General features: G+C 41.5%; 1 protein-coding gene across 5 annotated transcripts; it reads right to left on the bottom strand.

The window, feature by feature from the left end:
- Positions 1 to 1,612: 1,612 nt before the first annotated feature.
- Tnrc6a (trinucleotide repeat containing adaptor 6A) lies at positions 1,613 to 88,976 on the bottom strand. Of its 5 annotated transcripts, XM_071605543.1 has the most exons (25): positions 88,798 to 88,976; positions 88,314 to 88,361; positions 68,317 to 68,404; positions 60,421 to 60,442; positions 44,061 to 44,501; positions 31,831 to 34,416; positions 30,240 to 30,416; positions 29,234 to 29,409; positions 28,059 to 28,091; positions 26,430 to 26,510; positions 26,067 to 26,118; positions 20,148 to 20,290; positions 19,619 to 19,765; positions 19,322 to 19,459; positions 18,259 to 18,387; positions 17,811 to 17,888; positions 17,328 to 17,538; positions 15,020 to 15,151; positions 10,075 to 10,233; positions 9,311 to 9,451; positions 7,471 to 7,578; positions 5,775 to 5,996; positions 4,765 to 4,835; positions 4,142 to 4,281; positions 1,613 to 3,640 (listed from the first exon to the last, which is right to left on the bottom strand). In XM_071605543.1, exons 1-25 carry the CDS (start codon positions 88,800 to 88,802, stop codon positions 3,265 to 3,267), a joined length of 5,904 nt encoding a protein of 1,967 aa, XP_071461644.1. In that variant the 5' UTR covers positions 88,803 to 88,976; the 3' UTR covers positions 1,613 to 3,264. The 5 variants fall into 5 exon arrangements, with proteins under 5 accessions (XP_071461644.1, XP_027804278.2, XP_071461641.1 ...); XM_027948477.3 differs by lacking the exon at positions 19,619 to 19,765; XM_071605540.1 differs by lacking the exons at positions 19,619 to 19,765; positions 88,314 to 88,361.
- Positions 88,977 to 122,710: the final 33,734 nt, after the last annotated feature.

The following is a 122,710-nucleotide window of genomic DNA, read 5'->3' as shown; positions in this document are numbered from 1 at the left end:
AAAGCAACGTGAGCAGACAGCCAAAGCACCTGTCCTGCAGAGAACCCCTCCCTCACACACCGCGACTGCTCTCCTCCCGCCGGAGGTCGCCAAGGCCTTTCCAGAGCTCCCTTCCAGAGCTCCTCCTGCAGGACCCAAGACCTGGTCTCTGCAGGGGGTTCTCAAGGTTCACTTGGGTTCCAATTCTGGCTCCTGTTCAGAAATGCCACCTCTCACGTCCAAAGTCTAAGGATCAGCAGGAGCAGCCCTGAAGCCCGGCCCCAAGGTGTGCAGTGTCGGCAGCTGAAGGTTATGCTCACTCGCTCACCACAGCCTTCGTTGGTCACCTCCCCCCTTCATTGCAACCCCCACCTTTCTGCCACTGCACCTGACGGTGACCTCCACATCTTTCTCGGCTCATCCACTTGCAGAGCTGCAGCAGGGACAGCTGGGTGAGGGAGGGCCAGGGAAAGCTTGCGCCTCACCTAGGGGCCCAGGCTAGGACCTGGGGCCTGTGATCAGGGGTGATCTGTGGCAAGCCCTGGGAGAGGGGCCCGTGCACAGGAGAGCCCTCTTGTCTCGGGTGGGGTGGGTCTGGGTGGGTCCCCTGGGGGACCAGGGCGGGGCCAGCGGGGCCAAGCAGAGCAACCTGGGATGTCCAGAGCTCAGGGCAGCAGAGCTGCGTGGACAAGGTTTAGACTCTTGCAGGCTGCGAGGGCCTTGAGGTCCAGAGGCGGGTCTGGAGGAGCTGATGGCCCAGATCCAGGTGCAGGCAGTGGGACGAAGTCAGGAAGACCCCGAGGTATCGGTGGCTTGGGGAAAAGAGCCGCTGTTATTTAAGGACGAAGAAAGAATCAGGACCACTTGAAAGGGTTTTTGTTTTTTTTTAAAATCAAACACTTTATTTCCACATAACAAGCGCAAAAATCTCCCAAACACTTTAACAATACAATGAACGCAGTTATGAAGTCAATTATATACTACTCAAAGCCCCAAAGGTCATCAGCTTAACGTTAGTTCCAAACATCTCCAGACGTGGTTTTTCAAAGCTACCTTTGGTTTTTGGAAAAACCAGTATGGAAGTCAACACACACGGAAAGCACTGAACGACATTTGCTTAGGTTACGTGTCCAACATTAGCTCACCCCTGGCAAGCGGAGCTGATTTGAACCACACACTGAGATACAGACACAGGTTTTGCCCTGGGCTCCTGCGGCGGAGCGCGGGCCGGGAGGGGGAGAGAAGGCCAGTCCAGGCTGCGGCGTTCCTCACTGTGTGACAGAGGTATGGAAGTTTAACACTAGTACACGTCAAGTCATTAAGCTTCATGTTCCAAACGGTCTCTTGCTGAGGCTTGAGATGGGCACAAATGGTGGGGAGATGAAGTCACAGAGGAGGTTTTGAGCAACAAGATCCCAAAGATGCTCAAAGAGGGTAGGAAGGAGCGAGCTACAGTTTCCCATTGTTCTCACATTATTTCAGGGTGAAATTGTGGATAAGTTCAGATAAAATGTTCAAATATTTGCTTAGATTTTTAATCAGTTGCTCTGTGAGAACCCTCACACACAGCAACTCTGCAAATTTCATTATAAAAAAGAGCCTACAAATAAATCCACAAAAAAGACAATTAATGTTGAGCAGCCAAAAAGTCATGGTTTATTATATCTGAAGAAAGTTCATAATTCAACACAACCGAACTGTACATTTACAATCACATTCTATTTGTAAACAGTTAAAAGCCACTGACTTCTTTTGCATCTTAGGACACAAACAGTTAGAATCAAGGCAATGAAATGATGGCAAATTCTGTACTGTTAAAATTTTTACCCTTGTTTAGTCTCTCTTCTTTGACTAAGCAAGCATTATAATACCATTTGTGGGCGAAAAAAGGGGGGGGGAAGAAATTTAAAAATGATGTAACTCGTTAGTTTGCAACAACATTTAAAATTTTCTTTATACAACAAACAACTCTGTAGGCCCAATACCTTGGTTACAGTATGCATAGTTACTGATTTCGGCTTTAAGGTACAACAGTTAAACATTAACACAGTCACAAGAGAGCAGAAACAGAGAGCCACTTGATGGGATTACAAAAATCATTACCTATTGATTATTAGCAAACCATCATCACTAAGAAAAAGACAGCATCTGAAAGCAGAATGTCCAACTCCAGCTTTAAGCATTTTTTTCTTTTTTTTCTTTTTTTGGCAGAGAAAATTCTTTAACAGAGCAATACGTAGTATCAGTGCTAAAAGTTGGGGGGGGGGGTCTCTTTTTTTCCTATAAGAAACTACAAGGATTTTTTTTTTTTTTTTTTAAACTGGGGAACTGGTTTTCCTGAGAACCATGCTCTTTGATTTAGGACAGGAATAGAAAAACGAAAGAACATGGCCAAATGCTGCTCCTTTTTTCCCAGAGATAGAAAGCATCTTTTAAATCATCCTCCATTTTTTTTTTTTGTTTTTTAATTTTTTTTTTAAATGATGGAAGAGTAAACATTTTTTTTTTCTCAAAAAACAAACAAAAAAATCTGTAAACAAGAAGGCTCAGCGTGAGAACCTTCAAAACAAAATGGAAAGCCTATTCAAAGTGCAGGGCCCGTCCTGGGTGGCAGGTGGGCTGCAAGTCACAGCTGTGGCCACAGTTTTTCAAACTGCAGAGCGAAATTCTTTAGTTTTACAACATGAAAAAACTGGTGCAATACTTTCATTAATAATCCTAAGTCAGTATCATAACTTGATCTTTTAAACTCCACGATACCACAACAAGGTAGGCAACATCAAGGCATAGTAGAGAGCGCACACCTTTAAGAACATCCTTGAGTAAACATTTACACTGGAACAGCTGCCCCCCCATATTGCCGATTAGACGGAGAGAACATCATTCAGTGCAAAGGTAAAAGCTCATACATTATCAGCCCAAAACATGGTTTTGCAAAAAAAGGAAAGGGGGGGGGGGTGGGGAGGGAGGAGAAAAAACAGAAAGAAGAAAGGAAGAATGAATCCAAGGCTAAACATGATGAATATACACAAGTGAGCTCATTCTATATGGTCTAGCATGTATGGCGCTACTTGGGAGTGTAAATAGATAGATACCTTTTCACATTATAATATTGGCCTGCATGATTCAAGTATTCAAACTGATATGTTTTGGGGAAAACAAAGTGGAAAATGTGCAGAGAACAGCTGTTCCCACAGGTGGCCCCTGGCTGCAGGCGGCGAGCCCAACTTAGTGCTCCATCTCTCGCATCTTGAGGTCACAGTTTGTGAGTCTACAACTACACCCTTACATGGACTCCCCACCCCCACCCAGGTGGTCAACAGAAAGGAAAGCGTTAATGGGGGATGGGCTGCTAATTCCCCGGGGGTCGCTGCTGCTTGGGGGACCCCACAGGCTTGTGGAATAATGTGGGGTCCCCCAGAGGGAAGTGCCGTGAAGGTCTCCACAGTTAGTTCCCGACAGCCCAGCACCATTCCAGTGATTGAGATCGGTCCGGCTGGAGAAGGAGTGGGAACAGTCGAGGGAGCCCAGCCGGCTCTGGCTGGACCCGAGGGACTGCCAGCCAGGAGAAGGGGTCAGAGACTGACTTTGTGCAAAGAAACGACTGATCTCCTCTTCACTGGCAAACTCAGCAAGAATAGTCGTGTTCCCCAGGACGCACCTAGAGCAGAAGGCAGAGAGCGTGAGGGCCTCCCGTGGGGGAACTTCCTTGTCACAGACACGGGGGTGGGGGGGGGGTGGGGGGGGGGGGCACACACCACACGCTGGTGTGCCCTGCCTTCAAGGAGCGCGGGCCCTGGAGGACGGCCGGGCACAGGCTGTGGGGCGACACCTGGCCTGTCTGTCTCTCGTGGGCAGCACAAGGGACTTTCCAGTTGTTTTTTTTTGGAGACAGGGTGTCTCACTATGTTGTCTGGGGCTGTTCTCAAACTCCTGGCCTCCACTGAGCCTCCTGCCTTGGCCTCCTGAGTAGCTGCACTGCAGGTGCCTGGCTCCAGGGCCATTTTGACCATGTCGGATTCTCCTCCTCAGGAATCCCGACCTTGGATCCCAGAGAACCGGGAGGCAATTCTGGGGAGAAGCCCCTCAGGAGCGGCACCCAGGACCAGGTTGTGCTTCCGCCAACTCCCAGCCCTCCCCAGCAGGAGCCTGGGGCACTTACATGTGCAGAGACTTTTGTGCCTTCACTACCTCTTCTTTTGAACTGTAGCGGACCAAAGCGTTTCCGTGTGGGAGGTTCAGGTGGAATGTGATCAGCGGGCCATGCTGCATGCACAGGGTACGCAGAGTTGAGCCATCGATCTGGAAGCAGTGGGAAGGGCAATGAGAGGGTTGTGGGGCCAGCGGGGAAGACGTCCCAGACCTGCACTCTGTGACCTCTAGCTCCTGGAGGCGCCCCCAGCTCCTCAGGTGGTCATGGTCCCTGCTGAGGCTCCTCTCCTCTCAACCACCTCAAGGAAGGGCTCATCAGGGCGCTGCTTCTGGGCAGGGTGGACCAGGGGCCAAGGAAACTAAAAGGGCAGAACAGCGTTTCTCCACGAGCAGGACAAGGATCGCCTGCACTGATTCACGTGGACACACTCACGTGAGCCCCACTGAACCAGTCCAGGGGACGCCGAGGAATCCCTGTCTTTGGTTGGCTTCCCTGAACCCAAGACCTGTGAAACCAGGGGACCGCGACGGCCTGCCACCAGAGGAGCTGGAGACTGCCTGGCTCTCCTCCGCTAGGCCCTCACTGCCTCGCAGGCCCTGCTCGCGCCCTGCCGGCCCTCCACCAAGCCTTACCTGAGGTGTAAGGTTTTTCAGAACAAGCCAATTTGTTATTCTCCCTGAGCTGCTCTCACCCCAGCTGGAACCTAGTGGGGGGCAGGGGCGGAAAAAGGGACAAGTCAGTTTTCCAAGACCATGGCCTCAAACAGCCCAAAGGAGTCACTCAACAGATGACCCGAACACCCAGCCGCCGCCTCTGCCGACTGCTTCCTCCTCGGCCAAACAGGAGCTCTTCCGCCCAGGCCAGGCGCTGCTCCCGGTGCTGGCGGCTCTGACCTCTGGGAGGTCTGGTCTGGTGGCTTTGCAAGTGGGACCCACCCAGGGCGTGAAGGGGGTGGGTCATTGCAGGAGTCCCAGCTGGCCTTCCCGCCGGGCCCTTGGCAACCAGGCTCCCCACAGAGGAGCTCCCCACGAGGGTCGAGACCCCCACCCACCTCCTCTGGCTCAGGAAGATGTCCCGGGATGAGCTCGAGCCTCGGGACACAGCCCTGCCCTGACCCCGCAGAGGGCCCTGCCGAGTCTCTACAACCCAACAGGGAGCGCAGCTCTCAGGCCTCTCGGCCTCCACGGAGGCTGTCCCCTGCTCTCTCGGCTTCCCTTCAAAGCTTCCTGACTCTACTCAAGTCCACGAACCCTGCAGGGTGGGCTCTGGGGTCATTTTTTCATTTCCCCTCATTGTGTTAATTTGCATTTGGTAACGCAGAATGACCTCAAGTGTGTGTTTTTTTTTTAAACATAATCAACACTTTCCCCCCAAAAACCGAAAGTTTTATTGCAGCCGTTCACCTAAGGATCAGAAATTACAAATCAGATCAGATCAGGAAACATTATGAAGTGTTATTAGTCATGTTCAGCTCAGAGATGAGACTGACTGCTCGGGGTCTCAGGCAGAACGTTAAGGACACTGGATCAAGGCCCCCAGAGACGGGCGTCAGAGAGGTTTAGGTCCCGGTAAAGCTGGGCGGCTGAACTGGTGAGTGTTCAGCAAAGAAACCCCCGACCCCACCTCACGCACTTCCTCCTACCTGGGGTATATCTGGCGTCAGAATTTCCCCATCCTCCACCTACACGAAGGGGAGAGTTATCCCACGTAGACAAGGGCGGCTTCTGACCAGTCAGTCCCGGAGGCGGGCGGGACGGAGCAGTGATGTTCTTAGGTGGCAAAGGGACCTTCCACAGCTCATGAGCCAGAGAGGTGTTTGTGACTGAACCAGGAGACCATGTCAATTTGGAATCACTATTTCTGGCTGCTTTCAAAGGGGGTGGGGGAGAGCAGAGAGGGTGGAATAATGTTGGAGAAATAAGAATATTTAAATAACATCTATTGTCCCACAAAAGGCAAATCAAACAAACGCACACAGACATCTAAAACCCCAAATCAGCCAGGTATGGTGGTACCGTGCCGTGAGCCCAGCGACTCGGGCAGCTGAGGCAGAAGGATCCCAGGTTTAAGGACAACCTCAGCAACTTGGTGAGACCCTGTCTCAAAGTAAAACAAAAAAGAACTGGGAATATACAGCTCAGTGGTAGAGCATCTCCCAGGGTTCAATTCCCAGTGCCAGAGAAGAACAAAACAAAACAAAATGCAAAGTCCAAATGAAACTAAGCTGCTAAAGAAAAACAAAAAGCCCAAAGGAAACCGTCCCTCCTCTCAGACACTCACACTGTCATCTGTTGTTAACAGTATAGGACCTAGGAGATTCCACTGTGTAAAACTGTGCTAAATGAAATTAACACATGAAACGCTCTGAACTGCTCTAAAGTGGCAACTGTGAACTCCTTACCTTAATAATAACCACAGGCAAGCCCCTCAAGACAGCCACGCAGCCCATTAAACACACTTTGTCAATAATTTGTGGGGAAAAAACTGCATAAGTGGCCCCAACTCGAGGAGTCATCCAGCAGATATCACCAGCTGCCCGCCTCGATGCCAAGCCCAGGCCGCTAGGTGCTTTCAGATGCTACCTCTGACCCTGGCACACCTTCTGAGGATCTGAGAGGGCGAGTGTTTGCCTTTGGGTCCAACGGGGAGCCAAGATCCAAATCTAAGACTCTGTTTTTACTTAGGGGAAAAAAAAAAAAGTTCCTGATGCATGCTCAGTGCCAAGTGGGTATGTGGGGACCAGGCACACGGTAAGCTGAGGCAGGACTGCAAGTTCAAAGCCAGCCTCAGCAACTTAGCGAGACCCTGTCTCAAAACAAAAAATAGAAAGGGTTGGGGATGTAGCTCGGTAGTTTTTGTGCTTCTAAAAGTATGGCAGGAAGAGTGGCCATAGTGGCCCAGTTCCTTCCTGGGCTGTAGCAGAAGCAGACTGAGCATCTGTGAACGGTGACAGCAGTTCAACTCTACCCGACTCTCAAGTACATCAACAGCCCTGGGACAAGCTGAAATCCATGTTCACCCTCTCCTACACGAGTACCAGTCTGTGAAGTACCGGAAATTAAAAGGTCCTTCACTGCAGACAGCCCAGGAGCTGCTGTGGAGTGCTGAGAGCCAGGTGCTGCTTGGGGAAGGCCCAGTGTCTCAGGAGGCGACTGCAGTGCACGGTACGGTTAAGCAGGGACAAACGCTGCTAAAGACACTGTCCCAGGATCATAAATACAGTCTCCTACCTCCCGAAAATAAGAGACCGGTTAAAAGAGAAGGCATTAACACAACGGCCTCAGACTGTGACCACAGCACACCCTCCTCCCAAGAGGGGCGCCGGGCTGTGCGCCCACCTGAAGTGCTTTGTGCTGTACTGCTGAGGGGAACGTTGTAGTTGGAGGCACGAATGGATGACCAGGCACTAGTTGAAGGCAGCGTGGTGTTCAAGGATGAGGATGACCCTAGAGAGGGAGAGTTCCATTAGCGGCCAGAGCAAGGGACAGTGTTTGAACATGAGTAAAGGCACCCAGAGAAGTCCAGGTGCCCCAGCCTGCCCCAGGAACGGAGCAGGGGGCTTGGTGAGCAGGCCAGACCCCAGACTGCGCCTCCTGCCCGCCTTCAGGAGAGCATGCCCGGAGCTTGCTGGCTGTTTTCACCTTGGCTCAGAACAGGCGTTTCCCCCTGCCCATCCCCACCTGACGGGGGACATGCTCTTGGCAGTGAGCAGCGGCCAGGCAACAGCCGCTCTGCTTCCCAGCAGGCTCTGAATGGAAGGCCATCCTCGCTCCTCAGCTCCCGCCCTGAGCTGCGTGACCCCCTGGGCCGGCCAGCCCACCCAAGCACCGGCCACTGGCGCTCCCTGAGCCAGTGGGTGTGACCCTCTCCAGCAGGCCCCAGGTGCAGGCTCCAAAACCCAGTCTTTCTTCCCACTTGAGGAAAAAAAAAAGCCCTTTCCTCAAGTTCAGCTTCGACCTCATAAGCACATGGTCACCAGGACAGCCCCTAACTGGCCCCCACGTCCAACCCACGCTGTTCACCACTCAGATCACCCCCTCCAAACCATTGCTGGAGACCTCCTCCACCCCACCTCCGGAACCCTCTGCAAACACACACAAACAGAAGCCCGTTTCTGTGAGCTACACGCAGCGAGGGCTTCTGCTTGGTTTCATGCCTCCTGATATTTTTTGTGAAAGTACCAACTTTACCTCTGTGAAGGTCTTTTAAATGCAGCCATTCTGGAATGATGAGGATTCTTTTCTGACCACTGTGACGCACAAACACTTGTTATTCTTAACAAATTATATATTGAACGTATTTTTCTTTGTATACTGAAGGAACAGTGTGTGTGTGTGTGTGTGTGTGTGTGCACGTGCATGCATGTGTTATGTATGTGTGCATACACACATACTTTTTTTCTTGCACATGCCGGTCAAACACTCTACCACTGAGCTACCTCTCGAGCCCTTTTCAATTGTATTCTTTAAGACAGGGTCTCACTAAATTGTCCAGGATAGTCTCGAACTTTCCATCCTCCTGCCTCAGCCTCCTGAGTAGCTGGGATCACAGGTGTGTGCTACCATGTCTGCCTGGGAGACTGTATTTTATAGAAACAAAATATTTTTTGGTCTGGGGAGGCAGCTTGGTAGTAAAGCTTGCCGAGCATGTGCGAGGCCCTGGGTTTAATCCCTGGGGGTGGGGGCGGGGGCAGGTACTAGGGGTGTAGCTCGGTGGTGAAGAGGCCTGGATTCAATTCCCAGTACAAAAACCAAAACCAAAACAATGAATTCCATTCACCTTTCCTCATGAGTGGGTCACCTGCAGAAGCCCCGAGGTGTGCTAGGTAACCGGGTGATTTTGCGCCTGGGTTACAGTGATCCTGAGTGACTTGTGTTCACGCCAAGCCTGCTCCCCAGGGCGGCCCTTCAGTATGTGGAGTACACACATCCCACGAGGATGCACCTCCAGCTGCTGGCACTGCTGCTGCAGAGCAAGTGCTGACAAATCCTCATCATCTCAAAAGTGGCCGCGGTCACTCGGGAAACCCGAGAACCCTGTTCCATGTTCACGATCCCCGTGGGTGTCGGGGCTGGGAGCTCAGAGGGGCTTTTGCTGCCCAAAGGTTCACACCCACTCAAAGCCTTCTCAAAACCTGCCTCTGAGCATCACAAGACAAGACTTGTGCCCTGTACGTACCACTGTTCCTGTCCCTGAGGTGGTCAACTTCCCGCACAGTATTAATTGAAAGATTGTTTATGACACTGCCAGGAGTGACGTAAGGGTCAGTTTCGGGGTCAATGTTTGGATAACCTTTCCATGGCTCACCAGGGCGAAATTCTAAAAGCAGAAATGTAAAATTAATTCAAGGCTTAATCATCACTTTATAATACATTACTAAATATCCAAATCTTACTTCTAAATCCTATACAATTGTCAAATATTTTCCAATTTATCCAACACCTTAAAAGATGAGTGTGATAATATAATTATTGTAATATGAGTTATTCTCTATGATTAGCTTGTAAATTTTTTGTGACTGACATAACTTCTCTAGTTTATATATTTTTAAGCTGTAAAATAAAGTGCTTCATGATAAAATGCAAAGCCACAACTCAAGCAGGACCAAGCAGGGAAGGGATTCATTTTTGGTAATTTCTTAGTATAACCGAACACCCTGGCAAGAGTCCCCGACACAGTGAGGAACAATGACTGCAGGCTTCCTCTGGGACTCTTCATGCTGGTCAGAGGCTCATGCCACAGTCACTAGTGGAAGCAGAGGGTTGGGACCACACAGACTGATTCGCTGACTCTACGTCCCCCTTTTCTTCCATCATCTCCGCGCTCCTAGTCAGATGGCAGAGATGGCCCCAACATGCACCGGGCTAGACCACTAGGAAGCCTACATGCAACGAAACCCCAACAGGAGCACTGTCTCACAGAACGGGCCGTCCGCACTTTACCTGGTGGCCAGTTAACACTGCTAGAGCCGTTGGGCGATTTGGCACGTGGCCAGCCATCTCCTACTGAACCTGGAGGACTGGCTGGTGAAGAACTGCTGTTCATAAAGTCATAGGGAACAAATGGGGATTCCTCCAGCCTGAAACCACTTGAAATAGCACCTAAGAAATGAAAAACAATAGTGAACGTGAGCAAAACATACTACAAAATTTACCTCTTAGAGTTTCTCAAATATGGTAAGAAAAATTCCGACTGGAGTTCTACGTGGGTCCCGAACTGCGTCTTGGAGACTCTGTGGGGAGGCGAAGGTAAGGCCAGCTCTGCGCCGCTGACAGAGGCCGGACCCTTCTAACTCCTACTTACTGAGATGGCAACATCTCACTTGAAGAACGCCTGAAAATGGCCACAGCGGGTTTCATCTCAAGGGCCTGAGGACTACAACCGTCGGTAAGTGACAGAACGGAGCACAGAATCATTCAACACTGGCATTGTTGCCTAGATGAGAACTAGTACAGTGAACCCTTTGTCAGAGAGACTCGTGTTTTTGGAGGTGAGGAGTACAGAGAGTGGAGTAAAAGAATCCTGACAAAGATGAAGGACAGAGGTCAGGAATGCCTACAAGATAACATACAAGCAGGGAAAACAAAGCCACAGCCTTTGCCATTAGGAGTTCCAATGCCACCCTGCGCGCCCTGCTGTGACTCACGGCTTCTAAGATACGCTGCTACGATGAGCGTGAAGTCCCATGGCAGCAGAGCTCAGCCTCACCAAGAAATGACTGTTTTTTACGATTTATTCTTCGCACCCATCTTAACATGAGCTCGACTTACAATGACTAAAATCTTACTGCAAGTGGTAAGACACATCATTTCTCACCGGAACAGTGCCAGCAGCTGGGCTGAATGCTGGACATAGAAAGTTAAGTATTCTATTAATTAATGTAAAGGAAAAACATCAGAAAAATTACGTGGTAGACTTAGTTTCAGCATTGGAAATGAATTTACTGGAGAACTTTCTGTCTTTGAGCAGGGAACCTCATGAGGTAACAGCGAAGGCAGTAATAATGACGCTAAGACCTAACACTCACTCATGGGCCCAACCCTGCTGGAGTGCTCAAGGCTTGAGACTCACCCTCAACACACCCCAACAGGAGCCGCTATGGTTCATGTTTTGCATATGAGAATCCTGAAGTTCAGAAAGGTGAAGTCACTTGCCAGCAGCTAATTAATAGCAGAATTAATTAGTAGCAGATCTAGGTCTAAAACCAGGGTCTATGTTTATTTTGCCATTCACTTCTCCATAGTTTGAACTCTCCATTCTCATCCTTAAGAAAAATTCCAGTGTGATATTCCATAGTGGCAAATCAACCTAGAATCTAGGTCTGTTTGTAATAGAATATTTCTCCTATTATATAATAACTTCTGATAATCATCAACCTGAGAAATAAAAAATCTACAATCTAGGGGCTGGGGTTGTGGCTTAGTAGCAGAGTGCTTGCCTAGCGCGTGCCCTGGGTTCGATCCTCAGTACCACATAGTAAATAAATAAAAATATTTTAAAAATTTTAAAAAATCTACAGTTTAGGAAACTTACCTGTAAGCCAAATTCAGTCAAAGTTTGAAGATAAAACCCAATAGAAGAGAAGAAATGCCACAAAAAAATCGTGCTTTTGCTACTAAGCATAGGAACGTAGACCTGAGGCTGCGTAAGCTGGGACACAAGTGCCTCCACTGGCTCTGCTGCTCCTGTTATCTTTGGACGTGACCAGGTCCTATCAGTTCTGTGCTCAGGCAGCTCCCGAGCCATGCCTGTGCTAGGTCAGGCTTCTCTTCATGGGACTCAGCACTGGATTAGGCCAGAGAAATTTCCCAACTGGTCTCCACACGGCAGCCAGGCGAATCTTCTGAGCATGTCACCTCCTAGCTTAAAACTCAAGTTTCCCATCATACAGGAGATAACACTCAAACTGTTCAATAGATTATAATTAAAGTACTTAAAAAGTTCTAGCCTCTCCTACCTGCCACGGTTTCCGTTCCTTTCATCCCCTCCCTGCCTGGGGCCTGGCCAACTCCTGTTTATCTTTCCCATGTTGACTTAAGAAATCATGGACCTCTTGGAAATCTTTCCTTAACTTCTCCCCAAATCCAAGATTAAAATGAAGGGAAAAGGTTTTTTGTTTGTTTGCTTTTTTGGTGCCGGGGATTGAACTCAGGGCCTTGTGCATGCGAGGCAAGCACTCTGGTTTTTAAAAAATTTTTTTTGACAGAATGCCTTTATTTTATTTGTTTATTTTTATGTGGTGCTGAGGATCAAACCCAGTGCCTCACGCATGCGCAGCAAGTGCTCTGCCACTGAGCTACAGCCCCAGCCCTGCCAACTGAACTTTACCCCCAGCCCAGGAAAGGGGATTTTATAAACTACCAGAAGTCCATCTCTTAGACCCATCCAGTGTCCCAGACATCCTGGTCCAACCCTTCCTTGATGTGGAATTTCCTTCTCAATTGTCCTTGCTTCAATTTTCCTCTACTTCCCTTAATAAATCTGCTCTTTCTCACTGTCATGTACATGAAGGGTCAGCACCAGGCCCAGACTGCACATTTCTATGTGCTTTTGGACGCACCCTTATTTGGCTTCTGGGATCTTCTAAGCCCGCAGAATGAAGAGCAGCTCTGTACACCTGAGGTCTGGGTCCTCCCAGACACAGCAAGACAACATGACTTCTGGTGAACACTTGTGTTAGGCCTGGGGCTCAGGGCCAGGCAGTATTTGCCTGGCCTCTGAGGGTCTAGAGATAGGAGCCAAGACCCTGCAGGCCTATATGAACGACACCTGGTGGAAACTCTGGACACCACGGCTGGCGGGGTGGTATCTCTTATTAGCAGTGTTTTGGGCATGTGTCACACGTCCTTGCCGGGAGAATGAAGTGCTCTCTTGCATCTCCTTGGGGGAGGACGACAGGAAGCCTGCTCTTGCTTTCTCCTGGATTCTAGTCTAGGTGCCCTTTTCCTCTGCTGATTTTAACCTGTGCTCTTTTGTGTAATCAACTGTAACTGTGAGGACAAAAGCTTTTCTGAATTATGTGATTTCTAACAAATCACTGAACCTAATGTGGGTCCCAAGAACGTCCGACAGAGGAGGTCTCTTGGACTTACCCTTTCTTCTCTGATCAACAGTGAATGTATTAGCTGCCTGAGCTTCAATAAAGTGGGGGTAAGAAGTGAACCCACTGAAGATGGTGTTGCACATGTGCATGTTAAGGACTGCTGCCTGTAATCAGCTGTTCTCTGACGTGAGCCTCCCCAAGGCTACCAGGTCCCCCCTTCTTACAACTACTCATACTACTCTACTGGGTGGAAAAGCAGCCTATTCTGTGTTCCCACTTCTACCCCAGGGGCACACAGAATTGCCAATGAGATTAATCAGGATAGCTGCCGAAAAAATTCTATGGTCCTTCAGAAATATGAATTAACAGAGATATTTCTCCAACAATTAGAGGAAGAAAGAAGGTTAAGGGGCATAAAAAGAAAAAAGAACATTCCCAAGCAGAGCAAAGCAAAATGGCAAAGGACTGTGGCAGAGAAAGCAAGAGACAGGCGTGGCACTGAGGAAGCAGCCCAGGGAGGGGCCTGGAACATCTCAGCCTCTTGGTATCACTAGACCTTCACATTTCAGAGAGAGGACAGAAAGCTCAATTTCAACATGGCATTTTCTGTATGTTTTAATAGATGTTGGTTTAAAAAATTATTTTCAATATGATAAGAGATAACATCGGGGCTGGTAGTTTAAGGATCTCTCTTGGATATACAGTGAGATGCTAGTATTTTTTTTAACAAAAGAGTGAAGGCCATTCCACAATATACACATGTTAAAATGTTGAACACTAAAAATATACAACTTCTGTTGTCAATTAAAAAAAGAGTTAAACATTCATCTACTCTATGGATGTGGTATTCCACTCTTTGGTATTTATGCAAAAGAAACAAAAACATGAAAAAAACCAATAAACTAATAAAATATCCAAGTTCTATTGGGGTACCTCACTCTAGTAAAAAAAATAATAGTTTTGTTCAAATGTAAGTAAAATCAACACTCGTGGAAGAAGGCTGCCATTTTCCTGCTCACTGGTTGCGCAGGTTGAAACTGCTCGTCGACGGAGACGGAGGGAATTTCCCAGATTCATGCCGCATCACGCATCGATGTCTACTAAGCAGTGAGGCAAACAAACATTACTGTATCCTAAAAGAAAAGGGAAGACAGCTGGGCTCCGTGGCGCACACCTGTGATCCCGGTGCCTTGGAAGGCTGAGGCAGGAGAACTGCAAAGCCTGCCTCAGTAACTTGGCAAGACCCTAAGCAACTTGGGGACACCTCTCTCAAAATGAAAAATAAAAAGGGCTGGGGATGGGGCTCAGTGGTTAAATGCCCCTGGGTTCAATCCCCCATATGAAAAATTAACTACTGAAAAGACAATCATACTAAATCTATTACTTTATTCCCATAGCAACATATATAAAGAAAATGTGTCAAAAGAAAATAAACTAGTTCTTATACCCTACTGTGAACATATCAGGGTAAACCCAGTAGATGTTTAAAAAAAGAAAAAAGAAAAAATGCAGAACAATAAATCACTTAGAAAAAAACCCTAAATGATCATCAGAAGGGAAGTAGTTTTTTTTTTTTTTAAAAAGCACTCATAATCTCTCTCCCTTACAAAACAGCATAGTAGAGGTGAATTTTACTTTTCATTTTAAAGGCTCTTATTTTTTACTAAGACTTAATAAAGCACAGTCTTTTTTGGTTTTAAGTTTTAAAAAAATCTAAGATAATTTGGCTTTGAAATATACAGAAAAATAAAATAAAGGTCTAAATTTAGCTGGTTTACAAATATATATATGTGTGTGTGTGTATATATATTTTTTTAATAAAAGTATAAGAACATAATATATACCATGTTTGCTGGAATTTTGATCCAAAGATGTGTTCACAGAAATGCTGTCCACTGTAGTCCACTTCCTTAGTCTTGACTGTGGCTCTTTAATACTGTTCATATCCATATTTACATTCAAGTTCGAGTTCAAGCCTTAAAAATTAAAAAAAAAATCTTATAAAATATAGCATATTTTCCTTCTGGCAAGACACTATTTTTCTAGAAAAACACACATAACTAATCTAATATTTCAATCCCGTTTAATGCTCCTTAATAAATAGCATTATATAAATGTGGGAGTCAAATAATAAAGGCCCCATAGGCAGAAGAGACGCTCAGGACTCTTGGCCAAGGTCAAGCATACACAAGGCTGGGAGCAAGAGATCAGCTAGGTCAACAGAAAGCACACACAAGTAACTGTGGAGTAGCCCTTCCAACAGCACAGTTCAATGTTTTCAACCCATGAAAATGCTCATACCATGTCATCTATGGAATAACTATTTTCCATATAATTTCGATCATGTTTAAATCTCGGCAAAATAAGAGAGAGAAAAGTTTCAGGGAACTGAATTATAAAATTTCTAAGTTTACCACTGATAGGAGGTAGCTATTCAGTGATTCCCCAGGAGGATCCTGCATGAAGAACATGTCATCACTTTCAGTTGCTATCTTCTAACTCGCAAACTAAACGATTTTCAGCTGGCTAACCAGTCAAAGGATACTGTCATTTAAAAGTAAAATGTCCTACTCTAACATCTAGGGGGAGACTCTCAGGCTGAGACACAATTTACTTGCAACTTGCTGATGAGGCCAGGCCAACTCAGATATTTTCTTGGAATAAGGCCAGAAGTTCATCTTAGGCACTGACCAGTAAGCAGTGTTTTAAAAGATGTGACCCAGGGACCATTAACATCAGAAACTTCTAAAATGCTTGTTAAAAACTGAAGACTTTCCAGCGAGAGTCAAAATCCTTATTTAACACACTACTCCAAGTGGCTCTTATTCTAAAGTTTCAAATTAAATGTCTTTTAATTCTTTGGTTTGATGAGTGTTCTTGTGGTATTGGTTCTTTAATAATCTGAATTCTTTAAAATCATCCCCATTTTTGCAATGACCAAATTTATGCTCTTATACCCAGTGATTAGATCAAGAATTGGCAATTTTTTGAGAATAAAGGTTCATATAGTTCGTGGGTTTTACAGGCCACATGGTACCTGCACTTCAATGTAACTCTGCTATTATAGCCCAAAAGGTGCCAGAGATGTAAGTCCACCTAGTCACCATCAAAAGTATCCAACCACAGAGGTAATGGTCAGAGGAATGGTTCCTAGAAATGCAAACTGCTAATGATCTTAAGGACTCGGTGCAATTTGTTCCCTGAGAGCCCACAGCAATATCAGTCCAGCCAAAGTGAAGCAGAGGCGGGGCAACAGCGTGCCCTAACCTTTGTCCATGGCCCAGACCACACTGATGAACTAACAATTAGGTTTTCAACAGAGTTGGCAAGCAACCAACAAAGATGGTTTAAAAGAAACTGTTGTGGGCTGGGGATGTGGCTCAAGCAGTAATGCGCTCGCCTGGCATGCGCGAGGCGCTGGGTTCGATCCTCAGCACCACATAAAAATAAAATAAAGATGTTGTGTCCACCGAAAACTGAAAAATAAATATTAAAAAATCCTCTTTTTCTCTTCTCTCTCTCTCTTAAAAAAAAAAAAAAAAAGAAACTGTTGTTCAGGTAAAGAGAGAGGAAAAGCAAAACAAACATGGTACGAACAATCACAAGCTGAAATTCAATCAAAGGAATAAAAAACAAAACAAAAAAACCCACAACCCCGGGGACAAGAAAAAAACGAGGGGGAAGCTGCCGCCTGTGACAAAGGCCTTCTCCACTCCCAGTTCTTATTTACACCAGCAAGTACTTACAAATCCCTGGTCTGACAACTAGCAAACCAGGTGACTACTCTCAGTCGTTTCCCCAAAGCAGTAAGTGCTCAAAAATTCTCCGGTATGCCGTTTCTAATAACAATTCTTGTCAGCTCTCCACCTCCTCATACCCCACAATTAAGAAAGCTCGACTCCTAAAAGGAAATGTTTGCTTTATTCTAACTCTACATGAGTTCAAACTTTCAAACAGGTGATTTTCTTGAATGGAGAGAGACCTTCCCTGAAGCACCCAGATGGGCTGAACCTTGAAGAGGGCCCGGCAGCCCTGGGAGAGGCACCTACGAGACACAGCCAGCTTCTGTGAAGGGAGGCTATAAAGGTGGAGGAGAAGGACGCATGCTATGGCACTCAGACACCAGCGCACACTGGCCCAGGAGAGACCCACCTATAGGAAAGTTGCTGAAAGCATTTATTGGTGATGGCCCTTTTTGCAGCTCCGGTGTAGTGTGAGGCATGACATTGTCAAGGAAAGACTTCATGGCTGGCTGATGGAGTGACTGCTGCTGAGACGGTGGAGTCGGCTGCTTCACCAACACGTTTGGATCAAGTTGACGAGATTGCTGCATCATTTGCTGCTGTACACTAAGAGGTCGACCCTTAAAATAGCAAGACAATTGGGAAACACTGTGTGGAGGGGAAGCCTTTGCAGATATATCCATATTCCTTTCATTTTTTAATTCACTTCCTTCTCAGCAGGAAAGGGAAGCATCATGTATAATAATTAATACGACTCATGGGCAAATTGCAGGCTTGACAATATATTTCATTATATTTTAATAAAAGAATTTTCAGATCTCTTGTCATAATGGAAGCGATAGGAGTTCACTGAAACACAGGACAGCACAGCACATGGAAGAATCGGACCTACCTGCTGGTCTTGCTGCTGCCGGTTACCAGAAGGCACGCTTCTCTGACTCTGCGCCCTTTGTTGCTGCGCTAACAATCGCTGGGGGAAAATGGCAAAAAGGTTGTCACTGCCACACCACTCTACAATAGACCCACGACTCTCGACATGCCAATGCCGAAGGGCCCCACTCCCCTCATCTAGTAGAGCCTCTTCCTTGGACTCTGGCTTCCAGCCGCGCTGCTCAAGTTAAGCTTTCAACTCAGAAGGAACTGACTGATCCTACCCCCTACCATCTTAGACGTGGCCAGGTCTCCTCTCAAAGCATCTGTGCAAAACACTCCTCTCTGGTGTTCATCTCCATGCAAGCTTACAACTCTGCCCACCTTATTACTGCAGGACTCCCACAAGGAGCCCAGTGGTAGGCAGCACGGCAGACACTCAATAAACGTGTGCCTATTATTCTGCTTACCTGTAACTGGGAGATCTGAGAAAGCTGGTTTAGTTGGGATAGCTGGTTCAGCATGGCTACCTGCTGAGGGCCGAAGAGCGGATTCAGGCCACCGTTGTTTGGTGCATACTTCAGCAATGAAACTGGAACCTTAGGATCACAACGGTAGATTTATAATGTTGATAACATAACTCAGACTAGCTAAATGGACCTTATGTTTTGATTATAACAATTAAATTAGTGAATTATTCACGGAGGGGGGTGATAGCTTTCTCCCTTTATTTGTCTAATTTATCATTCACATTATGTATAAAGTTTATGTTCTCTTTCCTGTCAAAGTTAAACCTGTAGTTTGAGTTTCCTAATATGTAAAAGCAATGTGTTTGCTGTGATCTAAAACTTAAATTTCGTAGTGGGTAGGTGGGTGGAGCTGATTTTAAGTCACAAAACCATGCAGTTGAAACAGCCATTTTGAGCACTCCCCTCTCCCTTTGTCCTCTGCCTTCCAATCATAATGCTCACATTGTGGGAGGGGATCCAGTCATAACTACAGCTCTTTCCCTTGCCCTCCCCAGTTTTAAATTAGTCACCATGTGGAGACTGAAACCCTGAACTCCTCCAGGCAGAGCAAGGGCAGTGCTGCCTTAGGGGTAAACCCTGGGCGGGCATCCTGCCCAGGGGCAGCCTGCTGGCTTCTTTTTGGTAGCGCAATCTTCCGCAGAAGTCAACTTTGCCCTGCCCAGTAGCTTTTGAGCACGTATCTGATTTCTTGTGACACGCTGGTATTTCTAACACATACTTTTTCTTGGGGTAAGTAAAGATGAGAGATGAATTTTAAATCAGTCAACTTTACTTTGTTGCTATCCTGCTCCCAAGGTGTTCTAAAGAAAAATGGTATTCTAGATTTGAACAAATCTTTGACTCATTTTCTTCATTCTTGTAGTAATAGCTAATCAGAATTTACAGCATGTCAAAGATGCCAATAAATATTATGATGCTTGACTAGTCACCCCATTCACTATCAAATTATTCAAGGTTCTTCTCCAGGTGTAAGTGGAGGAGACTATAATAGAAGTCTACTTACCTGAGGGGAGAGTAATGGAGGAGGCACTTGAGCACGGAGATTAGGCTGAGATGAACTAAGAGGTTGTGCTGGAGGCTGCTGCAGGCCCCGGGGTTGTGCTGCTGTGTTTCCAACACCAAACATACTGGGATTGCCATTCTATGAACACAAAGGGCAAAGCAACAACGGGACTCTTTAGGGATAGGCGTCACATGACCATATTGTACTACTGATTTAAACAGTAACTACATGTAAGAGAGATCTTATCACTAATACAAATCATACAACAGAGAGCCTAAAATACACATCTGGACTTACCTGTCTAACAGAATTCAAGTTTTGCATACCCAGCCCTGCTATGGAGCCAAGGGCCTGGTTAGGTAGTGCACTATTTGAAGGGGGAAGCTTCATGCTTTGACTGGACATAAACTGCATGTTTTGGGATTCATCTGCTACAATGCCATCCTGATTGGACAGACAGAAAGATGTGCACACCAGCCAAGCAAACAAGTGGAAGGGAGAAATCATTGCAGGAACAGAAGAGAAGTCACATGACATCCCAGCACCAACAGGAAACAGGTAGAAAACAGAAGAGATCAGATTAGTGTTGGTTCTAGAGGACATAAAAAGAGCCAAACAATTTTATGGGATTAAGAAGGAAATATAAACACAACCCTATGCTAAATTGAGGCATAACTGGGACAATGAACTATAAATCTACTAACAGATTTGGCACTAAATTATAACATTTCATATCACATTGAATGTTCTAAAATATTAACATAAATATTAGGCTAGTAAGTATATTGGTTATTAGTCACAGAGATAAAATCAAAAACAATCCTACCTTATCAAAATAAGGATTGCGCTCCATGGAAGACTCTTTGGAAATCTGAGGCCGAGAACCAGGGCCTTTCCCGACCGTTCGATTGTAATCACCAATATTCAGGCTATGTTTATCTATCTCCATTCGTTTGTCTTGTAACATTCCTAATAAATGCAGGACACTATGTTATCCACAGGAGGACAGACAACCTAACTGATTTCAGATAAATTTACAACATAAAACAAAACACTTTCCAAAGTGAAATGATTTCTACCTTGATAAGGATGTGAGAAATGCAGTATTTATGCATTTCATAAATATTGTACTCCTCACAGGTGAAGCGGAGTTTTAGCAGATACTATTATTATTATTATTATTTTGGTGCTAGGGACCAAACCCAGGGCCTTGTGCATGCAAGGCAAGCACTCTACCAAGTGAGCTATATCCCCAGACCAGATACTATTATTATGAACTAATTAACTTAAAAGTAAAATTAAAAGTAAATTAGTCAACAGAAGGTGGCTGATAACCTCATTTTAAAAAGAATTCTTAAGAAACATACTTTAAGACACCTTCATTTATCTGCTTAATCTTATTTTTTAAAGATTTATTTTAGTTGGAGATGGACAGAATACCTTCATTTTACTTATTTACTTTTATGCGGTACTAAGGATCAAACAAGGTAGAGCACCTGCCTGGCAAGTGCTCTATCACTGAGCTACAGCCTCAGCCCCTGCTTAATCTTACAATAAAAACATACTGTCCGTTAACAAACAATGAAAATAAAAACTACCCACATTGACAAGCCACCATTTAGTAAGTGCTCACTTCACATTGGGTCCCACTCGGTGTGTACACTGATTTAAATGATTTTAACTCTTTGTTATTATTGCCCCTTTTTGGCAGATGGTGAAACTGGAGACCGGCCAGGGCAACATTCTGCCTTCCCTAAAGCCTTCTCTGTCGATCATCTCCTCGTTATATGACTGTTCCTGAAATAAAGACAATCTTTTCTAATGAAAACTTCTGCAAAATCTTGGCTAGAAATAGCCAGTGCCTAGGCTACCATCCTATTTCAACCAATCTTTTTAAAAGTGGACAATGCTCTCGCTTCCCCAGCTCTCCCTATGCCAGGCTGGACTGGCACTTTTCCACTTCTCTCCACTTCAAGACTCTTCAGCACGGGAACACACTAAGACTTGCTGTCTGCCTTTTCACTACCTTCCTGTAAACTTGCTGCCTTTAGACTTTTCTCACTACCAAGGCATCAAGTCACCCCATTTAAGTGACCCCGTGACTCCATGCTGCGGCTCAGCCTCAGCCTTTCATGGCCTGCTCAGCACACCCACATCAGGGCCCCAGTCCCCTCCAACAGATTTCCATTTCACTCTACTTCATTCTACACATTTTCTCAATCCACAAACCATCCATTCTTTGCAGTTGCTACTTTTTGAGATGTCTTCCACCGTCAGAAAACATACCCTTATTCCTGGCAAGTGGAAAAGACAAAACTTTGAAGAAAGGAAAAAATTCTTAAAATAGGTACATTTTGAAAATGCCGTTAGTGTCTTTTCTTTCTTTTTTTGGTACTGGGAAATGAACCCGGGGCACTTAATCACTGAACCATCTCCCCAGCCCTCCCCACTTTTTTGAGACAGGGTCTCGCTAAGTTATACACTGCATCACTAAGTTGCTGAGGCTGGTCTTGAACTTGTGATCCTCCTGACTCCACCTCTTGAGTACTGAAAATGCTTCTGGTTTCTTGAAGTACTGTTCCAGCTGTGGGTCAGATACCTCAGCAACCCACCGTCAGAGCTCCCCGGAGTGTCAATAATCCTTTGCAATAAACAACTCCTCTGTTTCCTTTCCCCGTGAATGGCACCACTATTCACTCACACACTCAGCCCAGTCATTCTGAATTCTTGGCCTAACTCTCTACATCTACTCCTACAACCAAATTCAACCAACTCTTTTTTTTTTAAAGTCTTCCCAAGTTGTTCCTTCCTGATAATCAACATTATTCTGTGCAAATAATCTTTTAAAAGTTTATTAAAATATTCTCCACAAACCATTCCCCAACACTTCCACATCCCTTTCAGAATCAACTCGGTGCCAAACCTGGTGATTTCCCCTCAGTGCATCACTCCATTAATAAGGCCCTTTAGAAACCAATGATTTACCCTACTGTCAAACTTACTCCATGACAGCCATTTTCTTTTCAAGACTCTATGCTCACTTGGCTTCTCAAAAATTACTCTAACTTCTCCTGCTTCTCTCAGGATCATTCCTTAAATGTTATTTGTTATTACTCAGGATTGCGTCTTTGGTCCATTACTCTACATCTCTCTCTGATCAATCCTGTGGCTTCACTACCAACCATGTCCAGGTAATTACATGTCCTATCTACTCTGGCTTGACATCCAGACTTCTGCTTACTAAACATGGTCTTGACAGTAACTTCAAACTCAATATCTTATTGAACCTGCTATTTCTATTATATTCTTATCTCAAATAATTTCCAGCTATTGGTCTGTTGTCTCTCAGTTCCAGTTTCACCCTTTTTGCCTCTTCTATGAACAGACAGACCCCTTGGAATCGTTTTTCCTTTGCCATCTGGCACTGAGGTTTGGTCAGTAGAGGGCGCCGGAGAGAGTGCAGGAAAAAGTGTGGCCTCCTTGGCCCAGCGCTCTCTGGGCAGGCTTCAGCTGCACTCCCAGCTTCTCCAGGGCCTGGGTGGTCAGTAGCACGCAGTGGTCAGCTTCTCCCAGCATTCTTCCAAATCTCCAGTCTCGGAGCAGTGTCTCTGGTGAGCAGTGTCTCTCCATGAACAGCTTCCCCCAGCACCTCAGAGGACAGATTTCCAGCAAGTTCCATTAGCATGACATCTGAGCTACTTCTGTCATTCAGTGAGCCGTGGAAGAAGTAGAAATTTGTTCTCACAGGGCTACATGCATCTTCTGGATGTGGATTTTTCTAGTCTATAAAGCTTCTGCCATCTATGGTCTCACAGAGTACCTTGTCCCTTGTCAGAGGACAGTGTCAAATCAAGCCACATTTCAGGTCAAGAATTCTTTTCAGCTGGGTGCGGTGGTGCACACCTGTAATCCCAGCGGCTAGGGAGGCCGAGGGGGAGGATTTCGAGTTCATATGCCAGCCTCAGTAAAAGCGAGGCATTAAGCAATTCAGTGAGACCCTGTCTCTAAATAAATAAAATATAAAATAGGGCTGGGGGGTGTGGCTCAGTGGGCAAGTACCCCTGAGTTAAAAAACCAAAAACAAAACAAAAAACTAACCCCACAAACAAAAAGATCAAAAAGAATATTTTTTTTTCCATAGCAAAGGAAGTACAATAGGGGAATTAACTGGCCTTACTACCTATACCATCATCTGAAGGTGGCTAGCCACGTGATGGGTAGGGTGGCCACTGAAGACTCAATACAAAGCAAGTTAGGGGACAACATGCTCAGCGGAGGGCTTCTGTCTTGCAGGAAACAAGTATGAATCTCTCCCACAGCCAGAATCCACAAACAAAAAGATGAAGGCGGGAGTGGTCTCCCTCACAATCACACCTACGAGGCCACTTACAGAATTCTTGCTTCCTGTCTGATAGCTCCATTTAGAGAACTTAGTCCTTGAGAGAGAAAATGCTTCCTCCAAAAGACACAAAAATGGTTCCACACAACGGAGAACGGCGATGGCCGCCTGGACATGGGGACTCCTATGACGGGCAGAAACAGGCTGGTTCTGACTACCAAGGGGAGAGTGGTTTTCTGACTCAGAATGAAAGCAGTGAAGACTGCGGAACCCAGAGGTTTCTCTGGGCGCTGTGCACAGTCCCTTGCCCAACATTATAGGCAACTAAAAGGGACAGGGAGAAATGCAGCTCCAATCCTTTGAAAATAAAGGTTTGGATCATCCAACCCGTTAAGGGGCCTAGAACAGTCAAGGTTCAACTTGAAAGCAGAGTAAATAAAGGATAACAATGAAAGAAGGAAGACACTGACACTAACGGCAGGTTGTGACCAGCTATTGAATAAGGACGGCACAGGGTAAGTCACCCCAATCTGAAAACCCCAAATCTGAAACTTTTTGCATATGTGATACTCAAGAAATTTTGGATTTTGAAGCATTTTGGATTAGGGATTACATAAACCAGTAGTTTATGTAAATATTCTAAAATCCAAAACACTCCAATACTTTAAGCACTTCCACCAGAGGAAGGGACCTCAGCCCTGGAGTGGCCTGACATGGTTTCCACTGCTTGTTCCAGGTTTGTGGTAATCTGTTTGGGTCGACCGTTACCTTTCTTCTCTTTCTCATTTTTACCTTACTCAAAAGTTAAATAGAAGAACTTTATAATTTAGTGTTTTTGGTAAGAAACTGTGGCTGAACTCAAGGGGAAATTAATAGGGCCAACACTGGTACAATGACAACTGGGACTGCACAGCTTCTCATCTTCGTCATGTTTAAGAAAGAAAGCTGCATTCTGTTACGCAGAAAGAGCAGTTTGCCACTGTGAGCAGAGTTTCCACGTGTACAGAAGGATGTACGTGGAAGGTGAGTGGTCAGAGGGGGGGCTGAACTGTACTGATTACTCAACCTTTCTGGCTGCTTTGTGAAAGTAATGGATTCAGCCTGTTACATATTTTTTCCTTTGCTAGCCGGCACTGAAGCCACGTCAACAGAGTGTGCAGAAGAGACACTGTAAAAAGACCTGGCTCCCGGGCCTGGTGTGCTCTCTCCGGCTACACAGGCAGCTCTCCCAAGCTCACCTTGCCAGGAACCCGCGGCTTCCACCAGGCACCCCTCTGGCAGTTTTGTAGTGGAGTGCCACTAGTGAGACGCCTCTCCTAGGCTGTCACTCTCTGCTTGCTATCCTGAAGGGTACACTTCCCACAATTCCTCTGGGGTGGCATCACAATGACTACTCTCTGCTCAGCAGTAAGCCATGGCTGTGCCCAGGAGACGGGAGTTCAGCAGGGGGCAGGATGCATGCCATCTCCATCCCAAGGTTGGTGACTTCTTCTGTGTGCTACTCATAGAATCTTCAGAGTTCTTTCACCTTTTTCTGACCAATTCCTTGCTATGCTAATTCCTTGCTAGAGTTAATAATTCTTAAAGTTCCTCTCTTCTGCCCAGACCACCCACGGCACTGCGCAGGTGAGGAAGCTGAGGCAGCTTTCATTACAACTCCCCTCACCCTCTGCAACAACATCAGCGACAGCTGATCATCAATTTCTGATGATTCCAGTCCTATATCGCCATGGGAGTAGGTTTTTTCCAGGCACTTTCTCAGTTTGGAGCTTGGAAGGCAACACAGCTACCGCAGCAGGGCTCTGCCCAGTGCGTCATCTCGAGGGTCTTCGGCGCACCCTTTGCTGCTGCTGTTTTCTGTCCTGAGCTACTTTCAATCTATGCCTAGGGTTATTTTTTCTAAAACATAAACCTAAATCATGCAATTCTCTGCTTAAAACTCTTAATCTCATATTTTCAGAAGAAAGGTCAGGCCCCCAAGTTCCCCCCGATTTAGTGCCTGGCTCTCTAGGCATCTCTACCCAAGGGGAGCTGCATTATCTGCCACTCACACCACCCTCTTCTGACCATCACTTTTGTATTTCTGGCCTCATTACAGGGAACTACTTGCCATTTCTCCAGTAAGGTTTAAGACACCCCGGTCACATCTAGGCCTCCATACACGTGGTTCCCTGATTGAGAAAATCCAACTCCCTCTGGGCAAAACCCACTGCTGATAGGACTCTAATAACAGACTACCATCGCCACTACCTTAGACCCCCACTGACGTGCGTACGTGCACTCATTGAACCACACCCAGGGGGTCTCTCCTGGGATGGGTGAGGGCTCCCCGAGGAAGGCCGTATTTTAGATGCACTTGTTCATCAGAGATCAACATAAACTCAAACTGATTTAATTTTCTCTCACCTCCAGAAAGGTCCATCTTATTGCTCTGTACATTTTCTTCTGGTGAGTCTCTCTGAAATAAGAAAAAGTAACATGTTAGCAGAACTTAATGTTAATGAAAACAAATAAAAGTGAATTTTAGTGTATTTCACAAAAGCTTCATTTTTCATTATATTTTAATGTAAAAAACTTTCAATGAGATGTGATCTGGGTTTTTAGCTTAAACTATAAAAATTAAGGTTTGAAGGTCAATTTTACTCTAACTGCAATGATATTTTAAGGACCCAAGGATGAGGAATGACTTTTAAGAAAACAAAAATATGAAATTGGGATAAATTATGGACCACTACCGAAAGGGGAGGGGCTACTGGAAAACACACTTACCGAAAAACTGATATTTGAAAACTGTTTAACAAATGGATTTATCCATGCTTCTTCTTGTTTGTTTCCACCTTTCATCATTCCCTTTGTAAAATAAAAGAGTAGAAAAGATGCCATGGCCATCTCTATTTATCTGGGTATAGTGATGGATTAAATAAAACTTCAAGACAATTCCCAACTCTCATTTTTAGCCAATAATTTCTCCTCCAACCAACTCTTATCAGAGTTGTTGACATTATAAAAGCAACTTATTTGATTTTCAACTTCCTTTGCTCCAGTCCTCTGATATAGCTGTAATGTACAGAGAAATCTCTAAAGGCAGGCAGTCAGAAGGAAAAGACAGAAGCAAAGGCCCTGAGGACCCCCTAAATGAAAAAGGGGCCTCTGAACAATGAGGACCTGTCCACTGGGCAGTTCTCAATCTACAAATGGACTCTGTTCTGTAAGATTTATTATAATTTGGATTTTTAGAATTCTCATACCAAAGTGAAAAATAGTGATTCACTTCTCAAGTTAGTCCAAAAAAAATAATTTAACCTTTAATTATGCTATGTGTACTATACTGAAGAAACACCATGTGTTTCCCCATGAAAAGATATTTAAACTTTCTATTTGTGTTGCCAAGAACACAGCATCTCCAGCAGCAGTGGAAGCTGGATCCCTCCCGCTTCCTGTTGGCTCTCTGAGGCTGGCTGGGGTACGGAAGGTACAGACACCACCCTGACACCCGGGCTGAAACAATGAAGGCACATGATCAGCAGCAGCCTGGTAGACAGAGGCCGGAGTCTCAGAAACCGAGGTCTCCCGTCCATGTGAAGACTGCAGACCATCCTCAAGTCTGTGGCCTGAATTTCCCTTTCCCATTGCTACTACCTGTTCCTTCTGACTGTGAAACAGAACCCAGCTTCATAATTAACCCCCTAAATGCAGGTCTCTGAAGCAAGCACCTAACCCTCTCCAAGGCTCTCAAGTCGTCTTTGATTCCTTTTCCTTTCACTCCCGCCCCCTCTAACTAGGTGCCAAGTTTTCTGTCCCTTGAATTCTAAAATGTCTTTCAAATTAGTCCCTTCAACTACACATTTATTCTAATTTCCCAAATCAAACCCTCTTTTCTAACTTGAATTAATGGAAAAGCTTCCTGCGATTCCTAAATCTGGTCTCTCCTGTTCCAATTTATATTTCATACTATCATTGGCTAGTTTTTAAAAAATTCACTGATGTTCTCTTCTATTCTTTTTCATTGGCTCCATATTTTATGTAAAATAAAGTTCAAATTCCTTGGCATGATACTGAGAATACCTTAATAATCTCTCTAATTTAACTACAGAGCCAGATCTCCTACCACTTCTTTCTAGAAAGTTGCCTTTTAGTAATGTCAGGCTTCTATTCTCCTTAATACATCCCACCCCAGGCATCTTCCAAATTCCAGCTGACACTCTTAGGAAGCTCTCCTAATGCCCCATATGAAATCATGAGCTCCTTGAATGCACAGCTCATCTCTTAAGTGAATTTTAATCCCCAGCACCAAGCACAGTACCTGGCACACAGCAGAAGCTAAATAAATGTTTGCAGTTGCTTTCTAAAGAATTTTACTAGTAGAAACAAAGGAGAAAGAGTAAAAAGGCTACACACCCTTTCCCTTCTCCTTTTTTTGCCACTCAGACCCTGTAAGGAAAGACAAAGTCACAAAACAGCATGGTCCAGTGGGAAGAACACAGGGTTTGGAATCGGAAGACCTAAGCTTAAGTCCTTGCTCTGTCACTAGTTATGCAAATTTGGGCAAGTCACCACCTTTTGCAGCCTCAAATTCCTCATCAGTATCCTATCTTAGAAGGTTGTGAGGATCAAATGATTCATGTAGAAGCGTTTCATAAGCCATATGGCAAGGCAATAGGCAAACTCAGCCAAATGAAGAAAGTATGAGGTAAAAATGGCAGGTCCTAGACTGCGAATCCCAGGATGAAAAGGGGAACTCTGGCAGCCAGCCAGTCCAGCCACCCACTGGATCTCTGACGTCTAAGGTCACCCAGAAGTCAAATAGGGTGGGAAGGACATGTTAGAACCACCTGGGAGACTAGGCACATATTTTGAAAGATGTCCCCAGGAGAATCTGACACCCAATATCACCTCTTAGAGAACCAGTGCTCTAAATTAGAGGTTCCTAAACCTGGATCTGTATCAGAGACATCTGGGGAACGTTTAGGACAGGACACTTGACCCTATTTCCAAAACTTCAAGAGACCTGGGGTACAGGAAAAGATACTGTTAACAAATGCCAGATGATTCTGATATAAACCAGGTTTGGGAATACAATCTGTCCACATATTAAAACAAAAATCAAACTCAGCCCATATCTAGGGATTTTTGTCATAGGACCTTCTGGGATGAGGAAGGGCCAAAGGTGGCAGATGAATAGGAGAATGGTGACTTGGGTAAGGGGGATGTCAGGGGCTCTGGTGAAGAGGTGGAATGGGAGGACTGGCAGTGGGATGCCAAGCGTCACCATGGAGATCTGCCTTCTCTCCATCCTCACCACTGCAGGCACCACCCTGGGAGGCGGGGTCGCCCCGGGCAGCGCTAGTGGAGGGGAGTCGGAGAGAGATCCCAAGCTGTAGCAGTGGGGAGAAAGGAAGTTCCTGTGGGCTTCGGTTTTCCTAGGTGGCTGCCCATATAAGAGGCTGTACCTAAGTTGGGGACTGCCTGGACTACACTGATAGCCATAAATGGGCAGGCAGGAGGTTAATTTTCTGTGGGTAAACTACCTTTGGAAATGAAAGTTTCAAGGGCTTTGCCCTTGAAATGTTTACCTTCGATGACATTTTCTTGGTATATGGTGGCCAATTTAAAGATGAGTTAAGCTCTTGAGATGAGTTACTATTCCACATTCCAATCTCTACATCCTCTTCCTCTTCCCAGCCAGTGGGGCGATTTCCAGGCAATGGCATATCATCACCACACCAGCCATCTTGCATAGATTTTGGCCCTGATTGTGGATTTGTGATAGAAACAGACTTTTAATAAAACAATTCTTTCTAGAAGAAAGTATACATTAAAGAGTGGAGAGAGGGAACCTAAAACAAAAGAAAACAAAACACTATTTCTTTTGCCAAATTTGCATAATAGGAATGTACATTTTATACAGAGCTAAAAGTCCAATTAAAGAAGAATTTATTTTCATTAAATCTTCCCCTATGCCTTTACCAATTATAGGGTCCCTAAACACAGACAATGGTGGCTTTCATGGGTTCCCAATTAATCTGCATAGCGACACAAATGAAATTTGAAAAGATCAAATTGATAAATATTTTCAAAGAGTTTTAGAACTCAAAGGCAGAAAGCAGTTTCTCCCTATACACGGCCTTTGGGATTCCAATAAGGTCTAATATACACAGTGAGTGGGACAGTGACAGGGTTGATCTGAATCTTAGGTGTCTCTCAAATTAAATGAACTTTTTGAGAAACATCTGGCAGTTTGGAGATGTGTCCCATGTTATATTCTTTCAGCCTCTCAGGTTGGATGGCACGAAAGATGTCAGACTATTTATAGATTGTCCAATTTGGTAAAATATAATTTAAACTTGGTAAGAAGTATGTAAATCATTAATGATTACAATTTGAGGAAAATGAACATAAAAAAAATTTAGACAGGAGACAGAAGAATAAATCATGTTACAAACTCAAAGAGCCAAGTGCTGAGTATCATCTTGTATACCACAGTACACCCACACATCATCAACAATGTACAAGTATTATCCAATTATTCAACAGTAGTCAGTGCTACATACTAGCTTCCAGGGATCAAGGGTAACTTACCAGATTTGCTTAACGCTTGTGGACCAACAGAGCTGGAGCCCCAGGTGGATGTGTTGGATGCCGGAGCAATGGGTTCCCCCCAGCTGGGACCACTGTCTATGGGTTTACCCCATGCTGAAGTACCATTATCCACAGTTGTGGCTGGAGTAGAAGGCTCCCCCCAGGGCTCACCCCAGCCTTTAGAAAGTATGGGAAAAAAGTCATCAGCATAGATGTTAAGAAAGTACAGTGGAATAAGGGGCAATAAAGAATACTTGGGAATCAAGGATGAAGAATTCCACATTTACATATAAATAATGATTCTGTGGTAGGCATTTGTTTTATAAAAAGACGACAAACCACTTCCCAATGACAAATTTAACTTCATGTTTTTTTTTTTTTTTTTAAACCTCTTCTTTCAAAATTGCCCTATGGGCCTATAGTAGATCCTTTTGAATAACCTTAATCATGGTACCCCCCCCCCAAAAAAAAAAATCCTCCTTTATGGATTAGCTTAATTCCTAGTAAAATCTTTCTAAACCAAACCTAGTGAATTTAAGGTGATTAAGTTGGGTAATAGTGTAAAAATTTATACTATTAATTACATGACTATAATTTTTTACCAATGACTAACAATAGCTAAGTATCCTACTTTTATATATGTTGGATAATACTTATTAAATATTACACCGAGGGGCTGGGATTGTGGCTCAGCGGTAGAGCGCTCGCCTAGCACGGGCGGGACCCGGGTTCAATCCTCAGCACCGCATAAAAATAAAGGCATTGTGTTGTGTCCATCTACACCTAAAAAAATAAATATTGAAAAAAAAATATTACACTGAAGTTGTCCAAAGCCAACAACATCAAAGCCATAAACATTTTGTTAAAAGAACCTCAACAAGGAGAGGCTTTCCCTTAGATAAATAAGTGTTTCTTCTAAGAATTAAACCTAAGACTCAGACTTAAAAAATTAGGTGCTGACTGACAAGTAAGTCCATGAAAACATCCCTATCTCTATGTATGATAAGACTATTCAACAAAAAATCCATTAACAAAGACAGTGCATGTCAATGTTGTGAAAATAACTTGTAGAGATAAGAATTAGACCACTATATGGAAATAGGAATACACAAGAAAGGTATCACCAAAATGTTCAATCATACACACCTGCACCTAAACAGACCTGGACTGCATACCTACCTAAACAAAACCAAAAACCAAACAAAAGAAAACCAGCTGAAGGGCACTTGACTGTCAATCGCCAGCACCCTAAAACATACCAAAAAAACCTTTCTTCCTAGGCCAAGTACAATGATGTCTAGAGAGCACAGTATTCAGAAAACTGTTTTACTTCCAAGGTATTCTAGTCAAATAATAAAACCAAATGAAGCCCTGACTCAAAACAATGAGAGAAGTATAGCATACTCCCACCTGACCCCACTTTTCAGATAATACACTCCCAATAGGGAACAATATTGCCAAGGTGGAGCTCAACTACCTGGGTGAACATCACCCCTCATCTCCCCGCCAGGCTTTTCCAGATTAGAGGAAAGGCCTTTGTGCGGCTGATACAGAGCCTTCGTAAAGGGGACTCCACAAAGTGGAAGCTTACCAGAGCCGCTGCTTGCCTCTTTGCTGGAGATGGCACTTGCAGAAGGCAGCAGCTGATGTACCTGTGCTTGCTGGTCTGAACGGCTGCTGCCATTTGGGACGTTTTTGTTCCACATGTTCACATTTTTGTAGTTGTATTTGCTTGGATCTCCCCAGGCAGAAGTTCCATCATCAATCTCCATTTTGCGTCGTATGGATTCTGGGGATGGTTCCTCCCAGCCTGTGGGCTCTTCTTCTTTTGCTGGGGCTGGTATGGGTCCCCCCAGCCAGCCTGTGCCAGGAGGCTTGCCTGTAGCTGGTGGGATTCCCCAGGACCCAACAAGGTCTTGTTGCTTGTTCCAGTCCGGAGAACTGACTGGCTTTGATGAATCTCCCCAACCTAGAGACTGATTAGACTTTGGAGGGTCTCCCCATCCCTGGGAAGGATTAGGTTTAGCAGATTCATCCCATCCTGATGAATTATTTGGATTTATGTTATTTCCCCAAGTAAAAGAACTAGTTTTACCAAGTTCATTCCAACCAGAAACGGACCTATCACTGTCACTACCTCCTGAGCTGGACTTTTTATTAGCCTCCCCCCAATGGTTACTCCTTGAGGTTTCTCCCCAGTTGTCACTGGCAGAAACGGACCAACCTTGGCTTGCCTTCTGTCCATCACCCCATCCCTGTTTGTTCTTTTGCGAATCATTCCACGCAGACTTCTCCTCTTTGCAATTCCCCCACTGATTGCTCTTGATCATTCCTGTAGCAGCAGAATCATCTTCCCACCCCCCCTGGCAGTTTGAGCCTTTGGAATCTCCCCACCTCAGAGCAGGCTTGGGATCGCCCCACCCCGATACAGCTGAGGTATCATTACCATTAGGGCCAGTCTTCTCCATACATGCCCCTGAGTTAAGAGTCTGTGCTGCAGAGCTTCCCCAGGCCTCGGTCCCATTGTCAGTCTTTCTTTCCCCTCTGGGTGATGTTTCGGTATCCCAGGCAGTATTCTGCTTAATAGGAGTCTGTCCCCAGCCAGAGTTGGACAGGACACGTGGATCTAAGTCAGTTCTGTTCACGATGCTTTGGAGTAATGTGTGCTGATCAAGTTTTCTTCTGTCTCGACTCTGACTGTCCCCAGTTGCTTTTTCCTCTAAGCGTCCAGTGCTTTCTGTGCTACCCTCACTCTCCACTGCACCTCCTGTTTTGGCCCACACGCTGCTTTGCTCATTTGTCTGAGATGTGGCAGAACCCTGATCCTCTTCCTCAGTAGACTTCCATCCATTTGTAAACTTCTTTCCATTGCCGTTTGCACTGTCACTGGAATGCTGATTGCTAGGCAGTTTGTTCCACTCGACGCTGGGTATATTAGTGCCAGTGTTTTGTGCAGGGGTTCCCCATCCTCTTCGACTTCCTCCAGAATTCGCACCATTTCCACTTCCCCATGACGTACTCTGGGAATTTGCTGCCCCAGACTCCCAAACGCTTCCTCCTTTATTTGTGTTAACTTGAAAGTTAGTGCCCACAGGCCCATTGATGCCAGGCTGCATTAGAGTTGCATTCACAGTGTCACCATTAGCTTGGCCATTAGGGCCGGAACACTTGTCTCCAGAGTAATTAGAACCATAGGCACCCCATGTAGTACCATAAGAGCCCCCACTTTTTGACTCTCCATTGCTAAGATGAGAAAGGGAAGTGCCATTCATAACTGATGGAGCCTGTATTTGAGGATGATTCATTGTGCTCACACGCCAGGCCCCTGTATTACTACTAGGCAGTTCATTATTCTGTACTGAACCGGAGTTTGGTAAACTAGAGGTCATAAAGTTAGTAGTGTTATTTGGTCCAGTCATTTCAGTGGTAATATTTTGAGGTTGACCACTGAATGAAACCTTCTGTGTACCACTTACTTCAGATTCACAAGTTTCCTGAAGGCTTCCCCAGGTACCATGGGTAGAAGAACCACTCACTTTAGAGTTAATACTCTGATTGTTAGGCATCTGGCCTATGGTACTGCACTGAATATTGATGCCAGAATTACCACTCCCTACAGGCCCTTTTAGGGCAAGTCCATTGTTCTCTAATACTGGCCAGGCACCATGGTTGCTAGCTGAATTCAAAGTGCTTGGATTTAACCCTCCATTTGATGAAGAACTTACAGTGCCCCAAGCATTCATTCTATTGTTGCTACTTTCTGATTTGCTTTCAGGAGCATCCACAGAGACCTGACATGTGCTTATTATGGCTCCATGGGAAAACCCCCACGGTCCAGTACTGCTTCCATGGCCCACATTATTGCTGCTGCTACCAACCACAAACTTGTTTTGGGAACCAAGTCCAGTGCTATTCCGAAGGCTATCTTTTTCACCACCTGTGCTCCCTGAAGCCATGATAGTGATGTTTCTCTCTGATTCAGAACTGGAGGCAGAATCAGCATCCACACATTCTGAAGCCAATTCTGGATCACTGCCAGGGACTGAAGGCCATACTTCTTTTTCCAACAAGTCGCTCACAACAGCATTCTTACAGTTTGTGCTGGAGTCACTCGTAGAAGACACAGGTCCCCGCTGGGAATTTTCATAATGGGATCCTGAAGTATTGTGGTTTATATCTAGAATAAAGGAGAAAGGCACAGTTTATAAAGTGCTAGTCATTTTCAAAATGACACAAAACAGTCTCAGAAAAATGGCAAGTATGTCAAAACTACATGTGGTTCCTCCACTTTAATAAGATAAGGCGCCTGGCAGGATGGTTACAAGAACACTGCTTATCTTTCAGCCACCAACTTTCCATATCCAGTAAGTTTACACAGACAGAGGATTTTGCAGCTTTGCTCATTAATATTATCCTACAGCCCTGGAACATAACAGTCCCTCAATAAATGCTGGATGAATGAACTGTTAACACATCAGCCAGAAAAGAATTCTGATGTCAGAGGGACTGGTGGCAGTGATGTGTTATAATAATGGAGCAACCCAGACTCACAGGCTGGACTTGGGAAAGAGGAGGCTGAGATGAAGGCAGGTAAAGATAAATAACCTAAACTTGATAAAATATATTAGCAATGTATTAGGGATCCTTTTCCCATTCTGCTTCCTAGAATAGCCTGTCCATACAACTCTTTTCAGTTTATAAGAATTCCAAAGTTTTATCCATTATATTTCCATTTCTTCAGTGTTTACATTCAGCTAAAATACTGCACACAAACAAGAATTATTTTTAGCTTGACTCAATAAGATTTTTACCTGCAAAGCCAAGTTTTTTAAAAGAGACAACAAAAAAACACAACGATTGACATATGAAAGATCACCAAATCATTATGATAAAAGTCAGCTGCTGACATTAAGAACCACAAATGATCAGCCATATAATCCTACAATCTGAGATTGTCTGCTATGTATTATTATCTAGTTACTTCACCACAGGCTGGGCAATCCGAACATTTCTGATAATTCCCAGGTTCTTTATTGTCATTTGGTTTAAGGCTCTGGAAGGTAGAAATTCCTCAGGGATATTAACTACAAAAGATGTTTGCATTCAGCCCGTCTTGAGGGGGTTATGTTGTAGTTCTCTACTAGAGTAAGAATCAGAATTACATGTAGAGCTTTTAAATGCACACATCATGTCCCATGGAGGGTTTTTTTTTTTTTGGGGGTGGGTGGGTGGGGTGGGTACCAGGGATTAAAACCAGGGTCGCTTAACTAGGGCCACATCCCCAGCCCTTTTTTATATTTTATTTAGAGACAAGGTCTTGCTGGGTTACTCAGGGTCTCACTAAGTTGCTGAGGCTGCAATCCTCCTGCCTCAGCCTCCCCAAGCTGCTGGGATTACAGGCATGCACCCCCATGCCCTGCATGTCCCATACTTCATGGTTATAAAGCCTAGGAAATAAATGTAAATTGCTACTAGGGAGTTTTGCTAATATGGAAAATCAGATTCTGCTTGTATCATTATCTCTCAAAGTATACACTGTTAGGAAGTAACAGATGATAAGCCAGAAAGAGTGGCAGGAAAAGGGACTACAGAGACCAGAAATGTATATGTAATTCACCAAATATATACATTAAAGCTTCATAGGTGACTCTAATCTCTACTCCCTGCTTAGGAATCATTTTGTTAAGTTATCAGATGAAAAGTTTGTTATCTTTCAACGCACATGAAAAGAATTTCTCATGAAATAAAGGGTACTAAAAAGTCAATCTCACGGAGTAAAAACAAATCAGCATACTGACGTCCGCACCAGCCCATCAACAGATGTTCAGCTACATGTCGTGAGCTTTAACACACTTTCATAACCCCACAGGATAGGTATTACCTTTGCTCTCCAGATGAGAAAATCACCATTCAGAAGTTAATTTGTAGAAACCAAGAGAGATCTGTCAGAATCCTTCATGAAGCAAGGTGACTACATGGCTGAGTCTATAGAGGCAACTTGACTCAAGTCTGGATTCTATGCGGTAGACTTGTGACAAAATCTGTGAAGCAGGGGTACTTCCTAACCTAGTTACTTTGCCGACTGTACCATCTTATGCAAAACGTTTAGCTCACACTGTCAGCAAGGTAAGTAGTGATCAAAAGCACAGAGTCTGAGACATTTTACCATTTACTATCTGTATGATCACTAGCAGGATCTCTGCCTTAGTTTCTTCATAGTACCAATCTAATGCAACTGTTATGAGGATTATGATTAACAACTATAAGCCATATCTGATTCATATAACACTTAAAAAATGAAGGCCATTATTATCATTAATTAATGCATGCTAAAGATTATTATCATTTTTCATTCTCCAGAACATATTTTTCATTCTACCAGGTCTCCCTGATGAAGAATATGAGAACTCATAGAACTTGCTTACTTAAAATCTCCTCCTTGATATCATGCACAGAATAACTGGACTTTTATTCCCAAGAGATGTCTCCTCCCAAAAAAGGGGAGACAGAACTCTCCTAGATTTCCTCAACTCAGTGAGTTTCTAAAACCCTTTATCCTTTATTCCTTGCTGTGTACAGAAAATCCCAAACATAACCAAGTCCTGAATCCAGACTTTTCTTCTAAATCTAGAATACTTCCTTCAGCCATCACTTCTGTCCTCTCCTGGATTACTGCAAAAGTATTTCTGCTGCCATTATTTTCCATGTGTGTTGTCACTTTTATAAAGTAAGAAAAAGAGATTGGGCATCTAAAACAAAACGACTCAAAAATAAAAGAATGACCCAAAATTTAACAATGTAGTGTCAGCAGCATTCCCACAATAATAGGAGAAAGACAAGGACACTTGTCATCAACACTCTTAAACTCTACCCTGGACATGTGAACCCAGGAAATAGGGTCCAAAATGAGAGATAAATTCATGAAGATCAAAAAGACCAACATGTGAAAAACAATAGTTTTCTAATATCCATTTTCAATGAGAAAATGTGATAGAAAAAAGATCCTAATCAGTACAACTCATAAAATCACTTGAACATACTAATAAAAATATTTAAATTTCATTTTAATTTTTATATATGTAATTTCTAGATGTATGTGGTGCTGAGGATCGAACCCAGAACCTCGCATGTGCTAGGCGAGCGCTCTACTGCTGAGCCACAACCCCAGCCCTCGTTTTAAATTTTATTGTAAGTCACAGAAGACAACTTGATTATGTACAGAAACTTGTTCCTAGATAGGAAGATCTAACAATTTTAACATAATTACAAGGAACTGTTAAACATATTAACCATGTATGATGATTAAAAGTGATTTTAAGATTCATGTTAAAAAATGGGAGTCTCTACTCCACTTCCCCCAATAAATCTCAAACAGAATTTATGAGGGAGGGAATTCACATTATCAGGCAGTACTGCACTGAGAGAATATGCAAACATACTGAACAGAAAATCCAGGAATAGTCCTAAGCATATGTCAAGGTTAGTGTTTTGGATGTGGGGGAGGTATTCAGTACTTGAAAAATATTTTCGAATGAGACAATATATTCAAAATAATACCAAATGATTAATATTAGAAGTAAGTCATGCCTAAAACCCTGGGTTCAATCATGACCACCATTTAAAAAAAAAAAAAAAAGTGTAATGGCAAATGATGAAACCATGAAGTTATAGAATTTTTTATACACAAATCATAGAAACTACAAAAGGAATGATAGGTTAGACTACTTATTTTTAAAGTGGAACCTTTTAATATCAGAATGAAGAAAAGCAGAAAAACAAACACTAGAATTCACTCTGCAAAAGAGTTCTGTTGCCTTTAACACTAGCAAAAAATGTTCCCACATTCTAGTCTAGTCCTGATTTTGGAACCATTGGTAGTGATCTAAGACTGTCTTTTGCTATATTTTCTTTTAGGAAAGTAAGGAGAGGTACCATGAATAATTATTAGCTAAAATTCCATTTTTAATCTGGATCCTACTTTAGTTTCAACAAAACCTAAATTAAAGACCATTCTAAAAACTGCACATCAAGGATAAGTCACAAGGCATTTTTAGTTATGAAAAGAGTTATAGTTTAGGATGAAAAATTAAATGGTATGGAGGGGAAACAGACACAATTCCAACTAAAGGAGAGAAAAGAAAACGCATCCTCAGAAATCACAGGTGCAGAAGCTATTTCAGAGTTGAAGAAGTTAAATAATATATTTCCCCTTTCAGACAAGGGGAACACCGGTGTTCAAAATATCTGAGGATAAACATACAGGAATACCATTAAGTAGATTATCACTACTTTTTTTAAAAAAATATTTATTTAGTTGTAGATGAACACACAGTATCTGCTTTTGTTTGTTTTTTATGTGGTGCTGAGGATTGAACCCAGGGCCTCATACATGCGAGGCAAGCACTTTACCACTGAGCTACAGCCTCAGCCCTATCACTACTTTATTCCCCCAGGAAATAGAAACATTAAGGCTGTAAATCTCTGTGGTAATGCAAAGAAAAAGAGCAGGTTTTTTTTTTTTTTTTAATTTAATGCAAATCTTTACAAACCATAATGCTATAAGCAAACTAAGATTTAGAAGGTTGCATGTTACTTAGAAACATCTGGAATCCAGAATGGCATCAGCATCCTACGTTTACACAAAATCATCAAGAGAGAATGGGGGCAGCTCTAGTACTACACCTCAGGAAGAATACAGTCAGTCCTGGTGGTGCACACCTGTACGCCTGGCAACGTGGGAGGCCTAGGATCACAGCCTCAGCAACTTAGTGATAGCCTGTTTCAAAAAATAAAGGACTGGGATGTGTATCATTGGTCAAGCACCCCTGGATTCAATCCCCAGCACTGGAAGCAAGCAAACACACACACACACACACACACAATTGCATTACTGTACTTCTATTCAGAGAGATTATGTAGGGAGCAAAGACTGGTGATAATTCAAGTGGCTAATAAACAGCATGTGTGGGAAGAATTTAGACCGTTGTAAGTTCATGAGCAAGTTTTTTCTTACAAAATACATGACATATAACAAAACAGTCGAATTATTTGCTTTTCTACCTTAGACTTTATTTCTATAGAAAGAGAAGAGCTTAATAAATAAGTAATCTTTAGGTTTAACAGTGTTTCCATGGAGTGTGAGATAGACCACCAAGAATATGAGAGAACCTTAAATGCACAATTTCAAATAGCTCTTAAAAGTGACAAAGTCCATGATGTCTCTTTTGGTTATTTCAGCCTTTGGTGCTGGGTCACCAAACATTTTATGTAAAGGTCTAGTTAATAAATATTTTGTGGGCTAGATAGACAGCTTTGGCAACTACTTAAGTCTGGCACTGTAGCTTGAAAGCAGCCACAAACAACATGTAACCCAACAGGCATGGCAGCCTTTCAATAAAACTGGACTAATGGAGGTTTGGTTCTGGAATAAAGACGACAAAGATAACAACACACCAGATGCAACACATGGATCATGATTAGCTTCTGGTCTGACAAATTGGGGTGCGGGTGGTAGAAAAAAAGATATTTGGGGGGATTTTACTTTAGACCAAATGGTGAGTACCTCAACCATGGCAACTGGCAGGAGACGGAAAGGAGTTCAGTTCAAACAAAAATAAAAAACCCAGTATTTGAGGTTAAAAATTATACAGCGCAGTGAACCACTAGCTTATGAAACACTAAGAAAGGAAGAGTCTGAGCCTGATTTCAGGATTTTGGAAGGGCTACTGGATGAACGGACAGGCTGGCTTTTTTGAGCAAGGGAATCCAGACAGAGGAAGTGGTATGGGGCAAGGTAATGAGTTTAAGTTTGAACACTCTGAGTCTAAGGGTTACAACTTCAGTTGAAGACATCCAGGAGAAAGACAGCCAAAATTTGGAAAGATATGCAACAATGATGCGGCAAGTAATAAAATCTGAGAGCTGGTCAAAGAAAAACGGTAAAATACAGAAGAGGAACAGAAAGGTATGAGGAGAACAAGAGCTACATGGTGACAGAGGCCACACAATGAAAGACCTTCATTTAGCAAAGAGGAGGCAAATGGCAGGGGTGGGGCACATTAAGATAGAAAAGACTGCTTTTGAACTATGATTGTGATTTTTTTAAAAGTCTTGATTGGAAATTTAGAAGATCAGTGACTTTAATAAGAACTATTTTAGTCAAGTGAGCAGGAGTTGGATTCCAGAGGATCAATGCAAATGTATGAAAGATCGCAAGCACAGACTTCAAGAACTCGGAAAAAGGAGAGATCCTGCAAGAACTCAAAAGTACAGGACTTACCAGATTGTTTTGTCAAAGAGAACAGAGACGTGAGCATGTTTATAGACCAAATGAAAGGTGAAAACTGAGAGCCAGACATAAGTTACAAGACAGCAAAGATGTTACACTATGCTGAAAAAAAAATACAAACTGGCAGGTGCACGGACAGTATTCTAGTGATTCTCCAAAAACTTTTAAGCCATTCCAACAGATCCCCCCTCATAATTATACACATGTACTTCACTGGTTTTAAAATAATAATAATACATAAAACGCTCATGTATCCCCCCTGAAGAAATACATTGCTAGTCTACAGGAAAAGACTCGCTGCCTCCTCCTCTGATTTATAGCTCCTTCATTTCCTTTAGATCTCCCAGTGGTAATCACTCATGTAAATTTCCGTATTTTATTCATCCCTAAATGACATGTAATATTGTTTTATAGTCTTTGTTTTACAAAGGGATCATACTGTGAACAAACAAACAAAAATACATTCTTGGAACAACCGGCAGGAAGGTGAACATGAACTATTAGGAGACATTGTTGAATTGCTGTTATTCTTTTCCTTTAGGGGTGATTATGATATTGTCATTGTACAGGAAATCATCCTTATACTTAGGGTAGCTACCAGGACATGTTTGCCATGTACCCTCCAATGACTCAACCATAATGAACTTGTGTGGGAGGGGGTCAGGATTTAACCCAGGGGCTATGCCTGAACTACATGCACCCAGCCCTTTTTTATTTTTGAGACAGGGTCTCACTAAGTTACCAAGGCTATCCTTGAACTTATGATCCTCCTGCCTCAGCCTCACAAGTCACTGGGATTACAGGTGTGCGCCACCACACCAGCACATGTGTGTCTATGACACATATGAAAGAAAAAAGAGACACTGAGTGCCCTGTGTGTGTGATCCAGATGGGACTGTGCTAACAACCACTGGATCTGGGGGGAAGGTGAACTAGTGGTCACTATTCTAGTCTAACTGATTTCTCTATGGATCTTGTTGGATGACAAAAAGTGAAATAGATCATTTTGGCCCAAAAGACTATTGCTGCTGTCCAGGTGGCTGAGCATATTAGTCCTCCTGAAATGCCTTATTACATGGCCCCTAATTCAGGGTTATTTGGGCTCGTCAGGGCACTAAGAAGTCAACTGCAAAAAAAGAGGTCTTAAGTCTAAGTTAAAACAATTAGGGGCTGAGCTTGTGGCTCAGCGGTAGAGCGCTTGCCTTGCACGTTTGAGACCCTGGGTTCGAACCTCGGCACCACATTAAAAATAAAATAAGCGAAATAAAGGTATTGGGTCCAACTATAACTAAAAAATAAATATTAAAAAAAAAAAAAACGATTAATAAGTGTTTCAAGCACAGTTACAAAATGGCAGGTCAGGACTCAACCTGCAGAGCTGTCTATTTGACCACCACAGGGTCCTAACAACAATAAAAATGAAAAGGTGTAAGTATTTAGCAAGGGTACAAAATCAAAACCCACTGACCACCGTCCCCATCACCCTTTCCACCATTTACTCCACTTACCTGCCAGCCCATGAAGGCATCCATTTGTGACTTCTGATTTACAAACTATCTAATCTCATCTAGGTACAAAACTTGCTCTGTCCACACTGAATAAATGAGAAACATATTAAGGGACGAAAAGGAAGTCTACCTAACACTGCTCCTTTTTAGCATGAAAACCTGAAATAAGTGAATTTCCATGTACCATATTCAGTAATTTAAATGCTAAATCCACTCCATTAACCATCTCTGTTCAAAAAGAGCCAAATACAAACAGACAAAAACAGTGAAGATGGTGTTCTCACAATCCTGAACTGCCTGTAGTTACCGTCAACAGAGTTCTCACCTCTCTGGGCTCATGCTATTTACAATGTTTGTACACTGTTCTCCACGGACCACTTGGCTGCTGTTAGTCTGTAAGATGGCCCTCCCTGGCCTGTGACATGAGAACTAAATAAGCTATCACAGCATTTGGGTTAGAGTAAGCACCCCATGAAAATCAGTCAGGGGATCATCATTATTCGTACTGATGACTCTTCAGCGTGGCCCCTCCAAGGTTCACTGAGTCCTACTGGCCCACTCTGCAGCCAGAGTTTCCACTACCATTGCTAGAAGCACACGTAAGGGTATTTTAATGTAAATATGTGAGATACGCTGATAGACAGGAGGAGAACCACAACCTTTATTAAAAGATAAAACTGCCAATCTGGTTCTTCAGGATGCCTTGGCTTCATCACCTGCATTCTCTAACTGCTTTGGCATTTAATTTCAAACTGACCCCTGCACTCTCCTGACTTCCATCTCAACCTCCACATTAATGCTGTCCACCTTGTAAAGTTCTTTTAGAAATGGGCAGGATGTTTTTCCCTCTAGGGTTTTTTTGAAGACTTTCTCCTATACTCACACCTTAAGTCTTCTCATCTGAACATACGCCTACAATGCTTTTAGGATTTTTTGGATCCATACTCATTTTTGAGAAATAAGATTCTTATATTTCTGTTATTTCCATTTCAAAAACAGCTTTGCTCTTTCATTTCCCAAACTGAAGAAGCGCACTGGACAAGTTTCTAAATGTACTGCGCCACCTTGCTGTGTGCTCTCAGTAAAGCGCACTCCAGCATTTATTGTATAAATCATCTCCCAAGGTTTTAACGACATTTTTTCTTATGCTGATGACCAATATGTTAAACCTGATTTCCCCAATGAAATTCAAATTACTAACTGCCTACTTATTGGCATTACATGTAATATTTAGACCTCAAAGCAATCACAGGATTGGGTACTACTGTCAACCCTAGAGATTAAGAAAGAAGGTCACTATCTGGCCAGTCTCACACAGGTACTGCGTGACCAGGGGAGTGGGGATTAGAGATGAACTCAGGATGATAAGTTTGTATCATTCCCAACGACAATGTGCTGCTGTAAGTACCTACGCTAGAAAATTCACATCTGTGTCCTCTTCCTCTTTACCTAACACTTCCAGTATGTCGCCAAAGCACAGTATGGTGGTCATGAGCAACAGCTCTGGAATCACATCTCGGTATGGGTCCAGAATCTGCTACTTATTATCCGTGAAATGCCATAATATATAGTACAATGTAGAGGGCGACACTTGGTGTATACATAAAGTAGCGTGGAGGCTGAAGTAAATAACTCCTCCTGGGGCAATCAGGAGACAGAGTAGTAAGAAAACAACATTTCACAGGGTTGCTGAAGATTAGATGCAATAATATGCATAACCGCACAGCACATGACTGGGTGGGGGAGAGAGCGCAAGTTTGGCTGGAGTCTTACAAAGTCTACTTTAGCTAAAAGCTTCTTGTTAAAGCGGGCAGAACCTAAAGGGCGAGAAAGTTATTCAAATATTCATTTTCAAGTAGGATGGCAGGTACCTTACAGGAAACATTTTAAGATTCTCCACTTGTAACTCCCTGTACAGGACTTTAAAATTAAAGCCCAGATCTGAGAAACACCAAAACAGCTGTCAATCTGTAAACTTGCTAATGATGCTAACGTTTGAGTCTTGTAAGAAGGGCCTTCTCTCACCTGACTCGGTTCTGCTGTTCTGCACCTCTCCGTTATTTTGTGGCTGCTGATTTATTACAGCACTGCTTTCTGACTGGCTGTTTAACACCTTAACAGCAGATCCCAGGTTTGCTGCTATGACAGGAAAATGCTGACCCCTCTTTAGAAGCTGCTTATGTTCCTGGTGGCGAAATCGTGGAGGTACTTCTCGAGGATACCGAGGCAAGGCCTGTGGCTGCGGCGGCTGCTGCTGCTGCTGCTGCTGCTGCAGTGGTGGTGGTGGCGGCTGCTGCTGCTGCTGCTGTTGCTGCGGCTGCTGCGGCTGCTGCTGTTGCTGCTGCTGCTGCTGATTGTTGGCTGTAGCTCGCTTGGCATTATTATTAGTGCTGGTTGCTGTGGAAGTGCCGTTATTAGAGTTGGCAGGCTGAGGCTGGCTTACACTGGGCTTTATCTGTTCTGGCACTAATCCCAACAAAAGAGAAGGGGTGGAGAAGATTAGCCAGTAAAGTACACCTTCATAGGAAGCCACCTAAATTCAAAGGCACTACAAACAACAATCCTAACAGAACAGAAGCTGTATGTGTGCAGGAATAGCCTCATTCACATGCTTGAGTTTTCTTAGAAGACATCACTGCCAGGAGTCAAATTTTATTTCCACTAACTACTTATTCAATAAGGGTATGGAGACTGTTGGCCTTCCAGACCAGGATAACGAATCATGCTCACCATCTCCTTCTCATATTACTCTGTGATCAGCAAGCAAGTACTCATACATGACCGTGGAATCTTGACTAAAATAATCAATGTGCTGCTGGGCCCAGAGGCGCAGACCTATAAGCCTAGCTACTCACTTGGGAGACTGAGATAGGAGGATCACAAGTTTGAGGCCAACCTTGGAAACTGAGTGAGATCCTGTCTCAAAATACAAAATAAAAAGGGCTGGGGATTCAGCTCAGTGGTAGAGCACTCCTTGGTTCAATCCCCAGTACTAGAAAAACAAAATACACAAAAAAACCAAAAACAGAATAAATGTGCTAAATCAAGTCTGTGTCCTAAAAGAATCATTAATTCTCTGGTAACTATTCTTATTCTGCTTCATTTTTAATGTTTGTCCCTACTGTACATCTGGGGAAGACAAGAACAAAGTTATGAGAAAACCTGCTGGTTTCCTTTAAAAAAAAAAAAAAAAGGAAAATTTAACAATGTCTTATTGATAAACTATAAAGTCTGAACCAAAGACAAACTCATGATACATACATAAATACAAAGATAACAGAATGAATCTGTAAGACTAATCAAAATTGGAGAAATAATTTGGATACTGTTTTGCAAATCTGAGAAACAAACACTTGTCTATGGAGACAGCGTGGTGTATGAGCTTTGGTGCCAGATGAACCCAGGTTTCAGTCTCACCTCTGCTTCACTAAGCTGTGGGTCTTCAGTTCAAGTTGTACAAACCTGACTGTCTCTAATCCCCACTGTGCAATGGGGAGGGTGCTATGCCTTACACAGCTCTCCAAAGGCTAAAGGGTTAATGCTTACAAAGCACAGAACATAAGACTATACAAATACTGGTTATTCTTTAAGGACTGGCACAATACAAACTTATACATTTGTAGCAGTTAAATATTTCTGTGAAATCTGCACCTATCTTCTAGACACCAGTCAGGTAAGTGGAGTGAAAACTCCGTGCTACTGTGAGCATACTTGAAGAAGACTCTCTGTTCCAAGGTTAAGGTTCTAGTCCTGGAAATTCGCTCTACTCTCACTCCCAGGATAACCTCTGTGTCTTCTCTATAAAGTAGGGATAATCTTGGTCAAGCGTCCAGTATACTGTAACCACTCAGTTAATGACAACTACTACTGTGGCCTATGTTATTTACAAATGCCATAATGTACAGGCTGCTGTACAACCTGGTCACCTGTGTTGTTTACCATGGTCACCAACTTGCTCTTGCCCACCCTCAGCTCTACGCCTTCACCTTCATCATGAACAACCTGACCTTCTATCCTCTTCCTTCTCAGAATACCTGGTGGATTCAGTCTACCAACATATTTTTTGAGATGGGATCTTGCTAAGTTACCCAGACAGCACTTAAACCATGATCCCCCTGCCTCAGGCTCCCAAGTAGGTGAGATTATGGGTCTGAGCCACCACACCCAGTTTACTATTTTTAAATATATAATCTTAGCCTCTTATTTGCTTCAATGTGACTTTCATGTTTCAAGGAATATAAGCAAACTGCAGTCCAGATTTTTAACAGTAGAAAATTACTAACATTCTTCCTATTGCTTGGAATCCTTTCTATTCTTCCCAATGCTCACTGACAAGCCTCTTATAATGTTCCAAGTGCTTTCTGGTTCTAATAACACTGTGTATGGAAATTGTCACCCAGACAATTTAATGTTCCCAATATATGCAATATGCAATGACGCATATTCTCCTTTGTATCTCACACATGGTAATAAGCAAATATTAGTTATCAAAAACATATTTAATAAGAATAAGGCACTAGGGGCTGGGGCTTTAGTGCAGTGGTAAAGTGCTTGACTCGTATGTGTGAGGCACTGGGACAGATCCTCAGCGCCACATGAAAATAAATAAAGATACTGTGTAAAGATACTAAATAAATATTTTTTAAAAAGAATAAGGCATTAGAATATTCTAAAGTGCCTCAAAAGGAAAGAAAGATGAAGTATATGCAACTATGAAATCATGGGAAACATAAAAGCTGACTCAGGCTTTACATGCTTAGCAGTGGATCTGGCCTGGTTCCAGGCAGTTACATGTAAGTTGAAGGTGGCACAGTTAGCTACTACTGCAACACAGCCTTGTTTGACATTTATTACTGAGAGAATGAAGCATTCTTTAAAACAAAAGCAAAAAACATTGTGACAATAAATTTATACTCCCCAAAATGTGGTACTCAGGAAAGAAGGCAACAAGAAAATGATCTTTAAATATTCCAGGAATGAGAAGACAGACTATTTGCTAGCACTGTGAAGGCATGTATAAGAACCCTAACACGAAATCCAAAGTGACCAGGAACTCAGAGCAATATCTACATCTGTCACTCAGCCACCCCATCCCCACCTCAAACTCAAATAAACGCTGCCCTTTTCAGCAGTAAAGTACCATATGGAAAACTAGGCTGAGAAAGGGACTCATTCCTGAGTCCAGAAAAACTCACTAAAACCAGCAAAGAAATTAAGACAGTGTAACTACTGGTCCTAAATTTTAACTACATATTCTGAGGTAGAATCCCAGATATAAAATGGGATATAATAGTTATGGATAAAGGAGAAGCTAAAAGTAGATAAAGATAGGGGATAGAGTCACTGGGTAACATATAAACAGTGAATAATTCTAGCTATTATATTTTGCATAGTTAAAAAATTAAGTTAATTATAACAGTAAGCAACTAAATCATTAGTAGGAGAAAAAATGAAAAATCAGAAACTTTTCATTCAATAGACAAAGAAAATGGAATTTAAAAAATTCAAAATTGTGGTTAATTCAAAATACAAAAGATGTTAAGAATTAGCTTCAAAATACCTAAGTCACAATAAACATAAAGGAGTTAAAAGTCATTTGGTAAAAGACAAAATTTCTTTAATGGGGTTAAGAAAAGAGAAACATACTTAAAGCAAATACTTTGCAAAAAGTACTTTTAAAATAATGCAGGAAGTGGGGCGGGAAGCACAGAGAAATATATACCACCAAGAAATGCTAAAAAAAAGCTAAATGAAAACAGAATTAACATCAGACAAGAGAAAATTCCAAGGAGAAAAGCATTATAAAAGATATTAACAAAAGGAATAAGTAAAAAAATGAGCAATTAAGAACTTATCAAAGTATCGAAATATGTAAATCAAATGGAGACAAAAAAAGAGAAAACAGTAAAACCATGTACCTCGACAGCAGTTAGTATAATATCTTTTTGACAAGCACACATGAAAATCATAAAAAATTACACACACACACAGTACTAAAGAAAACATCAATATAATGCAAGAGAATAAAAATACAGGTAAAGTTTCTGGATTGCAATACAATGTCATCAGAAATAACAAAATTTGCAAATAAAACTGCCTTAAATAAATCTGAGTTGAAAATAAAATAAATATGAAAACCACGGGATTATTAAAAAAAAAAAAAACAGTAAAACACTAAATACAGCTAAATCAATGCCCAGAGAAAAATTCATAGCCTAATTATTTCCAACAGACAAAAAAAGATAAAGCATCTAACTCAAGAAGGTAGAAAGTGAAGTAAAGAAGAAGAAAGAAGGAATCAGTAAAGATGAAAACAGAAATCAGTTGCTTTAAAGATGAACCTATAAGCCCGAGGCATGGTTATGTGGAAAATAGTTAACATTTTTAAATAAAAATGATAAAAAAAATCTGAAATTAAGAAATTTCCTTATGTTCAACTCATTATCTGCTGTAAGTCTGAAAAGCTACACAGCAGACAATGATTTTCCTGAAGAGGCAGGAAACCTAAACTGATTAATTAGCATAGAAAAATGGATTTATGAAAGTTCTCATAAGGACCAGAAAATCTTTTCGGTCAATACAATATACTTTTAAATTTACTTTTTACTAGAGTAGTTTCAAGACCCATGTATCTTTCTTTACATATTTAAATTGGTACAGAGCACAGTAAAACACATGGATACCAAGGTAACATTTTACCAGTAAGTCAAATGAAATTTTAGTAATCCCAAGCAATCGGAACAAAAAAAATTAAGAGATAAAATAGTACTAGGAATGAAACAGGAAGGCAAAATTTCAAATCTAGACATCATGGAAAGACAAGAAATACTGTGTACAATTTATACAAATAAAGCAGAAAATCCAGCTAAGCTTTATGCATAAAATAAGACAGTAAACAAGTATTTTAGGCTTTGTGGACCACACAGTCTCTGTCACAACTACTCCATTCTGCCACCTTAGCACAAAAGCAGCACCATGAACAACAGATTAATAAACAAATGCGACTGCGTTCCAATCAAATTTCATATACAAAACCAGGTGTGGATGTAGTTTTCTAGTCCCTGGTCTACAAAATGTAATTTACCAAAATCACAGAAGAATAGAAGGTTTTACACTATAAGACACTGAAAAGGTCCTCCAAGATTTATCCTTCTAAGAGGCACTGGGCTGGATGACTTTGGGGGGTGCGGGAGGTGTTAGGCAGGCAGACATACACAGAAAGAGGAGGGTGGGGGGGAACACCTTTAGGAATCCCTTACACCGCAGTAGATATGCACTGTAAAGTGCTGGTTCCTTATTTCTCCTCCACTTCACCACTGGCATCCCTAGTACCAGCAAACACAGCAAGTGCACAAGATTCCGCAATGCAGAACTGTCAGCGCGTGCGGAGAGCAGTGGAGAGCAGTACTGAGGAGGCACCCTGTGGAGCACCAACCTTCAAGAGGTGGAACACGGACAGCTAGGAAAGAAGACGGGCACAAGAATGACCAAAAGGAAGAGGATGGTGACAGCGACTGGTCAGCAGACTGCTGAATGAGTCAGTAGCTGTAAATAAATCTCTGCTCCACAGAAAATATAGTGCCAGCATGTGCGGTACCAGATAAGCTCAGCCAATATGGAAGGACATTCTAAGTAGTCCTAACATTCCATTGTCTAAACACAACAGAAAAATATTTTAAAGGAATTTCATTCAAGTAAAAAACACACATACCAGTAAAAAGTTAAATTTTTACTTTTTTTTTTTTTTTGTTGTTATGCTATGTCACAACTCACTTATTTCACAGTTTAAAGGAGCTGGGCAAAATTTGAGTTGGCCCAGAAATTTAAAAACAAACTACTCAAAGAATTTAAACCAACATTTCTTCAACTTCAGGACCTGTATGAAACAACAAAATAACCCTATTCTACAATTAAATTATTAACTTTTGCTAAATTTTACTACTTTATGAGTTTTCCAATATTTTGTTAAAATGTCTGTAAACCTAAAATTATTCTAATATATACAGTCCATTAATTGAAAAAATACATAGCAATTGTCTTATATTAAAATGAAAAATCAAGAATACATATATAGGACAATATCCAATACTAAACATACCAAGTGTTAAATCTGTAAAAACACTTTTTAACCAATATTTACTTCTTTAAGCTTTGAAATAACTCTTGAAATCATGCTTTGATGATACCTTAAGCTATACATTATTGCTATTTTTCAACAATTTAAGGTTTATATAATAGCTTTCAAGCTGGGTGTAGTGGCTCATACCTGTAATCCCAAGAGGGAGCCTGAGGTAGGAGGATGGTAAGTTTGAAGCCAGCACCAGCAACTTAGGGAGACCCTGTCTCAAAATTAATAATAAAAAGGGCTAGAGATGTACCTCAGTGGTAGAGCATACGTGAATTCAATTCCTAACATTAAAAGAAAACAACAACAACAACAACAACAAAAAAAAAACCCTTCATTTTCACATTGGCTACACTGTAAATCTTCGAAACTACTGAATGAAAAGATGGGCGTAATATACAAAATACCATTTTAACACATGATTACTTTAACAGAATAAAGCCTTAAGTTGACTTCAGAAAATAAAAACGACATGCAGATTTGAATTTCAATTATTGAAAGAACTGAAAAAGTTAAGACTACCAGCTGAAGATGTTTATATCTATATATCTACAGAACATACAGTACCTTTAAGTACTTCTTTTGGCAAACTTTAAATTTAATAGAAGTACTATTTCTAATCTCAATTTGAGTCACTGTCTGGAAAATAAAAACAATCAGGTTAGTCTCTGAAGACAAACTGGCATGAAAGCTCTTAAGAAAATGTTACTCTCACCTAAAATCAACTATTTAGAATTTTCCTAAGTATTTCTCTTTTATTATGTTTAGAAAAAATTTTGTCTTCTCAGCAAATGAAATTAGGCATTATCAACCAAATAAAAAGTATACTAAAACCATTCACTAGGGCTGGCGTTGTGGCTCAGTGGTAGTGTGCTCGCCTAGCAAGCACGAGGCCCTGGGTTCGATCCTCAGCACCACACAAAAGCAAATAAAGGTATTGTGTCCAACTACAACTAAAAAATAAATATTAAAAAAAAAAAAAAAAAAAACATTCACTAATAATTAGAAATTTAGATATTCAAAAATTATAGGGCTGCGGTTGTGGCTCAGCAGATGAGCGCTTGCCTAGCATGTGCGAAGCCTGGGTTTGATCCTCAGCACCACATAAAAACAAATAAATAAAATAAAGGTATTGAGTCCAACTACAACTAAAAAAAAAAAAATAAATATTTAAAAAAAATTAAAGGACAAAATTTCTACCTGTTAAATAACTAGGCTAAACGCCACAGGTTTGATGCTTAAAAAATTCTTAAAGTACAATTATTCTAATTATATTTTTATAAATGTCATCTACAAACATTCTTTAAAATCTTTATTGTTTTATGCTTTTAAGAGCCTCAAAATAAAATCCTTGTAGACACAAGAAAAGTTAACATGCAACAAATTAGCATATTTCAAGTTTAACCGTGTATCAGGCAACATCATCACATCTTTCTGTCTTCTCTGTTAGTATTTCTAAATGTGATTGATAGTTCATTCTTTAATTCTAAACTTCCAAATCAATTATTCTAGCTGCTCCACTAAAATAATAAGGTAGCTTTCAATAATGTGCACATTTAAAAAGCTGTCTAATGACAGAGGAAGAGCAGACAAGTTTGGGTGAGAACGATTCTTGCAGCTTTCTGATGAACAGCAGCAACACTATCTTACTGGGGCACAGATTTTCAAGACACAAACCTGATGAGAACTTCAAAGTAGATTAGAAAATTCTCTATGGTAAGACATTCCAAAGAAAGGTGTTTCCAACTTCTGTTTCTTTCCCACTCTGCAGCTTTCAGTAGGAAATGCAGGGAAAGCACAGTGTCATTGTACTGCTCTATTTCTCCGGTATTTGAGGCCCAATAACTTGAATTCCATCTCCTTCTATTTTAAGGAGAGTCAGAGAGAAAAGCACCAGCTTGTTGAACAATGCAAAAAGCAGTTTTATTTAATTAAGATCAGTTTGTAAATAAAATTTATTTAAACGCAAACAATATACTACTATAAAAATCATCTTCTTGCTCATTCGTAAGTATACTGAGTGACTTATATACACTCCCTGGCACATATTAACTCTACTCAGTTCTGGAATGCTTAAGGCTCCAGAGGGCAATCTGGTTTTTAAGCTGATACAGCTTAAGATGCAATACTAAAATTTTTACTGAGGATAAATGGCTATAATTTTAAGTCACCAACAGAAAATCTGGAAAAACACTAAATGCCTGCCAATCCACTAACTCCCCTTAATTCTTAGTAAGTAGTTTGAATTGAATGGCTCTTTGAAAAATAAGTTTTAAAAACTTATATGAAATGTAACGAACTTTTAAATATAGGCACAAGGAAATCTTATTTCTGTCGAAAAGTTTTGAGGAAAAATACCAAACATCAAGATAGCATAGAACAATCAGTTGAAAATTAGATATCAAAAGTAAAAATAAATATAAAATTGCATTCACTTAGTTTTAATTCACCTCACAAACTCTACAAAAATATGATGTATATATTTTTCTGTGTTTTAGGAAAACACCGGTTCTGCTCCCTCAAGGGACTCTTATCACCCTATCCAAATCCCCCCACACCCCACTTGAATTACCAACACAAAAAGAAATAACGAATCTGTCTTGATACAATTCTCCAGGTGTAGATCACTCAAGATCTCCCTGAGGGGCTGGGGTTGTGGCTCAGTGGTAGAGCACTGGCCTTGCATGTGGAGACCCTGGGTTCGATCCTCAACACAATATAAAAATAAATAAATGAAATAAAGGTATTGTGTTAAAAAAAAAAAAAAGGTCACCCTGAGTTTCTTCATTAGTGTAACTCAGGATGAAACCACTGTATTAGTGAATTTTCCTCTTCAGCAAAATGAGCAAGTTGTATCTGTTCCAACGTATACGATCTTCTTTTAGAGATGGAGGACACCCACAATGTTTATAATATGGTACCTCTAAAACCTGTATTTAATCTACTCATTGAATCTTATCCAAATCTAAGATTCAGAAAAGTGAGACAAACAAAGATTTGCTAATCTGAATCTATTTTTAAAGCAAATATCACATGGGGGTTTCATCGTCTAAGAAACTTTGGAAAAGTGTCCTAGAAGATAACGTAGCAACATCTAGAAAGCTCTGGCTTCCATTTGAGACTCAAAAGAAAGTAAATAAAAAAGTGAATAAGTAAATAAAAAAAAAAGATAGCACCGAAAAATTCAGCTAGAAGTTAGTAGCAGAACACCATAAAAATCTCAGAGCTGGGACAGGTGCATATGCCTGTAATCCCAGCAGCTGGGGAGGTTGAGATAGCAGATCAAGAGTTCAAAGCCAGCCTCAGCAAAAAGGGAGACACTAAGCAACTCAGTGAGACTCTGTCTCTAAATAAAATGCAAAATTAGGCTGGGGATGTGACTCAGTGGTCGAGTGCCCCTGAGTTCAATCCTTGGTATCCCCCCCACCCCCCAAAAAGCCTCAAACAGAAATATTTTTTTAATTCAAAGGAAAGTCCCAAAGTTAGAGATAATAAAGGAATTATCTTAAATCACTGAAGATCTGAATTATTTAAGAAATACAGGATGGTGCTAGGTAAGCATGTCTATAATCCCAGCAGCTCAGGAGAGTGAAGCAGGAGGGTTTTGAGTTCTACAAAACCTCAGCAAATTATTGAGGCCCGACGCGATTAAGCGAGAATAAAAAGCACTGGAAATGTGGCTCAGTGGTTAAATGCCTTTGGGTTCAATAGGAAGGAAGGAAGGAAGGAAGGGAGGGAGGGAGGGAGGGAGGAAGGAGAAACAAGTGGTTATTTTTTTAATTATAAAAAATATTCTATATCAATGCATAAATGCATTCTACTGTCATGTATAACTAATTAAAACAAAAAATTATAAATATTCTATATAAAAATAAAATTTGAAACACTGTCTAAAAACGCTTTCAGAAAATAAACATCAGAGTCAAAAGTATTTTCTACATCTGGATAAATGGTGGGATTTTACTCTCATCAAATGAGTTTAGAAAATAAAAATTTAAAAATTGGCAAGACTGGGCTGGGATTATGGCTCAGTGGTAGAGCACTCGCCTAGCATGGGCGGGACCAGGGTTCGATCCTCAGCACCACATAAAAAAATAAAGGCATTGTGTTGTGTCCATCTACACCTAAAAAAATTGGCAAGATTGACAAAATACAATTATTCTGTGAAGAGATATATATTTTATATTTTCAAATGTGTGTGTATTCCAAATTGAAATGCAAACTTTTGGAAAACATTTGTCTTTTGGAACAAATGAAAGGGATCCATTCTCTTCCCTCACATTTGTCACCTCACTTTCCCTAAACCAAAGGGAAGAGCTCTATACTGTTTAAGAATATCAGCCCTAACTTAGGAAAGTACTCAACACAGTCACTGAAGTTTAGAACTAGAGACCAAGCTATAAGGATAAGTTACACAATTCTCCTTTCTTCCTTTTGAACATGTATTTGCAACTTCTGTGAATGTATTCCCTATAGGGCCTGGCACTGGGCAAAATACAGATATCCTACCTGATACCTCATCCTCGAAACGATTTCAGACATATGATAGTCTATAATGCTGAAAATTCTTGCATCAAAAACACTACATGAAGCATTAATGAGATTATACGATGAGCTCATGTAAATAGTGAACAAACACCAGATAAAACACCAGTTTTGCTCTACCAGATTCATAGAGATATTCCACCCTGTTCTCATGCTAAGATGTATTCCTTGTACCAAGGTGGAGACGCTGCACTGTGGTTCACCCTTCCCAGGTTCATTCTACTTCATTTTGTTTGTTTATTTATATGCGGTGCTGAGGGTTGAACCCAGTGCCTCACACATGCCGGACAAGCACTCTACCACTGAGCCACAACCCACCCTGCCCTCTAAAAAGCAAATCCTATTTGGGTGGGAGGGAACCCTGAAGTGGCTGGAGAAACTGAGAGCATGCTGCGCAGAGAGCTGTGAGACAGCAAGGACCCGGCAGCTCCACAGGGGGATTAAATCTGCTAAGTGCCAGGCGTTAGATCCCTTATCTCTTCATCCTCACCATAATTCTATGCATTTAAAACATTAACCTTTTATAGACAGGCAACTAAGGCTCAGAAGATGCCTGCCCAGGCACAAACATCTGGCAATCAGAACTAAATCTAAAACCAATCTGACCCCCAAACAAATTCCCTAAAAACAGGGAAATTACTTCACAGCCATTAAAACTGATATTATTAAGACTGAAACATGAATGCATGCTCAATGAGTTATTAAAGGAAAAGATAGTGGGACAGAATGCAACCAAGGTCTATGTGTTGTTCATTTTCCACTGGGCCAGCCTTAGCTGTAGATTTTACCCCAAATGCTGCTGCCTGAAAGCAGCAATTCAAGAATTTCTATCAGTATATATAAAAATGAGATATCTATTACACACTCCAGGCCTATGATTTATTTTTTCTAGATGTCATTTCATTCCCCAAACATTTAGATGGTCTGAATCATCTCCTTTTAAGAGAGACAAACTGAATTTAAAAGTTAAGGAAATTGCCCAAGACACAGAAATAAGCACTGAAAAGCTAACAAACTCAAGTCTATCTAACTCAGAAGCCTGGACTTCTAACAATTATAACTTGTTTGTGTTAAAATTCCAGGATTATCTTTAGTGGTTGATTCAGTGTCTTATGTCTCCAGCCGAATCTGCTGTCTCTAGGCTGTGTTTCATCAAATACATTCTCCTATGGTTACTACACTGGGAAAAGACTCCCGTGGCATACTTTTTCTCATTTTGAGAGATAGACCATACTTTCATTAGAATTAAAAGAATACAAAAATACAAACCAAACACAGATAAACAAATTATGGTTTAGTATTTTGTCCTAGCCTAAAGGATTTGTAAAATTGATTGTAACTGAAAAGGCTACTTCTAACTCTTGCTAATCCATCCTGGATTCTCTACTAAAATTGGAACCAGAAGACTCCCAATTTGTTTTCTTTGAAACAAGGGAAGACCTAATGATTGCCAATGTAGCATCTCAGCCCAGGACACAATTCCTCAGACTCCCACAGATTTCTAATTACCGTGGGCTCTTTACCCTTAGTCCCTAACCCTAAGGAGAAAGTTATGAACAGTTTACGACTTAACTACTTTGTCTTTCTCTTTTTACTTCCTGCTGCTTTGTCTTGCTCAGTCTTAACCCAGACAGCTGAAGTATGAAATCTTTCATTTCTACCAATTTTAAATCTAGTAGTATTATAAGCAAAACCATGTACATTTGCTAGAAACAAAAGATTTTTGTCTAAAGCTAAAAGGAATCCTCAGCATTTTCCACAACCTTATTCAGTACACAAATCTAGATTTACATGTATAAATCTATGTATTGTCTTTTCTTAATTAAGAGGAAAGGAAAATGGTGACTTTGATGTACCTAAAAATAATAATTTCACTGACTATTTCCCATGGAAGTAGAAGGATATTTTCCCCCATCATGTTAGTATAGGGCTATAAATATTATTTGTTTCATACCTCAAAGACAACTTCTACAGGAAGAAAAACATCTGTTATTAGTAAAGCCCTAGTTAGTCATAACCTCTGCTTCCATTTAAAAAAAAAAAATAAGCAATACAAGTTTGTCTTTAAATTATCTCATAAAGTCAAAGTACTATCACGGCATATTAGGGATCAAACCCTAGTCTAACTAATATCACTGAATACCAGCCTACAACACAAACAACATGATTTCTACTATGCAGACAGTAGACAAAAACACTGAACTAAACCCCAGTTCTAACAGGAGACCCTCCCACCTGTGTAACATCAGGTTATGGGTACTCTGCAGGGAGGAGCATCTCAGAGTCTGAGGTGACCAGGCTTTGTCACTAAGAAACTTAAGATCTAACTGGCTCTCAAAAAATTAAAAAACAGCCAGGTGCAGTGGTACACACTAGTAATCCCAGCAATTCAGGAGGCACAGACGGCAGGATCACAAGTTCAAGGCCAGTCACAGCAACTTCGACCCTGTCTTAAAAAATGAAGAGTTTAGGATCCAGTTCAGTGGTAAAGTGTTCCTGGGTTAAATCCCAAGTACCACCCTTAAATAAATAAATAAAAATAAAAAATAGAACCACCCTCTGACCTAGCAGTCCCTCTTCTGGACATCCACCAAAGAAAGTGAAGTGAACCGGCACCTTATGGAAGCACCTGTGCTCCCAGCTCACTGCAGCATTTCTCCCAGGAGCCACAGTAGGGAGCAACCTGGGGTCTGTTGACAATTAAGAGAAACTGTGGCGTACTCATACAGCGGAATCTTTTTCACCATTAAAAAAAAGATCTTGCTATTTGCGACAACAGGGATGGACCTGAAGGACATTTAGAATCGAGAGCAGAACAGGTGTGACCATGGGCAGGACGGGGGCACGGGGAGATGCAAGCCGAGGGCACGAAGCTGCGGTTCCTTGGATAAACAAGCGTGCAGCTATCATACAGTCCAGGGACCAGTGCTAACAATCTTATGATATACGCTGGAAATTTGCTAAAACATAATTTCAGGTTCTCTTAACAACAAAAATATATACAGACAACTATGTGGGATGATGAATCTGTTATCTTGCTTGACTGTAGTATTCATTTCTCTATGTGTATTTATATCAAAAACAGCAGCACTGTGTGGGCCAAAACCCATAGACATCACATAGACACAAACACAGCACAAAAATAAAACAACACATTTTTATGAATTAAAAAAAAAGTGACTAATTATGAAGGGAGCAAAACAACATGATGAATTTGCAAGTGACTTTCATATACTCAGCCCAACATTCTCAGAGTTGTGGAGAATCTAAAAACAAGAAGACCTGAATATTGTTCAGATTTTATGTAAGGATGTAAAAGGATGCTTTATATTTGGAAAGATATAAACAGTAGCTACTCAAAAATTATGCTGGAGAAACAGATATACATGGGTCAGCCAACAGTCTAAGATAGGATACAGTCAAGTGCCCAATTTAAGATGTGTCATAAGACACTAAGAAACTGGAGAGGGAAAGATCAATGGTGGGTGGAGTGACCCATTAGGAGATGAACTTAGAGGTTCAGAAAACCTAAAAGGCATGATGAAGACATCCTTGCTTGAGAAACTGAATCAAAAAGAAAACAAGAATAAACATCAAGGAGATTAAAAATACTCTGAAAAGTACAAAGGAGTGGTAGAGAAACAGGTTTAGACCACAGGAGTTCAGATCAAAAGAAGCCCTTAAAGCCATGCAGGGCGGTTTGGTGTTGAAGCAGGAAAAACTAAGGACAAATTAATATTCCAAAACGGGCAGATGGGCTGAGGAAAGTGGAATTTTAGAAAAATTAATTTGGCAACGTTCCTCCCTGTATTCTCTATCCCTTAAACATCTGGATTCAAAGTCGCAGTCTGAGCTGTAATTCCTCTCCTGATGTCAACAGCTGCCAATTCTGTCAGTCACACTTCACACATCTCTCAACCACCTTTTACTCCCACTGCCAAGATCCCAGTTCAAGCCCACACTGCCCTCTCTATTCCTAGTCTTCCCTCTCTGTTCTTATTTCTATTGGTGAAACTGGGAACTACTGACAAAGACATTCCTAAAGAACAGCTTATGATCACGACACTCTCGATGCAAACACCTCTGCTGGTTCTCTGCTCCTTGAGCAGCATCAAGCCCATGGATCCCTGCCACCTCCAGGCCTACGTGCTGTCACTGCCCTGGATACCTCTATGTTAGAGACTCAAACTGCATGGTCTTTTCCACCTCCCTCTTCTGCCCAGAATGCATTTCTTCTCTCAGCTCTCTCTTTTAAATCCTTACCTACTGACAGGTGAACAGGCTATTTGGAGGTGGGGCCCAATTAGGAAGTAGGCCACTGGAAGTACACATGTGAAGTCTGTCTTGTCCCTGATCCCCTCATCCTCGAACGTCTCCTCCCTCTCCCCGACCCAACTCTGTTTCTTGGTTGCCAGAGTTGAGCACCTTTCCTCTGTCACACCCTTCCATCACGATGTCCTGCCCAACAGTGCATCAGAGCAGCTAACCATGGACTGAAACCATAAGGCAAGGTAACTCTTTCCTCCTTTAAGTTGGTATTTTATTACACTGACAAAAAGCTAACACAATATAAACGGTGTTCGAGGCCTTCTTTGACCTGACCCCTATCTGTCTCTTCACCCTCAACTCTCCTGACTACCTGCTAGGTAGTTAATTCTCCAGGAGTACTACCACTGCATATAACATCATAGTATTTTTTTCTCAGTCGTCTGAATGATGCTGATCCCTTTGTCATTTTATTGTGACTAGCCAGTTCATATTATGAGATTCCTAATCTCAAGGAGATCTGCTTTAACCCTTGTGTTAGGTTAATTATCACTACTCTGTGCTTCTGGATAACTTGATTCTTTAGCCAAATCATATTATACACTTAACTATGACTGTACACTGTACCCTTTCTCCAGTAAAGTATAAGCTACATTTGTTTTTATTCACTCTTATACAATTGCACCCAATAAATATTACCTTAACTAACGTTGACCTCAAATAAAGACAGGCAATACTGTGAATGAATATACTAATGAAATGCAGAGACCACATTTCTGATACAGCTAAAGATGACAATTGATAACACTGAGGTCTAACAAGTTCAGTCTCTGTGAGCCTTACACCTTTCATCACCAAGCAGTCAGCTTCTGGGAGGGTGGAGGACTCCTGATTCAGGGTCTGAGGAATTAGGCTCCTGTTTCCTTCTCACCCTCATGTCTTCTGCTTAGGGTGTACTGGGTGCTGCTGGACCTGGTTCAACGACCATAAGGTTAGCAATATTATTGTGTTAATGTAGAGATGAATGTCACTACTGTGTCTTCTAGAAGGAGTAGGGGGCAACATTATACAGAGAACAAGGAATAAAGCAGGCAGAACCCCAAGGGATGGAGTGGGATCCTAGAGGTAGCTCCATCCCAAAGACCTTTAGATGGAAGACTTAAGGAAAACTACATGTGGCCAAAGACCCAGAACAAGGGAGTATGTTCCAAAGCAGTGTTCATCTAAGAGACAGCTTAAATGGTAGTACATTCTAAAAGTGGTAATATACACCACGATAAAGCATAAAACCCAAAGGATGACTCCACAGTAAAGTCACTGAAGAAGTCTGTTCCCACCCCTGTTTTTTTCACTCTTCTCTCCCATCCTGGAGGTGAATAAAAATGCATATCAACAATCTTGCTTTAGTGGGGGTCAGGGGGGAGAATAAAAAAATAGCTTTAAACGTACCTTTGATTTTTTGTTCAGTGGCCTAAAATAAAAACAAACAAACAAAAAACAATGTAAATATGAAACTGAAAGAAATGGATTGTTATGATAAAATGCTCATATATTAGTTATATAAAACATATACACTTTTATTTAAAAAAGGAATTTGTCACTTAGATGAATTGCACGGGAAAAGATATGCAAAGAAAGCATGCTTTTCCCATAGATGTGCCCCATTGTCCCTGATACTATGTTCATTAAAAAAAAAAAAGGAAAAAAAAAAGTAACATTTCTTTACACATAAAGCATAGACAACATTGTATTACCATATTTAATTTTTAAAATGGGAGCTGCACTTTTCTCATCATTTTGTTTAAAAATGATTTTTATGTAATTTTCACCTTCTCACATAATGGATTTAATAGACCTCTGCATGTTTAAATGGCTTCAAAATTTGTTACAAATGATAAAAGACAAATTAAGTTTTAAGAAAAGCTGCATATAATCACTTTGGCCAAACTAGTAATAAATTTAATCCCTGCAGGGTAAGTTACAATTACAGTTAAACACAGTCAACTTTTAAGTTATTTGTGAGTGGGAAAATCTTCAAAAACTAATGTCACTTCTGACACATCTGACAATTCACTAAAATTACTGTGATCAGAAGCTGAACTGACATGAACTCTGCTCTCACTACTTTCTAACCCTGCTCCTACACCAGGACTAAGGAGGGAGAGCAGGTTGCCTCTGGGTGCCTAGCCCAAACTTCCAAGAGCCTCCAGAACTGTAGACAGAGGGTCCCAGGCAAAAATCAACCTTTTCGTAAGACCAACTGTATAGGAGACACAAGAACAGGCAGGCAGATGAGGAAAGACTGAGTAATTGGTAACTCGATAGCCAGGAATGATTTCTAAATGAAGACAAGCTAGTCATGGGGCATGGCAATTCATTTTGCTTAGTCATATTAAATTATTAAATTACCAAAAATTCCATTTTAATTAATATCATTATTGATATATATATGGTAAAAACTGTAATAATTATTCTAATATTGAAGCCACACTAAATATTAATCTTTCCCTGGGGGCTGACCCTAGACACTGAAGTGCTTTATGAAGTTTTAAAACATCACAGATTCATAAAATAATGGAGGCCCATCTTTTGATCTATGAATAAAAATTAAAAGGAAAAAAACTGATGAGAGGACAATTTCAAAAGATCAGTCAACTAGCTTGACAACACCTGATTTATTTCTGGGAAAAGTCATTCTTTAAAACCTGACAATAGGAAAAAACAAATATTCTTAGAATTTAGTAAGAACACTTTTAAGTATTAGAAGTATCATGTCAAATAATATGATACATAATTTTCTGAAGCTAAAGAATTAGTATAAAAATTGTATTGCATGTCAAAAACTTAAAAAACAAACAAACAAAAAAAAACCTAAACTAGTCTCTTCCAAAGGAAACTAAATTGCAGGACATAAAAACCATGACCACATTGTTAAAGTCCAAGACATACAGTGATGCTCCTCTAAGTCTCACAACATAAAGGTCATGTGCCAGCAATTCCTTTGGAAAAACTCTTCAATGTTGCCACCAGAACAATGGTCAGCCTCATGTAATAGCCTCTCATCTATGGAGAATGGCACTGAAGAGATGTCCCTCGGACAGTGGCTTAATATAAACAAGGAATGTAAGTAATAGAAACCAACAGCACCTGATTAGGGGAAAGGGAACTGATAAGAGCTCTACTTCTATGAAGTAAATTTTTGTGGGATGATCTATTAAAATGAGAATTTTCCCGAATGGGCTCAGTGAATTTAATAGCAATTTTCTGCACTGTTCAAAACTAACCACCAGTCACATGTGGCTATTGACCACTGAAATGTGGCTAGTCTAAATTGAGACATGCCAAATGCATACCGGATTTCTAATATTTAGATTTTTTTTTTTTGCAGTGCTAGGATCGAACCCAGGGCCTTGTGCATGTAAGGCTGAAGCACTCTTCCAACTGAGCTATGTCCCCAGCCCCCTAAAATTTAATATTTTTAAAAGAATATAAAATATCTCTTTGGTGGTATTTTGGCTCTTTGGGGTTCCAGAAAATGTTAAAATATCTTCATTTTGTTTTAAAATGACCTTGTCATTTAAACCTCTGGGTCTCAGTTTCCTAGTCCCTCCAATGGAGAAAATAATTGTCCTGTCACAATACCTTTCAGGGCTACTGTGAGGGTTAAACAATAAAGTATGAAAGGTCTTTTTTGGAAAACAAAACACTACATATTATTTAAACAGGAGGCATCATTTTAGATCTTCCTGCACAAGAAAGTTAAAAGGTTCTGGCAAACCTATAAGCAACTGTGATTTCCATTTTTAATGTTTCTTTCTTAAGAAAATCTGAGCTGATTCCATAATCAATTATCACAACTGCCCCGATTCATTAAAGGTAGCATCAGACAAGTGGCTGGGTGCTCTGACAAGCTCTGCACTGCTTTCCCAACTCCCCAATCCTAAACATACTTCAGTCGTTAAGAGCCTATGTCTGAAGCCAGATTGCCTGGCTTTGAAACCTGGCTCTACTGCTTATACTATGTGACCATAGTCAAGTCAGTTAACTTCTCTAAAACTTGTTTTCCTCATACACACAACAAGGGCAAAACGGCCCACCTCAAGAGTTGCCTCGAGGCTGAAGGGATGCGACTCAGACAGCGCCTTGCCTACAGAAAACATCTGCTAGAAGCTGCTCCTTCTGTCATCGGCCCTACCTGCCCCTTCTTAGGCTCAGTCTTTCCTCCTGCATTTGGAATAAACTGACCCTACAATCATTACCAGTCCCCCGCTCTTGGCTTCCCATTTTTCTAATCCTTTACAAAGTCTCAGCAGTGTGAGGTATTACAGCCTAGGAATAAAGAATTAATCTAGTTCAATTCACATATACTGGATGGGATAATTACTGATGAGCAAGCTTTCCTGTGATTTAGCAGACAGCACCCAGTCAAGGACGCAGGTCTAATGAATAAAATGAGTTTTTAAAAATGAGGGAGAAAAAAAGAGTAATGTGGAATCAGGGGCAGGACTGTAAGAGAGCATTTAACTGCCCCAAGTGAGTGCCCAGCTCTAGCCTGGTCATGTCATCACCAAGGTTACCAAGAAAAGGTACTTATTAGACTGCTTAATTGACCCCCCTCCCAAAAGGGGAATGAGGTTTTCTAAAACCTAAGTCTCATTTAAACCTGACTTTAGGTCCACATTAGTCAATAAAGCCTATAAAAATCCCTTTAGATCTTAACACAGTAACAACAAAAAAACCCATGAATGGTGAAACATTCTGACACTAAAAGATCCCAATTTGCACTGTTGCTTCCCCCAGCCCTCAACCATTATGTGCTTTCCAGGAACTACAATTACATGCTTCAAGTAAAGGTTATACTAAATTATCCCTTTGTAATTACCTTATTTTCAACCTCCTTTTTCCACATTACAGTTCCCTTAAGATCCCTCCAAGATTTTTTCTCTAAAGACAGAACTTGGAGGGAGAGGCACAGTAACCTGCTGCTACTGTTCTTGTATCCCTGGCCCCTAAAATATGAAAACTGCATTCCCATGTTCTAGCTGATTACTGTCTAAGAATCAGAAAATAAGAAAATAGCCCTAATTCTTAGATGTGAGGGATAACTTTTTTTAGGAAAAGGTTTTTCAAATATAAAGAAATTATAAAACAAAGTCATACAACCATTGATCTTTATAGTAATTAAGAGATTAGGACTGAAATACAATAAAAATCATCCAATTGTTAATAAAATCTCTTTAGAGAAAAACCAAATATTCAAATTTATATTTAAACGATAAACAAAAAAAGAAAAATTCTCCTGGTAAAAATACTGTAGTGAGTCTTGTAGGTGTCTAATTGTTTATCAAAGAAGTTGTGTTACCTGGTTTTCATTTAAAATAGAAAATAACCCACGGTACGAATTTAAACTTCTTTTAAAAGACCAATAGTGGCTATTAGGAATAGTCAAATCTATGTATTTTCTCTATTCATAGCATAAGGGCCTATTTTATAATGTTATAAAAATTATTGTAATATATTATTTCCCAATTTTAAAGTTCAGGATAATATTCTGCATCAGAAGAATACAGCCATGGCACTGGGTTTTGAAAAAAAGCCCCAGCTGGAGGGATCAGAGGACTTCCATTCTATTCCTGGTTCTGTTACCATTATAAAATCAAGGTCAGCCACTTAATTTTTAGGTTCCTTATATTGAAAGTGAGACTAGACAGATAACATCTGAAGTCTTTTTCAGAAATGAAAGTATGCCTATGTACAAAACAGGCAGACTGTTTATACTGTAATGAGTTTGTGTTCCAACACTTATGTAAATGGACCTGCCCACCTGGCTCAGTCTGACAACTGTCTCCATACACCTGCTGGCTGCTACTAGCTTGTCTTAAAACTCTTGTGACTCACAATTGTTCACATGGGCTGTAAGTGTGCCAATTTGGGAGTTTCTTTTCTCATTTTTTAAAAGAGCTATTTGGTAGCAGTCTATGGAAATACCAGTGTCCTTACGTCATCAACAAGTTGTATTCCAATTCGTTGTAAGCTGGTTTTCTAAAATTTGGAGAATAGTCATATTTACAGTACACCTGTAAATGAACTTAACATTTATTGATTTTAGGTACTAAACTTTCCTTTATGTTGTGGGGTAGATACCACTATGTGTCTATGGGATTCACAGGAATACTACTGATACTGAAGATACACAAAAAGAAACAGATTTCCTGTCTCTGAAGCCTCTGATGACGGATCTGGAGGACACAGTAGGGCTCAGAGACTGGAGGCATGAAGTAAGGCAGGGTTGAACTAGAGGCATGAAGTAAGGCAGGGATGAACTAGAAAAAGTGTTGAAAAGCTGTCACTTCAGATTTAATGAGAAGTCAAATGGCACACTAATCACCATTCATGTGCTAGAGAAAAATGTATGCTGGGCACACACAGGGTCTACTTTTACTGAGTTGAGGATTTATAAATTTGATTATGAAAGAATATAAAGATGAATTTTTAACAATTAGAGCCACTATTTATGTATGTTACAACTTAACATTATATTCACAAAAATATAATATTTTAATAAACCATTCCAGTGACCTTTCCCTTTCTTGGAATTTCAATGAATTGGGTAAATTCCACACAAACACACTTGGATATGCCTTAGACCTCTTCTCTAGCTCTTTCACATACATTGTGATTTACTAGCTGAATCTTGAAATTGTTAGGTGCTACAACCAACCAGGCCTACTAAGACGCTTGGATGTGCTGGCCAAACTACTGAATTTATATGAAACACAGTCAAGCATCCTCCATCAACCCTTAATTATCTAAGAAGTTCCCACGGGTAAATGACCTTCAAACATGGAACAAGAGTCTGATTAGCCTTCCCCCAACCTTAGGCTTACAGAGGACACAACTTCTTCATAAGTTCTAAGCAAAGACTGATAAAACTGTGAAGAGACTGTCCCATATAAACAAGCCTCTTGAAACAGACTGAATTTGGGGGACCCTCTAAAATTAGGAACAACTTTCTCATGCTGGGCCTAAAGGCTGAAGGGCTGTAACCTGCAGGGCCTGCAGGGCATCAAGCAAGATGAGAATGGAGACTTACTCTCCCCAGGCCTGTCCAGCACAGGCTAACTAAACCAGCATAGATCTATTTCGTATCTTCTGTTTCACTTTGCCACTTCTCTTTAAAATCTTTGTTCCCCTCAGAGCTTCCAAAGATAGAATTTTTGAAATGAAAAGTTCCTTCTATCTTTCTTCAAAGCAGGCTTTGAATAGAGCCTGTTTTCCTATCAATTTGATTCTGAATATTTCTATCGCAATAAGCAGTATACCCTACCTCTTCCTATGTCAGTATTAGTGACTCTCCCTGGTCTCACCCCCAACAGTTTTTGGCAAGTTCCAACCAGGAGCAAATATCTTGCCCTGAAGCAACATATCTCAAGTTGGCGGTGATCTCTCAGGAAGATAAGGCTCAGGATTCAAATGCTTGCCACTAGTCAAACACGCAGCTGAAATTTCAGGGAAAAAATTCCAAGCAGCTGCAGGAAATAAATACATCCTAGAGAACTTATCCCAATCCTTCCTACTGAAGCCTTGTCTGCATAAAATCCTTCACTGGTCAGGAAATAAGGTTAGAGTGTGGCGGATGGGCCATGTTGGTGTCTATGCAGGTGCACACTGAAGATTTTATCTCTGTTGTTTGAGGTTTTGGACTTGAGTACCCTTTTGTGGTATTGGGCAGTGTGAGATAACAAGCTCTATCTAGGCACCATCTAGGGCTTGAGTGAGCCATCTAGGGCTTGACTAAGCCACCATTTGCTTTGGGGGTACCAGTCTGTACCGTGCATTTTAGAGAATGGAAAAACTCCCCAATAATTAATATTGGTTTTGTTTTGGAAAAAGATCACAACGTAGTCTATATATCTAAAAGTGCCTGCTACTTTAAGACAACTGTTCTACATGTTTGCTACCCTGACTGACATTGTCTTATCAGGCAAAAATTCTGATGACTGCAGCAACAGATTTATCTACTAAGGGAGGGAATCATTTCAGAAGAACTATACCAGGTTCCTGGGTTGAAAGGAAAGATGCCACCCAAGTGGAAGGAGCAGTCTCCACTCTCAACAGGCCTGTGGTGGGCAGTAGCGGGGCTGGGGCGCCGCCCTGGAGCTTTACGCTCAGCACGAGGAAGTTGCTCTCCATTTTAGAAGGACCCCCAAATCCAGTCTGTTTCACTGTGACACGTGGCTACAGACCCTTCTGGTCTACTCTGCTCAGGGCCCTTACTATTCCACTCCTTATTCACTAGACTAATTTCTATTCTACGAAACTTTCCCACCCCTTTGCCCCGTTTCAGGTGTCAGACACCCACCTCTCTGTGAATCAACAGTTTCCCATAAATAAACACCTCGTCTACCACAGTCTTGTACCCTGTGCTTTTCCTTTATTAAATAATGTGGAAATGAGTATGTTGCTACAGTACCTACTCAGTTTCCAGCATGGAAGAGGTTTATATTATAAATTAAAGAAATCATTTTTCATTAAAATAGAGAAATGGAACAGTAATTTCACTGGATCTTCTAAAGTATTTGGAACCTTGATATGGTAGATACGTGAATTTAATTAACTATCATCAGCCATTAGTATTAATAACTTGTAAATAATTTTATAATTAAAGACATAGTCTTTTATTTCTGCCTGAACTTTTATTGTTTTGGTTATAATTTTCTTAGATTTTACTGGCTACAGTTCTTTTGCAATAAATAATGTTTTAGGCTTAATTTAAAGTATCTTAATATAAACTGCAAATTTAAAAAATCTGCTGAAGTACCAAATACAAAAGAAAAACCAACACTTCATTCCCTATTATGTCTGTTTCCTTAAGTACTGTATTCTTGTATTACTTTATTTCCTACTATGTGTATACACCATGATCTCATTAAATTCAAATCTTATTTTGTAAAACATACGGAAACTAAGGCCCAGAGAGGTTAAATAAAAGTTAAGGCCACACCATCCATGTGCTAGGTGGGAAAGTGAAGTTTTGAATTCTCTCTATATGGGTACAAAACTCTATGCTCTTCCCACTTATAAAACTATGTATTAAAAAATATCTAGAAACAGCTAAATATAAAGACCTATGTAATATACTTACCTTTAAAAACCTATTGGCAAGATAAAATAACTATGCGTTAAATTGCATACTCAGCAAACTACTTTATATGCATATTCAAAGACATTAAATATTAAGATTAATCTCATTGAAGTTAAAACATTAAATCAAATGCTTTTTAAAGATCAGATCGATTTCTTTTTCGTCTATAAACTGCTTAACATGAAGTGTGTACACACTACCTTCTTTTGAGCAGCTTCCTTCTTTTTCTTGTCGTCTTTTTTCTTTTTCTTTTCTTCCATCAACTGTTCTTCTTCTTGCACTAAATCCCTGAACCACACAGTTGCAATTAACTTTCCCAAAATATATTAAGAAATAAAAATAATGTTGCATACAGGTTCATTTTCACTTATTAGAAATAAAGGCATGGCAAATTTTTCTTTTTCTCTTATCATCCACTGAAATAAAACACCTAAATCTAACTATAAGGTACAATTCACATTTCTTTAATTAATAACAGAGCCTTTTTCCATAATCAAGAGTTTTTATCATAATGTTACATCATGGAACACAATCTAAAATTAGCAAATTTTCCACTGGGAAAGAAGCAATTTCCTCCAATTCTAGATTGTAAACAACATCAGGTAAGTTACCTTGCTACTGGCCCCGGTCATCAATCAATAGTTAATGGAGATACCTGGGACCTCTCCTGCCGTGGTATCTGGGAATAGCTTTGGCTTTCCTTGCTCTAAACATCTTTATAAATACTTTAGAGTATATATAATTCACAAACAGGTGACACGTATTTCAGCATTACAATAATTTTGTAATCTACAAACATTTTAAACTATTCTATCAATTCTTGGAAAATAATCAATATGGACTCTTTATATGTTTGTTTAAATTTCTGAATTCAAATCTTCAAAGTTGTGAACAGAATCTTCCATTCAGGATTTCAAAATGACAGACTGGGCAAACGTGTTAGTGTCCTCCTTTACCTCACTGAGATTCAGGGGGAGAAGTCATCACCCTATTCAGAACTGGTGACTGAACAAGAGCAAAGAAAACCACATCCGAGGACAAACCCACGAGAAGTCTTAGATGAACCTGCCCCCTTTTTGGTGGAGCTCTAGACAGGCTCCAAGATCAGAAGAGGGATGGGGCAAAAAGATCACATAAGAAATAGAAAGGCCATGGCTATGCCCCCGCTCCCCACTGCTGACCCCTGTGCCCCCACGGCTACAGGTAGCAACATTTTTAAATCCAGCCAACGAAACCCTCTGAAGAATACATTCCCCTGGAGGCTGGTGGGCTCCTGCAATGGGTTTGGTTGTCTCAAAACAAAGCCCTCTTATTGGAGGATACTGCTACCTGCTCCATGACACCCAAACCGAAGCCTGCCAATCAGCACTCTTCACACACACAGCGCTCGCTTGGCATTAACCCTCTCATTCAAGGTAGGAATCCACTGGGTAAAGAAATCTCCATGGGAGGCTGAGACTGGAGGATCCCAATTTCAAGGCCAGCCTCAGCAATTTAGTGAGGCCCTGTCTCAAAAATTAAACAAACAACAACAAAAAAGAAATCCATGTAAAGGCAGAGGAAATTCACTTCAGATACCTACATTAATTGTCCTGAATTCTTGAACCTAAGAAGTCCATTCATAATACCAACAATCAAAAATCACCAGACACTTGAAGAAAACCATATCCCCCGGCTCTGCCCCCATACATACACACCACTTAACTCCATTCTAAGGAAGCTTTCCAGAAGGGACACTACAAATATCAGGCAGACAATGAGAAAGGTTCGGGATGTGAACTAGGCACCTGGAGGTATGAAAATCATCATCAAGGCTGGGACGCACAAGGTAGTGGGGGTGTAACAGAAGATAAAATCAGAAAGAGGCAAGTACGTAAGAAACGGCAAGAGGTGCTACAGGTGCCGTGCAACGAGCACAAACAAAATTAAGTTGGCTTTTCTGATGGAAGAAACTAAAAGGAAATATAAATAGTGAGAGAGGAGACGGGTAGCATTATGCACCACAGATGACGCTTAGTGAAGTTGGCCATGTGGCTGCTAACAGCAGCTAAAAGTTGAAAGAAGAGCAGGAAAACTTGCTAGATTCCTTGTCATTTTGTTATGAGTGGATCTGTCATGTGGCTAATGGATAGTAACACAGACTTATGGCAATGTACTGTGACTCACTCCTGGGATCTGGGAGAGGGAGACAGTAAGAGTGCACAAACTCATTCATGCCCCAATCCCGGGGCAGCCCAGGACTGGGGCAGCCTCCACCTGTGACTGGGGCAGAGTAAAGCAGTGAAGGCAACTAGGTCAAACGAAGAACTCAAGAGCCAAAGCTGATTGTTACCTCTAAGTACTTAACCTTCTTCAGCCTCAGTTTCCTCCTATCAAAACTGGGGATTAATAACCATAAATGTCTATTTCATGGTTTTAAAAATAAAGATTAGGTAAGGACCACTACTTAGTACAAAGTTCCTAGTAAGCACGCAAAGGACCTCACTAATTCTCAGTGGTGTCCAAAAGACTGTCTAGCCCTCTGTGTCAAGACGTCACTTCAGCATTTAATCTTCCTGTTCTGTGAATTATAGACAGGTCCTTTTCTGAACTTCTGCGCCACAGTAATTTGACTCTGTGGGATGTTCTCTATCTGGAATGTTTTCTCCTTTCTCAAACCTTATTTTACAGACTTTTTGAGGAGATTAGCAACTGTTTTCCTGGCCACAAATATTCTTCTTGGTACTTAAAAGGCGTGCCACATTTCCTCTCAAGCAGATACAATAGCAGCTGATATTTTAAGCATAGGAAACAAAATCCAGTTCTTCAACACTGTTCCCAGAGCCAATTAACCATGCTTTCCCCACATCTCCTACCTGAGGAAATCAAGTGGAAAAATACATATATCAATGCAGCAGTTGTTCTCAAATACATCTGCTTCCAGAATTTAAATGCCAGTAGAGATTAAGACATTTAATTATAACACTTATACTACCTATCAAAAGGAATAAAGGGCTAGGCATGGTGATGTACACCTGTAATCCCAGCAGTAAGAATTGGCAGGATAGACCTAAAGGGGTCCATCATATTTGACTTATGCTCTACAAAGACAACTTTCCTGTCAGCAATCGTTTACCCCTTAAAGGTCAGTGGCAAGAAACCTTAAATCTGTTAGGTTCTGTAAATCTGCCTTATTGCTTTATAAAAATTAAGACTCCCTTTTGATTAGAACTTGATTATTTTTATTTACTTATACCTTGTACCACATGTACAAAGCCTTTGAGGTAGCTATAAGAATCCATCCCTCTGAGGGAACTTTCTAGGAAGAAGGAAATGTTTGCTAACTTTACTGGATTTCAGGAATGCAGTTACATGAGGGTATACATCTTTCAAGTCAATCACCTATACAATAAAAATGTGTGAACTTTGCTGTACAAAAACTATATCTTGAAGTTAATTTTAATACATAGAATGGGGGGATACAATATTTAAATTAGGTAAAATACACATATTAAGATTAAGGTGGTATTCTCCACATAATTCTTCAACTGTTGTTGTTGTAAAGCATGCATCAATTTTTGAATTCATCTTCCAGTGATCAATAAAAATCATTTATTTGTAGGTCTAGGAATGAATTTCCTCAACAAGCAATGACAGTTTTATCTGTGTTGACTGCACCCTGTTCAACAATTACGCAGGCCAATTTTAGAAAATTCTCTCCTCATTAATCCAAAATCTACTTCCCTATAATTCCCACTCACTGGTCCTAGGAACCTAGGAATGAAAACAAACCTGAGTGATTAAAATGTTGCAGTGACTATACAGGGCCTTTTTAATGTTTTCTAATTTAGCTACTCATTTTTTATGATAGGTTAAAAAAAAATCTCCCTTTTATAGGTGAAGAAACGAAAGCGCAGAAAAGTGACTTGTTCAAAGTCATATGCTAATACAGGGTGGAGTCAAGACTCATCTCTGTTTTCTAAGTCTCAGTTGTCGTTTTACTATATTCTGCTATCTCCCTAACCCCAAGTAAAGTACAGCCTTACTAGATCTCTTTTCCAGGAGTTACAACACAGGGGTGGGAGTTTGGCTCAGTGATAGAGTGGTTGCCCAGTATGCACGAGGCCCTGATTTTATCTCCAGCAGTGCCTGCATGCGCGCGTGCACATCACAGGGAAAGGTCATCATTTTGATAGGTTGTAATAAATCTTATTTATGACATAATTTCCCCACAGACAGAATGCCTTCTAATTTCCCTACAACTTTCACAGGAACTCTTTCAACAAAATACACTACAGAAAACACAAAGTATTAGCGTTCCATGAACCATGGCTATATAATTAGGAACAAGAACAGCAAATGTACCAAGGAAGAAAGACTAAATTGCCAATGGTTTTAACAAGAAAGGCCCAGGCATTGGTGATCATTAAGAAAGCAACTACAGTATTTTATTCTATGAATGCTTGTGGGAGGGTGATCTGAAGAAGCGAGGCCTCTACTAATGTAGTAAAGTCCCACATTTGAGGTTTTCCATAGTTTAAAGGCGGGGTCGGGCAGGAAGGTAACTAGAAGGCCAGGAGAATTAGCAAAAATTTCTGTTCTTAAAATGTCAAGTATTTTTAGTTTTAAAAAGTACTAAATGAGGGCTGGGGTTGTAACTCAGTGGTAGAGAGCTTGCCTACCATGCGTGAGGCACTAGGTTCGATTCTCAGCACCACATATAAATAAATAAAATAACAACTGAAAAAATTAACTAAAAAATTTTTTTACAAAAAGTATTAAATGAGTGAATGCTAGTTTTTAAAAACAAAAGAACTGGTTGAACACAGTGCTGCATACCTATGAGTCCAGGTACTTGGGAAGCTGAGGCAGAAGGACCCCAAGTTCAAAGTCAACCCCGGGCAACCTGCCCAGTCACAAAATAAAAAAGACTGGGAATGTAGCTTAATGGTAGAGTGCCTCCGTAGCATGCATGAGGCCCTGTGTTCTATCCCCAGCACTGCAAAAACAAAAAACAAAACAAAACAAAACAAAAAACAAACCCCCCCCAACACACAATAAATAACAACAACAAAAAACCCCAAAAGCACTAAAAGGCTATTCTCCTGTTTCTAGGTGTCACGAGTACATGATATATTTGCTAAATCTTTTCTGTATCTACTGAAATGTTTATATGGCCTTTCACTTTTGATCAGTGGACATAATAAATGTGTCAATAAATTTTCTAAAGTTGAACAGAGCTTGCATTTGGAAGTATAAACCCAACTCAATATTTTTAAATAAACTGCTAAATTTTATTTTTCAATAATGAAAAAGTACTGGCAAAAAATGTTCAAGGTAAAAGTTTTGACAAGAATGAAGAGAATTCCTATATTATTGGTGGGAATAAGAACTACTAAAATCTTTAGGGAAGCATGATGGCAGCAGTGTGGTCTTAACAAGTTATATTCTATCCAGCCACCCCCCCCCTTGACAGTGTCTTTCTGTAGTATGGTACACAGGTCAAATGTATACGAAAGTTCACAATAAGGTTCTAAAGGCCTGAAAGCAGAAAATGTGAATATTCATCAATAAAGAAATGGCTATGGTACAGCAAAGCATATCAAAAAGGAGCTAGATCTGTTTACTGATCTGAAAGAATGTCTCTAACATGTTAAGGAAAAAAAAGGCACAGGAATTGGAATGGTACTATTTCATATTGCTTTAAGAAAAAACTGTATGTCTACATATGTTCATATAACTTGTACAAACTCAAAGACATGGGAAAATACCCTACTGATTTAGAAAATACCCAACTGATTTTAGAAATCAGGGTCACCTCAATCTGAAGAAAATTTAGAAACTTTTTTTTACAAAGTATATTTCTGATTTCTGTTATGATAAGCATGCATTACTTTTGTAATTTAGTACCAAAAAAATTTTTTTTAAGTATCAGAAGTTTAGGGTTTGCTTTCACTACTCTAGGCCCCTCTGTACCTCACAGGAAAAGAAAACAATGAAACAAGATTGTCAGAATGTTGGCAATTGCTGAAACTGGTTAATGGATTCATGTATATTCCTCAGTCTGTTCTATTTTTCTGTGTACTTGACATTTTCCATACAAAACAAAGAACACACACACACACACATACACACACACGCCTCCACACCAATGACTAAAGACAACAAGATGGGCCAATGGGGAAATGAGAGATTTGAAGTAGATGTGTGTGAGAACCAGAGTCTTGGGAGGCAGAAAGAGAATGGGTATGGCAAAGGCTTCCTATGGCAGCATGATACACCTCATTGCCAGGACTGTCCTCTACTCTTGCACTTCCAAATGCTTGATGGCTAGTTTCTTCCACGTTTCTTGCGTGGATATCATTAAAATAATCCCTTCTGAGGGGATGGTAGTGCTAACTCTCTGATAAGCAATTTCAAAGTATCTATTCATAATGAATTTGTAAATGTCACCTATTTTATTTGGAAAGGGAATGATACAAAGGTGGACACTGCAAAATATTAGTCTAAAAGCCAATCTAAAGGGAAAGGTTAAACAAATCAGGCAGGAGGGCAGACTTGAGTCAGGAGAGAGGTAACACAGCACGTCTGAGAACGTGGTCTTTGGAAACAACAGCAAGCTTAGTCCTCGGTGGGTGTGAGGGAAGTGGAATTTCTGGATTCATACCACCCCCTAAGGTAAGCTATTAACAAATACCATGGTTTATGCTAAGCATAAACTCTCTTTGAGAGCATGGAATTTTGGTCTAGGACCAGACTGCAAGGGAAACACTGGACTTGAATCTCTAACAGCTCCCAGGCAAACACTGTACTCACAATGTTACAATTTGATGCTGGGAAAATGAAGCATGCCCTCCGAGACTATGGGAAGAGGACTCTGGGAAGCTTACACCTGGGGCTTTGCCCTTAGTATCCTTCCATGGTACTAAGTGGCAGCCACAAACACAGTAGCATGCCGAGTCCTGGAAGTCTTTCTTCACACTGAAGAGACCCAACTTGTAAGACTCAGGAGCAAACCCAGCACAGCAAGGAGACTTGACAGCACGACCATTTCTGGGACTAAGATTGACTGAAACAGCAAAGGGAGGAAAAGTGTTGAGTAAGAACAGGCAATAAACTGGCTATAAAGGTGAGAAGTCAGATGCAGAAATCTGAGTGAACCACAATTATGGCAGTGGAAAAGCAAAAAATAAATCCAAGATAACCCTAACAAATTAGAATCATTATCGGTATTAATAAGATTGACAAAAGAGAGTAAGGTTAATGACAACTCTAGATTTTAAAGAGTTAAACGGCTCTATTTCACTTTAAGAAAGAGAAAACTGGAAGCAAGTTTCCTGAGGCCCAACAAGTTCACCAGTCAAAATTCACCATAAGCCAGACCATCCTCATGGAGAAGTCAACTGCATGCTACAAGCAAGTTACAACAGCCCACTTCACATCTCCTGCCAAAAAATACTTTGCTCTACTTCTTCCCTTACAGATCCTACCTTATTCTATTTTCTCCTGCTTCCCTTTCTAATTACTATCCCTTCATTTTTTTCTCCTTTTGGTCTTTCTATGAAAATTAATAACCAAAGCCAGTCCAGCATACAAAAAAAGGAAGCCAATGGTAAACTTCACCAGACCGTAGAGATGGAAATCCAACTCCAGCAAAAACAGGTAGGGGTTTGAAGTCCCAGGGGGCTGGGTCAGTTTTTTCAAAAACTCTCCCAGTAAAATGAAGAGAACAGAATAAAACGAAGTTTTACAGATTGCTTTCAAAATGAAGAATACTAGTACATATCTGGGAGAGAAAAGGAGTTAAGAAACAAAGGAATCAAAGAAGTAACAACGGAGGAGTTGTGCTAGAAGCTGTAACCACAGGTAGTTAAATATCTGCAAATTCAGAAGTAGCTAAATGATAAAATGGAATACTAACAGTTGCAAAACCAACAAAGCTCTTTGTTTACATCCTGATATGCAATGACTGAGAAGGCATGAAGTTAACTGAAAGCTAAAGTTCAGTGTGCTATCTTTTAGGCTGGGGATAGATAATATGAACATACACCCACATATGACTCTCTAGTAGTATAAAGATTAAATTCTAGAAGTGTGTACGAACAAACTAAAAAAACATTTATATTAAGAGTATGGAGAGGAAAGAGGAATAACACACAGGGTAGTTAGTAGCAGTGCTATTTTCATTCAATTACATACATTATATATACCATGTATGTAATGGAACCCAGGGCCTTGCACATGCTAGGCAAGATCTCTACTACTAAGCTGCACCGCCAGCTCCATCAATGCTATTTTCAGAATGCATAGTTTCAGAGGCACAAGTGAAAGTGGTAGTGACAAGTTGGAGTATCTTCTTCTGAATGAAGGGGCCAGGTGTGGTGCCGCACACCTATAATACCAGTGACTTGGGAGGCTGAGGCAGAAGGATCACAAGTCCAAGGCCGGCCTTAGCAACTTAGCAAGGCCCTTAGCAGTGTGGTGAAACCTTGTCACAAAATAAAAAATAAAAAGGCCTGGGGATGAGCTCAGTGGTAAAGCACCCCTGGGTTAAATTCCCAGTTTAAAAAAAAAAAAAAAAAAGAATGAATAGTGGGGAAATAGACAAAAGGTAGCAATGAAGATGCAAATAATACCTTGTCTGGATCTTGTAAGAGGGTGAGCTTAAAAGGCTCCCACTAATCCTATAATTTGAACAATAAAATTTAATAAAATATTTTTCAACAAAGATTCTACAAAGAGTACTTGCCTAGCAGGTGTGAGGCCCTGGGTTCAATCCTCAGCACCACATAAAAATAAATAAAATAAAGGTATTGGGTCCATCTACAACTAAAAAAATTTTTTAAAAATCATTTAAAGATCATTAATGAGACAACTAACAAAATTTAACGTTTACAGATCAGCTATAAATATTGTGCCAATGTTATTTTCCCAATTTTAAGAATGCTATTGTAATTAAGAAAAATGCCTTTGACTTTAGGAAATACCAACTCATGTTTTTTAGGGGTAAGAGGGTGCCATGTCTGTAAACTAATCTCAAATGGTAAAAACAGTATGTATGTATGTATGTATGTATGTATGCATGCATGCATGCATATGGGTGTGAGTGGGCATGTAAGTGTGTGTGGGGGTACTGATAAAGCAAACAATTAAATGTTAACATCTGAGGAATAAGGGTGATGGATATTTAGGAATTTTTTGCTCAACTATTATAGCTCTTTTCTACATCTGAAATTATTTCAAAACAAAAAGTTCACAATAAAGAAAACTTTTGAGATTAGAAACAGAGAAAATAATCGATACCCTGACATTAGGACAGAAGCACTCTACAGTGTCTGAGATATTATTCATTTTGAACCCTCAACCCTGAAACTCAGAATTAGTATTCCTATTTGACAGTTAAAAAGACTAAGAACCAGAATGTCTAAGTGACTTGTCCAGATGGTACAAGGCTAAGGTAAGGCTGACTCAAATCCCAGTTTGTAAAATCTGCCCACCTCTCTTTTCAGGTTTAATTACTAGTTCCTTTACATTTCTTTCCAACCCAGACAAACCTTACCCTTGACCTTTAATTAAACAACACTCAATTTTCTAATTATTTTAGATGTTAATCTCACGCTTCCAAATAGGACTAATTACTGGTCTGGGAACAAAAACCAGTTCTTCTATCTGATTTGTACTCCTGGCACTGGGCACTCTGAATCAGATGACAATTGCGGCTTCCTTGCCTTTACTAACACCAAAACTGCACTCTTTTCACTCTTACACCTACTCTCTCTCTACTTTTTTAAGGACCAGTTTGATTCCAGTCTATTCAGAAAAGCAGTTCTGTGCAGAAAAGCATTTCCAGGTTCAATGTCAAAGAAAAGTAAACTTAAATCTCAACTGTGCCACCTACTTGTGCAACCTTAGAACAACTTGTTTAATTTCTCTCAAAGACAAACTTATGAAAGATTTAAAATTATACCTCCCTCAAAGGGTTGTTTGTGAAAATTAGTCAATGGAGATAAGATCATACTAAATGGTGGGTGTGGGAGATTAGATGCTGCAACACAGGAGGGAGCGCGGGGGACTGAGCCCATGAACACAGTATTAGCACAATGAGAGGAGGCGGGTGTCAACTAATACTCAAAGCCCCCAGATCCCAAACCAAGAGCAGGCCAGGCACCACGTACTAACAGCAGGCAAGGATATCGCAGGAAGAGAAAAATATAGATTAATAATCCTTATGAACATGAACACAAAAATCCTCACAAGTCTAACAAATCAAATCCAGCAATATATAGGATCACACAAAATGTGGTTATCCCAAGAATGCAAGGTTGGTTTATCACGTGACAATCAACACAATACATGATTATAGAATATCTCAATAGACCAAAAAAAGCATGACAAAATCCAGCACTCTTTCACAAAAAATAAAACAAAACACCAAACTTAGAACAGAAAACTTCCTTAACCTGACAAACTCCATCTACAGAACTAGGGTTGTGGCTCAGTGATAGAGTGATCACCTTGCATGTGGAAGGCACTGGGTTCGATCAGCAGCACCACATAAAAATAAAACAATAAAAAATAAATGTATTGTGTCCATCTACAACTAAAAAAATTTTTAAACTTACAGCTTATATCACACTTATTGGTAAAGACTGAATGCTTTTTAGGTTAGAAACTCAATTTTATAACAAAGATGTAGTATCTTTTCACCTGCTATTCCACATCGTGCCAGAAGTTTTTTTTTAATTATTTTTTTATTTTTATTTTTTAGAGAGAGAATATTTATTTTTCAGTTTTTGGCGGACACAACATCTTTGTTTGTATGTGGTGCTAAGGATTGAACCTGGGCCGCACGCATGCCAGGTGAGCACTGCTACCGCTTGAGCCACATCCCCAGCCCGTGCCAGAAGTTCTTAAAAAAAAAAAAAAAAAAAAAACCTAAGGGGAGAGACAGAGACAGAGCACCTGTGTACCTGCACAAGCAAACATAAAGGACATAAACATCAAAGACAACGTAAACCTATCTCCAGTCAGAGATGACATGGGCTGGGGGGTATAACTCACCCTAAAATTCATACAGAAATGCAAGCAGAACAGCCAATGCAACCCTAAAAGGAACAAAACAGACCATACACTCCCTAATATCCAACTACCACAGGAGATACAGTAATCAAGACAACATGAAGCAGGTATACTGATGAATGGATGTACAGAACAAATGGACCAGAGAATCCAGAGACACTTCATTACATATGATCAATACATGTTCAGCACAGGTGCCAAAATAAAGTCTTTTCAACAAATAGTATCTGCAGTCAAAAGAAAAGAATGAGATTGGAGTCCTTACATCATATACAAAAATTAACTAAAATTGGATAACAAGCATAAATGTGAGAGCTAAAATTAAAAAGTATTAGAAGACTTAAAAAGTAATCTCAGAATGAGTACCAGAGGCACAAGCAACCAAAGAGATAAAACCAGCTCATCCAGAAAGTGAAGAGAACATACAAATGGGGGAAAAATATACGAGTAAATCATATATCTCATGTGATACTTGTTTTCAAACTGTATTAAGAATTCTTACAACTCAATAATAAAAAATATAACCCAATTTTAAAACGAGCAAAGTATACTCAAACACATTTGTCCAAATCAGATACACAAATGACAAATAAGAACATGAAAAGATGCTCAACATCATTAGTCAAAGGGAAACGCAAATCAAAACCACAATTGAAATAACCAATTATATCCAGTAGGATGGCTATAACCAAAAAGGGCAATAACAAGTACTGGCAAAGATGTGGAGAACAGGAACCCTCTCATATTGCTGGCATAAATATCAAGCAGCATGGATGCTTTGGAAGACTCCTGCAGTTCCTCAAAGAGTTTCCCCGTAATCTAGCAACCCTAGGCACACACCAAACAGAACTGGAAACATGTCCACACAAACACTTGTACACAAATGTTAATGGTAGCATTACTCCTGATATCCCCAAAGTGAAAACAACAAAGTGGAAAAAAAAAATTAAAAACAAATGCCCACCAAAAGATAAATGGGTATAAAATATGGTATGTGGGGCTGAGGATGCAGCTCAGTAGCAGGGTACTAGTTTGGCATTCTGAGGTCCTGGATTTGATTTCCAGCACCACAAAGAAATAAAAAGAAAGGAAATATAGTATAACCACACAATGGGTTATAAAAAGAAATGAAGTACTGATATATGCTACAAAATGGAAAACCTTGAAAACACTATGCTAAATAAATTAGGCCAGACACAAAAAGATACAAAGAATCATAATGCATGATTCCATTTATATGAAATACCTGGAAGAGGCAAATCCACAGTCAGAAAGTAGATCAGTGGTGGAAGGAGGGACAACCGACTGATTGCTATCAGGTATGAGGTTTTAGGGAGCAGGATGAAAATGTTCTAAAATCAGACAGTGATGAACACACAATTCTGTGAATACATTAGAAACCAATGAGTCACACACTTTGTATACTTTTTAAAAGAGTGAGTTTTATGATATGTGAATTTTACCTCAATAAAGCTGCTACTAAAAACCGGGAAAGTGAGTGGAATGTTCAGAGGTGGTGGCATATGGAGTCAGGGCGAGAAGTGGAAGGACGGCACTAACCAGATAAGCTGAAATCTGAAGTGCAGGAGTCTGAGCTTACATTCCTGAGTCACTGGAGAAGCAGCAGGTTTCTAGGAAACAGTGATTGACAAGCTCAAAATTGTGGCTTAAAGATGACTAACCTTCAGCAGTATAGGGAATGCACGTTTTATGCCCCTTTCCATCTTTACACTTTTAAAATGTACATTTATATGCCTCACATTGCCTAAGGATTTACAAATAGACTGTATTCTTCTGACATCCTCTGTACAGTCAATTTAAAAAAGTGAAGCCAAGTACATTTAAAATCAGTGCATATTTAAGCACGACACAGAACCATTTCCTTCTGTTGGTTCATACACGTGTTTTGGGAGTATACTTCAAAAGAACAGGAGAAAGACTGGACCCAAGTCAACAAGACACAGATGTCGTAACTGTAAAAACATTCAATATCATTGCAGCAGACTGCTCAAAAAATGCTTGCTGACTAAAAACCACTAGGAAGAACAGGAAAAAGTAAGCTCAGTCTTGTTTGTTATTATACAGAATCCAATCAATCATTGTTTGCAGAAAATATCTTGTGAGGTTCAAAGTATAAAATTCCTCAACCAGGTTTCAATCTGTTTTGAACATTCCATTTAAAATGGGAAGTCAGCTGAGTCATCGTCACATAACATACTACTGCTGAAAATTCAAAACGTTTCTCAGTTACAAGAGTGGAAATGCTAAGATTCTGCTTCGCAGCCAACTCAAACACACACAGAGAATGAAAATCATTTTTAAAATACAACATCTTAAATAAGAAATTTAAACTATATTTATGTTTGTTTTTTAAAATTAAAATTATGCCTTAGCTGAATATTACTTTTTCTCTTTTGAATCTCATTTCAGCTCCTCTGACAGACTCCCTACAATGCAATGCTTCTTAATCTTTAAAAAGCGATGACTTTTGAAATTTGACAAATGCTAAGAATCACATCTGGTTTGTTTTGTATTATGCTTTTTTTAAACACACACTTTTTCAAATTAATTTTCTGCAGAACCCAAGATGAACCTCATTCTGTGGGCACAGTGCCATTCTAACCTAAATGGGGCTTTCTTTTAATTAAGAATGCATATTACACCAGTCATGGTGGCACAGGCCTGTAATCTCAGATATTTGGGAGGCTGCAGCAAGAGGACTACAAGTTCGAGGCCAGCCTGGGCAACTTAGCGGTAGGTACCATCTCAAAAATAAAAAATGAAAAGGGATGGGAATGTTGATAAGTGGCACAATGCCCCTGGGTTCAACCTCCCAAAATGTGTGTGTGTGTGTGTGTGTGTGTTTTATATGCCCAACTCCTGTATTTCATTTTTTATCTTAGAGGATTATCAGTTCATCACTGAACAATGCTAAAAACCAGCAACTTTTATGTCCAACTTAAGTAAGGGAGCTACCTTCAAATAACCCTTCAAAAAAGCAGCAATTAGTACAAGTAGTAATTGATTTAAATATGAAGATATAATTACTGTGACTTCAAATGTTTATAATTATCTCAGTTTAGTTGTTTGGCATTTCCTAAAATGAAAGAAACATCCAGTGTGAAAGCATAAATACTGTATAATCATCTGGTTAATTTACTTAAAAATGGTCAAGGACAGTGTCTAATGTGGTATACTGAGAACACACACATAATCACCTCTGGGATATTTCTTTCAAAAAATATGAATCTAATCATACAGAAACTCAGATAAATCCAAGTTGCAGAAACAACTAGTCACAGAAATGGCACCATCATGAAAGGGGCAGAAAAGCGTTCAGGAACTGTTCCTGATACAATGAAACTTCTGAGACAAGACAATTAAATGCAACCCTGGGTTCAGGAATTGAGGAAAAGAAAAAACATTATTAGGACAACTGAGAAACTTTAGATATGGATCAAACAGTATGTAAAGCTGAACTTGCCAAGTGAGATCCTTTGATTGTCATATGCAGATGCCATGGGGGTGAAATGTCATGGAAAAAACAAATGTAGCAAAATATTAGTAATCAAGAAACCTAGCTAAAGAGAGACCAATTTTCAATGCACTACTTAATGTTAGAATGATTAAAAAACAAAACAAAACAAAACAAAACCCTTAAAACAGGAGAGGAACTTTTTCTTCATCTTGAGTGACATTTATTATAAACCAGATTTAACAGAATACATACACCAAATTCAAGAGATCATAAAAATGATACTTTTTATGTTTATGTTCAAATTTTCCAGAGGATTGTTACATTTTTTTAATTAAGCATACAGTTTACGACTCACTTACTCTATCTACTGATTTACCAGAGTTGCCAAATTGAACTAGAAAGAAACCTATCAAAATGAATTTGCTTAAAAAATAAGGATTTGCTAGCCTGCAAACCAGATCACAGCAAAGCACCAGAAAAACTTAAAATCAGAAGATGAATTGTCTCCCAAATAAAGGTAGACAGATTCCAAGAAGAGGATCCACCTTGGCTAGAGAGAGCTAACACCCTAGTTTACTCTTCTGTCTCAAGTGTCTTCTGATACAGCATTTGTCCCAGTCATAAGTGCCTCACACAAGTGTCCCAGTTTAGATGCTACATTATAGGGTATAAAGAATGTCTGCTGTACAGCAGCATTTAATAGTTGATTTATGGGGGGGTGGAGGGATCAGTACAACATGAAGCACGTCAGCACCTATTTTAGACAATACTCTATATTATAGTAAATACATCACTAGAATGGGCATAAAATATATTGTTACCTTTTCAGAAAGAAAAAAACCAAAGTTATCTATTATGCAATTAAAATAAAATGCTGCATGGTGGGAAAACTAGAGTTCAGAGTGAAAAGGCCTGTTTGAATTCCACCTCTGTCACTTTTTTTTAAATATATTTTTTAGATGTTGATGGATCTTTATTTTATTCATTTATTTATATGTGGTGCTGAGAATCGAACCCAGGGCCTCACACATGCTAGGCAAGTGCTCTACCACTGAGCCACAACTCCAGTCCTACCACCTGTCACTTTTTAAGAGACTACAATAACCTTAGGTAAATTTCTCCACCACAGCCTTCTCATCTGAAAAATAAATAAGTCAGAATACCAGCTGATCTGTCATAGGTCATGGTCAAGCTCTAAATATTCTATGACTTTGGCCTCCAAAAATACTTTTAAAACTTAGCCTAGTTGAGCTGCACTAGCAGAGATGTTTTTGCTGTTGTTTGTTTTCACAACGGCAAAATTTAACCCATCTTCTCTCCCCAGATAAGACTCCTATTTCTGCTTTGGCTTTACTCTTTCTAAAGGTTGGGTCAATCTCCCTTTACCAAGATGCACACCCCTATTTGACTCTTCGAATACCTAATCAGCTGCCAAATCCCAGGTTCAACCTCCTCAGAATCTCATACTCTTTCACCTCTTTTCTTTTTAATTCTTACATGTTCTTTTCAGTTATATGACAGTAGAATCCATTTTGATATGCTTATGCAAACTCGAAATATATCTCATTCTAATTAGGATCCCACTCATGTGGATTCACCTCTTTTCTACCACTTTAATCCCAGTCTTCATCACTCCTTGCCTAGATCACCGATTATCTCCCATAAATACCTGGATCTCCAATCCCAGCCTAGAGTTTTCTATCATATTAGTACTTTGCCAAAAAGCATGCAATGCCTTCCTATACATGAAAATTCATAACAAACTTCTCAACCTGACATTCAAGAAGCCCACATCTCAACCAGTTCGCTATGAATGTCTTATCCAAAAATCCAACTGAACTACTATTTTCTGCTACATCAGATTCCTTTGTACTTACTGGATTTTGTGCCTTTTACTTCTGTGTTGTTCTTACTATACCCTGTTCTCTTTTCAAAATTGATTTTATTATTTTAAGGTCCATTCTAAGGGTGATCATCTTCATCTAGAAATTACAGCTCCCTCTTCTGAGTGCACAGGATGCTGACATATGACAATTTTAATTACTGACAGTGAATTTTAAAAGACAGTTTACCTAGGTAGTAAATTCAATTAATCCCTTGTGCTAATTTTGTTTAACTGACATCAGATACCTGGCATACTGTCTTGAGAAAGATTTACTGCTTAGCAGGGGAAAAGGAAAGAGTGACATATCTTTGACATTCAGAAACCAGTTTCCAAACTGGAGCTTCACATAACAGGGTTTGGGTTCCTTGGTATTAAAGATGTTTAAATGAAGTCAACAATTAAAGGTTTGGACTTGTCATGTCAAAAATCCGAACAAAGTTATACAATAGTGATTCACAATCAGGCTTGATTTCAGCCCACCTCCCAACCCCATGGACCTTTATAAAATGTCTGGAAACAGGTGAGCACAGTGGCACACGGCTGTGATCCCAGTGGCTTGGGAGGCTGAGGCAGGAGAATCACAAGTTCAAAACCAGCCTCAATATCTCAGCAAGGCCCTAAGCAACTCAATGAGATTCTGTTTCTAAATAAAATATTTTAAAAAGGGCTGGGAATGAGGCTCAGTAGTTAACACCCCTGGTTGTTCAATCCCCAGTGCCAAAAAAAAGTCTGGAACACCTTTGAGCATCACATACACTGAGCAGGGAGGACTACCAGCAAATGCTGAACATCCTATTACACCCAGAACAGTCCTCACAATGAAGAATTATCTGACCCACAAGGTCAAAAGTGTCCAGGTTGAGAAACTCTGATCTAAACATACTGCATGCATCTATGGGTTTTGCTTCACAAAAGAAATTTTCAAATTTTTCATAGTGAAGAACCATTTCTTCAATCACTAGTGGTTTGGCCTCCTGTAAGTTATTTAATCTCTTTATACCTCAATTTCTTCATCCGTAAAACAGGGATAAAAGCCAGGCACAGCGGTGTACCCTGTGATCCCAGTGACTTAGAAGACTGAAGCAGGAGGATCACAAGTTTGAGGTCAGCTGGCACCAGCAACTTAGCAAGACCACAGCAACTTAACAAGACCCTTTCTCAAAATAGAAAAGACTGTGGACATAACTCAGTGGTAAAGCACCCCTGCATCCATTCCCTAGGAGCAAACAAATAAATAAAAATAATAATAATGATTATTACTATTACCACCTACCTCAAGGGGCTTTTCAAGGAGATGACTCCATGCATGTCAAGTCCTTAGACAAGTACATCAAGCAGAGGGTGAGCATTTAACAAGTCTAGAACTTACATTCTTCCCCTATCTAATGCCCAGTCCAGTGTTTTAAATACAGAAGATGCTCAATAATCGTTCCCTAAGTGAATACAAAAACCTGACTTCCTGGGGAGAGCCCTAAAGGGTAAAGACAGATGTATTCTTCTTCTTTTTTTTTTTTTTTTTTTTAATGTTTTTAAAGTTGAGCACAGTATCTTAATTATTTATTTTTATGTGATGCTGAGGATTGAACCCAGGGCCTCACACGTGCTAGGCAAGCGTTCTATGGCTGAGCCACAACCCCAGCCCTGACAGATGTATTCTTGTTTGGGGAAAAAGGAAGCATTTGCCACCTAATAACATCTCTCCCCACTTGGAACACATTTAACTCAATCTTTTTTTCCCCCCTTTTCTTTTTCAATACTGGGGATTAAAGCCAGGGCCTTGCACATACTAGGCAAACACACTACCACTGAGCATTGCATCCCTAGCCCTCGGAACATCTTTAACCTTTTAAGCATTGGAAGCACTGCCTTAAAAACATCTCATCGATACTTGTCTTTCCTTTTCACACCTTCTGACCAACTGAGGATCCTCAAACCTGTGAATGGACTGGTATCTCCTGATCCCTATATCTTCTGTCTTGTGTTATTTATGTACTTATTATAGTTTTCCTACTAGTTTATACATGCCCTGTGGGCATGGACAACATTTGACTCCTTTTTATATAACTCAGGGGGCCTAACAGACCTTAACAACTGGCTGGCCCAAGCCTCTCATTTTTATAGATTAGCCACAGAGAGGACAAGTGACTTGCCAAGAGTCAAGGTCATATTTCAAGTGGCAGAACTCAAATTCGAACTCAGATAGATAGCCAATACAAAGACTCCAAGTGCTGCCCAATTGTAACAGCGTATGAAAATTACACCTGTGGTACAATGTTCAACTTAAGTCCTAGGACACTCTTATAGGAACTAGACCTATATACGGTTACCTTGCAAAACAAAAATTAGAAGGGGAAATAGACCCATATCCCAAGCTCCTTTCTGCTGCTGAAATCATACCTTACCAACTCAACCTGTTTTCTTTAATTCTGTATCTTACTATTTAATGACTTTTTGACAACAAAACTTGTTTAAATGTTTGACAACTATTATTTAATCAGTGACATCTGGCTTAATTTCCTCTAAATTATTATTTTGAGTAATAAAATCTCTTAATGGATAAACCAATGACGCCCATCCTCTGCTAACTGAACATTCTTTAACCATCACCTGATCAGATTAATGCTTATAAACCTCAAAAATCTGGAAATTTAGGGTAATTCTATAAGGTGAAATATCCAGATAACTTGAATTGTGAGTGTAAATAATCCCAACATAAGCCTAAAATTTACAATAATCAAGCATAAAGCACACACTAAGACCCAAGATCCGAGAGATTTTATTTTACTATGTTCAAGTGAAAGCTGTTCACATTTTCTCGGTAGATCATGAAATTTCTCTCAATGTCCCAATATGATGCAAAAGAAAAAGGTGAATAAGAAAGGAAAAGATCATTAAGACAATGTGGATGAGAAAAAGAGTTAAACACAGTGTAATTCCCTGAAGCTGAAGCAATTACAGTTCAATAAAGCCAAACATTACCATAAAGCAATCATTTAAAAAAAAGAACAAGAAAAAAGAAAGAAAAACCTTCCTCTGCGGTGATGCTTTATGTTACCAGTGCAAAAGCATTCAGGCCCAATAGGACCGATTATCACTTACTGAGAACAGATCTTTAATTATTTTACCAGCTGATTAAAAGGAAAAAGAAAAAAAAAGCACACACACACACACACACACGGAACGTGGACACAAAACGTAGTGTCAAAGGAAAACAAACGCAGTTTATGCTTGGTAAAGTTCAAGGGCAAAACTGTTTCCAATGCAACAGAATCCGCCTGACTACAATGTGTTGGAAGAGGGAAAAAAAAAAATGCGAACACATAGTATCTTTTTATAAAGGCAACAATTTGAGCTACAAAGTAATAACGGGGAAGCCAAAACAGTTTGACAGCCCGCCATAAGGGCCGCCTCAATCATGAGTCACACAATGCCTGCAACCATTTACAATAGTAATTAATGCACAAGTCCCCTAATTAAATCCTAAAAGGGTGAGAATGCTTTAACTAAGTTTACAAGAATTGCTTTTTTTTTTTTTTAAAGAAAGGCGCGCGCGCGAGCGCACACACACACTCTCACACACTCACACACGTAATTACGCATCTCCCCGCAATCCTTCCATCCAATATTCCCTCGGGCCGTTTTCTCCCGAATGTCTGTGCTCCTTGCATGCGAAAGAAAAATGACCAGGGGGGGAACTTGTAAACCCAGGAAGGACGAACCCGAGTGGCCAGAGCCGAGTGGAGAGGGGCGGGAGACGGAGAGCTCGCCCATCTTACCTGCTAAGATTTCTTTCTACGTCTTTGGTAGCTTTAGCTTCCAATTCTCTGAAACAGAAAACAAACACACATACACACAAAAAATAAAATAAAATAAAACAACACACACACACACACACACAAACACCGAGATGCGCGTGAAAACCGAGCTGCTGCTGCTGCTGCTGCTGCGGCAGAGGCTCGCGCCGGCCGGATGGGGGGAGGGGAGCGGGGGGAGGGGGCTCACAAAGCTGCGGGGCTGCAGCCCAGACTGCGGTCAGGCGGCGCGGGCGAGGCGCAGCCCCGGAGCCGGGCCCAGCGGCGCAGCTAGGCCTCTCCCGGCCGCCCGTCGGGGCTCCGCCACGGCACAGCCCGCGCCCTCCCAGCGAGGCCCCAGATCTCGGGGACGCCCGGCGCCGCCGCTGCCGCCGCCGCCCGCACTTGCGGGCCCCGCAGCAGCACCCGAGGCTCCTCCCGCCCGGAGGGAGGTCCCCGCTCCGCTCACCTCATGTGTGTAAAGTGCACGAGCAAGTGGGGCGCGGTGATGAGGCTCGCGAGCCTCAAGCCCTCCGCAGCGCCGCGGGGAGAGGCCCGAGCCGCTGCACCAGCGCCATTTTCTACACCGACCCGCTGCCGCCGCCGCCGCCGCCGCCGCTGCTGCCGCCGCCGCCGCCGCCGCCGCCGCAGGCCCCAGGCCGGAAGTGAATGCCCCACGCGGCAACCCCTTCCGGGGGCGCCGCGGCCACCGGCCCCAAGATGGAGGCCTTAGCAACTAGACCCGCTGACGGGACAGGCCCTTGGCAACCGTCCGGGCGCCTCGCGTGGATCCGGGCCGGACCTCCCCGGAGGACCCAGCCTCCGAGGCGCCCCGCGAGCGGCTGCGGGGCCTCAGGAGCCCCGCGCCCAGCCCTTCCCGCCGCGGCCAGTCCCCGTCTGACTCGGCTCCCTCCCCTCCTCCGCCTTCGTTACTGCGACACAAGTTTCCTTCCCCGCCGCCGGCCCCGCCCCCACCGAAACACGCAAAAAAAAAAAAAAAAAAAAGAAAAGAAATTCCTCTAAACCTCCAATTCCACCCCTGCCGAAGCCTGATGAGGCCGCGCGGCTTTTGAATCCAGCCACTTTTAATTATTGTTGACCTTGTGCCAAATATTTAACCTCTGCTTCCCCGACTCCTCCTCAGGTGAAGGGCGCAGACCTGAGAGGGTTGGGAGGTTTGCAAAGGCGATTTTTTTTTTTTTTTTTAACCACTCGATTTTACGAACCCTTTGGCTGGACAATTGCACTTGCACGCATCTCTGCTCAGGAAATAATCCGAAGTGTCTGTAGACATTGCACCATCGAGATTTCAAGTCATGGCTTTGGTGGTGGTGAAAAGTGGTAAAAGGAACAGTGTGTCCAACCTGGGAAGGTGGCTTTAAAAATTGAACTTGTGGCATGTGTAAGAATAGCGTAAAAATGATGTCGAGGGGAAACGGTTACAATAGGCAGGATCCGTAGCAAATATGTAGACACACTAAGATACTTATGTTTGCAGACCCAGGAAGATACTATGTGTAGATGGAGTCATATATGGACACCGTCGTGTGGATACAATAAGATACGCGCCTACCTACAGGTGGATGCAGCACTGTTAATATGATACATATAGATACAATAGATTTTATAATAAGATTCATATGTTCATGTGCCTGCATTCCCTTCTCTCAATGCTTCTCATCTAAAGAGGAAACCTCCTCTGTACTTAAAATCCATTCCTTTTTACCTTCTCAAAATCCCAATCTGTGGATCATCTCATTTTCCTTTTTTCCTAACCTAAGCCCTTCAACTGACTTCAAAACATGCTCTCATTAAACACAAGCAACACCTCTCGCACTGTCCAGATCCTATCTCTTCTGAGGTTAGTATATAGGCAAATGAATGAATGCACAGAAATATATATTCATCAAAATGTTAGCTGATGATATCATGCATCTTTCTTCTTTCGGTGTCTCTCTTGTTTTCTTTCTATATTTACTCTTGAGGGTTCAAATGAGGCTTACAATATGTAAAATGTAGGGCATATCAAATAAATACTTTTCTTTTCCTGCCTTCATCCGTGAAGTCCACTTGCTCAGACACACATTTATTTTTTCTTTCATGATCTTTTCTACTTAAAATGTTAAAAGTTATATTACAGAATTTCTTGAGAAGTTGAAAGGTTGAATATATATGTACGGCACAATATGTTTTCATGCCGGGTTTATGAATAATTTTCCACAATAGCATAAGGCAATGAAAATAGCAATATTTATCAACATTTGCACAGCTGTTAAAATCAGCTGGTTTTCTTATTAAACTTTCTTAGGTTTGAATAACAGCCATTCTCAATTGGGGTGATATTGCTTACCGCCTCTGTTCCTGAGAACATTTAGCAATGTCTAGTTTTTAGTTGTCACACTGGGTATTACAAGTATCTAGTGGTTAGAGCCTAAGGATTCTACTAAATCCTGCAATGTGTAGAATAGACCCCTACAAAACAAGCAAGAGTATCTCAACCAAAATGCCAATAATTTTCAGCCCTAGAGGAGCCAAGAAAATGTGGTTTCTTTCTTTCTTTCTTTCTTTTTTTTTTTTTGGTACCAGGGGACTTAACCACTGAGCCACATTCCCAGCCCTTTTAATTATTATTATTATTATTATTATTATTATTATTATTATTATTACTATTTTAATTTGAGTCAGGGTCCTGCTAAGTTGCTTACAGCCTAAGTTACTGAGGATGGCTCACTGGGCTTATAGGGATGTCCACACCCGGCCTAGAAGGGGTTTCCTGAAGTTCTGTCCCGAGTGCTTTTTCTTGTAAGATATTTCCTGAGCTGCCGTGTAGTTCACTGTGTGGCACTGCTAGTCAGTTGTTGTTGCTGCTGCACCAGGGATTCAGCCCAGAGGTGCTTAACCTCTGACTCACATCTCCACATCTCTAGCCCTTTTTACTTTTTATTTGGAGACAGGGTCTTGCTAACTTGCTTAGGGCTCTGTTAAGTTGCTGAGGCTGCCTTTGAACTTGGAATCCTCCTGTCTAAGTCTCCTGAGCCCCAGGGATTACAGGCTTGCGCCACTATGCCTGGCTGCTAGTCAGTTTTTAATTATCTTGTACTTAAGCTGGCTACATAGGAGTAGGTCAAGGGAGAATGATATAAGACCAGCACTGATTCCTTTCTGGGGACTCATCAAGGAATCGTTCTTCCCATCCTTTCTCTTTAAAAAAAATAATTAGTCTTTCTGCTGAATAGTTTCCATCATCAAATAAAAAGCAACTGCAAGAACTCCCTTGTGCCTCATTCCTACCATCTCCATTTTTCAGCTCTCCCTAGCAAAGTTTTTTGGAAAAGTCCTGCACAAGCTGCTTTCAGATAGTCAACTGCTTTCCCCAGCCCACTTTACCCCAAAAGCCCACTCCTTCCTGCAAACCGTTCATATCAAGGTCACAAATAACTTTGAAGCCAAACTCAATGACAGTATCTCTGTCTTCACCTTGATTGACTTTTTACCTGTGTTTGCCACAACTGACCACTCTCTCCTTCTTAAGAGAGCCTTGTTCCTTGGCTATCCTGACAACAGATGCTTCTGGAGTCCTTTTTATCATCATCCTCATCCTCATCCTCATCACCATGCTCATCATCATTTTTTGTATCTCTATCCATTTCTTTTTTGCATTCTTTGCCAGCATCCCCTGCTTTATACCAGACAAATGTTGGAGATTCCAAGACTCTATTCCAGAAGCTCCCTGCCCTTTCTCTTGGGCATGAGCAGTATCATCCACTCTTTTATATTTAAGTAGTATCTAAATGCAGATGACACTCAAATTCATAGTCTTAGCCCACATCTCACCCAGGCACCCCAGAATGGCAACATGACAGTCCAACCACCTAACGACTATCTATTGAGCACCTGCTATGTGCCAGGTATGTGCCATGTGTAGATCCTACTACAGTACCTGGCACATAGCAGGTTCCCTGTGATTCATGCAGAACTACTCTGGCAGATTGAGTCTAGCAGGGAATACAAGGTTTATTTATTTATTTTTTTAATTTTAAAGCAAACTAATGAAGTGTTTAATTACAAAACGCAACAAGTGCACAGAAGAAAAGACATAAAATAAAGGAACATAGTAAGAGATGGTGTGCTCTAAAGTTTCTTTGGCAACATAAAACTGCACCCGAGGACTGAAGGATGAAGGGAATGGTGGAGGAAGGGTCTGGGGCTGGAGCTTATGTGTGTACGTTGTCGTTCTGGACAAAACAGGCTTTGCCTTGCAGCTAGATTCTCACTGAGCCACTGCTTTTACTCCTCTTGCATAACCCACTCAGAACCAAACCAGAAACATGGTGCTGTGCAGGAAAACAGGAGCTACAAATTCAGATCTAAATAGGACCTTTTCCCCATTTATCTTCATTCCTTGGAGCCTCTGCTTCCTCAGTTCTTGCAGTTGCCAGAACATAAATGTTCTCTGGCTTCTCTTCCTTCTCTTACTGAGGATTAACGACCGTCCTGATATTTCAGAAATTATGCACTTGAACGAGAGGGATTTCTTTTTTCTTCTAAGGCATTGCCAAATACCATCATGAGATATATATGTATTTTTTTAGGCAAGCCTCACTCAATATTTTTATTTTTATATTTTGCAGTGCTGGGGATTGAATCCAAGGACTTACAATATTCGATGAGTGCTCTACCACTGAGCTATAGTCTCAGCCCAATATTTTTTAATCTAGAAATTTTCCACAGTCCTGAATAAATGGCCATTGAAAACATAAACATAGATAAGACTTCCTGGAGAAAGTGTATTTGTGACCTTTTGGATACACTTTCTTTGGTACCACTCAGGCACACATTGATTAACTAATAACTAATCATTAATCGTTCTCACACAGTCCTGTGAGGTGAGAACATTATACCCATTTTGCAAATGAGGGTGATTAACCTTCCCAAAGTCACATAAATAGTAAATGGTTAAACTTTCTTAAAAAGTGTTTTGGCTCCAGAGTTAGGCATGGTGGCGCAGGCCTGTAATCCCAGTGATTCAGGAGGCTGAGTCAGGAGGATTGCAAGTTTGAGGTCAGCCTCAGCAACACAGCAATACCTTGTCTCAAAATAAAAATAAATAAATAAATAAATAAACACTGGGGATGTAGCTCAATGGTGAAGTGCCCCTGGACTCAATCCCCATTACCAAAACAAAACAAAACCAAACCCAGTGTTTTGGCTCCAAAGCTGACCTTTCTAGAAACTATAGTACATTGTACATCTATTTTTCCAAACTGTATTAGACCCTACAGTGGCTTTTGATAACAAGTGTTTTTTAATATCACTCCTTACTTTCCAAAAATGATAATCATAGATAATAAATCTACCTAAGACATAATTTCAAAATGCGTATAAAATGGCATATCTCTGAAATAAGGGAGAAATAAAAGTACATCTAATAAACGTCTTTGGCTATGTAAATGCTTGAGAAGACTCGGGGTAGCCAGAGTACTGGCACCTATGTTTCATATCAGCCCCACACTGACAGAGTGACATGGCTGTGTCTGATGGATTACTCACACTCTACGAACTGTAGCTATGTCAGATGAATCATTTTTTTCTGGAATGGAGAGCAACTCTCAGTCAAGTTCTGAGCAAATAGAAAACAATTCTGCCTCCATTTATGTGATTATTGTCACCCCTCGTGGTTTTGCTTGTTTTTTTGGTACCAGGGATAGAAGCCAGGGGTGCTTAACCACAGAGCCACATCCTCAGCCCTTTTTATTTTTAGTTTTTAGACAGAGTCTTGCTAAGTTGCTTAGGGCCTCACTAAGTTTCTGAGGCTGGCTTTGAACTTGCCATCCTCCTGCCTCAGCCTCCCAAGCTGCTGGGATTACAGGCGTGCACCACCACGCCCAGCTGTGTCGCCTCTTTTGGTAACACTTGCCCGAGACTCTTTGGACCTCATAGGAATAAGGATGTGCATATCTCATAGGATACTAAATGCAGCATCCCTCTTTCTCCCCTCACCCCAATTATCCAAGTAGAGACCCAACTCTCTGAAAAAGAGCCGTTGGAATATCTTGGGGCTAAAATCTCACATCTTTTTATGAGGGAACTCATTTTATCCAGGCACTGCCAACACGTAAGGCCCCTGAGAGTAGGAACTTGTCTATCGTGTTCAGTGTTGTATTCATGATACCAAGAACAGTGCCTGGGAGCTACTAAGCATGGCATTGATATCTATTCAATGATGAAAATTGAATGTTGCCTTTCTCCCAAGCCTTTCCATAACGTGTGTCAAGGCACATCATTGTTCTCCCAGGATCAGGTTTATCACCCTCATAACTGACAGCAAGAACTGGATTCTCTGAGACTCCTGCCTGCTCTCTTTGGTGCCGCTGGGTTTTGCTTTAGGTTGTCAATGCCAACAACATTCTTTCTGTGATGCTCCGGCTTGCCACCAGATCCGTCAGGTACCTTCATTATTTAATTAAGGATAAAGTGGGTACTTCCACTTTTACTGGTCTCTCAGATATTCCCTGTTAAAATAATCAGTTGTTTCTCCCACCCACCTCCACTTTTCTGAAAATGACGTCATTCTTTTCCTTACAGGCTACCTCCCTTCAATTTCAGTCTACAAATTTTGGTAGAGAAATGATGTTTTAAGCATTGTTATGTTTAACGATTCTTCTACTTACTGATTAAGTTGAGGATAATTTGAACATTCAAACACATAATGAGAGTAAAGGATTGTAACACTCAATACAACCGAAAACTGCACGTCTACAAACAAACGTATTCATTCATTTAATTCATTCATTCCTTCATTCAAAGTTTGATGAGGAACAAGGACTTCTGCTACAACCAAGACGAGTAACTAGAACGACATTTACCCTTCCTCCTGAAACAACTCAAAATACAGCTGAAATTCATGAAACGACAATTTTCAAAACATGAGACATTAAAGCAATGGAGGATGGGGACCCCTGAGAGACAGGAAACAAGTGACATGCATTCTATGATGACCTCAGATCTCTGCCTGAGGACAGTTAATTCCCAGGCAGTGGCTCAGGGGTACAGGAAGTGGTACCCCAAAAGAGTGGTCTTCCTTAGAGGGGACAAGTAGCAAAAGTCTTTAAAGACCAGAGTGAGTGGAGTTCCTGGGTTAGAGAGCTAGAGAGGAGAGACCCACATGGATTGTGGGCTCTGAGATGCTCAGAGAGCCACACTGGCAACTTTTGCTAAGGACTGAGCTGTTTATGCATCTCATAAAAACCACTAAGCACTGGAAAGAACCACCCAGAAGGAGTAGAAGGAATGCTATCTGGGGCTCACAGAGAACTTGTCAAAGTTTCTGTCCCCATTTGCCAGAGTAAAATAGCTTTATTATCTGCAGGGTATTAAGTGGAGTACTTGGGAGGATTTTGCATCCACAATGGGACAAAGTTAGTTTGACTCTTAAACGTTCCCTAAAAGCTCAAGTGTTAAAAGTCTGGTCCCACATTGATATTGCAATTGGTGGGGAGTGCTGGAAGTTTGGGTGGGGGGCTCACTGGGTCATTTGGGACATGCCCTTGAAGGGCATATTGGGGTTCTGGTCCACTTCTCCTTCTCTGATTCCTAGCCAACATCAGGTGAGCAGCCTCCTACACTATGTGCTCCTGCCATAATTTTCTGCCTCAACACAGATCCAAAGGCATCAGGATCAAGCGACTATGAACTAAAACCTCAAAGGCCAAAAGCCAAAATAAACTTTTCCTCCTTTTAAGTTGTTTATCTCAAGTATGTTGTCACAGTGATGGAAAGCAGTAATATACTAACAAACTTTAAAAGAAATCCCTCAAAAGTTCAAACTGTTTTCATGAAACTTAACAGTATCCCAGGACAAATCTCAGGAGCATTTATTTGAATGCAAAAATATTCAGTATCCAAGAAGGTAAAATTAGCAATGCCTGGCAGTTAATAAAAACTTACCAGGGTGGGGTGTATAGCTCAGGGGTTGAGTATTTGCCCACCATGTGCAAGGGCTGAGTTTCACCAGCACAGCAAAAAACAAACAAACAAAAAACAGAAAGCAAACAAACAAAAAATCAGATAGTTGTTTGGGAGTATAGCTGAATGCTTAACTAAAGTGTACAAAACTCTGGGTTTGATCCACAGCATGGCAAAAATAAGTAAATGAACAAACAACAATAATTACCAGATAAGAAAAAAGAAATAGAAAAATATGATTAAGACGAGGAGAAAAATTTTTCAGTTGGAATTGACCCTGGTGCTCATATTAGGAGAAATTGATATTAAAATAGCAATAATTGTATTCCATATGTTGCAAAAATTAAGTAGTGACCTGGAAGATTTGTTTTGTTTGAAGACTGAATCAAACTTTTGGAGATGAGAACTACAATGTTTGAGAAGAAAAAACATACTGGATTGGATTAACAGAAGATTAGACATTGAAGAAGAAATGATTAGTGGACTTGAAGAGAGTAAGAGAAACTATTTAAAATGAAACAGATAAGGAAAAACTTAAAAAAATGAAAAGAATCATCAGTGTTCTGTAGAACAACTTAAAAACCCTTACATATGTTGTTTTGGAGTTCCTGAAGGAACAAAGACATAGATTAAATATTTGTAGAAATAATAGTATTTTTTCCAAATATGATGGAAAATATCACCACACATCCAGCAATGTCAAAAAGTCTCAAACACACACACATACCCCAAGGCATATCATAATCTTATAATGTTTTTTGTGGGGGAGGGAAGCAGGTACTAGGGATTGAACTCAGGGGCACTCAACCACTGAGCCACATCCCCAGCCCTATTTTGTATTTAGTGACAGGGTCTCACTGAGTTGCTTAGGGCCTCACTTTTGCTGAGGCTGGCTTTGAATTTGTGATCCTTCTGCCCCAGCCTCCCCAGACCCTGGGATTACAGGCATGCACCACCATGCCTGGCTATAATATTATAATTTGAAAACTATGATTTAAGAGAAAATTTTAAAAGCAGCCAGAGAAAAAGACATGTTATAGACCAAGTAGTATAGGTAAGGATGACGGCAGACTTTTCACCAGAGACAGTGCAAGAGAGAAGACAATGGAGAAACATACTTTAGTGGTCAAAAGGTGATTGACATAGACTTCTATTACTCGTAAAAATACTCTCAAAATTAAAGATTAAATAAAGACATCTTAGGCAGAGAAAATATGAAGGAATTACCACCAGCAGATCTTTATTTTAAAAAGTGCTTTAGATAGAAAATGATAAAAAATTAAAATCTAGATATACAAGAAAATGAATACTATAAAATGGTACCAACCTAGAAAAATATGAAAAATATTTTTATTATTTAGGTGTCATTAAAAGATAATTGGTGGGCTGGGGGTTTGGTTCAGTGGTGGAGTGCTCATAGAGCATGCATTGGGCACTGGGTTCAATCCTCAATACCACATAAGTGTAAAATAAGGATATTGTGTCCACCTAAAACTAAGAAATAATTAAAAAAAAAAAAAAAAGATAACTGTCAGCTGGGCATGATGGCGCACACCTGTAATCCCAGTGGCTCGGGAGCCAGAGGTAGGAGGATCTCAAGTTCCAAGTCAGCCTCAGTAACTGAGCAAGGCCCTAAGCAACTTAGTGAGACCCTGTTGCAAAATTTAAAAACTTAGAAAAAAAGGGCTGGGGGATGTGGCTCAGTGGTTAAGTGCCCCTAAGTTCAATCCCTGGTACCAAAAAATATAAAATAATAATAGTAATTTTCTTGCCAGGCACAGTGGAGCGTGCCTGTAATCCTAACTACTTGAGAGGCTGAGACAGGAGGATCATAAATTTGAAGTTAGTCTGAGCAATTCAGGCAAGATCCTCTCTCAAAACGAAAACTAAAAGTGTGCTGGGGATGTAGGTTAATGATGGTAGAGCATCCTTGGGTTCAATTTCCAGCACCAACATAAACAAACAAACAAATAAATAAATGGCTGGGGATGTAACTCAGTGATAGAATGCCCCTGGATTTAATCCTCAGTACCAAAATAAATAAATGAAATTGCCTGTTTAAAATGATGAATATTCCTAAGGGGTTTACAACATTTATAGAAATAAATTGAAAAACAATAATAACACAAAAATTGGGAAAAGGCAAACAGAAGTATTGTTATGCTGTTTAATTCATCAAGACACATACCTGGGCTGGGGTTGTGGCTCAGTGGTAGAGCACTTGTGTAGCATATGTTGAGGCACTGAGTTCGATTCTTAGCACCGCATATAAATGAATAAATAAAATAAAGACACATAATATTGTCTAAAAGCAGACCAGGGTAGATCATGAGCATACATGTAAACCAACCCAGTAAAGTAACATGATAAAGAGTTATGGTTAATAAGCCAACATAATTGTTAAGTAAGAGTCCAATGTCATTCTCTCCCAAGTGGATAACTGGTTTTCCACATTTAACAAAAGACTGTTCTTTCCCTCTGTGGATGGTCTTGGCATTCTTCAAAGGAGTAAAATAAAATATAAAAGTTATTCAACTTAAAGTATGCAGAAACAAAAAAGAAAGAAAGAAAGAGAAGGAAAAATGGAAATGAAGAATAAATGAGATGCATAGAAAACAAATTTCCAAGATATAAATTTAATGTCAACCAAGACACAAACAAGATCCACATCAAAGCATATTATTTAGCAATAAAAACAAACAAACAATTGACATTCACAGCATGTTTGAATTTCAAAATAATTATGTTAAATTCAAAAGAATCCAGATCCCCACCATTTAAAAAAGGTGGTGGTAGATGGGATTGGGATTGTGGCTCAGAGGTAGAGTGTTCACCTACCATGCATGAGACACTGGGTTCGATCCTCAGCACCACATAAAAATAAAATAAAGATATAGTGTCCACCTATAACTAAAAAATAAATGTTAAAAAAAAAAACTAAAAAAAGGGGGGGTGAAGATGGTGGTGGGAACAAATTGTATGATTTAATTTATATAAAGCTTTAGAAAATGCAAATTATTCTATAGTAATAGGAAGAAAGTCTGTGGTTGCCTGGGGATAGGAAAAGTGCAGGAACAGATGAGAGAGAAAGATTACAAAAAGATGAAGAAGAAAACTTCTGGAGGGGATCGATGTGTTGTTATCTCGGTTGTGGTGACGGTTTCACAGCTGTGTACACATGTCAAAACTTATCAGATCATGTGCTTTAAATATGTGAGTCAATAAAGCTGTCTCAAAAAGAGTTTGATGAGAAATGGGCTATTTACATAATTTCAAAACACCTCCCACACAATGCTTATATATTAGAAAGGGAAAAAGAGACACCATCTCAACCCAGTGATTCACGTTAAAATCGTTAGAAGGGAGTAAACCAAAATCTGGTATTCCTGGTGGGATGCAGGGAGCAAAATGTACGACTGCTATCAAAGATACACAACTTGAACCTGATCAGGAGGAAACCTCAGAAAAACTCAAACTAAATTGTGAAACATTCTTCAAAATAGTGAGCCTAAGATTTCTTTTCTTTCTTTTTTTTTTTGGTACTGAGGATTGAACTCAGGGGCACTCAACCACTGAGCCCCATCCCCAGCCCTATTTTGAATTTTATTTAGAGACAGGGTCACACTCAGTTGCTTAGCACCTCGCTAAGTTGCTGAGGCTGGCTTTGAACTCGTGATCCTCCTGCCTCAGCCTCCCAAGTTGCTATGATTTCTTAAAGTTATGAATGTACAGAAAAAAAAAAAAAAATGAAGGAACCAAGCCAGGCGTGGTAGTGCGTGTTTGTAATTCTGGCAGCACGGGAGGCTGAGGCAAGAAGATCCCAAGTTGAAGGCCAACCTCAGTAAGGTAGGTAGGCCCTATGCAACTTATCAAGACCCTGTCTCAAAATAAAAAATAAAAAGGGCTGGGGAGGTGGCTCAGTGGTGAAGTCCTCCTGGGTTTAGCCCTTGGTAACCAAAAAAAAAAAAAGACGAAACTTTTCCTATACAAAGGGTATACCAAAGAGATGGAGCAAGTAAAAGCAAGGCTTTATTCTGAACTGGATCCCTTTGCTAAAAAGACATTAATAAAACAATGGGACAGAAAGAGGTGGCAGCAATTTTGATTTCTTGATTTCAGCGGTCTTATCGAGATTACCAAGAAGAACTTCCCAGCTCACAGGAAATTCTCATTAATTTATTCTGGGGTGATGTGGCATGTACTTGGGTCTCTTTCTAGATTGTCCTCAATTTAGTCACAACCGGTTTAGGAAAATATAAAGTTCTTTTTCTGTACTTTGAACTTTCCTGTTAGTTTGTAATTATTCTAAAACTTCTATTTGCACTTTTGTTCATACATTAGAAGCCTTGATAGCCGAGCTTCCTAGAAATGGAATCACAGAGGGGTGGTTAAAGGATCTAAACATTTTAAAATGTGGTAAAAGTGCTTTCAATTAGTCTTCCAAGGAGAAGATTACAATCTTCTCCTGGTTCTCATCTTCCAGTTCCCATCCTCACCAGGGCTGAAGGCACTTGGGTCGACTTATCACTTGGGGCATTAGTAAACACTTGAAGCTTTGCCCATCTCTCATCTCACTTTGATTTGTATTTCTTTAATTACTCATGAGGTTGAGAGACTGTTTATAAGCAATTTGTACTTCTCTGTAAGTTGTGATTCCCCACTTTTTCCCCAATGTTAAAGCTATTAATGTTTCTTCTTTTTAATTATAATACTCTTTGTTTATTAAAGCAATTAGTTCTTGGTCCACCATCTAGTTGAAATAATAATAATAATAATAATAATAATAATGATAATAATAATAATAATAAAAACTCCTACTTTTCTGTTACCTATCTTTTAACTTATTCTGGGACTTTTTTTTTTTTTTAATACTGAGTAGCTATTTTAAATGTATGTAGCTCTTTTACATTTTTTCTTTTTAGAGTTTAATTTTTGGGTGTTATGCTTTAAAAGATTTTCTTAGCTGGACATGGTGGCACATGCCTTAGGAGGAGCACATATTGGAGTCCAGTTTGGGAACTTAATGAGAACCTGTCTCAGAATAAAAAAAGGCTGGGGAATGTAGTTCAGTGGTGGAGTCCCTGGGTTCAATCCCCAGTAGAGCAAAATAAAAGATTAACAAAGAAAAGAAGGAGGAGGAGGGGGGGAGGGGGAGAGGGAGGGAGAGGAGGAGGGGGGGAGGGGGAGGGAGAGGGGGAGGGGAAAGAAAAACAAAAAGAAAAAAAATTCTTCAATTACAGATTTGGTGTTGGTGTTTACATGTGTTTTTGTTTGTTTGTTTTCTCCTATTTCATTTATTTGCATTTAAATGATTTGTTAGTGCTAAAGTTTAGATCTCAGTGTCCCCCATAGGCCTAGTGTTTTAAAGGGTTTCTCCTGGTATTGACCCTATTAGGAGATGGCAGAAACTTCAGGAGATGAGACCTTCTGGGCAATCTTTTGGTCACAGGGGCTGTGCCCTTGAAGGAATAGTGGCACTGCAGTCCCCTCCTCTTCCTCCCTCTTTTGTGTGTTCCGGCCCTGAGATAAGCAGGCCCCAAAACAACAAGGCCAACCCACCATGGACTGAATCCTCTAAAACTGTGAGCCAAAAGATACCTTTTCTCTTTATACGTTGATTACTTCAGGTGTCTTGTTACAGTAACGGCAAGCTGACCGTACTAACATAATCAGTCTGGAATATTTTTTTTTTAACATAAGGAATCAGGGCATCCATCTTTAGCTTACATTTTTCCAAATGGCCAGGCCAGTCATCCCAACACCAATTACTGCACTGTGTAATTTTATTTTATTTTTCCCTCTGATTTGGAATAGAATTTTACTATATACTAGTTTCTCGAGGCCCCTGGTTTATTTCTAGACTTAATCTGTCTCATTAATCTGCCCTTCCCCTTATGTACAATACTGAACTCTTTTCATAAGCACGGCTTTATCATATGCTCTAATACTTGCTAGGGTTAATCCTTCTTTATTACTTTCCTTCTTCAGAATTTTTCCTGGCGAGCCTCACTTGTTTATTTTTCCATCTGAACTTTAAACCCAGCGATTTTACTTCTAAAAACTTCATAATTTTATTGCTATAAAACTTAAGGTCAAGGTCAACATAGGAAGACGAGACACCGTTAAATCTCCTCACTGGTGAATAGGCTATATATTTTCATTTGTTTCTTCTTTCATTTTCCTTCCTTTCAGTTGCTGATGTTGTAATAGTGGGTATTGGTGCTATTTTAAGTAGCACCATTTTGATTTTTAGGATTTTTTTTTTTTTTTACAAATGTGGAATGTAGATTTGGGCTGTTGATTTTATAAGCAACTACCTTCCCGACTTAACTCATTGTTTATAAGAGATTTTCCAGAGGCACGGTTGGATTGTGTACACAATCGCATTACTTACAACTATCAACATCTTGTCTCTACTTTGTAATTCTTAAAATTCTGAATTTTTATCTTGGTACACATAAAGCAGTATTCAATAATGATGGTATATTATTTCTCTTGTCTTCCAGGTTTTAATGGAAAATGCTTCTGGTGATCCATATTAAACATGATGGTATATTTATCTTTTTGTTTTTCAGTGCTGGGATCCAACCCAGGGTCCTATGCATGCTAGGCAAGTGCTCTCCCACAGAACTACACCCTCAGACCTTGATGCTGTATTTAAAATCAAATGTGTTTTTGTTGTGTGAATAATGGATATTAAATTTTATTAAATATCCTCTTAGTGTCCAAGGAAAGCCATATAGTTATTCTCCTTTCACCAGCATTAAGAGTCCTCCTAGCTGGAGGTAGTGGTACATGCTTATAATCCTCGCTACGTGGAGGCTGAGGCAGTAGGGTTATAAGTTTGAGGCCAACCTCAGGAATTTAGTAAAAAACTGCCTAAAAATTAAAAAATAAAAATAAAGAGTTTCTCTAATATCAACACAGAATCTGTATAACAGAATTCAAGAGATCAGACTGGCTGGTTTCAATTCTAGATGTGCCATTTGTTATGCGTGTGACTATGGGAAGATTTTTTGGCTTTCTGATCCTTGGTTATCTATTCTGTAAAACGAGAGTTGATAGTAGTTCCTCCCTCAGAGAATGGTGTGGGATTTAAATGAATAAGTAGATATAAGGTGCTTTGAACAATGCCTGGTGGATAGCAAATCTTGTTTAAGTATTATTCATCAGTATTGCATTCCTGGAAGAAGCTCACATGTGCTGAGCATTTTTTGTTCTCAATGTTTTCGACAAATGTATTTACTTATTTATTTATTTTGGTACCAGGGATTGAATCCAGGGGCATTTAACCACTGAGCCACATCCCCAGCCCCTTTCTATATTTTATTTAGAGACAGGGTCTTGCTCAATTCCTTAAGGCCTTGCTAAGTTGCTGAGGTTGGCTTTGAATTCATGATCCTCCTGCCTCAGCCTCCCAAGACTCTGGAATTACAGGCATGTGCCACCGTGCCCAGCTCAATAAATTTATTTATTTATGGAAACATAGCTTGCATCCAGAAATGTGCATAGCTGAATGGAATGCTACAAAATGCAACCCCACCCTAAAAGCTTCCCCACAGACCCCTACCAGAGTATACCTTGTACTTCTCCCCCAAGAAAAACTGCCACCCTTCTGCTTAATAGGTTATGTGGACCATGGTTTGAAGGTGCTAGTTGGTGCGTCAACATTCTGCTAACTTGAAGGAAAAACTTGAGACACTTTCTTTTCTCCATGTAATAGGTTGAATCAGTCCACATCATGCCAAGAGTATGGTGTTTAGGCAGTTTTACCAAAAAATGGCAGTTTCATTACAGAAGTTATAAATAAATGGAAGGACATCTGTGTCCAGGGATCCCCAGACTTCATATTGTTAAGACGGCAGGTTCCCCCAAGTTGATGGAGAGGTTCAACTCAATCTATATTGGAATCCCATCTGGATTCCTCATAGAAATTGACAAAGCTAGATGAGAATACGCTACATATGTCTAATATGTCAAAATACACTCTACGGTTACGTATAGCTAAAAAGTTAAAAGAACAAATTTTTAAGCCGGGCACAGTAGCTGGCGCATATCTGTAATCCCAGGGGCTCAGGAGGCTGAGGCAGGATGATCTCGACTTCAAAGCCAGCCTCAGCCAACGGCAAGGCTCTAAACAACTCAGTAAGACCCTGTCTCTAAGTCGAATACAAAACAGGGCTGGGAGTGTGGCTCAGTGGCCGAGTGCCCCTGAGTTCAATTCCTGGTACCCTCCCACCCACCTCCCAAAAAAAGAACAATTTTTAAAAATCACAGGAAAAAAAAAAGAAATTGACAAGGTAATCTTAAAATTTATATAAAAATGCCATGAATCCAGAATTGCCAAAATCATCTTGAAAAAGAGCCACGTTGAGCCTGGGAGTAGAGGACAGGGTGGGCACTTGTCTAGCAGGTGCAAAGCCTTGGGTTCAATGTCCAGCACAGCAACAACAACAACACAACAAGAAAAGTTGAAGGATTAAAACAAAAAAAAAAAAGTTGGAGAGTTTGTACTCTTCAATTTTAGAAATTACTCTAAGGCACAGTAATTAAGGGGTCTGATACTGTAGAAGGGTAGACATATAGATCAAAGGAATAGAGTTGGGTAATCCAGAAATAAATCTTCACATTCATGACCAACTGATTTGCATTAAGGATGTCAAGACAGCTCAACGGGGAAGGAAAAGGCTTTTTAACCAATGGTGCTGGGGCGACAGAGTACCCGGATGTAAAGAATGCAGTGTGGCCCTACCTTATGCCATCGTACAAACCTGACCTCGAGAGGGATCAAGACCTAAGTGGAAGAGCTGAAACCACAAAGCTCTTAGAAGAAAACACAGGAGCACATCTTCACCATTTGGGATTTGGCCATTATCTTGCAGATAGGACACCGAAAGTACAAACAATCATGTCAAGAAGATAAATTGGGTATCATCCAAATCAATTTGGGGCATTCAAAAGAGATCCAACTAAGATGAAAAAGCAACCCATTTAACAGGTGAAAACATTTGCAAATCTCCAATCTGTATCTAGAAAATAAAAATAAACTCTACAATGCAATAATAAAGAGACACAGATTCAAAAAAAAAAAAATAGTACAAAGGATCTATATGACCACGTCTCCAAGGAAGATGCACAAGTATCCAACAGGTACATGAAAAGATGCTCAAATGGGCTCAGGTTGTGGCTCAGAGGGAGAGCACTCGCCTCGCATGCGTGAGACACTGGGTTCGATCCTCGGTACCACATAAAAATAAAATAAACATATTGTGTCCACCTATAGCTAAAAAGTAAATATTAAAAAAAAAAAAGATGCTCAGAGCATTGGTCATCACAGGAATGCAAATCAAAGCCACACGAGAGCTGGCTTCACGGCCACCAGGATGGTTGTAACCAATCAGAGCAACTATCAACAAGTGCTGAAATTGTTGATCCTCGTGAAATTGAGGAATTGAGATCCTCGTGTACTGCCAATAGGAAGGCAGAGGGGTGTCACCCCTCTGGAAAACAGTCTGGAAGTTCCTCAAAAAGTCAAAAAATGTGTTTCCCATATGGCCTACCAACTCTGCTTCTAGGTCCACGCCCAGAGACATGAAAACATATGCCCACTCCTATTCATTCAATGAGATGTTACTATATGGCATTAAAGGAAGGAAGTATTAATATATGCTACAACATAAATGTGCCTTGAACACATCATGCCACGTGAAAGAATCCAGACGCAAAAGATCACATATTATTCTTATTTGATTCCATTGATATGAAATGTCTAGAATAGCAAGTTCATTGAGGCAAGAAGTCTTTTTTTTTTTTTTTTTGGTACTGGGCATTGAACCCAGAGGTGCTTAACCACTGAGCCGCATCCCCAGCCCTGTTTTTGTATTTTATTTTGAGACAGGGTCTCACTGAACTGTTTAGGGCCTTGCTAAGTTTCTGAGGCTGGCTTTAAACTTACAATCCTCCTGCCTCAGTCTCCTGAGTCGCTGGGATTAGAGGCATGTACCACGGCACCTGGCAAGCTAGTCACTGTTTAGGGCTATGGTGTATGCTGGAAGACTCATTGGCAATATTTAAAAGATATGGGGCTTCTTGGGGGGGGGGGGTTGACAAAAATGTTCTAAAACTGATGGCGATGACTGGTTGTAGAACTCTGTGAATATACTAAAACCCACTGAATTGTAACACACTTCCTAGGTGTGAGTTTTTAGGATGTGTAAATTATATCTCAATAAAGCTGTTACCAAAATTGATGATTTAATATCATTAAATTTAGTATTGTTAAATAGAATTTTCTGAAGTAGTTTAAGTAGCATTCGCATAGTCTGATATGGTTTGATAGATTTGGTGGAGTTTACATAGGAAACTTGGAAGAGGAGAGAAATAATAACAATCACTAGCATTAGACTATAGGAAAGGAAGAAATCAGTGGGGGTTGTGGGAGGCTTGTTAATGAGGATGGAAAATATTTGAGCTTCGTTCTAGGATGAGGAGAAAGAATTAGCAGTGTGGAAGAAATGTTAAAAGAACTAGGAACAAAGGTGATGGATGGGTTCCAAAGGACAGGAGGGAGGAGCCCAGTATCAGCCAGGCACGGTGGTGCATACTGTGTCATCCCGGTGACTCTTGAGGCTGAGGCAGGAGGATTGCAAGTTGGAGGCCAGCCTCAGCAATTTAGCAAGAACCTAAGCAACTTAGTGAGACCCCTGTCTCAAAACAAATAATAAAAAGGGCTGGGGATGTGGCTCAGTGGTCAAATGACCCTGGCTTCAATCCCTAGTACAAAAACAAACAACTAAACAAAGAGAGTCCAGTCTCTATTCCATCTGACCAGAAGGAAAGAGGAGATGATAGGTCTCAGATACTAATTAATTCATGACACAAAGAAGTTTGTTTTTTTTTTTCTTTCCGGCTTCAATTTTCTCTAAAAAGAAAGCAAAATCATTTGTGCAAATGGGAGCAGAGACAGTGGGCCATGGGTTGAGAAGAGGGGCAAGTGGGAAGAGTTGGTAAGAGGCCAAGGAAGGGAACTCAGAGGGACTCAGAGCACTGGAGGCCCCAGCTTCCAGCAGAGGACTAACCCTGGAGTGGCCGTGAGCAAGTGTCCCCTAGCAGTCCCAAGTGGCTACATTTGGGAGCAGTCTCTCCTGAGTCACCTCTGCTCCCGGCCAGACAGCCCCAGTTCTCTCCGTGTTACTCATGGACTTTGGCTTTGAGCCTCCTTCTCTCTGGACAGCCTCCCCCGAACTCCCCTGATCCTTTTGGCAACATTCTTCCCAGAACTGAATGTTCTTCCATGGTCAGGGCTGCCCAAGTCCACCTCCCTGGTTCTAAGCCATATGCTTTCATTAACTCGGCCTGGGATGACCACAGCGCATTGGGTAGCTTTCACGGCACTGGATCGGTGGCCGATGCAAAAAAAATAGAGAGAAATCTGTCTGATCATGCATCCCTCTCCTTGCTGGCCGCGGGAGAAACTAGAAAAAGATGTTTAGCCTGTTGGTTAGTGGAGAATGTCCAGAGGTATGAGGTCAGGGATCAGGGGTGGAAAAACATCTGTAGGACATTTCCTGAGAAAACCGCTCACTGGCGAAGGCCGGCCAGCCAGGCACAGCCCCGCCACCCTGGACCCAAGTTACTGAGCATGGCCAGGGCAGCACCTCGGCCCTGAAGATCTGCAGCCCGTCAGGATCCCAGAGTGTGGCAAGAGAAGGGAGAGAGTGGGAGGGAATCTCTGAGGCACCTTTGGACCCCTGCTCTTTCCAGACCCTGAGGTGGCGGCCACTCCAAGTCCCTGCAGCCTGGGGTTCCTGGTTCTGAAGAGGTAGGGGTGACAGGCAGTAGCAGGAACACAGCCTTTGGCCTCAGATCTAGATTTTGAACCTATTCACGAGTGGCTGGGTCGCCGCACAAGCATCTGGAACACGGCTTAGCTTTTTGGAGCCTCAGTTTCCACATCTGCAAAATGGCAATGAATCAAACCCACCCTTCAAGGCTGGCTGTTGGAGAAATGGTATCAAAGGCCATCTAATGTAGTGCTATCTCTCAGGGCTGGGCGTATAGCTTAGTGATAAAGGGCTTGCCTACAGGCACACGCCCTGGGTTCCAACCCAGTACTGGAAAAAAATTTTTTTGCTTTAGATATCATTTGACTTTTTTCTTTCTCCCAGAAGCCTTCCTGGATTAGGTATCCCTCTTCTGTGCTCCCATAATACTTCCCACTTCTCCTTCATCAGACTCACCCACTACATTAGAATTCTTCACCTGTCTCCCGACTAAGTCTGTGGAGACAGAAGTAGGATTTTTTTTTGTTTGTTTTCTTGGTACCAGAGATTAAACCCAGGGGTGCTTAACCACTGAGCCACATCCCCAGCCCCCCCCCCTTTTTTTTAAATTTCTTTAGTTGTAGATGGACACAATACCTTTATTTTATATTTATGTGGTGCCAGGGATCGAACCCAGTGCCCCACACATGCTAGGCAAGTGCTCCACCACTGAGCCACAACCCCAGCCCTGTCCCCAGCCCTTTTTATATTTTATTTAGAGACCCAGTCTCTCTGAATTACTTAGGGCCTTGCTGAGTTGCTGAGGCTGGCTTTGAACTCACGATCCTCCTGCCTCAGCCTCCCGAGCCACTGGGATTACAGGCGTGCGCCACCACGCCCGGCCAGAAGTAGGATCTTGCTTGCCACTGTATCCCTGGTCGCTGGCACGTCATGCCAAGTGCTCAAGTATGTTGATGGAGTGAAATGAGATAATGAACGTTGAACCTGTGTTTCCCAAACCACCCAGGCTTGGGGGATAAAAACAGAAACATGAAAGATACTTGTCCACTTTAAATCTTCTCTGCCGGCTCTTGGGCTCCCTTCAAATTCTCCCCAAAGACTCGGGGGAAACCTGAGGGAAGACCGTGCCAACTCTGGAAACCGACTGCCTGGGTTCTGATCTGTTCTGATCTCCATGACAAACCCCATCCATGCTTCGGTTTGCTCGCCCATGGGGTGACTCATAAGGGTGCAGATTAAACAAGCTATTTGCACGGTTTTGGCCACAGTGCCTGGAACAGTAAATACCATATAAGAATTTAACAAATATCTAACAAATGCTGCATGCACCACTCCTGGCTGCTTTACCATTTCCTTCTCTTTCACTCCAGCTGATAATATTGATGCCCCAAATGTCACTTCATCTAAACTTATGGGCTCTATCAGATTGTGTTCAACTACATTCTTACAATGTCTAAAACCGTGGCTTCTCATACTTAAACGTGACTTGAGTTCACTGCGGATCCTGTGCATTCTGATTTGAAATCTGGGAAAGCCCTGAAAGTCTGCATTTCCAACAAGTTTCCAAGCGACACCGATGTTGGAGGTCTATGGATGACACGTGGCTTACAAAGAACCTAAACAATTAGGATTTGCTTTTCCCACAAATCTGTATCCTGAGGCAAAGACAGAAACAAAAGTGTACATGAAGAATTCAAAGAAGATTAGAAAGAAGTCCAAAGGAAACCAGATGTAGGTAGGTGTCTGCCACTGTTTTTGTATTTTGTCAGGGCATATATCTCCGTGATTCTTTTGGCCCCAAAATGAATGTTTCAGCTCCAGCCATCAAGTCTATGACCCAAGGCAGAAAGAAGGGGAATGGGTAAAGGCGTGAGCCAGTGCTGAGGGTATCTTTTTAATATGAAAGCAAAAGGTATTCCAGATCCTTCCAGCAAAGCTCTGGTTATGACCATTGGCAAGAAGGTGTGTCCAGCTGGGCCCAGCCCTGCCCAAAAATGAGGAAGAATGAGATGAACAGATAGGTTATAAAAGATTGTTAGTATCAGCCACAGTCTGTGCTTAAGCCCAGATAATGCACTCACCACCTCTTGCTATTCTGAAAAGATTATGGGATGCATAAAGCAGGATCTCCCTGCCTCTGGGGCTCAGGTTTGTGTCCAGGGGCTCAGATTTGTGTCCAGGGGGCTGGTCTCAGAACCACCCCTCACTTCTGAATGAATACTTTTTTTTCCCTAATATTTTTAGTTGTAGATGGACACAATACCTTTATCTTACTTATTTTTATGTGGTGCTGAGGATTGAACCCAGTGTCTCACACGTGCTAGGCAAGCGCTCTACCACGGAGCTACACCCCCAGCCCTGAGCAAATACTTTTAGCATGAATTCTTTCCAGAAGCTTCTGAAACTCTCCTGCAGGACAGCAGCAAGAGAGCTGTGCAAATTTTCCCTCCCCGCCTCCAGCTGTTCCCCTTCTTGAGGCCACAGCAGACCATCCTGCCTTAAGGGAGCTCCTCCACCTCCGCTCCCAGCCAAAAGTTAGGACGAAACTGATTAATTCCAGGCTCAGGGAGGCGGGGCCTAGGAGTGAGCCTGAACCAATCGGCACACGCCTTCTCCCTAGGCAACGAGTGATTGGTTCAGGGATGGTGGCCTGGCCAAATCAATCACCAGGGCTGAAAAGACTCCCTCTACAGCTTTTGCTTGCAACGAGGAGAAGCAATCTTGCTTTTTCAGGGTGAAAGTTCGTCTACAGGGGAACCATAGCCGCAGATGCTTCTGGAAGCCCTCTTGAAATTACAAAAAATTTCACAAAAAGTGAATTCAACTGAAAACCCAGCCCACTGAGAGGAGGAATGGAGAAAGAAAAAGGTCACAACATGGGTGACCTGCAGACTCCATGCCTGAACCCTTTAGTTTTGTCGTGTCATAAATGTCCTTACTGAAGCCAGTTTGCCCTGGGCTTCTGTGACTTGCATCAGGTACAGGAGGCACCCTGACTTGGGATGACGGTGGGTGGGCTGCAGAATCAGGCACCTTGGTGTTGAATCCCCCTCCCACGGCTTGCTTGACCTCGGGATCTGATGGGATTAAATGAGATAGCGTCCAGCACAAGGGGGGGGAGGGGGGGGCAAGGAATGTCGCATTGCACGTGTGTATGTGTGTGCGCGCGTGTGTCTTAATAAAATTAAAGCTGTGGGGGTGTGCTGGAAGCTTCAGCTCAGCCATTAGTGGGCCATGATCCTGGGAGGGCTCTTGGGGGGGTCTATCATTGATCACTGCAGCTCTGAGTCCCTGAGCCGGGTTTGTTTATGTGGTTTCTGTTTTGGGGGTGGGTGGTTACTGGGGATTCAACTCAGGGGCACTCGACCCCTGAGCCCCATCCCACTCAGGGTCTCACTGAGTGGCTTAGGGCTTCACTTTTGCTGAGGCTGGCTTTGAACTCCTGATCCTCCTGCCTCAGCCTTCCCAGCCGCTGGGATGACAGGCACACACCGCACCTGGCTGTGTGTTGGGTTTTTGAAAATAGGTGGTTTGGTTGCTATTGTCCCCATCATGAATGCAGGGTCCTTGGCTAAGCTGGGAGCCCTGGGTTGCAATCCAAATACCTGCACTGAGGTCATATCCTCATGAAGCACTGTCACCTTCCCAGGGTGTTCTAAGAAGTGGGACACTGGTCCTCTGTTCTTGTGGGATCTACCGGATTCTCTGGCCCCTCCCACTCATACTTGGGATTGAACCTAGGACCCAGGGGCTCTTAACCATTGGGCCACATCCCCAGCCTTTATAATTTTTTTTTTTTTTTAAATTTTGAGACAGGGGCTCGATCAATTGCTGAGGCTGCCTTTGAACTTGTGATCCTCCTGCCATAGCCTCCCTAGTCACTTACAGACATGCCCCATAGCACCTGGCTGGTCCTATACCTCTCTCCCTCTTGGCTCTGACTGCCTCTGTGTCCCCTCCACCAGAGACATTTGCCTCTTTCTCTTCTTAAAGTGACCCAACATACATTTCACAGTAAATACTATTTTGAGAGACAAAAACCAGAAATGAGAGTTGTCTAGGGGTGACTTTCACTTTCCGCCATGTTCCTGGAGTCCCTTGGGTGAGAAAACACAAAGCATGGTTTTCTTCTTAGAGTAAGGGAGGGCAAAAAATCTATTGGGAACAAAATAAGAATTAATATCTCAGTTAATGATATTGCCACATTGAGTGTGTTTATTTTTTTATAGTTTTATTAATTTAAAGTAGACTTTAGTTGGGAACGTGCTAACAGTTAACCATGATAAACGAAAACTTTGGCTCAAATTTGAGACCTCTAAGTGCAACGTCTGGCACCTACTGCATCCGTGACAGATATTAATGTTCTCCCTGGATTTTCACTAAGAACAGCTCCTGGCGAGGTATGAGATATCTAAGGGTTGATCACCTCCTAAACCAATACTGAAAATTTTATGATTACATGTATAGTAGAACATCATTGTTTTTTTTGTTGTTTTTTTTTTTAAATCAAGCACATAGCCTCCAATCATATGTAGATTCCATAGAAAAAGGAAACATTTAGGAAAACATCTAGAAGGATTCACTCCAGACTCACTGAACAGGAGTTGAAAAAGGAAGACAAGAATTGGTGGCAAAGTTGAAAGGGAATTTTAACCTTATTTGTTATTTTTAACTTTAAAAAAAAAGAGAGAGAGAATCATTTATGTGTGTGCATGAAATAAGTTTCTAACAGGTTGACTTACAATTGATAAAAAAGAAAAGTGGATAGGAAAAGAGTCAAGCATCCACAAATAAGGGTATCCAAAAAGCAACCTTTGCTTTGCTTTTTGACTCTGGGGTGTTTAACGTGGGGTTTTGATAACAACATGGTTGCTTTGGCATGAGAAAGAGTCAGGGAGTCCCCTTTAAAACTTAAGTTGAATCCCAGCTTAAATACCAAAGATCTTTACCATAGTGGGTCTACTTCAGCTCTCCAACAAACTCTGGGCGAACCTGAGATTGCAACTTGGAATAAAAAAGGGGAACTATGTGGGCCATGGGGTGAGAGGTGATCAGGAATCTTGATGGAAAGGGTAGCCAGATGTTGGGGGCAGATTCCACTCTCTTTACCTCCAAAGACCTTCAGATTTCCTCTCATGGAGCACATTTGAAAGATTTCATTTATCTAACTGAACATAGCTTTTAAAAGAATTCATCTTCTCTTCCGTTGTCTTATCTGACGTTACTGTTCGTCGTTGCCGGGAAACAGAAAGGTGGAGTTGAGAGGAGCAACCCTACAAAGTTAACTTCCAACAGTAAAAACAGAGCCAAGAGCTCGCCGGGGAACAGACATGGTCCTGAGTGACTGCCCCTTTGTCTTCTCAAGTAGCTCATTTTACCCCACTAGCTCTTACCTCCCTTATGAATTGGTTGCAGATTAAGGAAGATAGTATTTGTGAACAGATTGGAACACCACTTTTGCTTTTATATAGTAGACACTTGGTGAACCTTAGGGTTATTTTATCATAATAGTTGCTTTGATTTCTGTGTACCCGGCCAGATACCATCCATTGAATCACTCAACTTCTTTCTTTCTTTTTTTACCAGGAGCACTTAACTACTGAGCCACATCCCCAGTCCTATTTTGTGTTTTTATTTAGAGACAGGGTCTCGATAAGTTGCTGAGGCTGCCTTTGAACTCGTGATCTTGCTGCCTCAGCCTCCTGAGCTGCTGGGATGACAGGCGTGCACCAACCGTACCCAGCCATGGAATCTTTTTGTGGAGGAAAAAAAAAAAATCCCTCTTTTGAAGACCATGGATCGAGTACTTCTGGCTAAATAATTTCCCTTCCCTGAGACTCCCTATTCATTTTTTTCTTTTAGAATGTTTTCTCCATAGCACGTATCCCCATCTAGCCGACTGTGTGTGGGCACTTATCCATTCTGTTGATGATGATCCATCTTCAATCACTTGTCGTTGACACCACATGTCCACAGGTAGCCTGGACCCGCCTTCCTCTCAAATCCTGTCCACCCTCTTCACTGCCACCAGGGGGCTCTTTTCATGGTACTGTAGCTGGTCCTTGTCACTCCTCGGTGGAAGAACACATGTGGTCTCTTGATGGCTGATCTCTCTAAGACCTGCTTGGATGCCAACCGTCTGGCCAGCTCACATGTTTATACCAGTTTGGATATTCTTCGCAATTTTTTTTCTTTTTTCTGTGTGTGTGTGGTGCTGGGGATTAAACCCAGGGCGTCACACGTGGTAGGCAAACGCTCTACCACTAAGCCACATCCCCAGCCCTATTCCTGGCAATTTTTAAAATGTCAGAAATATACCTCCATGGAGCTCAACCCATGTAGAAAATCACTGAATCCCATGCAGCGTCGCAGAGACAGAGTCAACTTCAAGTCTGATCCGATCCGGAGGCTCTGCATCAACTTGCCTTGCCTTGGTCCAAGAGAGGTGTCACTCACAGGCTCACAGGGAGAAAGAATCTTACTGTGTTGTCCTCGCTGCTTCTCTCAACAGTGTCGGGAAGAGGAGAGACCAGTGCATCTTGAGGCTCTGTCTGCAAGGTCACCAGCCCACGTCTAATTTCCCTCCAGGCTTTGCAGAACTGATTTGGGTCTTTGCTCAATCTTAAACCCATCTTGTCTGCAGAAGAACGCCATTCTCTGATGGATCCTTGTCTGGATTTCTGAATCAATCTCCAACATAGAGGATGAAATATAATGGACATTTCTCAATTGGGATCCACTCTTGTTCTGCTTTCCTGGAGCTGATGGGCAACACTTCCAGAGGCTCTAGAATGGTGGTGAAGAGGTGGATAGGGCACTGACACAGCTTGCCCTTCACCCTGGACCTCACAGCATCCCTTCAAACGAGTACCACAGTGTTCATCTGAACAAACGTGAATCAATGAGTCAGTAGGGTGTCACCCGCTAAGGAAGGAAGCCAGGTGGAAGTGCCTCTATCAGCATTGCTTCCTGAGGGTTGTTCTGACCTGGGTGGTAGGGTCAGGCAGGATTTTCAGCACTTAGACTAAGGGAGTCTTAAACTGAAGAAGACCTTGAACACCACGATGAGGAGGTCAGCCTTCATCCTTTGGTCCTTCAGTCATTCACACATTCACTGATCTCCACCCCCTTGGACTTTGCTCAGAGGGAAGATGTGGTCTATGACATCCAGGAAGCAGGACGGGAAAAAATCAGATAATTGGGGTTGGGGAGGTGGCTCAGTGGTGGAGCGCTTGCCTAACCTGCGTGGGGACCTGGGTTGGATCCCCAGCATGGCAAAGCCAAACAAAACCAAACACCCGTACACACAATAGCAACGACCGAAAACCCCAGATAATTATATCAATAGCTAATTATTCAGATGCTGCCTCCTCTGCTAAGGAGGCCCTCGCCAACCATCCTCCAGGGCTCCGAGGAGACCCAAGTCTCTCCCTCTTCGGAGATCCTGGGGGTCCCTTGAGGTAGTGCTAGCAGGAACGCTTGTTCCAAGTGCCAGGCATTGGCCCATGTAAGCCTCACACAGCCCTGGGAGGTGGGCCCTGGGCCAGGCTAAAAGCGTAAAAGGATACTTTTAATGGCCAGGATAAGTCCCTTGCCCAAGGACAAAGAACTATGGAGTGGGAGAGCTGAGATCAGAACCAGCTGGTCCTACCCACTGCAGAACTCAGACAACTCCACAGGCCACAAGCTGGGCCCATCCCCATCCCCATCCCCATCCCCATTTTACAGATGAGAAGACTGAGGCTCGGGGCAGGATTTTGCCAAAGGCCACAGGGTTTAGGAGTGCCATCGGAATGCAGGGAAGATGGCAGAGGCTTTGCTTTCCATCAGGACCCCCTACCACCCCCTGCAGAGACCCCTGTCGAGGAATCAGTCATACTGGGTGCAGTTATTAGATGCCTGCCTCTGTTCACCGGGTATACAGGCGCCTGGAGGGAAAAGATCAGGCCTGTTTCTGTTTCTTCGCTCCAGCTCTGATCCGCCAGTCGATCTGCTGTGCAAATGTTTGTTGAATGAACCCAACGACTGATAACCGGATGAATAAATGAATGAATTAATAATTATGAGTGAAGCTTCCAGACACAGGGCGTGGCCCGTCATGAGGAGGCTTTAGAAATACTCTTGGCAGATTGAGGTTGCGTGTGAGCCTCTGTCCTCAGCCTCAGGAAGAAACAAAACCCTTGAAAAGGGAGAAAGAAAATGGGGTGTAACAAGGATTCCGGACCGGATTCCATGACGTCACTCTAAGTTGGATGTCTGGCCTGGTAAACAAAAGCTCTTGTGACATGGCCTCTGGCCAGGCTGGCCACTGGGCCCCGTGTGGGGGAGGCTGTTAAAGTGAACCACACAGCCCCGGCCTCCACCCGAGCCTCCGCCCAGGCGCCTCTGCAGTCAGCAGGTATCTCATCCAAGGGAAAACCAGGACAGGAAATCATGTTGCCATGGAGACCAGAGAGGCCCTTCCAGACACAGGGGAAAAATAAACACGTTCTGGTTGGACTTAACCCCCAAAAAGCCAGGGTGGCCTCATCTCCGCGTCTGAGAGGTTCCGGCTTTCACTACAAAGGTTCAGTGGCCTGACCCCCGAGGCCACTCCAGCCCACGCAGAGTCCCCGGGACAGTGTCACTCCAGGGCCCAAAGAAGAAATCATCTTATGCTTCAACTTAAGGTCTTCTCAGGCTCCTTCACAGCAGCGATGACGGGGCTAACATTTATCTTGTGCTTGCTGTATACCGAGCACATACTTTAGACGGATAAACTCTCATAACAATCCAATGGGGAAGGCCTCCTTGTTATTATAACGCCCATTTTATTGATGAGGAAACGGAGGCAAGGCAAGATGAAATGAGTCACTCGAGGGCACGGGGTGGTTGGTAGTGGCACCAAAATTTAAGGTACTTTGAGAATATGTGACAACAGATCACTGCACAGCCTGACCCTTGGGCAAGTTAATGAATATCCCCAAGCCTCAGTTTCCCCACTGGTAATATAAACCTCTACCTTGAAAGACTGTTATGGGATTGAATTGGATGTACATTTATGGAGCACTTATTGTATGCGAAGCACTATATTGGGCCCTAGAATTACAACAGGAAAGAGACAAACGCAGTCCCAGGATCATGCAGCTTAGGGACAAACAGGAGTTACTGGGACAGAGGAGGCCCCCCTGAGGAGGGAAGGAGTTCTAGCTCCTTAGAAGAAGAGGAAGGAAGACAGATAGGCTGAAATTCCCAGAGAAGGAGGCAGCAGCTGGATGGCCCAGGGGGGAAAGGAAAATTTATTTCTAAATGGAAAAGGTAGATTTTGTTCCCAGACCTGTCTCAGCCTAAGACGAGAAGAAAGTCAGGTTTGTGGACAATTGCTACAGACTCCCTTCTGTGGGCAGGAAACCAGACCAGGTGTGGGCTATTGATACTCTGAGGGTTAAGACTGGCCTGCCACCTGTTTTGGTATGGCCTGGCATTAAGGATGGCTTTTGCATTAAAAAATTTTTTTAATGTATTTTTTTTAGTTGCTAATCGACTTTTATTTATTTTATATGTGGTGCTGAGAATCGAACCCAGGGCCTCACACATGCTAGGCAAGTGCTCTGCCACTGAGGCCCAGCCCCAGCCCTGGCCTTTACATTTTGAAATCACTAAGAGTCAAAGAATAGTATTTTATGAGCTGGGGAAAGTATGTGAAATTCAAATCTCAGTGTCTATCGATAAAGTTTTATTGACACACAGCCACCTCCCCTTCATTTGGGAATCCTCTATGGCAGCTTTTGTGGCACAAGGGCAGAGCTGAATGGCTGCAACAGGCATACCGTCCCCAGAGCTGAGAATAATCACTTCCTGGCCCTGAGCTCAAGGTGGCGGGGCCTGGGCAAGATGCCTGGGTTTTAGGGTTCAGAATCTAATTAAGGAGAGATTTTAGGTGAAGACCCTTGGGGGGGAAGCGCATCGAGGAGGCAGGATCTCAGCACTGATAACCCATGACACCATCATACCCGAGAGGGTTCACTCTGCCCCGGGTGCTCTGTATATGGGAACTTATGAAGTCCTCATAACAATCATTTTGATGATAATATAGTTATCATCATTTTACAGACGAGGAAACTGAGGATAGAGATAAGGAACTTGCCCCCAAAAGGAAGTGACAGACCCAGGATTTGCACTCAGTGGTCTGTTTGCTTCCAAAATCTGCACTTTGGGCACCGTCCCCGCCACCTCCCAGTGGGGGGGGGGGGTGGTGCTGGCTGAAGTTGGAGCTGCCAAGCTGTGACTCTTCGGCTGGCTCTTACCTGAGCTGCCACCTCACGTGGCATAAAAGCCGGAGGAGAGTCTGATCCTGCCTCCAGAACTGTGTTGGGGAATCTCAGAGTCTGATTGAGTGTCTGTGCCAGTCACGTGATGTCCTGCCTGGCCCTTAGATCCAAGCTCCATAGCACTTAAGGGCACAGGGTTCGGAACCTCCAAGATTAGCTGCGTGACTTCAGGCAAATCCATGAAGTCCTCAAGCCTCAGTTTCCATGAAGCTTCAATTGGAGGATGCATTTATTTAGTACTTAGTGTGTTCTGTAAGCCCTGTGCCTTGGGAGGCTGGGTGTGTGGTCTGTCCCTTGCAACTCTGGCTTCCCATAGATTTTTTTTGGGGGGGGTGGAAGGTACCCGGGATTGAACTCAGGGGCACTTAACCGCTGAGCGCCATCCCCAGCCCTATTTTGTATTTTATTTAGAGGCAGGGTCTCATTGGGTTGCTTAGCGCCTCGCTGTTGCTGAGGCTGGCTTTGAACCTGCAATCCTCCTGCCTCAGCCTCCTGAGCTGCGGAGATGACAGGCCTTTGCCACTGTGTCCGGCTTCCTATAGATTTTGACCAATAAGAAGCCCCAGAAGGCAACTGGGGGAGGGAGGAGAGTGAGGTTGGGGCATTTCTTTTCTGGTGACTCTGAGCACTAGGCGCCTGCTCGATGGACCTCTTAGGTGGTCCTCCGTATGTAGGCTTCTTCTCAGTCCCGAGGTTGCAGTGGCCAGGCTGGTAATAGAGCCCATTGTGATTAGAGTTTGTGGGTCCTTGGAGTTTTCTGTAACCTGCCCTCCCTTAGTAAAGACTCTTTCTACTAAACGCTCCTTCAATGGCCTCATTAGCGAGAACCTTCTCTTTCCTCCTGGAACTCTAACTGATGCACTCTTCATTTAAATTAATTTCCCAGGCACAGCTGGTGGGCTCCATGCATTCCGCTCAATCTCACGGAACTGCTACTTCCCAGTCCCGGAGACAATAATTATAGTTGAAAATCCCACCACAGCTTATGTCCGAGATAGATGTGCCCCTCCCATACAATTCCCAAGGCACAGGGACGTGGGTCTTTTCATACACTGATGGGTAGGAATTCAATATCTTCCTGCGTAAATGCAGAGGAATTCGGCAATATTATTTCAAAAATTTAAAATATGCAACCATCTTGACCCAGCAATGTAATCTTTAGGTACTCATCACAAGGAAACAATCATAATAATGTGAAAATGGTTATGCATTGTGTTGGAATCAAAATAATTGTCTAATAGTAGTTGATTATTTAAATGGATTCACCCAGTGGCTAGTTTTTGAATGCTTCAAGCTCAGCAAGCTCTAAGGATAAAGTCATAAGTAAGTCTAAGGAAGATCTGTTCTCATAGAATTTGCATTTGAGCAGTTAGATTAATTACAACACAGACATACAATGGAATAGCATGCAACTATGCAAAAAATAATAGCTCTATATATGTGATTGCAGAGAGATGGCCATGATGTATTATATGGCAGGAAAAAATTAGGCTCAAGAATAGTAAGTACAATAAAATCCCAATTTTACCTACTAGATCTAAAAAAAATATGGAAAAATATAAACCCAACTTTTAATAGTGATTAATTGGGGAGGTAGGCTATCACAGACTTTTCTATTTCTTATGGTTCTGTATTGTTTCAGTCTTATAGGAATAAACTAATAAAAAAAGGATCTTTTCATTTTGAACCATTAAAACTTGATGCCTGTTTCCTTTCTATTGAAGTAATATTTACCTTTTTAATTACAAAACTTACACATAAATATATTCTTGATATGAAAGTTTCAAGAATTGTAGACAAAGTTTAAATCCTTTTTAAGCATCCTGAGGAAATCATTGCTGTTAGTTGATATGTTTATCTCCAGATTTATTTCCATGCATTCATACACATTTATAAGAAGCTGTTGAAAATACACTGTTAGCCAGGTAGTGCATGCCTGTAATCCCAGCAGGCTGAAGCAGGAAGATTCCAAGTTCAAGGTCATCTTGGAAAACTTAGTGAGACGTCTGTCTCAAAATAAAAGAATAGAAAATAAAAAAGACTGGGGATATAGTTCAGTGGTAGAGCACCTCTGGGTTCAATCCCCAACAACATAAAAATGAATAGTATTTTTTTTTAAAGATTACATGAACGGTATTCTAGAATAGGTATTGTTCTCCACTTTATAAGATCCAGTGTCATAGGGGCTTAGGATGCAGCTTAGCTTATGCTAGGCCCTGAGTTCAATCCTCAACACCCACCTCCAAAAATTGTCTAATGTTTTTTGTTTGTGGGGGAAGGGGATACTGGGGATTGAACTTTGGGGCACTTGACCACTGAGCCCCATTCCCAGCCCTATTTTGTATTTTATTTAGAGATAGGGTCTCACTGAGTTGCTTAGCGCCTTGCCATTGCTGAGGCTGGCTTTGAACTCCCTATCCTCCTACCTCAGCCTCCTGAGCCGCTGGAATTACAGGCATGCACCACTGCGTACAGTAATCCAATGTCTTAAAAACCTCTTCACATTAATATTTATAGGTCAAGTTGGTGTCTCTGAAGCACTCCACAGTTTTGTAGTGTGGATATAAAGTAGCTTACCACAGGTCACTAGAAGTTTAGGGCTTGCATTATAAACTGAGCCCTAGGCCATGTATTAATTATCTATCTCCCCATAACAAATTATCACAGAATTTAGCAGCTTCAAACCACACCCATTTATTATATCACGGTTTCTCACAATGCTGCAGTCAAGGTGTTGGCCAGGACCGTGGTCTCATCTGGTCGGTGGAGTCAGGAAGAGTCCACTTCTAAACTCACCCATAGGCTAGTCGGCTGACCTCTGTGCTAGCCGTTGGCTGGAGGTCCCTATCCACATCGGTCTTTCAGAGGACAGCTCCCAGCACGGATTCTATCTCCCCTCCCCTACAGCTTCATATAAATGTGTGTGAATGCATGGAAATAACTCTGGAGATAAACATACCAGCATGCAAGAGAGGGGCACAAAAAATGAAAACCAGTCTTTCGGTGACTTAGTAGAAAAGTGACACTTCATCATTTCTGCAGATTCTATTCATGAGACCTGTTTTACTCTACCCGGCCCATATTCACCAGGAGGAGACATGCGCATCAGAAGGCAAGAATCACCAGGTGGCATCTTGAAGGATAATCCCCCACAGAAAGAGAATCTTGCAGACCTATTCATTAATCCAAGAAATGGGCATGGAATAGTTACTTTGCTCCTCAGGTTACTCTTTCTAGACATTGATGACAAATTTAGCAAACAGGACAGAAAAAAGGTCAAGGGCTTACAGAGTTGACGGTCCAGCAGAGACAAGACAAGGCCACCAGACAGATAACAGGCATAAGGAATGAGACTGTGGTCATGCAATTCCTGAACTATGACACAGGCACTCTGCACAGCTGGTGAGCGATTGGATGTGGCAGGTGAGGATCAGCTGCCGTGGGTCGGGGTTGGGCCGCGAGTGGATGGTGGTATCTTTCCCTGAGACGAAGAAAAAACTGGAAAGTGGGTAGGATCTGGGGAAGGATCATCAACTTAGTGTTGGGCATATTGAATGTAAGGAATTCATGGACCAGCAGCTGATGGTCAGAAGGTCATTGGCCCGAGAACCAAGGAACTCAGGAGTGAGGCCTAAGTTGGAGGCCAACCTTAAGGAGTCACTAGTGAGACGGTGACATTGAAACCACAGTAGTACATGCAGAGAGAAGGGAAGATTCATAGGAGCAAGAACTTCTAAGAGCCGGGGAAAGAAAATAGAAGGCTACTTTTTCCATTTAGAAATAAACTAAGTCAAACAGAGTCCAGAAATCAGGATATTGCCAAATGGTGCAAAAGGAGGTCATTGGTGGTCTCGATTGGAAGAGTTTGTGAGATGCAGAGTTGGAAAAAGAAAGCTGAGGAGTGGTTGAGAGAGAGAGAGAGAGAGAGAGAGAGAGAGAGAGAGCGCACTAGCTTTTAAATCATTGCAGACTCTTTTTATCCTATTGACACATACATGCATTCGGAGGCATTATCTGAATTAAATGTCCACCGCTGAAGTTATTTTAGTGTCTGGGAAGCTGCCAGCCCTTCCCATTTCCTTCAGCTGGATGCATAGCTCCATTAGGTGAGATGAACAGGATTATTTGGGACAAGTTGGAAAAAAAAAAAAAGCCAAATAGGTAGAGTTGAGGGCGATGCTCAGTCTGCTGGACTCTGATGGTGAAGTTGAGTCGTCTCCAGTGGACACTGGAATGCAAAAGGTGAGAGGGTGTGCCTTCCTGGATCCCCTGTGGCACTCACATTCTCTTTTAGACACAGGACATCCTCTTTTGAGGCTACAAC

Source organism: Marmota flaviventris, chromosome 19 (genome assembly GCF_047511675.1).
Source record: "Marmota flaviventris isolate mMarFla1 chromosome 19, mMarFla1.hap1, whole genome shotgun sequence".
NCBI classification, from domain to species: domain Eukaryota; kingdom Metazoa; phylum Chordata; class Mammalia; order Rodentia; family Sciuridae; genus Marmota; species Marmota flaviventris.
This window is presented reverse-complemented; position numbering and strand designations above follow the sequence as displayed.

Excerpts from the sequence above, each read along its gene's own strand:
- Tnrc6a (XM_071605543.1), bottom strand. Across the intron at positions 18,388-19,321 it reads CTCCATTACTCTCCCCTCAG|GTTCCAGTTTCATTGCTGAA; the intron begins GTAAGTAGACTT and ends TGTGATCCTAAG. Across the intron at positions 17,889-18,258 it reads CTCAGATCTCCCAGTTACAG|CGATTGTTAGCGCAGCAACA; the intron begins GTAAGCAGAATA and ends ATTTTCCCCCAG.